Source organism: Lygodium microphyllum, chromosome 4 (genome assembly GCF_053477565.2).
Source record: "Lygodium microphyllum isolate KBCC chromosome 4, Lygodium_microphyllum_v1.1.10, whole genome shotgun sequence".
Lineage (NCBI taxonomy): Eukaryota > Viridiplantae > Streptophyta > Polypodiopsida > Schizaeales > Lygodiaceae > Lygodium > Lygodium microphyllum.
Window position 1 is genome coordinate 96637891 of NC_141138.1, and position 144179 is coordinate 96782069.

The window sequence follows — 144179 nt, forward strand, 5'->3', positions numbered from 1 at the left end:
TTTCTCCCTCTCCCTCCTTTCCTCTCTTTATTTCTCTCTTCCTCCCTCTCTTTCCCTCTTTGTTTCTCTCTCCCCCCTCTCTCCCTCTTTGTTTCCCTCCTCTTTGTCTTTCTCTCCTTCCCTCTCTCTATTTTTCATAAAGCCCTCTCTCTCTCCCTTTTTCTTTCTCTCCCTCCTCTCGTCCTCTCCCTCCCTTCTTCTCTCTATTTCTCTCTCTCTCCCCCTCTCTCAATGCATCTCTCCACAAACAAAAATAAAGAGAGAAAAGAAGAAAATAGAAAACCAAAGAAAGGAGAGGTAATGTACCTACCTCAAAGGCTCGAAGATGAAACCATTCATAGCTCCCTCCTTCTTCATCACCTTTGCAACATCCCTCCCTTTTTTGCTTTGCAGCCCTCTCTTTCTTATTTACGAATAGCGGGTGACAATGGCAAAGGCAGTGGTGATCTCTTCCTCTCCCTCCCTCTCTCTCTTCCTCTCCCTCTCTCTCTTAGAGCTTTGAGCTCTCTCACTCTCTCATTCATTCTCTTTCACAATTGGTTTGTAAAAATATCGTGTTCAAGTTTTTGATGCTTTTTTTTCTTAGTATGCAAATAGCAATGTACATAGTGATGCCAATGAGCATTGCTATTTACCCATTCCCTTGTACTGTGGTGCACTATGCTTGAAGCTTACACCATATAAAGAATGAGATAAGAGTTTCTCTACAAACCACATTTAAAACGAAGTGAGTTTTTTCATAAATCATGCTCAATATACTTACATGGCTATGATGCATAGTAATGTCTATGTTGTACTAGACGTGATTTAACATGCTTTCTTTGTATATTAGCATGCTTAAATTAGAAATATCTTAAGAATTAGCACTTAGTATATATTATAATTAGTGTAAACATCGGCCTATAATATTCCTCAATAATTTTCCTATAAGATTAGAAGTATCGACTTGCGATATTAACTAGCTTAATAAAAAAGTAATATGCTTATTAAATAATTAATTATAATTATTAAATATAATTTACTAAATATTAGCTTAATTTTAATGTTTATCTCAACAAATGTTGCCTCGCATAGTGAATCAACACATTTCCTATGAAAATAGGGTAACCGTGGGCTTTTACAACAGCTCGTGCTACAAATTTGTGCTTATAGGACATTAATGTGACTACGAGTGGTAGGCATTTATCAAATGGAGTTAACATTGACTTTTGAATTCAGTGAGGTTCTTCAATGTAATGATTTTAATGCTTTACTAGATAACTATGATACTTATTTTCAGTTCCAGTTGTTGTGGTGGTTTGGTCATGGTCAAGAATAAAATTTTCATATCTTCCTTTGACAATGGAGGATCATCCATGATGGGAGTAACTAGTTGGATTCCCTTAAAAGATTTCAATAAGCTACTATTTAAAAATTATAAATCTACCAATGAGGTGGCATGCCCAGTCTAAATATATTTTTGTTAATGTTATGAATATTATAAAATGCCCATAATCTCTCAGATCTCATTTGATTTCCATATGCCTTTCAATGGATTTTAACCTTCTATTTACAATTCATAGCCAGACTAAATTCTTTTTTTTTAATGTAATAGCCTTAAGGTTTTGTAAGTTGCTCATGTTGTATATCTCCATTTTGATTGCTTAATCTTTCCAATCACTTCTAGACTTTTCGTATGGTCAATAGTTAAGATATTGGCAACTAGAACATCAGCAACAATTTGATCCCAATTGTTAGGTCTATCAATGGTATATGATCTAAGAAGTTCAAGGATAGTACTATTAGTCACTTTAGTCATGCCATTTCTTTTAGGATAAAAACATGAGATGAAGTCTATATTAGAACCTAGATTTTAAAAAAATTCTACCCAAATAAGATCACAAAATCTACCATCACAATCAAAAAGTATTACCTTAGGAAATACATGATGAGGAAAGATAGTATTGATGAAAAGTTTAATGGCATGTGGTGTAGTCAAAGACTCTTTATAAGGAATAAAATTACCTTGTTTACTAAATCTATCCATGATGGTACATATCATATCATGTTGTACAGATGTTGTGGGTAAACCAACAATACAATCTATAGAAATTTGTTTCATGGTCTATTAGGTACAAGTAAACGCATAAGTAATCCATAAGATTTTTCATGATGATATATTTAATGTGTTGATACACAATGCATTTAGATATAAAATTTGCAATATCATGCTTTAATTGCAAGCCAACAAAAATATTCTTTACATGTAGCTATAGTAGACTAAATTTCTCTATATCTCATGTAAGTTGGTGTGTAAATTTTAGCCATAGCAATATTTTGAAAAGATATAGTAGACACAAAACTTTCTTTGATAACAAAAATACATTCATGTAATTGTAATTATAAAAAATAGTCATAATGTTTTGATGTCTTTGCCAAATGATAGAACATAAGTAGAAATCATGGCATCAACATTTTGAACTTCAATAGTAGAAATATGATTCAAATACATAAATTTTTATTTTATTAAAACCAAGAAAATGATGAGATACAATATTTTTTATATGCCCACAACTCAATGCATCTATAACCACATCAACATGACTAAGTTGGTATTGAATCATGGAACGAAAGTTTTCAATGAAATAAGCCCATTTAATGTGATGGTCAAATATAAGCAATTGGTTTAGTAAATGTTTGATAGCTTGTTGATTAGTTTTAATAAAAACTTTAAATCCCATATGATGAAAAATTTTCAAGCAAATTTCAATAGAAACTTTCTAATCCAAGAAAATATCTAGCTTCATGCACACTCTTAGGGTTAGGCCAATCTTCAATTATTTGAATTTTCTTAGGGTCTATAATTATACCTTCAACACAAACTATGTGCTCCAAATACTCAATTTCATTTTGAAATAATAGACTCTTATTTGGATTCATGTACAATTGATTTTTATACAATAAATCAAACACAATTTTAAGATATTACTTATGTTCTCATTTTGATTTACTACATACAAGTATATCATCAAAGAAAACAATCACAAAGCCTTCATAATCCAAAAAAATTATTTGTTATTCATGCAAATGTAACTAGTGTATTAGTCAAATCAAAAGGCATAACAATAAATTCATAGTGATCAAATTGTGTCCTAAATGAACCTTAAATACATCAGTTGAATCCATATGAATTTGATGATATTGTGATTTGATATCTATCTTATTAAAACTTTTGGCCCCCATAAGTGTATCTAATAAATCATCTACTCTCATAATAGAATACTGATTTTTAATAGTCACTTTCTTTAAGGCTCTATAATCGAGGCACATAAGGCTCTATAATTGATGCACATCCTATAAGTTTTACTTTTGTTTTCAATCAAAATGGAAGGTGCAATAAATGGGAAAGAGCTAGTATAGATCTAACCCTTATTTAGCTACTTGTATTTGTATTTCTTTTTTATGCAAAGAATTATCCTTATATGGAGCTTTGTGTGGTGGAGTTACCCTATGGAAAAGTTATATCTTGTGATCTAGGTCTCCATGAGATGGTGGCAATTTAGGTGATACTTATAAGAATCTAAGAACTTTACTTGTGTATTGGTCAATACAGAAGATTCAAATGATTCTATTTTAGTCACATAAATCATTTTTTTGTTTTTGTAAGTGCTCTTTTACCTTTTTTGTGACTAAGAAATGGGACAATTCAATCTTAGGATCACTAGAGTCAATGAGATTATTTAGTCTTGAAATTGAAAAGTGATAGTGTGGTCAATGTCAATATTAAAATGATGTCTAAATGCATACCCAAAATTGTGTCAAATGATTGAAGAGGTATAACTAGAAAATTACATTTCTCTTTATATGTACCCAAATAATTTTTTATCCCCTTGATTTTCTATGTTTCATTATATCTAATCCTTTGAAATGTAGATTTAGCCTTGTACAATGAAGGACTAGTTTCTAGTTGCAGCTTCCTAACTAAATTTTTCAAAATAAAATCACGATAACTACCATCATCATGCTAAATAATAACATTAGAGTCTTTCATAAAACCTTTCATCCTAAGCAAAGCATCTAATGAAGTAGACATGCCTAGTTTTTCTTTAGTTGATACCTCTTATTGCAATGTGTCCATGGTCCAATCAAGGGTATAATCAATGTTATGTAGCCAACTTCATATTTTCATTGCAATATGCTCTCAAGAATTTCCTCAAGCATGCATAACAACAATTGTCTTTGCCAAAATATTTTGATATAATTAGACACATTATGCAACCTTCTTGCTATGATAAATTTGCCCAATTTTGCCTTGCGTCAAGATGGAACTAAGGTGGTAGAAAATATTATTTAATTTTTTCTTGAAAGTCATCCCATGTCTTTTGCCGATTGATGCTATGATTAACAACATTCCACCAAAACGACACTTTATATGTCAAATGATTTATAATACACTTAATTTTACCTTTCTCTGAAAAAGCTTCTTATCAAAATAATCATTGAATTGGCTCAACCAAGACAAGACAATTTTGCCATTGTTTTTACCATTGCATTTAGGAAATTGGAAATACCTATGACTAATTTTGTGGTCCTACTTGGTCATTACACTTCAAAGACGCCTTTAAAATTTCGAGTGATACAATAATCTTTATCTTGAGAATACATGGATTTTGTGGATGTTCACGTTCTTAAAGCACTTTTGTAACCTCAGGTTCAAATTTTGCAAAACAATATCAATTAATTGTTGCAAAGTAATTTCGAGAAAAAGTAATTTCATATTCGCTTCATCCCCATCACAAATGACAATTTTGGAGGAGAGAGGGGCAATTTTAAGGTCTCTAGGATGATGCAATCAAATCGACGATAGTGGATTTGACTATCTCCTCCTATATTGAAAAATTAATATTCGTATCAAAACCATTTTTCAAGGCAGCTTTCTTACCATGCTTCATGGTTTCATTGGATATAATGGAAAGGGAGCCTTTGTGAGAAGTCATTTTCTCTTAAAGAATGAACAGGAGGGCAATATAATTAAACAAGCTAAGACCCATTGTCTAAAGCTTTTGTCTAGCAAATGAAAGGATGATGCTTGATGACTCAAGAGATGGTATAGCCTTCTTGGATGTATGGATAGCTCTTCCTTGATATTTATGCATCCACCAGTCACCTTGCTCTAATACCAATGTTGTAGTCACAAATTGACTCAAAATTGGAGACAATACAAATTGCAAGAGATAGAGGGAGAGAAAATAGAAGAGACATACATGACACAAGGATGGGTACAATCTCCCCCCATGCATGGGTGAGCACATCCTCTATGTATGTATATATAATTTAAATTTATTTTTTTGTGCTAAAAAATAACATTGAAAAGCATCTCCTTGAACTTGTACTTTCCTTGCACGAATGCCATGCTTTTGCTCCAATATTTTCTAACTTCTATCTAATAAAGTTAGATTAAGTTTAAATAATAATAATCAAATCTTTTAGTCCTTACAAAATATTTATATCCAAATAAATAAATTATGTATGTGCACCTAGAATATCATTACACTAAGAAGTGCACAAAAATACAATAATCTTGCACTATGAAGTATCCATTAATAGTTAATTCTTACGCATTAAATTGTGCTTTCTCAAAATATTTATTTTGCATAATTCTATCTAATAATCTAGTCACCACAACACAAAGCATATTAGTATCCTTCCATCTATCTACTAGGCATAATGTAACTAGTGTCAAACATGTGCACGCATGTAACAAGTAACAAATCATGTGACAAATTTTAAAAATTCATAAAAATAAATAAAGTAAAATGAATCTTATTTTCATAATAAAATTTGGTAAATTTAAATATTATAATAATAAATAATATTATTATTTAATTAAAAACTAATTCAATTTTTTGTACATATTTTTAAGTCTTCATGGCACACACTAGTGAAAAGCGCAAAGAGAGAGAAACACTTTTACAAAACAAGAGCATAAATGTTTTATTAGGGGAGTCATTAGAAGAATGGCAAGTATGAACGAAGAGAAATTTGTTGATCAATGTTAAAGTATTGATAAGTTCAAGACCTTCATACAACACTTGGCTAGCCAAGGAAACCAAGAGATGTGCAATCCTATCAACTACATGCAAATGCCAAATGTGACCTCAAAGTTATTCATCTATACGAGGTTCGATGCATAGTGGTCAATATTATAAGAGGAAAGATTCCAAAAGATTATGAATTCAACCTAAAAAGATATTCATCTACAAGGTTTGATACATGTTGGAAACTTGGGCATATAAACTCCAAACTTGTTAGAGGTTGGTGCATTTTAAAATCCTCTCATCAAGACCTTTCCAATGTAATGCTAGATAATACCACAAGAGAAACGTTTTGGAACTTGGAAGCTTTTTCTCCCCATCTCAAATAGATGGCTTTCTTAAGGCTTGAAGTATATCCAAAATCACTTTTCCTTCATGTTTCTTGCCAATAAGACCTAGTATCTCCTAGTGTCATATTAAAGATGATAAGATTATAGAGTGACTAATCTTTTTAGATGGACCATCTACATCATTAATTTCTTCCGATTTCAATGTTGAACAACTTATTTTGTGTATTTTCTCATATTTTAATGCTACATGTTGAATTTTATCAGTGTCATATAATAATGTGTAATTTTGTTAGAAATCACATTCTATTGAAAAAATCACTTATTCAATATTTTTCGCACATTAATGAACTTGTTTTGAAACTCACATTGTTTTATTGATCTAGGCTATTTAAATGGAATACCACATCTCCCAATTCTTAGAGAAACCAAGATGTTCTCATCTTCAGAGAAATTGGAGGTATTTACTCAAAAGGGTTGCCTCATCAACCCAAGTAGCATCTTCTTCAAGATAATCCTTCCATTCTACAAGGTGTCACTTAAGATTTGACTCCTCAAAGTCTTTTTTCTTGTTTTAAAGATCCTTTCTAGTTTCCTTTTACTAAATTCCTCAAGGAGGCATGACAATTTTCTCATCATCAAGTACATATTCAAGATCAAATACATAGGTCTTGAGTAGGTTTACATGAATTATATCATGGATTTTGAGATTATAAGCATGTTTTCCCATCACTTTGGTTACTTCATAAGGTCCATAGTACCTTGAAGACCAAGCTTCTCATATTTTCACAAAAAAAGTGAGTTGTTTTTAGGTATCATCCTTAGAAAAACTATGTTGCCTTCTTCGAATGTTTGTACAATCATTTCCAAGGTCTACATAGGATATATACTGACTTTGGGTAGCTTCAATGTCATGTGAAATTTTTTGGTTCATTTCTTCAATCATATCTTTGGATGCTTCCACCTTAAGAGTGGGGTCTGAAAAGTTTGAGGGTGTACAATATTCTTATCCATACAAAGCTCGGAATGCGAATATTATGTTGGTAGGTAGTATTGTATGCAAATTCCATAAGGGATAGATGTTTGATCTACCATCTCAGTTCTCTGCTGCATTAGAATTTTACGATGCAACAAGCATGACTTAAAAGCCCTCAGTAAACATAATTTTAGTAGCCCATCAAGATATATCCCTAAGTGATGCTGCCCAGTATTCCTTAGAATAACATGAGGTTTCTCACCTAGGTTTGCTTGAGTCCACTTCACAATGGAAGGTTCCAACCATAATCCACAAGGATTGACCTAAATGCAGGGTCTTAGAGTACACTAAGGGTCACCTATTCGTTCACCTACCATCAATCTTCAAGATCCACTTTGTGCTAGACACCCAAACCAAACCTAACCCCTAATACACTTGGTTCAAAGAGAATGAGAAATGAGGGGGAATGCATTATGTCAATCCTTCTACCCATAAGGCATAGTCTTACTCTAGTCCCCTAAAACAAATGACACAAAGTCAGGATTCTACTTAATCTCCTAATTGAATCAACACATAACTTCTATCTATAACATTTTTTAAGAAGCTCTCAGCTAATCAAGACCACCTTGCCTTACCCATCAAGGATCTCACCCTCCCCCTTCCCTCTTTGGATCCACTTTAGTTTTCTAATTACTTACCATGTCTATGGTTTAACACATAAAGGTAGCTTCCTTAATTAACCCTTTAGATCACTAGGTTTATTCGCGTAATGTATATCACAATACTCAAATAGAATAAAATAGTCATTTATCAAATATTTCTATACAGTTTCTTTATTCATCTTCTTATTACAATTTCTTCTCATGCTGCCCATACAAGAGTATTACAATTTCTCCTTCTACCCATACAAAAGTAATAACCTAAAGGTTCAATCCCACTAAGATTGCACCCTTAACTAGTATCAAGGCTTTCCAATAATACCATCCTAGGTCACGTAGGGATTAGGCAATTCCTAGGGTTCCATAACTAGCCTTGGGGGAGGTCTAATGCAATCCTTCCTTTTAACCGTTTAAGAATACGTAACCAAACCAACCAACCTATCATCATCAACTAAGAAAATAATATTATTACATAGCATCAATCCAAACAATCACTTTTAATATTTCCATAAGAATCAACCAACTTATCTTGGCTAGGAAGGGTATCTCTTTCCCAAAACAATAAGCCTTTTCTTAAAAAGGAAAAGCCGTCAAACCAAAACAATGTCATTTTATTACTTCTCAAAAGAAGATATAACATTCGTATTTAGAACAGTGTTACTACCAAGGTCGAGTGATATAGTGGAGTTACTACAAGTCGGATCTTTTACTTGAGATATTAAGGTCTACTGCCACCATTGTCATAGGGTTCTTATTAGTATCCCTATTGAGTTTGGTGAGGAAGGGGAGAATATACCTGTTATACATCCTCTCTCTCGACTCAACTTTGACTATCCTAAGTGCGAGTAGGCTAATTGGTATGGTGTGATCTATCAAAGAAGAATGGATCTATACATCCTCTCTCTCAACTCAACTTTGACTATCCTAAGTACGAGTAGGCTAATTGGTATGGTGTGATCTATCAAAGAAGAATGGGTCTATACTTTGTATTTTAACGAACTAAACATGCGAGTGTCAAGATGGTCATTAAATATCCCTAGCATAAAATTGTTATGAATGGTTATGTGTATGTGGAGATTTTTATTTTATTGGGAACTGACATTCAAGGTATGAGTCCCAAGGTTAGGTTAGGTGTGTTTGGGGAGATCCAAGGTGTTGCCTCTCTCTTGTAAAGATATTGTTGGGCACTCTAAGAACTGTTTTAGAAGGTAGTCCTAGTGACCATGTGTTTTGCTAGCCTACTAGACAATTATTTCTAAGAGTTTTTGTTAGTTATGAGGCAATTAGAGAAGCCTACCAAGATAAAAAGAAGAAAAATCATAAGTACATCTGAAATATTTTTAAAAAATAAACATACAAAGGTGTGTAAAAAGGGGTTCAAATTCCTAAACTAGAAAAACAAAAGAAGAAAAAAAATCAAAGAGCAGATAATCATCACCTTGTGAAGGCCTAGCAAGTTCCTGGGGACAAGTCTGGTGGATCCAAGGCCGATGCCTTGTCTTCCTAGGGGTGATATCTAGCTAGAAAAATAAATAAGGATGGTTGGAGCGAAAATAAAAGTGAGAGGAAGAAAAGGATTTAGTGTCCCCTTGCGAGTGCTTGGTAGCTTCTTGGGTACCGAGACAGAACCTAAGGCTGATGCCCTGTTCTCCTTAGGTCACAATATGCTCAGGTCCCTCCTTTTTACACGTCAAGTATCAAATCCTGAAGTTTTAAAAAGTGATGAATCAAAAGGGTCTCAAAATGAAAGATCAAGCTATAGGAGTCCTCGCCTCTGTAGGAGTTCTCGGTCCAGTTATCCTAGGATAGGTAGGTAGTTCATACTACCACTCAGGATGGCTTCTTTGATAGTTTTTTTTTTCCCTGTCTGTGTTGGAGTAGTTGGTTAGCGACTAGCCCCAAATTTCTATCAGATCATACTTAGTCTGTCCCTTGTGGATCTTCATGCCTTACTTTTGTCAGGGGGTAGGGTGAGAGTTGTTCTTGTGCTTTATTGAGTATTTTGTTTTATGGTAGCTTGATACTTTTTATGGTTGTGGATGTGCATGTCAGTTCATGGATTCAACGGGCTGGGTCACCCTATCATGGTCACCAATGTGAGCCGATTTTTGGAGCCGATTCTAGAGTGCAAAAGTAGCCTAGGAGATGTAAAATAGAAATTTTTCATGGAAAATGAACGAACGTAGATCGATGAGCTGGAGCTTTCTTAGATAGGTTTCGACTCCAAGAACCCAAGGCAAGTCTCTATTCATCGATCAGAGTCCGTTTGACCCCCCATTTAATCCCCACAAGGTTTCACGTTATGAAGTAGCTATCGGATTCAAGAGCTGGAAAGAGCATGACGAAGGCCATGTTGATAGATTTCGATGCAAGAAGCCAAGCATCTAGTCCATTCGCAATTCTGAGCTCGTTTGGGCCTCCGTCTAGGCCAGAACCACTTCCGTTCAAGTGTGAACATACAAAGAATGAACCACGTTTTTTTAATAATTAGATGGATAACTATGATTAAAGAGAAAAAAGCTCAAAAACTCACAAGACAGGGGGCGTAAACTTTTTTGCGTCCCCTCAAATCATCGATTATTGGGATTTTACAACTGTTGAAAGGAGGAGGAATGATCAAGGGGATTAGATCCTTGAATTTTTTCACTCTCAATCACCTATACTATCATGCAATATGATGAAATGAATAGAAAATTGTTGTTTTAGTCTTTCTCTCTCCCTCTCTCCTCTTAGTGTTTGTTCTCATGGTAGTTAATTTTATGCGAGAGAGGGGTGGGCTGAGATGCAAGATTTTGAACGCAGGACTGCATTGAAGCATTACGAAAGCATAGATCGAAGGTCGATCGTGCATTAACGGCTTCCAGAATGTGAGATACGTATGGATTGTTATGTAGTTTAATGCATAAGTGGGATCCTTCATTGTTCTACGATGCATTTTGGTTTCAAATGATTGAAAATAATTGCTATTGCTTGGAAATGATTTGTTTTATCAAAAACATCAAAAAGAAGAGCAAATATTAATCATTTAATAATTTTATGCTAAACACGCAAAATCCAGAAAGTGTGATTTTATGGTAAATCTTGAGTTTTACGGGTTTTGTTGAGTCATATTATGTTCCTATGGTATAAAATGGTGAATGATGATAATTCTTAGTATTCTTAATCACCTTATATCAAAAAAAGCATATATATATATATATATATATAATAAATCAAAAATATATTTTTTATGGAAAAATAGATTTTATGTGCCAAAAAATACGAAATTTTATGAATGTATCCATAAATATATGGTGGGGCTAGGGCATGAGGTTTAGCCTCAGCCTATCCCCATTTTTATGGGGATGTATTTATTACCTTTTATACATGAAAAACACATGAAATTTACTCTTTACACCTATCAACGAATGCAAAACCATAAACAATAGAAGGAAAAGGTTGTGAGGAGTTAAGAATCCATTGAAATTTGAGTTTATGCATAGCTTGACATATAGAATTTGTTTGTTTTAAGTGTTTAAAGAAGGGCAATGGCACGAATTACTTTGGTGCTGCCTTAACAATGATGCACTACGTTAGGGTGAAATCATGAAAAGAATTGCTTGTACACAATCCATGCTATTTGATCTACAAGTATATATGTGCACTTAAGGGCATTCACATTTGCATTGCATTACCTATATGTATGGTATTAAAAAACAAATCATGGATGCATTGCACTTGATTGTTACAATCATTGACCCACATTGAGAGCATAAGGAGTCCCATGTTGTAGGATAGTATGTTCGTTTCCTTTAGGGCTTGATTTGGTAAGGATTGAATTATCTCTTGGAATAAACATTAAAAGAGTGAACTATGTTTTACATGTGCTATATGTTTGGAGGGCGCATCTTGGGGCCAATCCCCGAGGTGTAGGAGACTTGTAGTGGGGCCACAACAATCTGTTGGGGGATGCTCCATGTGTATGTGATACGACCTGTTTGGGAACTCCAATTGCTTGGAGTTGGGAAGGGATTCGTTGGACTATGAACAATACGAACGCATGTTTAAGTTAAATCAATGTGTGTAGCCTCAGATGCTCTTGGCCGCAAGGGCATGGGGTGTTTTGGTTCAGGATAGAGGCCCAACTAGAGGCTAGAGCCAGTGTCGGGCCCATTTTTGGTCCCGATACTCTATTGTATATTCTTATTTGTAGCATCTTGATGCTCTTTATGGTTCATATTTATGCATATCAGTTTGTAGGTTCAACGGGCTAAGTGAACCTATCTCGTGGTCAACAATGAGAGCTGATTTTAAAGCTAAATTTCAAGCACAAAGGTGATTCAAGACCCATAAATAGGTATTTTTGGTGCAAAATAGAATGATCATGAATCAAGGAGCTGGAGTTTTCCTAGATGCATTTTGACACCGGAAATGCAAGGCAAGTGTCAGTTCGTCAATCGAATACCATTTGAACTCCCATTTAATAGTCTGCAAGGTTTAGCATTATGAAGTATCTATTAGATCCGGAAGCTGAAAAGCATATGATGGATGCCAGAGTGATAGATTTCAATGCCAAAAAGGCATCTCTCTAGTCAGATCTCATATTCGAGGTCGTTTTTCCCTCTATTTGGTCAGAACCACTTGCGGATAAGTGTAAATGTGTAATTTAAACTAGATAGTTTGGTGGAGGTTAAGTATTTAATCATGGTTAAGAGAGTAAAAAGCTCCACTTTTCACATGAATGGGGGAGAGCATTTCTTTCGACAGCCCTTCTTCTCCATTAAAAAATCATTTTTTGTGCCTCTTTTGATCATCCTTCTCCTCCAAGGAATGGAATGCTGCAATTCTTTGCCCTTTGATGCTTCAGACCACACCAGAAATGATGCAATAAATGAAAATATTCAATTTCAATCTTTCTCTTACATGTTTCTCTCTCCTCTTTGTTCCTTCTTTATATGGATGCGTATGAGAGAGAGAGAGAGAGAGAGAGAGAGAGAGAGAGAGAGAGAGAGAGAGAGAGAGAGAGAGAGAGAGAGAGAGAGAGAGAGAGAGAGAGAGAGAGAGGGCTAATTCAATGAAGAAAGGATGGATGATGGTTCAAAAGTATAATGGCACATAGATTGAGTGATTTGGATGTATCAATAGTTGAAAAATAGGGTCATCGACTTCACTTTTCTAAAATATGAACGTATGTATGTGGATTTTAGAGTAAGTGACTTTTATTTAATTTTTATGATGAATGTTTTATACATATGATGGAAAGTTAAAATAATGATTGAAATATATTTTTTATGTCTACAATTTCAAAAACTTGGTCATTTTCCTTTACGTGTATTAAACATAATAAAACCGTAAAACCCGAAACATAGGATTTAATAGAAAATGGTATTGTTCTTAGGTTTTGAGAAATAAATGAAGTTCACATGGTATAAAAGTACGTATACTAATGGATCACACTTCACATAAGTCATACAAATCAAAAAATATTTAAAAAATAAATAATTTATATTGAAGTAAATAGAAAATTTCATTAAAAATAGTTAAATGAAAGAAAAAATTTAAGAAAAAAGAGTTTTTTATGTTTAAATTTATAAAAAACTAGGAGAATGTTTGTGATTGTGTTATGAAGGTAAACCATGATGGTTTTCTTTAGTTTACCTCCATTTATATGTTGAAATATGTGTTTAGAGCTTGTTTCTATGAAAAAGTGTCACGAAACCTCCCCACATCTGTGCAAGTAAGAAAAAACATAAATGGTTGGGGATGTGGCACTTATTTGATTAAGTTGTTGATTTATTTACATATCTTAGCATATAGCATGTGGTTTATATAAGTTTTAAGAGGTTTAGTAGCACGGGTTAGCCCGGTGTTGTTCCTTAGCAACACAACACAACACTAGTAGAAAGAAATCATGAAAAGATTGTTTGTGTGCTTTACGTTGGCTAATTTTAGTTAATTTATTTGAGCACAGAGTGTTATATACTTTTCATATGCAATCTAAATATAATATCAAAAGATAAATTCCTAAATGCATTGCAATTGTATGTCTAGGTGTGACGACCAACATTGAGAGTATAAGATCCCCTTTGCTATGCGATAGTACAATATCTTAGAAAGCCTCATATTCAGTAAAGCCTCATATTCATCATTCATAGATTTATACCATTTCTCATCCTTAGTTGATTCTTTTGCAAAAGATGTAGGCTCTTTCTATGATCTCCACAATAGAGGTGAACTAGATTCTGCTCTCTCATGAAGTGTTACATATCTTTTCTTAACTCTAGGGGTAACCACTACAGGTATGCCACCAAACTCACTATCAAGCCTCTCACTAGAGTCATATCCCAAAGTCAATGGACCTGTAACAACATCAAAAACCCTCTCTTTTCCTGTATCTCTCAGCCTCATTGACATATCCATGTCAGTGGGACGGAGACCCATGGCTGCATAGCATGTCTGTCCAAGGACTTACACTGCTAGATGCATCTTGAATAGGTCCACTGATAGAAGAAGTGCCTTGTTGTCCATTTTTAGCATATATGTCTTGTGAAGTATCGTCATATGTTGTAGCCTACTTAGCACCCTACCAAGATTCTAGCTCATCAAATACGACATCATGGCTGAGCAATATCTCTCATGTAGTTGGAACAATGCATTTATATCCCTTTCTTTCTTGTGAGTATCCCATGAAAACACACTTCACTACTTTAGGGTCAAGTTCCTTCCATTTGTCATCGGGAACATGAACATAGGCAATACTACCAAATACTTTCAAATGTTGTATGTCAGACTTATAGCCATATAGCTGCTCATAAGGTTATTTTCATGTATTCCTATAGTAGGTGTTCTATTCATAACATAGACAGCCGTAAGACAAAGGCATATCCTTATCATTTGACATGGCCCTGGGGCTACCTTCATAATCACCCTATTCTTTCTTTTAGCAACTCCATTTAGCTATGGAGTATAGCTGCAAGTCAATTGTCTCCTGATCCCATGCTTTGCTAAGTATCTACCAAACTCCTTTGAGACATACTCTCCACCGTCAAATTATAAGCATGAGACATAATAGTTAAGCTCTTTTTCAACATGAGCCTCAAAATCCATAAAGCTATCCAATAACTCATCTTTACGCTTTAAGATGTATATCCATGTGTACCTGTTATAGTCATCCACAAATATCACATAGTATCAAGACCCACCAAGTGATGCATTATGCACAAGTCCCCACACATCTGAGTGCACAAGCTGTAAAGGGCTGTTGCTATTCTGTGTATTCTTGGAAAATGAAAATATGGTTTATTTCCCAAACTGACATGTTGAGAAAAAATTAGCATACTTAAACCTTGGTAGCCCTACAAACAAGCTCATTATGCTAGATTTTTTTCAGTTTTTGAACATTTATATGTCCAATCCGTTTATGCCACATATCAATGACTTAGATACTTGCCCCATCATGCACAAACATAGTAGCATTCAATTGAAATATGTTTGCATCCAGTGTAAATATCCTACCATGTCTCTAGCCTTTTGCAACCAATCTACAGCCTCTGCCATATTCCTCTATGAAGCAACCATCTCTATTGAATCTACCTATAGGTTCTGCTCGACCATCTAATCAACAGATACCAGGTTCTTGGTGATCGATGGAACATGCAATTGCTTTTTCTTGCCATCAAATGTAACCAAGGAAACAATCCATGTGTGTGCTATGTCATGGTGAGAATCATCTTTAGTACATACATAGCCATTAGCACCTATTTTCAGCTCATCAAACCACTCACCATGTGGTGTTATGTGATTTGAGACACTAGAATCTATATACCATACATCATCAAACTTTCCTTCATGCTTGTCTTTGTTGCGTATATAAAACATAGCAAACAGTCTCTCACCCCTCTCAGGCTTTGCATGACTAGAAGATGCATAATGTCCCTGCGGTCTACCCTTTTGATCAGCTTACTTTTTTCAGCACTCTTTTGCAATGTGTCCATGCTTACCACAATAATGGAAATCTTTTTTATTATTAACATTTTCATGAGTAGACTGAGTATGCCAAGATCCTCTACCCCTAGACTAAGATCTCCCCCTCGCATAAGAGTATCCACCACCTCTACTAGCAGATCCATGTTGACTCTACCCATACTAATATGCATGTTATTGGGTTCCCCTACCACAATTAGAGCCTCTGCCGATGACCATGGCCTCTCTTATTAGAGTAAAAAGCTACATCTCTGTTTTTAGAGCTACTCGAGCTCGTAGTCAACCCCAATTTCACTTCTTCATGGATAAGCAAGGATACCAATTCATTAAAAAGTTAGGCATTTTAGCCCTAACTAAAATTGACGTATCGAAGGACTTGTATTCAAGCCCTAGACCATTCAAGGTCACAACCACCAAATCCTCATCATCTATCTCAGTCCGAATGGATGCTAACTGATCCATAATAGTCTCTATCTCAGTCACATAGTCATGAATGGACTGTCCTTTCCTATCCATCATGTTAAACTTCTGCTTTAGCTGTAATTTTTTTGGCACTAGTGTTAGTACCATAGTATCTCATCAAAATATCCCATGCATCCTTCGTTGAGCTACAATTCATTATTTGCATAACCATAGCATCAGAAACACATAGGGATAGCCAATGCAATACCCTACGAGCTCTCTCATTCCATGCTCGATGTGCTCTAAGTTGATTAGGAGTTGCATTCCTGTCGAGGAGTTTAGGCTCAGCATTCGCACTTGTAATTAAGTCCCAATAACCCTTGCCAATGAGAAAAAAACTTCCATCATGAAATTCCAAAAAGCATAGTTATTGTTGTCTAATTTTTCACCCACTATTTGAGTTATGTTATCAGTCCTTTTAGCATTTGCCATCTTTGCAATTCTATGTATTCATCAATGCAGTCTAAATTAGATAGTGTCTGACTTCTTGCAAACCAACTACACTTTGCATAGGACAATTTCAATCCTCAAATTTATGATAGTAAATTAACTACAAAAAAGAATGATTTCTTAGCTCAAAAACATGGCAAACATCTCTAGAAATATGTCATAACAACCATGTTCAGTAGCATGCTAAGTAGGTTTCATTCACTCTTGCATGTAGGACATATATTTATGTGCCCAAAACCATTTATAGATTACAGTCTATGATTTCTAGCAACAATTCTCTATGCAAAACTGAAGCAATTTCAAGCCACAAACATCCTTGAATCACATTAGACATGTCTCATGACTCGTAGGAAACAATACATGATCACATAGGCATAAATGCTTGCTTAGTTTTCCATAACTATAATACATAGTTTTCAGCCAGTTTAATGCTGTAAACCAACAAACACCATATTGGGGAATATAGGAATTTCCCATAGGTTTGGGACACGTGGTCAAATCTTTGGATTTATCATAACTTGAACACTATAACTCCAAATCGAGTGCTCTATAGCTCAATAGATTCCATTTTTCAAGCACTTTCCAATGATAGGTCACATCATATGGTTTTAAGAAACTTATGGAAATGTTATCCAGGTGCCACCTTTTTATTTTTCAAAAAATGGGAATTGTGAGATTCCCAAACTCACTAACATTGTGTTAACAGTAAATTCTCTGTGTAATTTGAAGTATCTTCAGTTCAAAATAGCCTCAAAACATCTCTGACATGTACCATAACCTTGGGGGTTCAATGTAGGTACATACAAGCATCAAGAGTGGTGTATATGACCAGTAGTAGCAGACAAGCTTCTTATAGGCTATAACCAGCCAACCCACTGTATAACCAATAGTGAATTCTAGATTTAAAGTATTTCCATCCCATAACATCCAAAGAACATCCACATCACATCCCCAATACATGTGGAAAAGATCCAGGATTTTGTAGGTACCAAACATGCATCACAACTCTTCAACTATCAAGTATGATCTGTCATACATTCAATGACAGATTTCAGCCTGCAATTTTAGATCTATAAAGCAATCTAGTACTAAATTTTTAGTCGCTATTGGTCATGCCAAAGTGTACACAATTATAGGCATATGCATTGCGAAGCATAACTCAAACTGCCACATATTCAGGTTGCAATCTTCAAGTATCTAGGTAACTATCCTACTAAATTTGGAGGGTCATACTCTAGCACCTCTATCTAGTATTTAAAAGAGCTATCCAACTTATCAAGTCTACCTAAACATAGGTGATCGAGGTCTCCCACTTTCCTCAATGGGTTTGTTTTAGTTATATAATTAAGCAAAGCATACTAGCATACTATTTTGACACATGAAAGTAGCTTCATGTTATTGTCGCATTACATAAGGTTCATTAACACAATCTTTAGCACATGACAAACACTTTGAAAAATAATACTTTATATTAATTTATAAAAAATTTATACAAAACCGTCACTCCCATAAAAGCAGTCCTACAAGAGAAGAGAATAGTCTCGCCTAGGATAGAACCTTCCAATCTCACAAAGTTAGGTTTTATATGATCATATACATCTTAACCTCACGAGGTTAGGCTGTATGTGGTTGCACTCAATGGACAACAAGAAATTTACTAGCTCGGAACCTTAATAAGCTTTGTTGTATGTCATTACATTCATGCAAACAACATGGAATTTATGGGCAAGGTTAGGTTGTATATGGTTACACTCATGTGGACAACAAGAAATTTACTAGCTCATAACCTTAATAAGCTTTGTTGTATGTCATCACACTCCTGCAAGCGACGTGGAATTTACTGGCTCAAAGCCTCACTAAGCTTCCTTAAGCCTCAAGAGATGTCCTACATAATAAGGATACTTATTACTTAGCACTTTGCTCTATCAAGCATTCAAGTGATCAAAAAAGAAAAATCACCTAGCTAACGCAAGAGCGTAGGACTCTCGCCCACAAGTGAGTGTTTAAGCAACCTACAAGAAGCTAAAGCACATTGATTTAGGGATCCAAATGGTCTAAACTACCACAATCACATTTCTATATGGCTATTACAAGCTTGAATTTCCAAAATAACATAACCATCACATTCTATATATAAAAGCAACCATATTTAGACACTTTTAACAATGCCATGCATGAAAACAGACTTTATTCTTCTCCTATCACATTGCTAAAAGGAAAATATCATTCTAAATTGTATTTTTAGTGTTTCTTAGGCTCTCTTTCAATTGATCCACACTCCCTTTAATTTATAAAGCTGAAAGGACAACTCTACATGCATGTTATCTTTAACTTGGGTTTATTTCTTTAATTCTTGCTATCATGCATATGACCATTTGTAGAAATTCAAATTAAAAAATGAGTTTCTAAAAATACTTCCAAGTAAATTTCTAACCATAATCTATCTAAACCTCATTATCTTCATTAGACCATCCTTCATTGTGTGTCGTCACCACAACTTCAAGTTGGCACGTGACCATTGCAATTTTGGGTTGCATGAGTTCCATGGTCTCCTCAAGTTATGCTATAGCTTTGGGACAAGCCTTAGCTTCAGTTATGCATTCATTGATGGTGAGAGCATGATCATTTTCTCTAGGCTCGTTGGTGCCATTGAAACAGTCTTGGGAATATTAGCTTTAGGAACGTGCATGAACAATCTCTAAACTTAAGCATGTTGTTGCTTAGGGTAGAGAAGGGATACAATAGCACTTGCAAGTTTTTTGAGACAATTTGAGGTTTTTTTGGCATTTGAATTGCTTCTTGGGCTCAGTTCACAAAAAGAAGGGCGCTAGAGTAAGTGCCACGGTGTTGGAGGATAGTGTGAAGAGACTTTAGAAGATTTGCAATACTTGATGCTTGCTAATATGAAGTTTGGGAGTAGCAAAATAGGGCATCGATTTCTTAGAATGTCATAGAAGATTTCTCCATGCACAAGGTACTTCGTGACGTTGAATGGATTATATGTTTGGAATCCCCTTGCAAGATTGTATTGTTAATAAGAGAGCTCTTTTAGTTGAGTTGGGAGTCAATATATAACAATGTTGGTCATGGGTGAGTTGGGATGCAAGTGGTAATTATCTATCAATATTAGGGATTCCCCTACACTAATCTACACTAGCATTGTATCTAGAAGGTCTATCTTAACAACTCTCTTTCTTGTACTCACATCTAATGAATACCACCACTGATGGTATCAATAGTATTGCATGTGCTTAAAGTCTAGATTGGAGCTCCATCTTGATTTTCACTCAAGCTTTAGCATCACTAGACTAGGAGACATGATGGACTTTAAAGAAGTAAAGAATGAGGATATAGTTCAATTTCTAAGGCACATAGGGCTTATCACTTTCTAGATTAAACGAATACAATTGAACAAAATAGAAGATTGGTGGAATTACTAATGAAAGAAAAATCCCAAGATTCGTACAAAGAGATACTCAAGCAATGTTATTAGGGTTGATCAGCTAAGATTGGTTACAATTTTTCAGACTCAATATGGAAGAAGTGAACAAGTCGAACAAGCATGAAATGGGGTGGATAGGCTAGTCCAATTAAAAGATCATATAGAGAACATAAAATAGGAGCTTGAGGTGAGAGAAAAAGAAGGTATTGTTAGAAGAGCAAAACACGCAATCGAATAATGAAAGACACAAGATCCATGAAAGAGACAATGCACCATATATAACCACGAATAGGAATCCACTATGACAAGAGTACAATGGTTGAGTGCCAACTCCCACACTTTGCAAACTCCCTCTCTCCACACCAAGAATCTACAAGTACCTAAATAGAATAATGGACTGTGGTCACACCCCCTCCTTTTACAAACAAAAATAAAGGATTTTTCCTACCACAACATAGATTGGCCAATTACCAACTAAAGGAGAAAGAGAGTACCATAAATTAGGCTGTGGACACCCAAGAACTTGGTATATGACCACTTCTAACATCCTTTCTTAGAGCATAAGTGAACAAGTAATGAATGAGAACATCCAAGATGCACCGTGGATATTCCAGCAATGTGTACTCTATTGGATGCACCTTGATAAGAAAGCATCTTAAAGAAATCCAAATGCCATAATCCCTCTCTGAAAGCAAAGTAATCAAACTAGCCACTATGTATCTCATGTAGTCACACAAGCTCCATGGATAGCTCACCACAACACCAAGATTCCCCCACTATATATGCATGCCCTTTGGGCCTCTTCATGCAAGACCACAAGGACACATCATGTCACTCATCCTAGCACGAACTTGGCATTGGACACACCAGTTCAAGATTTGAGTCACCTAAAGATGTGAATTTGATAGCACGCATCAAATCCATCAATAACAAGAGAGCATTAGCATGCCCTTTCTCCACACATAAACTTACCCCTTCTAGCTAGGATCATGTGAGGATGTGCAACATCATTAGAGCCAAGAAGAACCATCCACTCAAGCCATCAATAGGCCCTGAGTGAACTAAGATGATATAGACATGTATGCAGTCTCGTGCTCTACCAAGCACATCCATGATATCTAGTGCACAAAGCAGCAACATGTCTTTTGCATCTTTCTTATACATATCAATCCAGAAAAAGCCAAGTGACAATGCTAAATTTCCATGATCCGTGTTAACTCAAGTCTATGCAAGTGCTACAGAGTGTCCACAAAAAAAAAAGAACAGTAGTGTGTTTTACAAAAAGTGACTTTTTCAACTTTTGTGAGATGATTTTTGTAATTTTGCCCATGTGGCTTGTAGACCAAGCCTATTTTGGTCAATTTGAATACCTTGGCAACTATATTCTAGGTTCATATGTAAAAGTTAGAGCAAAATCAAGTTGCAAAAAATTCAAGACAGAACTACACTCCTCAAGGCTTTGACACAGGGTTCTTGCTTATGAATGAAGATGTATCCTTGATTACATGATGCTTTGAAAGGAATCGATTAGGGTTATTAACAAGGGCTTAGTTTCGATCACTTCTAAGCGACATCATGCCTCCATCATGCTCAAATGAACTGGAGGGCTAAGTAGAGTTGGAGTTAGTGTCATCCTGTCCTAAGTCATGGAAGTGCTTGGATGAAGTGGAGGGCTAATATCCAAGAGTTTCTCATATTGCAAAGTGAGAATTTTAAAGATGCAAGAAAAGAAAGTGAGGCTTACATTCATTTCCTAATTTTGCAACTTTACTATAGTCATCCAATATTTGCAATCACTGTCCATCCACAATTTGTGGTGTCACTCTACTCTAGCACCTCCTAGATCAAATTCTTGAAGGGCTTATCATAGGATCGACAATGTCTTCATAACTCCTCTCTATAAAGCTTGTAACTAGTCTCTTAACATTGTAAGTTCAAAACAAATAAGTAGATGTTACAAATAAGAACCTATTCACTAGGTAGAACAAGACAAACAAGAAAGGGAAGCACATAATACAATTTGGCTTCACCATATATTCAAGGAAGAAACTTCTTTAAAGATAGCTTCTCTCCCAAATAGATCAATATAAATTAAGCTCCGATGCCCTCTACATAGGGAAAATAAAATTCAATAAATGTCAAGGAAACATAAAACCAAAATTTATGTAGGCTTTGAGGTGATAGTTGCCTTTCAACATGAGGAAAAAATGTGATAGTTTGTCATGCTACTATGTGAATTTAAAAATGTTGAAATTTTTTATCCTATCTTTGAAAAGAGGTCTATTGAGAGGAGTGGATCAATGGAAAATATATTATTCATAATATTAGGATTGAGGGAAAAAATGCATATCCTACACACCAAGGGATGAATTCATTTCAAGACAACAACCTTTACAAACTAGAGATAGGTGCTTGCAAAATCAAAGGATAAAGAAAGGTTTACCTAATGCGACAAAATATTGTTGAATCATAATTGGATATTTCTCTCTTCAAACATGCTCCTATCCTCAAGAGATGTACTTGGATAGTCCTCCTTCTTTAACACATTGGCAATCATCTGACCAAAGGCCTTGCCCCGTCCTCTAGTAGTTGATTGAAACAAGTACCTCCATTTCTACATCCTATGCACAAAACCTATCGAGGAAAAAGACTCTAAATATTCTTGAGAATATAAACTTCTCAACAAGAGAGCTTCCAATCGGTATGTATACAAGAACCTTGGAATCCATTCGCATAGTAGGTCCTGCCAAATGCTCAAACTTAGCAAAATCCTCTTTACACAAAAATCCCTACAATGATTTACAATTTGCTCAAGGTCCCACTTAGGATTAAACATGTCTCTTGCAACTTGGTTAAAAAAACAAGTTAATATCATGCTTAACAAGGAATTCAACAAGCTTCCCTAAGGAAGCAATGACCTTAGAGAGGCCTAGGATCTTTGGTGATGCATACACTTTCTTAGGTAATCTCTTCACTTTTCTTGCACCTAATGGAGAGCTAGGAGAGGGGACAAGCTTGATACTCGAGAGGTTGACTCGGTGCTAACTTGGTGCTTTGGGGGTTGAGGGTCTCTTCCTTTTCCATGCACCTAAAGATCTTTTTGACTTGGAACCTTTTGGAAGATATGAAGGTGGATTTTGAGGTTTGGAACTTGGGGGTGGTTGGATAGAGCAATAGGAAGGCACACAGGATACACTCCAATATGTTGAAACACCCTGATTTTGGGGGATCAATAGTGAGTGCCATGAAGCACTATATCACATTGTTAGAACAATGAAAACTTGACTAGTCAAAATGGCATGATTTGAGGGTCTCAGTGGCCACGTATTACATGCATCACACAATTAAGACCCTTGTAGTTGCAAAATAAAACAACAAATTAGGACTCTTACAGAACTTAACCTTTAACCCAAAAGGGACACCTGCCATTCTCCTATTGGCCACATGTTCTTACAATAGTTATAAACAATGGTTACTTCTAACAACCATATTTATTGACATTCAATACCTCATTTAAAGGTGCACTATAGTTGGAAGTGGTTTTTTCTCTCTTCATCCCAAGGTTTCACAGATCTTGAGATGGTGTGATATAGTTTTTGGAGAGTTATTGATCCCCAAAATCGTCTTATTTTGACCTCTTGGAGTATATTCTCTCTTTGCTTTTATTTTTCTCTCTATGCTTCACTATTTCACAAGTTTTTGTAGCGTACATAACAACGCAATATAGGTTACTTTTCCAAACAATTTTGGAAGAATGGTCAGGATTTCAAAGGCCTTAATATCAATAGTGGGCAATGGCTTCAAAACTTTCCCAAACATGTATGTAAGCTTGCTCATCATGGAAAAGTCCTTGCTCATTAAATCAACTCAATAAAGCTTAAATTTCTACTTATTAAAAGGATTTTCACTCCTAGACACCTTGGATACCCTGACAAAAATGTCCTTAATAGCCCTTATGAATGCTATTGTAGAAATTAGACGGTTAGTTGCTTCCTAGGATTTCCTTATTTCTCTAAAGCACCTCTACATGTAGTATCATCTAGACCCTCTCTTCCTCTTCACAGTCACAACTTTGACAACACTCGTTCCATTAGTTTTTGCCTTTTGAAAAGATACACTTGCACCAATGGAGAAATAAGTTCATGTTGAGGATGTCATTTATGAATATGACATAGGATTGCACTTGAGAAAAAAAATATTTATGAAGATAAACTTAGAGGATCGCTTGAGAAACATGATGAGTTTTCCTTCAATTCAAGTGGTAGCTAAAAATGCACTTCTCATTTGGTCTATTCTATTTATGCACTTGATCTCTCTCTTGTCCTGTTAAGTAGCCTTTCTTACTAGTGTGACTACTAGTTCCTAGGGCACAATTTGGGTTTCGACTTTTCTCTCATAGTATGGTATCGTGAAATTTCTTGATGCACAGGGAGTCCCACTTTCAATGCAATGTGCAATAGGTCATATCACTTCTTTTTCACTCAAAGACATATAAGCTCATGAACAAGTCTATTGCATTCATTCTTTTTGCTACCATCTAGTATCCACTTAAAGATGAGGAGCCAAAGAAGGCAATGCAATCTTTTGACTATTGTTTGGTTAAGGATGCAGAGGAGATCAATGACATAGAGGAGAAGGTTGATCTTGAATAGGAGGCAACCATGGCAATGGATCCACTAAATGTGGCAAACTTTAAACTTCAAATTATTATTGAGAAAAGTCATGTAGAGAATAATGAAGAGTCTCCTACAAACCTTCTTCTAGACCCCCTACCTTCCATGTTGTAAATACAATAATATTTTGCATTTTTCCCATTTCACATACTAAACTTATATTTGACAGCCTTTAAATCAGCACTCATATGCTATTCTACATTGAAACATCAACTACCAACATTTTTCCACTACTTTGAGACTAATTGATACTAGGAATACTTATGTGGGAGCACAATCATTTTAGGATTTTATTATTCTCGATTGGTACCTAGATTGCACCAATCTATCTTGGACTGAATCTTAGGCTCTAGTTCTTGTCCCCTACGATTTTTGTATTCTATTGTTGTGTTCATGATGCAATGCTAACTCTTTCCATCTTTTGTCCTTTCTAGACCTATGCTTTATCCAACCTTAAGACCAACTTTTAAAAACCACTATATTCTTCTACTATGTATTTATGCACATGAACAATTGCTCCCTTTTTCTTCAACTTTTGATAAGGTATTGACCCTTCAATATAAATACAAAAGAGACCTAAGAATAAAACTTTAAGGGATATAGGCTAACAAAATGTCCTTATTCTCTTACATCTAAGGTTTTTGAACGAGAGTTGAGAGAAAGCATGATAATCTTTCCAATTGATGGCTAATTAGGACTTTTTAAAACCCTAACCTTGTCAATAAGCTCAAAAATAATTGTTTATACTATTAGTATTAATTTTTTACTTCATGCATTTGTTGTGTGTGCATAAGATGTAAAACACAACCTCATACAATATCCAAGCATGTCATTAAAACTATTTCCAACATATCTCATCAAGTCATGAACATTGAAAAATGGAGAAGATTTACTAGTAGAAGGATCCTTCAAATAAATATTTCCATCTACTCATAAATATATGTAACTTCCTTTCTTTTAGTCATAATCTATTTACCTCATCATTATCCAACAATGCTCAATGATGTAGACTTCTCCAAAATAAAGATGTTGGATCTATCTAAATAGTAAGCTTCTGCTCACATGTCGAATATTTCTTGAAGAGATATTGGTAGATATTGTAGCAAAATATAATCTACTTGGCTAGAATGTCATACAGAAGGAAGGAAATGAAGAATAGAAAAGAGAACAATGTATCAAATGAATGTGGAGAAAGAAACAAACATGGTTGGATGGGAGAATATAGGCAATACAAGATTACAGAAGTTCCAAAAGAAAAATGACCAGAAAGTTGGCATGTGACATTGGTTAAGAAATGTAGGCATTAAATGGCCAACCTCTTAAATAAACCATATATTGTCTCGTAACTCACATTTGAACAACCAAATTTGGAGGGTCCGTTCTACTACAACCTCAACTAATTAGTGACTTAATCATTTTCTTACAAGCCTTTTTTTTAATGTTTTAGAACCTGGTGGTCTAAGAGGGAAGCCTTGAAAGGGGAGAAGATATGATTGGATGAAGACCTCGCTCCTGATTGGTTGAAAACCTCACTCCAACCCAAGTGGCATATAGAAAAGAGTGCATACACCAAGTACTCAAAGATTGCAAAAAGGCAAAATTTGTTGAGAAATGACAAGTGATGTATGCTCTAGGAAGAGATGTCCTGAATCCCATATGCACATTGAGAAGAGTGGAACAACCTAACTTCTGTAAAGCATTGTACTTGACTATCACTTTCATATGGAATGAATACAATATCATGATGCTTTGTACTTTCACTTGGTGTCTTGTCAGTGTCGGTCCATTACACAAGATTGTCTTTATGAGTCCAAGCTTCCATCTTGGAACCTAATTCACTTGTGTAAAAGTTGGTCTCTCTTTGTCTATGTCAACATGAGTCTAGTCTTCATCTTCCATCCTCCATAGCTCCTACCATGCTCTAGATCTGCATTTTTCACATGGTATCAAAGTACAGTCGAGCATGGCACTACTCCTCCAACTCTGTTTCACTCTCATCTAGCTTAGCTTGAGCTCAGTCCAGCTCAATCTAGAACCCCATCTCCTACTCCTTCATCTCACTCCCCTACTTGGTAGCCATAACCAGGACTACACCTACCTTTGATTGAGCTCCTACATCTCCACATACATGCAATATCTTCTGAAGCTCCCTTCTAGGGAAACATTTCTCCACTCAGGGCACTCCTTCTTGACACCTCAATCGATAACATTAACCCTTCTCTGATTCAGCATTGCATTTTTTTGCAGTCGCTGCATGTCTATGCATCCCTGTGTGGTCGTACTGTTCATTCTCCCCCTACGCTACATGAATCTGTCACTGGTCATGGGTCAAATGAAGCCTATTGCCTAAGCTTTATCCTCACCAAATCTTGTTCAAAATAATTCACTATACGCTCTGCTCTACAATCGCAAAATCAGACGGGCCAGAAACCCTAAACTCAGGACCTCCCTGATTGCACTGAATCTAAAGGTTTCAGTAAAGATTTGAGATATTTTGAAGATTTTTTTTAAGTCTTGAAGACCTCAAGCAATAGCATCAACACCAAAGCTTCTTTCTTTGCTTCATTCTTCCTCCATTTGGCAAAGCAAGTACTGTCACTATGATCTAAGTATTTACTCAGTGTTCATCAAGATTTTAGCAGCAAGGAGGGGACTCAAGTTGAAGGACAAGACAAGGAAAAGACAAGCATCAAGAATCACCATCAAGTAGGAAGAAGATTTTGCTAGTTAATTGAAGCTTATCAACATGGTAGAGCTTGAGCAAATAGCAAAGTTTAATGGAGAAGGTTTCCATGCCCATGTACCACCTCATGAGGAAAGACCTCTGGGATCTCTTTGAAGATGATGAAGGTGATGTGGTAGCTCCACCAAAAACCTAAGAATGTAAGAAGATGAATAACAAGGCACTAGGCATCATTGCATCTTCTATTTGTTCTCTTTGTCAAGAAGAGAGTGCTCAATATCTTTAAGTGAGAGACTTGGAACATTACTTAGGGTGGACACAAGATTCTCATATGGATCCTTATTTACACTTGCAAGCAGTACGGCTATTGCTTCATCTTCATCAATATTCTTCTTAAAAGTTGCAAGCTGGGTTTTTAGGCTCTTGAACTTGTTAATGTATATGGTCATGGAAGCACTGTCTTTTATATCCAATTTATAAAAGTGCACGAGTAATTTTACCTTTGAATTCTTTGCTTGGGTACCAAACATCCTGTCAAGTTCCTCCCAAGCAGTTCTAGCATCTCTAATGCCAGAGATATGATGTAGCACATCATCACTTAGTCCCCAACAAGAATGCAAAAGATGGTATCCCATCATCTAGGGAAAATCTATTATACACCAAACAAGCTACTGGAACCAAAGGAAGAGGTCGAGGATTCAACACCGACAACAAAAATCAGATGACATGTCATTATTGTGGTAAGACTGACCATATAGCCAGTGAATGTTTCCATAAGAAAAGAGCACGGCAAATGCAGAATTATCACCACCAGAACCAATTCATGATCAACAACTCTGACTAATTGTTCTAAAAGAATTTTCATTGTATCTTTCATATGTTTTTCCCTTGGTGGATTTGCCTTAACCCTTGCCAAAGATATAAAGTTTCAAGCTTTAACTGACTAGGTTGCCTATGAGCTAGTCTCCCGAGCATCATGAAGGGGGGGGGAAGCCAGCAAGTGTAGGAACTCATCATTTGAGGGGGCGTGTTGAGAAATGACAAATGATGTATGCTCTAGGAAGAGATGTCATGAATCCCGTATGCACAGTGAGGAGAATGAAACAACCTAACTTCTATAAAGCATTGTACTTGACTATCACTTTCATATCGAATGAATACAATATCATGATGCTTTGTACTTTCACTTAGTGTCTTGTCAGTGTCAGTCCATTACACAAGATTGTCTCTCTTCGTGTAACAATTGGTCTCTCTTTGTCTATGTCAACGTGAGTCTAGTCTTCATCTTCCATCCTCCATAGCTCATGCCATGCTCTAGATCCGCATTTTTTACAAAATTTACAATCTATCATGATGGATCGGTGATTATCACCAATCATCAATCCAAATGACGGTGCCCAACTCGAGATGTTGAGATTTACAATGTAGAAATCTACCAGGGCTCTCTAAACATACACGTGTTATCTTGAGGATACTTTTAAACAAGTACATATTGCCATGTATATTGAGACGCACCAATGAACTAGTAGGCATTTACCAATTGTATGAGGATATAGATGGGATTTGCCCTCAATCATGCACAAGGGGGAAACCAAAGGATCCAGAGAGGAGTGTACCATTATTCAAGGAGGAGCTCCATGATAGAGTACATGTGGTACATAGAGACATTAAGGCACGATACTTATGGATTCAAGTATATAGAGATGGACTTAAGGAATTGTACATAGCAAATTTCTATCTTCCAGCAACCAAAGGATTTGGAGGAGTGTGATGTTATGTAGGGAGGAGCTCCATGACGGAGTACATGTGGTACATAGACACATTAAGGCATGATACTTATGAATTCAAGTATATAGAGATGGACTTAAGGAATTGTATATAGCTGTTTGCTATCTTCCATCAATCAATTCTAGCTATGCATTTTGAAAAGAAGTTCCCTTACATGCCATTGTATGGGGATATTTTATGGTTTTGCCTATAGGTTACATTACTAGTCAAATATTTAAGGTACAAACAAGTACACCTAGAGAGTGATCTATGACACATGTAATGCCATGTATCATGAGATTGTCTTAGAGGATGGAAACATGTAAAGATCTTCATGCAACATTGGGGAGATAACCAAGTATGGCAATGGAAAGTGCACATAGAGTGTTCATATTTAACAACATGTCACGATGGCCAAGTTCATGAGGGTGCACATGTTGGAACCCAAGGAGGGATCAAGTATAGTAGCCTATTCTTTGTTGTTGATATCATTGACTTTACCCTCTTTGGTAGATCTATTGGTTTAGCAACGAATTATGCATGTTTGAGTTTTACAATGATTGTTTGTTATACCAAGAGCTCACTTGGCACTCCAATTTTTAGACATCCTAGATACTAGTTTCTGCACAAGATGTCTCATGTATATAGAACTACAATATAAAATCGATTGTTTGCTTTAGGCCCATATTTCTCTCCCCCACAAGGACCCCACCCATCTTGCAATTCATACTTCCTTATAAGGATGGCGATATAGATGATTCATAGATTGCAACAACATAGCATTGGATTGCTCTTTTAAGAGTGGGGATCTTATGGTATTGTAGAACTACAAGACGATCACGAGTGTTCAGTACTGGGCCAAGATATATGGCTACATTTTAGAGCATGATCCTAGTACATGGGCATTGAGCACACGGGCAAGTAGGCTTTAGGAGAGGGTTCACCATGATGGATCATATATTGACCCTCAAAGCTATCATAGAGGAGGGTAGGGCATATGGGAAGAGAATTTATTGTTACTTTGTGGGTTTACACAAAGTATTTGACAGAGTGCCCATGCCAAGCTAATGTAACAACTACAAGAGTGGCACTCCAAAGGATCTATAATGGGGGATTTATGCATTGTGAGTCAATGATAGGGAGGGTAAGTGCTCCAAGAGGGCTTTCCAAGATGATGAACAATACCGTCAAGGTGAAGTAGGAGTGTCCACTATCACCTACTCTATATGGTGTTTATGTCAATGAGCTCTCAAATTATGTTGAATCATGGATAGACTAGGGGGACAAGGTGCATGCTTGGCTAGCATATCGATACCTATCTTGTTGTATGCAGATGATGTGGTATTGATCGTGGACACTCTTGAGGGCCTTCAAAGACACATGGATGCATTGTAAGCATTTTGCATGCATAGAGGATTGCCAACAAACCTTGGAAAGACCAAGGTGATGGCGTTCAATACCACACAAGCTTGCATGACCCAAGCAAGGCATCAATTTACTCTTGAACAAGAAATGGTTTAAGTATGCGAGATCTTATGTCTATTTCGAGGTCACATTCACAAAACCTAAATTTTTAATTGTGAGATACAAAACTTCCAAGTTGGATAGAGGTTATGTAGTAGAGCATTCAAGGGGAAATGTGGGGCTCACGTCTTTGCAAAAAGACTTGAAAGAGTCTTGAGAGGACACAAGTGGTGATGATTGCTCGCATGATACAAAGCAAACCTTTGGTACCCCATTAGATTCTTAAGAGCAAATATTAGAGGAATACATAAGGTCACGAAAGCATTATTCTTCCAACTCAAGTTTGCAAAAGAACAATAAACAAACATATTTAAGGATGCATGCATTTGCAAGTTATATTGCCAAAAGGTAAATCCAATCACTTACCTCCTAAACACTTATATGCATATGTTTTGTACATTATGAGATCAAAGTGAAATTTGATTGCCTTTATGGGTCCAAGCCTCTCCATAGGGTGGAGTACAATGATCAAAGATGCCTAGGCTCGTTTTTATTAGAGCTCCATACACGAACTTACGAGCAAGACAAAGACAAAAGGCAAAGGCAAAGCCATTTAGCAATCAAGTTCTTTCAAATTTCTTCTCTGCTTTACTAAACACTACCATTACAATAGCACTAGCACATCATCCATGAATCAAAGGGGTCACAATAAACCAAGCAATGTCATTTTTTGTAAAGTACAACACCCACTACCTCGTTGTCTACACAAGCTACCACTACAATAGCACTACCACATCATCCATGAATCAAAGGGGTCACAATAAACCAAGCAATGTAATTTTTTGTAAAGTTCAACACCCACTACCTCGTTGTCAAGCTACCTTCAACAATGTCACTTTGTAAAGTACAACACCCACTACCTCATCGTCAAGCTACCTTCAACATAGCTAGGTCATGACCACCTACCATCAAAGATGAGTACCTCCTCTCAATGGACTTGATGGCTTGGATCTATCCAAGAAGAGTACATTATTTGTAGAGCACCCTATTGATCAAGTTGGGATCCTACCTAGCCAATTGAAGGATCATCAAGAGATCTAATAATAGCCTACACTTCAATCCTTAGAATTGTAAGCATCAACATAGTTGTTTTTCATATAGTCATTTTATCTCTTAGGCCATTTTAGCTTTTTGGAGGTGTAAACATCTCTCTCTCTCTCTCTCTCTCTCTCTCTCTCTCTCTCTCTCTCTCTCTCTCTCTCTCTACACCCCTCTATCTACTGGTATCCATATAAAAGCGAACCAAAGATGAGGAGCTTCAAAATTTCATACTAAAGACAACAAGTAATAAGTAAATTGCTTGGCCCTTGCGAACCTCAAGATTACTTGCACATTTCAAGTTTTGTTTACTGACGTAACAATAAATGCTAGCCAATCAAATACAAGGAGCTTCAAAATTTCGTAGTATACCCAACAAGCAACAAGCAAGTTGCCTCACCTTTGAAATCCCCAAGGTCAATTACACATTTCAAGTTTTGTTTGCTCACCTACCAATAAATGCATTTTCACCCAACAACGTTCAAGAGTATCAAATGCTACTCATTAAGAGTGTCAAATGTCACTAGATATATCAACTCCCACAAATCGAATAATGAAGGCCAATATGGTATTCAAGGTCAGTAGATATAGAGCCTTCTTATTAAGAATATCTAAGGTCATTGTATCAACGCCCACAAAAAGAATAATGAAATAAATATCTAAGTTTTGTTTTTAGTGGCACCACAATTGCGCAAAACATTTCAAGCAACCAAATCTTCTTTATAATCTTTAAGTAGTGCCCACTCTCATGCCCTAAAGCATACTTAAAAGGGGAATACTTAAAAATACCTAGTAACTTAGCAGACAACAATGAACAATGCAATGTATTCTCAAGCTCCAAGACTCTGAAATGTTGTCCGGGAATTTGGAAACTTATGAGATACGCAAAAAAAATTGTATGATGATGAGACGAGCATATCCAATTGAAGTAATGAAGAACAATCATACAACTGCTCAATTTCAGGATTCCATACTTAAAATCTGAATATTATGGCTCAGCCAAGGAAAATTCCGAGACAAAAAATCACATTCCAACACATATTAGACAATAGTAGGTAGAACTTCACGATCAGATCATACAAGGTAGATGCTTTCATAAGTGAGGACCACAGATACTTATGCCAAAAACTCATTTGGATTCAAAAAGCCCAAGATTATGTGAATGAGATCAGTTTCTACTCATTTCAACTCACCGTTTTGACCACTACAACTAGCTCAAAACATTACAAAAGAATAGGGAAACAATCTTGAGGAAAGTGAATTAGTTGGGCTAAATGCCAATTCCCTGTGTAGATCAATGCAGGAGACTCTGGCCTTTCTAAAAGACGATACATTCAAACATGTACATTACGCTGGAACCTGCAGCTCTTAATTTCAGCTCAATCAGAACACCTTGACTTGGAAATACACAAATGGCTAGGTCCTCATACTTTGCCTTTTAGCCTCCAAATTTGCCCCTTCTTCCAACATCTCTTCAGCTTCCTTTTCCATGTTGAGTTTTGCTAATGCAACAGACTGCAGGTAAAAAGCTGTTGGCCATTCAGGACTTACATATTGAGCCTGCATAGCATCTCGAAGAGCTGGATCTAGCTGATCAGTCATTAAATAAGCCAAACTGCGCCTTGCATGAACGGTAGGAGAGACCATGGCCCCACCGGTAATAAACTGCAGTACAAGTAAATGTTAGAAAACACTATCTCTACACAAGAAAACCCACTAACAAGAGCAAACAAGGATATTTTATTGTCGATTCACCCTTCTTTTAAAAGAAAATTCTGCATTTATCTAAAGATCCTCCACATTTGCCTATATAACATATGAAAACAAGAACACGGAAAAATGGCATAGCAACTTGTTGACAAAAACTGCTGAATAATACAGTTTCAACTGTTAGTACTAGGCACGTACTTCCGTATACCGCTCAATAGCTGTCACAAAATCTTTCTCCCGAAATGCCAAATCTCCCCTTTTCCTAGCATTCAACATGTCCTGCATCTGCCTTGTCCACATCTGAAAAGAAAGCTGACAAAACCATGCAACAACTCTTAATCAGTATGTATCCAGTTCCTGTTTTGACAAGCATACCATGCAATTCTAATCCCCTCCCAAAAGAAACTTAAGAAGATTGAGGCCAGTTAAAGCTAGCGTAGATTGCATCAACTAAATGCATTTACTTTGCCCAAAAAAGTCTCAAACAAATTAATAACTCTCTTCTTAACAGAGCCCAGAACTCAACAAAGCACAAAGGGACAAACAACCTCTAGAAACAAAAATATGCATGCTTTAGTTCTTCCACACACACACAGCAGTGTGGTGTTGATACTTCAGAGATGTGGGTCAACACACTGACAAAGATATATCTGCGAGTATTAAGCTCATGATAATATAACTAGTTACATCCAACAAGAAGTACTTCTCTTTCCAGAAAGCTTATCTACCCATCTCCATTCCCAGTAACACAGCTTTAGCCCAAGATGCAACTTCTAACACAAATTAGTAATACTTAACGACAGTCACTTCATATGAGCAAGACGAGAGCACAGAAACAAAGTAAGCTCACCTCATTATCCCCTGCATCATCTTTATATTGTGTTTTCACTAAAATTTCATGTATTGCTGTGAGGTCCATCCTTGAGCAAGCATCTTTTAATGGAGAAGTATGAGTGGTTGTGATAATAGGTTCAGGTGGGGGCTGTCTTCTAACACCCAACAACACATGTGAAGGCACCTATAAGAAAGCCATAATAAGTCACCCATCGTCAGCATATATAACAAAAATTCCAGCAGCAGATAAGGACCCAAGTTTTTGTCTCTCAATTTGAGATTGAAACTCAATCCAACAAACAAGAATAAAATTAAGTTCTCCTGTACAGAATTTATCCTGCACAATTTTCTTTCTGATTCTTTTTCACAGGTAAAATTTTCCACACTGCATGTCCAACTACTCTATCTCTACCGATCAAAGTTGATAGATACCCAGCCCAAAGTTCAGCAATTCAGTCTCAATTTCTAAAACCACAGGTCCAATATTTGTCAAACAACATAACAGATTTAGGGGTACTCTAAATTTCAGCCATGTCCCAAAGGCTTAAACCCCACCAACTCAATGCAGCCCTGGAACATATCTTTCACTACGCAATATCAGGAGGAAAGAAAGCATAACCAGCAGACTTGTAAGGCTCCATTCTTGATTTATCCCAATGTGATCCTTTAAAATTCCTCATAGGAGTCAAAAAAGTAGCAGCCTTCTGTTCTTTACATCCTTAAACTGTGCATGCAAAAGAATCCACATATGAGGGATCACAGAGCCTAGTGCTAGTTGCAGTCTCAGTATAGGACATGGTGCAAATGCCTGTCAACTGAACCACATGCATATAAGATGAACTCATGTCATTTGACATAAATGAACATGTGATTTAAGTTGATTCTCACATAAAATAGTTTCTCCACAAAACCCATATTACTGAAGCTCACAGACAGCCAAGTAAGACCGGTAAAACTGTTTGCTAATCCTTGATGCAGCATACTTCATTAATACCACTAATACGTACATCATTTCTGCGCTGAAGTTGCATCAAAGACTGCACAAGGGCTCTCACGTTTGGTCTCTCTCTTGGTTCAAACTGCAAGCATCGTGAAGCTAAACGAATAAGTTCTGTTCCTTCCTCGCTTGTAAACTGCCCTTCCAAGTGAGAGTCCATCAAAGACAACACATTTCTCCCTCTTATCAAGTCCAAGGCCTGTAACAAACAAAAACAATTACTGTTTATTATTTACTCATAACCCTTAACCTCCCTCCCTCTCTTTCCCCCCCCCCCCCCTCTCTTTTTTTTTTTTTTTCGTAATCCCCTCTCTCTTTTTTTTCGTAAAAGGTAATTGTATTAATTACGAAAAAAATACAAGATTACTTGAATACAAGATACATGACGACAATCTAAGCCATCATGTGAAGAGGTTCTAAGTACTACAAGTTACAACGTCATGGCAAAGACGCAGAGGAAATTGCCATATGCCAGGGACGTAAGTCCTCCCTAGAGAGCAAATCAGAATGCTGGAGAAGATCTAACTGCCAATACAAGAGGCCCTTAAGCCTCGCAATATGCCGCTGAACATTATAGGCGGAGTCAAAAAGAAAAGCATTCCGAATGGTCCAGTTATGCCAACAGCCCCAATATCGAAGAAAATGATACATGAGCTTCATATGTGGCTGTGCCGGAGTGGGGTATTTGGGCTGCCCAAAAACCCAATCAAAGGGGCGCAGGGTGAAACCAACCACCTCTTGCCAAACAGCCGACAAAAATAACCAGACTTTCTTAGCGATGGGGCAAGAAATAAATCGGTGGCGGGCGGATTCCACAGTAGTGGTGCAAAAGAAACAGTTGCCATTGGAGATTCGTCGCTTGGAAAGAGCTGAAGCAAGCGGAAGACCACCAAGCATCACTCTCCAAAGAAAGACTTTATATTTGAAGGGTGTCTTGTTCAACCAGCCCTCCATCACAGTTGCCCTCCACCATGACCGGGATTTACGCAATCCCCATAAAGCATTCGCTTTAGTAACTAGTCATTGATGATCTTTAATCAGAAGATGATACACTTGGTTAGCAGAAGCTTTGCTTAAATTCAGCTGGCCTTGTAGGTCCCAATCCTGCCAGGGATGATCCGAAGCAAGGGCAGGAAAGGGTTGTCTGCTCTGGAGCACCCTCAAAAGCTGTTCCCATAAAGGCCTATATCCACGAGGGATCCTGAAAAGCCTCCTAGCTGTACGAAACGATATAAGCACATTGCGACTGGCAAGGGTGGCATCCGCAACTGAAGACAAGTCCAAACGTGCCATCCGGTTGAATTGTGGTCTAAGCTCATGTTTACCTTCCCATGAAAGTAAACGCGAGACTGCCAGCAATTCCAATTGAAAAGAGTTAGTATCTAAGCGATCCTCCGTTGGATGCCACTGAGCCTTCTGGAGGACCTGTTTCCAGGAACATACCAAATGAGTAAGCAGCGACGAAGAAGAACTGAAGAACCGCGAATCAGCATTAAGAACATGCCACCAAGAACTCCGGATTTGGGTATTGCCATGCAGAAGCCCATGGCCCTCAAGGAAATAACGGGCTATATCGACCCATGGATGATGATCCGAGCACATGGCGCGGAAAAGAGACCAACGGAGTGCCTGCATGTGAGTTTGGACATCTAAAATAGCTCCGCCACCCATGCGTTTGGGGGTGCACGCATGCGACCAAGAGATCCAAGAAATACCTGCATGCAATGAGTCCTTCCATAGCATGAAACGAATAGACTGAGTAAGAGCATTCAGAGTCGTAGTAGTCCAGGGCAACAATGGCAAGAAATATGTGAGCATTGGCAACATAATTGTCTGGGCTACTTTGAGGCGAACATGGAAGGGCCGGGCTTGAGACTTCCAATACATAAACTTAGCCACCATTTTCTGAGAAATCCACTGCAGGAGCTACTTTGGGGGAACATCAACACCCAAAGGGTACCCAAGGTGCCTGACAATGGAGCCACGAGGAACAACCAGACCCTGCCAGTCCAAGGACTGCAAATCCGACTCCGTGCAACTGAGAATGGCGGATTTGAGCGCATTGATACGAAGGCCGGACGCCTGACCAAAGAGACCCCAAACATCCAATGCTTTTCGAAGGTTATCCTTGTCCGCACGCAAAATCTTAAAACTATCATCCACCAGGGATTGGCTAATGAAGTGTTGTCCTGTAGGAAGCGACAGTCCGGCCAACTGAGAAGAGGCTGCCATATGAGATAACATTGAAAGAACTGGATGTGTCGCAAGGGCAAAGAATAGAGGACTCAAAGGGCACCCTTGTCTGACAGAGCGAGCAAGGACAAATGGCTCAGTAACACCTCCGTTCAGCATGACTCGCGAAGACGCCGCAGCGCTAATGGTGTAGATTAGACGAGACATCCGAGCACCAAAGCCCATAGCAGACATAAGTTCAGCAACGAAAGACCAGTCCAGATAGTCAAAAGCCTTTTCCAGGTCCAGTTGAATCAGTACTACCTCCTGATTAGAATGCCTTGCATAATCAATTGCCAGTTGAGCATTCAATACATTGTGCAGAATATTTCGGCCCTTAATGAAACCATACTGTAGAGGGTGCACAATGGCAGGGAGATGCTTATGGAGCCGATTCGCCATTACTTTGGAAAAGATTTTGTACATTGAACCCATCTAAGAAATTGGGCGCCACTGTGTCAACTTAGATGGCGAAGGAACTTTTGGAAGCAGTTTAATAAGTCCTTTCCATGAGGAAGGCATGATCCCCGTTTCCCACACCTGCTGAAACAAAGCCTGCAATGGTTTCGCCAGTTGGGTAGCAAAAGCTTCAAAGAACTCATTGGTGAGACCATCCCAACCCGGACTTTTATCCTTGGGCAAGTGTAACAAGACGTCCATAACCTCTGCCTCACAAATATCTGACTCCATAGTAGCTTGCATGTCCTGCGGAAGCTGATTGCGGACCAGGTCATAAAAAACCGAACGGGCCTGAGTAATTTGGGCTGAAGGTGGAGAAGTGGAACCGAGAAGGTCACGGAAATAATTCCTGCACATATGCACAATAGTCTGTGGATCTAGGATAAGGTGGCCTTCTGCATCCTCGAGTCTGGTCATATTCTCTCGAGCAGGAGAGGCGTGGAGAGCTCGAAAGAACTTATGGGTCTGACATGCACTATCTTGCAAAGTCTCCGTCAGATGTTGCAGTTTGGCCTGCTGATATGATTTCAACTGGAACTCTTTAATAAGATCAGCCACCCGCATGGCCAGTGCGAGCAGAAATGCATCATCCGGAGTGTCCACCAACAGAGAACGAACCAAAACCAGCAGGTCCTCCGCTGCCTGGCGACGCCGCCGACAAAGAGAGGCATGATAGATCCCATACTGCCGAGCAACCCGCTGCACATTAGAGAGCAATCTTTCAAATGACGCAGTGCCCTGAGAGGAGAAGTCCAAGAAGAATCTGTCAATCAGTTGCTGCATATAGCCCTGAAAGATTGCATGCTTCAAGTAAGACGAGTTGAAACGCAAAGGGAGTCTCTCCAGAAATTGCTTGAAAGGTGCAATGGGTTGTGCAAGCAACTCGAGCTGCAGAGGGAAATGGTTCGACAAGGCATATTGCTGCAACACTTTTATTTCCAGCATCTCGTGAAGAAAATCATCATTCTGCATGATATATATACGGTCCAATCGCGACCATGTTGTTGCATACTGGGCAGAATGGAAAGTAACCCTGTAGAAGACGGGTGTAGCCAGGACCAAAGATCTTGCTTAAGAACAGCAAGAGCCAACTCATGCCACATACGACTTTCCGGCGCATCCATTACCGAATGCTCCGATGTGGACTGGGAAGAATCAACACACATATTGAAATCCCCCATGAAGAAGCCCCGTCTGCCAAGTGACAAGGAGGTCTGCAAAGTCTACCAAAGCTCCCGACAAGATAACGAATCATTCGGAGCATAGAGGCCAAGTAACCATAAGATTTCCCCTTCGAATAAAATTTCAATCACCAAAAAGCGGGCATGAACATCATTTTTAATAAGAACAGGCTGATATTTGTCATGTACAATCATGAGCACACCCGAATAATGCATGGCCTGTGTCCCTGCATAAAACAAACGAAAGCCATGGCAATCCACAACTTTTCCGACTTCACCGTGACTCTTGTGCTCAACAGCGCATAGGACATCCCACTGATTCTCATACAATACAGTCCACATGGCATGTTGCTTGTGTCGAGAACAAATTCCTCGCACATTCCATGTGGCTATTTTCATGTGTATTCAAAACAAAATCAGGTACGAGGCACAACTTGCCTCGATTTGACTTTGTCGGCGAGAATGTCCAGGACTCCGTCGTCCAAGAAATCCGCCAACACCGCAAAAGAGTTCTGAGGACCAGATTTGGAAGTAGACGGCATATCTGCTGGCTTGGGGTTGGAACGGGGATAACGATGGTCCCACGGGGTAATGACGTTGCCTCTGGTATCAAAAGCCAGCTTAGCAGGTGGACCCTTTGGACGATCCGAATACATTTTCCTGGCGGGCTGAGGACGGGGGGCAGAGGAAACCATAGCAGGAGCAGAGCGCTCGAAAGACAACATTTCCTTCCTGCGCATATATGTACGCATGGAATCTTGTGAGGTAGTAGGCACAGTATTCTCCATGCCAGCAACAACCTTGTTGCCTTTTTTTGCACGTACTTCAACCCAATCATTGGCACGGGAATCCAAACCCGAAACCTGTTGTTTACCTTTGGCCAGAACTTGGGGCTGGTGGATAGTATCCAGCGACGGAGCATCACACACCATATCTTCCATGGGCGGCGCAACATGGCCAACATCTGAAGTGTGTTGCTGTTCCGGGCATTCGGCCATAAAATGCCCCAACTGTCCACAGGAAAAGCAATGTCCTGCAAAATTGCCCCATTTTAAACGAAAGTGTAACGGATGCATGCCAGAGCAATTGAGGCGTAACCAAGCAGGCCTTTTTCTTGCAGTGTCCCATAACATACACAAGCGGTTGCGATTCACAGCCCTGAGACTGGGAGGGACCAGAACAGTGCCCACAGCGGCCATAGCATCCTTCAATAGTGGCCAATAAACAGCCGGACAATTTTCCACTTCTACCTACACAGGGCATTCACGTTGCAGCAGACGCTGAAAATCTGCCATTGGGCGCCATGGAACCACATGAACCAACCGGCGATCAAAAAACAAAGGCAGTTTAGACAGGAGAGCAGCACAGTGCGTCTCCGATTTCAATAGGACCTCAAAAAAACCTCGGGACCCAACAAAAATCTCTTCAACACATTCCCCTTGTAGCAGACTGTGCAGCCACTGGCGAATACGGGAAAGCAACGGGATTCGACCAGTGAAGAAGAGTATCACAGCGCGATCATAAAACACCGAAAAGGAGCGTAGGACAGTTTTTGGGTCCACGGTGGCTTCCAGAACAATGTCAGGTGCAAAGTCAGAAAAGACTTCCTGATTATGTTGAACATAATCGCCAAGCAAAGTGTTGGCAAATTCCAGCAAATGCTCCCAATCAACATCCTGAGAGTCCACAAAATCCGAAGCAACCTGAGCACAGGAACGATCCTGATGAACACCTATCTCTTCCGAAGCATGCTTGGTACGTTTACCCGCAGGCTGGATGTCAGGACCAGGGGGCATCTCTTCGGTGCACGGAACCATATCCTCAGGTTCCTCAGCATCAGAATTCGGGCCAAGTGCTGCCACCGTTTGGTCTATGAAATCCAGATCCCAACCAGCCATCGTGTATCACGATCTGATCTCGAAGGACTGACCCTCTCTCTCTCCCGCTCTCTCTCTCTCCCTCTTTTCTATACAGATGCATTGTCCAGGGGTGTACTCTGCAAGGACAGCTAATGAAAGCGGAGCTTTACCTGTCACCGTGCAGGGTCAGAAGGGCGAAACAAAGGCCTGGCGGTCTCAACGGCAGAGCGGGACAGGCTGGGGCGCAGGGCAAGGATCCATCGGCAGCGAAACCCTAACTGACAAGGCGAAGGGGCGAGAAGCAGGCGCAGAGGTCACAGCTCAGATGGGTGAGGGGTGCAAGCGATGGGCCGTCCGAACGCAGGGCGAGGGGCTCAGCAGCCGTGGACAGGGCGTTAGGGGCAGGCGACGGACCTATGAGGAACGAGCAAAAGGCATCAGGGGCAGGCGACGGACCTGTGAGGAACGAGTAAAAGGCGTCTCCAGGCGGCAACGAGCAGACGACGACGACGTGACAGCAAGTGACGATGACGAGTCAGGCGAAGACGCAGGTCCCCATCACGTTACCACCACAGTCCCACTCTCTCTCTCTCTCTCTCTCTCTCTCTCTCTCTCTCTCTCCTCTCTCGTAATCCCCTCTCTCTCTCTCTCTCTCTCTCTCTCTCTCTCTCTCTCGTAATTCCCTCTCTCTCTCTCTCTCTCTCTCTCTCTCTCTCTCTCTCTCTCTCTCTCTCTCTCTCTCTCTCTCTCTCTCTCTCTCTCTCTCTCTCTCTGTGCGCACATGTGCACACACACTGCATGTGTACATAGGTCATTTTGGCCTCCAGTAGACATTAATGTGACGTTGTTCACAAATATACAGTATATTATGAGATCAGATGGAGATTTCATCGACTTTTTTGGGACGGTTTTGGGCCTCTCAGCAAGGTGATGGAATATGGGGATCTGACATGCTAAAGGCTGTTATTATCAGGGCTCCAAACACACAGAGAGGGCCTTTTGAGTAGCAGGAGGCCAAAGGAAGATGCAAAGCCAGTGACCCAGCAAGTTCATACAGATTTCTTCAGTACTAGCTCTAAGGCCACCTTGCCAAACATTGCTACATGCACCAGCACATCGTCCACGAGTTATAGGTGTTGCAGCAAACCCGACAGTCACACAAAGCATGGCATTCATGTCCACCCAGCCCACCATTCCCAACCTCCTCATTTTCCATAGACCTAAACCATCGTAGTTTGCCATCAAATACACCTCTCTCTCTTTTTTTCGTGAAGATAATTGAATTAAGTAGTAAATATTTTACATCAGGCCATCAGGTCGGCTTAGAAATAATGGAAAATAACAGTCATGAAGGAAAGTCCACACAGACTCTAACACAGAAATATCACACATAAACACACCTCTCTCTCTCTCTCTCTCTCTCTCTCTCTCTCTCTCTCTCTCTCTCTCTCTCTCTCTCTCTCTCTCTCTCTCTCTCTCTCTCTCTCTCTCTCTCTCTCTCTCTGTGAGATTGTGCACGTACGCGCACCTGTATATGTGCATGCAGATGCACAAGGGACCATCTAGCCAGCAAACAAAAAGCCATGTGCACAATGAACAAAACAACGTAACTTGCCATCAAGCAACCTGAGAAAAAAGAAAGATGTTCCAGCCTCTGGAAGGCCAACACTTGTAGATGCCATGTAACCCACATGCAACAATAACAATCCCCAAGCTCAACCAAAATGAGCACAAATACCTGAAGTCAAACCCATATATCAGAGCATTTCTTGTTCTCTAGCTATGCTCAAAGTTCTATCCCTCGCAAAAGATGGAACAAACATGGATGTCCAGCTACTAAAAAAGCCGATGGCATTTTCCCTGAAGTGACAAGCAAAAGATGCAACAAACAACAATGTCCAGCTATTAAAAAATTCAATGGCATTTTCCCATAGTAAAGGCATAGCCAGTGGTATGCTGATGTGTTAGTTTCACATAAGTCTACTGTCATGAGGACATGTATTTTTGAAACCTCACTCAACATGTGGATTAATTTTTAATCACATTATTAAGTAAACGCTGCCCATGTGAGGTGCAACTAAGGTTAGAGTAAATTTACAAGCCCGAGACCCGAGAAAATCATGGGATGTCAAAGGCAAAAGTTGCTATAAGTTATGTTGCACAAGTACTTGGTGGTATCTAGTGTCAATTGTTGGCCTAGGTCATTCATTTGGCCACAAGTGTCAGTTGGTAACACTACAGAAGTGGCGTTTAATGGTACCTAACACCAATCCAATGGTCAAAGATGATGCAGAGACACCAGAGAGTGGAAGATGCCTAGCCAATTTAATTATTGGCCGGTCAAATTATTTTTATGGGCATCGAAATAATTATTAGATTAATTTATAATAATCAAAAGCTGAAATTTAATATTTAATGATGGATAATATTGAAAAAAACCATTTGGAAAGGCTGCCACTTGGTAAACTTGCCCATACAGGCTGGTAAAAGGCTGAAGAAGAGGAAAAACGAGATCATTCTTGCTGTAGCAAATATGGGAGAGCTGTGAGCAGCCATGGCCAGCCTATTTTAAACCATTGCAGCCAGCCACAAGTGAATTTTGAGGAGGCGATTGCAGATTCAGACCCTCCACAGCTGGGTGATTGCATCTAGGTACAAGGTGACAGCTGATTTGGATGTCTCAAATGTAAACGACAGCATTTAATGTTGTTGTAGCAAGGCAACAGCTACATTTGCTTGTTTTTTAGTCATTCTTCACGACAAAACTCTGAATTTTCTCTTTCTACAGCTTTCTCTCTCATCTCCCAGCCATTTCACAACCTTGCTTTGAAGATCTCAACATTTGGACCCTTGGAGACTGAGAAATTGTAAATTTCTGTGTTGTAAACCCTGATTTACAACAAAAATTAAGATTTAGCAACAGTCTGGAGAAGCATGCCAAAAATTAGAAGCTCCAAGACTTGGATTTTCTAGGGCTGAAGATGAATTTCAGCTAAATTCAAGTGGAGGACTAGCCAACCATTGAATTTGGGGCATTTCCATCGTCTATGAAGTGGATGAAGGCCAATTAAGTGCCCGAATCAAGGGGCAAAACAGATTGAAGACTTGGTGGTCACTTTGGACAGCAAGGGAAGCTTGGATTGTGAAGGGAATCAAGAGAATCCCATTGTAAATCAACTTCTTCTTCAATAAAGCTAAAGAAATACCGAAAGGGGCACCAAGTTTGGGGCCAATCGGGTGTGTATTGTCCAAGATCAATATGTAAATTTGTATTTTCAGATTTGCATTTATTGTTTGCTACTGTAATTAAGTTGTAATTAGGGATTTACCACCCATCCACGGAAGGAAGGCTAGTTTCATCTACCCTGCAAGATAAACATGTCTAGCAACTAGACACGAACTGAAGAAATGAGGGAAATGTCTCATCACAAATGCCAAGTACCCATACCAGCTCAAGACACCTCACTCAACATCAATGCAAGCTTATCTAGCAAAGCTAGCATCAGATAAGTCACCAAGTCAAACAACAAACAACTAAAGGAAACCCAACTCGCAAGACAAGCCTCCCTAGCCACTAGAATCTAAATACAAAGGAAAATCTCATCACATATGTAAATACCCATACCAAAGGAAATTAACAGTACCCTCCCATCAAAATTAATCAGGTCTTCAATACAACTGATGAGGACTAACTTTTGAGTGTTAATATATGAACCCTAGACAAACCCAACACCACACAAAGGCTTGTCAAGGTGTGTTAAAATGTAAAACCAAGGGACACATACATACCCTAAGAATATTATTTCATAGCACACCCATCCTCTGTACTAATTAAATAAATCAATGTAATGTCAAAAAGAATGTATAGATTTTCCAAGCTAAATTCAGCAAGTTTAGACATTGATGTATTTCTGTTCTTAGCTCAAAATAGCATTTATCCCAACCATGTCCAAATGAGATTCAATAAAAACTCAACAAGGTAACAAAGGGCTTCAAGGTGCTCAACAGCTTAAAGTGTTCGATGCATGGCTTTAATAACCATTACAGCTAAGTTCAATATAACTTATTGCTTACATGAGTCGGAGGAATGTGTTTGCCACTCAGTAAATCCAATAATACTGTGCCAAAACTAAAGATGACACTCTCTGAAGTCACCCTGCCTGCAAAATCCAATATACAGTATTAGCACAAGTTTCCTGCTTTCTTTATGTACTCTACTAAAGTATTTGTCAGAAATAATCTGTAGAAAAGCCTGACTTGGAGATGATTCTTCTATCATAGCTTTCATTGCTATGCAAAACTCTTGAGACCTTTTGCCCCAGGAAATCAGAGCCTATAAAAAGCTACCTTATTCAGAATATACTGTAAATAATGCTTTAGCTTTAACATATGACTATCAAGAAAACTAAACTACCTTGCGCTATAAAAGAAAACCATACAAACATACACCTTTGAAAAAGTCTGATATAGAGCTAGTCTTTAGCTGACATCAGTACAGCTAGCCTAACAATCCTATAGCATGTGAAACAGTGAGTTGCCATTGAAGACTGTGCACTGATCTTACCCAAATTACCAGTACACAAACAGGCTACTCTTTTTTCTTTTTCAATAACCAAAAAAAAAACCAAGCCTAATAAGATTAAGTAATTGACAGGAACTGATAAGCACAAACTTTAGCAATTTTCCACAGTTGCAGCTCGAATTCACTAGACCTTGCAGCACCATTCAAAATAGAAGCTATCAAAAACCTCAAGTCAACCCCAAATTATGCTCAAATTCAGGTGGATTAAACAACTCAGATTGCCCTTCATTCTAAAAGATAACCTCATACACAATTGCTGCTCCCTACCAACGCGCCACTGCCCTTGCCCCCGTGCCCCATCGAACTGCCCCCCCGCCGACTGGCCATCGCACCTCCCCCGTCCCTCTCGCCTGCCTCCTCGCCGCGCTGCCCCCCCCCTGCTCGTCATCAACGCTGCGCCTCCCTTCCTTGCCACCACATTACATTTCCCCCTCCTCGCCCTCAAAATAGAAGCTATCAAAAACCTCAAATCAACCCCAAATTATGCTCAAATTCAGGTGGATTAAACAACTCAGATTGCCCTTCATTCTAAAAGATAACCCCATACACAATTGCTGCTCCCTACCAACGCGCCACTGCCCTCGCCCCCGTGCCCCATCAAACTGCCCCCCCGCCGACTGGCCATCGCACCTCCCCCATCCCTCTCGCCTGCCTCCTCGCCGCGCTCCCCCCCCCCCTGCTCGTCATCAACGCTGCGCCTCCCCTCCTTGCCACCACATTACATTTCCCCCTCCTCGCCATCGCCATCACACTGCCCCCTCGTTCAGTGCCGCTTGCCATCCACTATACGATAGGGAAACCGGCCGTAGCCATATACAGGAATAGTGAAGATGGCCTACGGAAGTCTACGTTGCTGAGTACATGCACGTGGTCCTGCTGGAGTTGAAGGGCTTCTCACAACTAAGCGGCTCTCTGAGGAACATGACAAATTGTTGATGAAGTTAATGGTGTCATTCATGTTGATGAAGTTAATTGTTGATGAAGTTAATGGTGTAATTCATGTGCACAAAGAGATTTTTGTGAGAGGGGAGCTTTGCAAAATGTCTACGGCTATTACTCTCGTCTAGTCGGTGGAGCTGAAGACCATCAAGAAACTCAGCAGAGATCAACTTTTGTTCTCTTTGCAAGTTGACATAGCGAGTGACCGCCCAAAACTCCGAGAGTTTGAATAACTTAACTGATATCTCTTCACTTTCCTAATGTCAAAATTCTTGACTCTAGACTTGACACAAATTTATTTTCCTATGGAACATCTGAAACTCATAAATTGCAACTATCAATAATATATGAAGGTGTAATTGAAGACAAAGGTTCATGTCTAGTCATGGAGAATGGAACAAGGTGACAATCTTGAAGCAATATTCAAACCTTTAATGGTTTGAGTGATGGAACCTTATTGCTTGGAAGTGCCCTATCTTCACTATCAAAAAAACTTTCAACTTGCCTTTCTCTTTATCAAACTTTGAAGTTATCTTGTGAATTGATTCTATTCCTTTTGTGTAACAATCAAGAAATCTATCTATGTGAACATATCGCGAAGATTGAAATTTTTTTTACTACTTATCAAGCCGACATATGTAATTGATGGAATGAGATTTCTAGTCGTTATTTACTCCATGTTTTGAGTACTCTTCTTATCTTTTCTCCCATCTTGTTAAACATCCATGTGGCGAGTGACTTTCATGAAACCCCCCCCCCCCTCGGTGTGAATTCTGTGCGACAATGTACAATAGGGAGACTAGAAAAGCAAACAGAACATACATAACAATGTGGCAACCGTTTATATTGACCCCAACTAGCACCAACTTAGAAGATATTGAGAAATGGCTTCTAGTTCATGCAATCAAAGCATTCAAAGAGACAAAGCCATTCATATCCATCTTACAAGGTAAAGTAGCCCATTCAATTAGTCAGCGAACTATAAGTAGCCCCTTTTGACATTATGTAATATTATTGTAACAAAGTATGAGCTGCTCCAAATGTTGAGCTCTAACTATGAGAGCAGACCCTAAATTATCTTGACACTATGTTCCCAAGACCATGAGAGCGATGTTGCAAATTGCCAGCCATAGCAACACTCAATTGAGCAAAGGAAAAAGAGACTATACATCTCAATAGAAATATAGTATCATAGCAACACACTTTATCAATCACCCACTAAACTGAAGGGAGTGCATTATAACGACCTATTTAATTAGTCCATGAGCTATAGACAGCCAACCTAGTAAACTGAAGGGAGTGCATCCCCTTTAGCTTCCATGAAATGCTTTACTCCTGTCCATGGCCTATTCAACATCGCCCGAATTTCCCATTTTCAAAGTGGCACGTTCACCTACTTCCCCATTTTCTAAGGTTGTATCCCTTTAGCTTTGATGACATGCTTTATCCTTGTCCATGGCCTATTTAGTAGTATCTCAACTTGTTTTCCCATTTTCTAAGGTTCCCCTTAGCACATGCTTGTTATTGAATGCACCTACAAGATATAGGTGCCCCCTTAATTCCTTTGTATACACCATCATTAAAACTAGTAGTCATCCTTGTCATTTGCTATTCCTTTTGGGTCTCGAATCACCACCTCTACATATGTACATCTGGGCTTTTAAGCACAAAGGACCATATTACCATATTCTCATATTACTAGAAGTGTTGGCACTATACGGCATGATGGTCTCTTTTCCTCCATCTAGTCACTCTAAATTAGTGCATGTGTTGCATGTGTTTTTCTTTAATGAAGGTAAATCCCCAACTACCAAAGGGACACTAGTGACATGAAAATACCATGAAGGTGTTAAAATTGATCATAGTAAATGACTCCCGCCATCACGCTGTGCTTGCACACCCCCCCCCCCGGCCTGGTACATCCCCCCTGCTCTGGCACCTCCCCCTCGCCCTGATCACCTTCCACGCCCTTGTACCAGCCACACGCCTGGTCCCCCCCCCCCCCCGCCCTGATACCTCTCCTGCGTTCTTTCCCGTCTCATCCACCCTGCGGCCACCTGCCTACACGCCTCCCACGCCATCATCCGTGGCACCCAAAGCCTCTATCGGCATCAGAAAACAAACCCCCCCCCCCCTCGCCATCGCCCTCCCCCGGTTACTCCCTCCATTTGCAGCAACTCCCCACCTCCGGCAGTATAATAGTGTGTTCGGTGGTTCTCAGTAGGGAAGCGCAATGGAAACCTCTAGTCAGACACCGGTGCATTCTGCGAGTGTCCCCCCAGTCAAACACCTTACGTGTTCTCCTCTCTGAGGAACAGCTCTTGGCCGTCCATGCCACAAAGCTTGAGCTTAAAGAAACAGCGATTTTCGGTCAGGTAGTAAGACACTCCAACCAGAGCCCAGCTTCGGGATTGGCTCCACTCCACGCTGCGCATTGGCATAGCGCAGATCATGGAGACAGTCCTCATGGGCCTTGGGATCTTCATGGTTCATCTCACCTCCGCGGACGCAACTCGGGAGTTAGTGGAGAGCTCGCCCTATGCCTCCACAAAGGGGGTCATTCACATGGTTCCCTAATACAGCGGCTTCGCAGTGGAGCCGTTTGAGCTCCACAACAGTTTTCTCAGACACCCAGTCCCTTTACTTTTTCCCGGAATAGTGGTAGAGTACCGCCAGTTAGTAGAGGACTTTGGTTGGCTCTTCGGCACATTTCTCCCTGCCTCCGTGGATGATGTGACAACTCCAAGAGTCCCCAAGGTACGAGTGGCCGTAAAAGACACAAAGAGTATACCCAAGTTTCTAGAGATAAGAGGCTGGAGGTCATGACTTTGGGCATCAGGCAGCAGACTGTACGCGCTTCAGAACCAAGGCGGCTCCGTCGACAAGCCCACAGGTGGATGCTGACGGCTTCACACGGGTCCAAAGGCGACAGAAAGGGAGACGGCAGGTGGGGCTGCAGCTAGCTTCGCAGACACAGCCTCAACAGTAAGGAGCAGGAGGGCGAGCGACGCCCCCTCGAAAGAGCACTCCGCAGCCCCCCCTGCCCGCCCCACCCAGTAGGGCCACAACCCCCCACATCCACCACCCCCGCCACAAACTACCTCACCTAAGAGCCCACACCCCCTATACCCACCCCCCCCACTAGCCCGAGCCCACGCTCCCCCCCCCCCCCTTCAAGGGCCACCAACCCCCCCCAACACCCACCATGTACCTCCGACCATCCCACCATCCCTCAATCTTCTTCCCCCCCACCACCTCCCTTGTCGAGCACCCCTCCTCCCCCCGATCCGCCCTCGGTTCTGGTGATCCCCCTCAGAACCATCCCCCCCCTCCTCCCACAGAAGGTGATGAGCCACACACGCCTACATCCTCCTCGCACCAGCAGTTCTCCCCCTCCCACACAACCACCAGCTCATCTGCCCCTGCCGCCCGTCACACTTTCCTGAGACTAGCACAATTGTTGCCACAGAACCTCTTCCACAGTGGCCCATGGTCCTACCTGAGAGTTGCAAAGCGCGGAGAGTTCTCACTACCTCTAGAGGTGGGAATCTTCGTGGTTCACAAGTCAAGGAGGGGCAAGGTCCATCTACTAGCACCACCAAATGAACCAAACTACGCCTTCTTCTTTCAGTCCTCCCACTCAGGGGTTTGGACGACGACACAAATAGAGTTGAAGAGTTAGGTGGAGGACCACATCTCCCAGTGGATGGGAGATGGACTAGCACTGTTCGCGCAGCAATGGACTAGTCACACTTTCCTGAGACTAGCACGATTGTTGCCACAGAACCTCTTCCACAGTGGCCCATGGTCCTACCTGAGAGTTGCAAAGCGCGGAGAGTTCTCACTACCTCTAGAGGTGGGAATCTTCGTGGCTCACAAGTCAAGGAGGGGCAAGGTCCATCTACTAGCACCACCAATAGGTGGAGGACCACATCTCCCAGTGGATGGGAGATGGACTAGCACTGTTCGCGCAGCAATGGCCTAGCTGCATGATGGACATTAATTGGTGGGCTGGTGCTGAGATCCTGAGTGAAGGCATATGCACCTCTATCGGCCCGAGTGTCACAGCCTGTGTACGAAACCACATGACGATAGTGGCAAGGAGGGTTTTATGGATCAGACTGGACATTGGGAACTCGTGCTTGGGAGTCCTCAATGTCTATGCCCCTACAGAGGTTAGGGCATGTAACAGGTTCTGGGTGGAGATCGCGAAGGGACTCCCAGAGGTGGACTCCTGGATCATTGGAGGAGACTTCAATAACCTGGAGGCATTGAAGGACCAACAGGGCAGAGGCAGAAACTACTAGGGCATGGTCGAGGAGGAGCAGGAGGGAGGAGCAGGAGGCATGGGAGGTATTTCTACTAGCAGTAGGTGCAAGTGATGCCTGGAGAGACCCTGCCTTCCACAGGAGGGAGAGGTCGCTCGACTTCTCTTGGGGATACAGGCGGCTAGGTGGAGTCCTATAGGAGCAGTTGGACAGATTTTATGTGGGAGAGTGGGGAAGGCTCTGGTGGAGGCTAGATTGAGCAGTTGGCGGGCACCATGTTGTCCGATCATTGTCTGGTTCTCCTGACACTAGACCCCCTAGCATCTGCCCTAGACACACGATTGTGTCAGATCCCTAACTCAATCTATAGGAGGGAGGAGGTGACGAGACAGATAGAGCAGCTTTGGACTAGGGAATGGGGCAGGAGGGACCGGATCGCAAAGGAGGTTGCAGAGATCCTAGCTGAATCGAGCAGAATCTGCCAAGAGACAGCCATACAGGCCAAGCAATAGAGCTAGGAAAAGGAGAGAGCACTCTGGCGGGACCTTGCAGCCACGCAAAGATTACTACAGGAAGCACCAGGGGATCCCACCCTCCACGCACAGGAGGTGCGAGCGCAAGCAACCATTGCGGGCCTAGAGGACAGGCGCTCAGAGTTCTCTTTCCGCACCTCAACAGCTTTCTGGGCACGGAAGGGGGATACGATGTGCAAGGAGTTTTTCCAGGTGCACCAGCCTCGCACCTCAGGAGAGCAGATACGCAGCCTTCGAGATCAGTATGGGAGGACTCGCTCTAGCCCGGACGAGGTGATGGAGATTTCCACTGACTACTACAATCGCCTTTTCCAACAGGAGACAGCCTCAGCTAGAGGACAGCGATGTAGGCAGTCTCGCACCTCAAGAGAGCAAATACGCAGCCTTCGAGATCAGTATGGGAGGACTCGCTCTAGCCCAGACGAGGTGATGGAGATTGCCACTGACTACTACGATCGCCTTTTCCAATAGGAGACAACCTCAGCTAGAGGACAACGATGTAGGCAACAGGTCTGGGATCACATCCCGTCCCTCGTCACAGAGGAGATGGGACGCTCCCTCCTAGCCCCCTTCACAGAGAAGGAACTAGAAGAGGCTTTCTATACACAGGATGGGTAGAAATGCTCGGGAGAGGATGGCCTCTCTAAGACCTTCTTTACTACCTACTGGGAAGTGGTGAAGGACCCCCTACTGATGGCCTTCTAGGAGATTCACTTCAAGACAGATGCCAGGGAGCCTTTCGACAAGCCTTATCAGTCTTCTCCCCAAAGGGGGAGATCGATTGGAGCTTTCCCAGTGGAGACCGATCACCTTATTGTCAGTGGCCTATAAGGCACTGGCAAAGATGATTGGTAGGCGACTACGCCCCGTGCTGCCAGACATCATCCATGACACACAGACAAGCTTTGTCCAAGATAGGAGTATCCTGGACAATGTATTTACCTTCTTTGAGGCAACAGAGTGGGCTCAACACAGTGGGCAACGACTAGCCGTACTTCCCTTGGCTTTCGAGAAAGCTTATGACAGGGTGGACTGGGATTTCCTATAGGGCACCATGGTGAGGTTGGGTTTTCCACAGGCTTGGATTCGCGGGGTCTCCGCACTTTAGAGATCGGCCACCAGCAGGGTTCTCATAGGCAATAGGCGTGGGGAGGAGTTTCGGCTGGAGAGATTAGTCTGGCAGGGCTGCCCCCTGGCTCCAACCATGTTCCTACTCTTTGCAAAGGCGATGTCTCACTTCCTCAGGTCCCGTGTGAGCGGTTTACGCGGCCTACGGCTTCCAGTGAGAGAGCAGACAGAGTTGCTAGACTCAAAGTATACAGACAATACAACACTCTACATAGAGGACGATGAGTTGATGTTGGAGAAAGTGAGGCTGGCTCTTGAGGTGTTCTGTTCAGCAACAGGAGCAAAAGTCAAGGCGAAAGTCGGTTGGTTTCCTCACAGACCCGAACTCTAGCATAGAGTGGGGCATCCACCTTGGATTTAGATGGGTGAGCACGGGGCAGACCATCCGGTACCTAGGATTCCAGTGGAACTCGACATCACTCCCACCCAACAGTTTCTTCCAGTCCTCGATTCTATTCAGAGAAAACTGACCTTCTAGAGCACGGCTCGTCTCTCACTAGCCGGCCGAGCCCTGATGGTTAACCAGGTCCTCCTAGCGACGCCCTGGTACATCGCCTCGTGTTGATACTTCTCGCCTTGCATAGTGCAGCTTCGCCGCCTAGTGCCGAACTTCCTTTGGTCCAGGTCTAACAGCTCCAAGGATTCCCGAGCCAAGGTGGCGTGGGCGACCATCATACGGCATCGATCAGAGGGAGGGCTCGAAATCATAGACCCACAGTTTCAAAGTATGGCTCTCTTGGGCAAGCTAGTTGTACGCGGCCTCACACCGAGAGGGCAGACTTGGAAGGTCCTACTGCAAAAGGGTCTTCAGGATTGTAAACCGAAGCTTGGTAGTGAGTGGAGGCCATCCCTAAGATGGATCTTCACATCAGCCCAGATCACCCCCTCCCCCAAATCACCTTTCCTACACAGCTTACTCCGCGTATGGCAAAGCCTCCATAAGGCCCTAATCCAGAGCCTCCCAAGCTGCTGTGAGAGTGCGCAACGGAAGAAGAAACACGAACACAAAGGGAGAGAGAGAGAGAGAGAGAGAGAGAAAGCAGAAAATGAAGGAAGAAAATCTGCACTGACTGTAATGAATGCTGAATACACTGAAATGGACTGATCAATCCCTGCACGCAGCCCGAAGCGTCAGTGAGGGCACCAAATCAGGCTGATGATGACGGCAGCACCGAAGGCGGAGGAAGATGACGGAGTCGGAGTATGCACCTGCCAAAGAAGGAGGGAAGATGATAATACAACTGACTACCAAGTGGGAAATGGCTATAAATAGCCAAAAAACCCAAAAAATGGCCGACCTGAAATTTGAGGCCATAAATATGTCCGACCAGCATTTAATGCTGATCCGACCAGCATTTAATGCTGGTAAAAATGCCAGGAATGCTCAGAAAAATCCCGAAAAGGATAGACAATGTCCGACAGGTGAGGCAGGCTGAAGAATGCAGAAACTGCCCCGGGAAATGCACATAAAATCCCAACTAGAGGAAAAAAATGCACTGAAATGCAATAAACTGAGTGCTCTAAAATGAGCTACCTCCTCCATTAAAACAAGTGATAGACAAGTCAGAGCTCCTAAAGTCCTTGTCTGACTCAGACTGAGGCTCACAGGCAAGAGATGACAAGGCATGACAAACATGACTGCTAACACCCCCTCTCAGATCCTGCATGTGGCGAAAGGCCAAGGGAGAAACGGATCCTGGGGTGGCAAGAGGAATGCCAAGGTTGATGAAGTTCGTCGATGAAGATTGCCGATGAAGAAACTCCTCACGATCCTGGGAAGCCCCCTCTAAAACAGTAGGGGCCAGAAAATCCACAGCCGCATCACCGAGATCGCCCCCCTCTAAAAGGGATGGGGGGTACGAGGGAACCACCGGAGGAGAGGGTGGGGGATGGAAAGGAACCTATGAAAAAGAGGGTGCACAAGTGGGAACGGGTGTAGCAATAGACAACTGCCTCGGAGGTCCCTGCATAAGAGAAGGGGAATGGAGCATATAAAGCCCGCTCTCCTGCCAACCTGTCGCAATAACAGCCCCTGTAGAAGAATCCTCAATACAAACGGCCTGCTCGGTAAAGACAACCCGGGTATAGCCTAGTAAGGCCATAGACTAAGAGGAGTGGAAAGCCCAAGTCAAGAACATAAAGAGCCTGCGAAAGGGAGCTCGACGCGCGGTCGGGAAATAAAGGCAAAGTACAAACACCACAAATAGGCACCGAAATAATGTCACCAACAGTGACTGAACCCTCAGAAGGACATAGATCTTGCAACAAATCACCTCGGGGAGTCATATGACTAGAAGCTCCACTATCAACCAGCCAAGGCCTCTCAGAAGATGAGGCAACCACTGAAGAAGGCTCCTCCAAGTCAACAATATGAAGGAACACTGACTCATGGTTAACCGCTGGAGTAGAGGTAGAAGGCTCAGATGTTTTAGCTCCATCCTTCGCTCCTGGACGAAGGTGAGGGAACTTCTTCCAACATTTCTCCTTTGGATGTGTCCCCTTCCCACAGTATGGGCATTTAGGCTTCTCCGAGTCGGAGTCAGAACCTGAAGAACTCTCCTGTCTTTTAGCCTGTGACTTCCCTTTCTTTTGTGTCCCCCCTCTCGAACCTGCAACAAAAGCTTTGATGGAGGTGGATCCACTGGCTACCTCTTTGGCGCGTTCATCATGCTCCAAAACAAGCGGGGCAAGCTCCTCCCATAGAAGCTTCTCACGGGTCCTCGATGTAAGAAGGCTGGTGTAGAAGACATCAAAACCGAGAGATGGCAGCTGAGTCAAAAGAATCATGGCCATATCCTCGGAAGAGATCATCTTGTCAAGGGACGCAAGCTCATCCCTCATGTCTTCCAACTTGTTGATATGATCCTTCATGGAAGAAGAATCATCAACAACGAGCATCCGTAATTTCTTCTCGAGAGTAATCCGATCGGCAAAAGTCTTCTGATGGTACAAAGAAGCAAGCTTTGTCCACACTTCCGCTGCTTTCCGCAACCTGCGCACATGCACTAGGACAGAATCCTGTAAGCTCATAAAGAGGAAAGATCGAGCTCGTGAGTTGAGCCGATCCCATAAGGCCGCACGACCCATCCATGATCCAACGGTGGGATCCTCCACTGGACGGGAAACAGGGTGGGTAACAAACTCCCAAAGATCGAAGGTATCAAGGATACACTCCACCTTACATGACCAAAGCGAGTAGTTGGAACCATCAAGCCGGTCTTCTTTGGGCAAAGAAGGGAGTACGGGCACATGTATAGAGGGTGCCATGGAAAGCATATGAAGGCTCGCAGAACGAGACTTCTGTGAAACATGGAGAGAACGGGGAATAGAGGGATCTCGGTCAAATAAGCTAGGTGACCTCCGGTCGTCGCGTGAACTAGCACGAAAGTCTCTCTCTCTCTCAGAGGAAGGAATAGAGACCTCATCCTCTGAATCAACAAAGAATTGATGATAAGACATCTTCGTATATATCTGCAATCACCAAAAAATCTGCAACCAACAGAGAGTCAAGATGGAGCCGCCTATGTCAGAAAAGACCCAAAAGATGTCGCCTACAAGAGGAGAGAGAAAATGCTGCCGCCTGGAGAGAAAAACTGCCGCCTATCCTCCAGATGATGATGCCTTCTCCTCTGCTGATGTTGACCACTTCCTGTTGGCTGCGTTTGATGCAAACCCAGGCTGCAAACACCTAGAAAACTATCGCCTACTCCTGATGCTGCAAAACAACAAAACGCAAGTATGGAAGGCTGCGTTTCAGCCTGGACAGCACCGCCAAGGGCTGGAAAGGGGGGAAGAAAGGCTGCACTTGATGGTGTCCTCCTCTACAATGGAAGCTCTCCTATGTGCTCTCAGCTAGGCTCTGATACCATGTGAGAGTGCGCAACGGAAGAAGAAACACGAACACAGAGGGAGAGAGAGAGAGAGAGTAAAAAATGAAGGAAGAAAATCTGCACTGACTGTAATGAATGCTGAATACACTGAAATGGACTGATCAATCCTTGCACGCAGCCCGAAGCGTCACTGAGGGCACCACAGATCAGGCTGATGATGACAGCAGCACCGAAGACGGAGGAAGATGACGGAGTTGGAGTGTGCATCTGCCAAAGGAGGAAAGATGATAATACAACTGACTGCCAAGTGGGAAATGGCTATAAATAGCCAGAAAACCCAAAAACTGGCCGACCTGAAATTTGAGGCCATAAATATGTCCGACCAGCATTTAATGCTGGTAAAAATGCCAGGAATGCTCAAAAAAATCCCGGAAAGGGTGGACAATGTCCGGCAGGTGAGGCAAGCTGAAGAATGCAGAAACTGCCCCGCGAAATGCACATAAAATCCCGACTAGAGGAAAAAAATGCACTGAAATGCAATAAACTGAGTGCTCTAAAATGAGCTACCTCCTCCGTCAAAACAAGTGATAGATAAGTCAGAGCTCCTAAAGTCCTCGTCTGTGACTCAGACTGAGACTCACAGGCAGGAGATGACAAGGCATGACAAACATGACTGATAACAGCTACCAGGAGAAGATACCATCAGTCTGGAACCCCCAAGTCAAAGATCAGAAAGGGGCACAGATTGGCGAGCGCCCCCACATCCAATGGGCTGGTTGGGAGGCCAGCCTAGCTTGTACCATCAGGACATGGCGGGAGGTGTACAAGATGGCAGACGAGGAGATGCTGCAGCAAGTATCAGGCTGCCAGAGAGGAGTGGTGTGACATTAATGTGACATTAAAAGGGATATTTAATGTCACATTAAGGTCGTAAGTGTGGAATGTGACATTAAAAGGGATATTTAATGTTACATTAAGGTAAATTTAGGGGAACATGCACGAGAAAGACCGTCCGGGCTCTTGGGCGCCCGAACGGGTTTAGGGGAGCCTAGAGAGTAAGGGAGTCCAGAAATAGTAGGACTCCAGCTAGTTGACGGCTGGCAAAGAGATAAGCTAGAAGGCCAGCACTTATCTAGGCGTGGCTGGGAGGTGAAGGACACTCGTGCTTCCATCAGTTTTCAGGAAATTTGTGCCCGTAATCTAACATTGGTATCAGAGCCTATGTTTCTGATCATCAATCGAACAGAAATCCGTCAAGATGTCAGTCGTTAGTTGGTTCGTCAGTATTTGTAACATTGCGTGACCATCAGAAAACGGGCCGTCACTTCTGCCCTGCATCGTCGCATAGGAAAACGGGCCGTTACCTCTTCCGTCCGTCGCATGAATATCAACGGGCCGTAAAGGAAAAGTAAAAGGGGAGAAGCCACGTCACATCACATACATTAATGACTTATTTCGCTGCGGGCAGAAAACGATACGTCATATTAAAGTGACCCGTTTCGTGACGGGCAAGGAAAAGAAAAGAAATAAAAAAAAAAACGTGGGTCGCGAGGATCAGGCGAGCAGCCACCAGCATCCGTGAGGACCAGGAGTGGAGTCGCCAGCATTCGCGAGGACGAACCAGCTCAGACGTGAAGCTGCCAGCAGTAGTGGAGCTGCCAGTATCAGATTGCTGTTGACAGATAGGACTGCTTCTGAGGCGGATAAGACTGCGACTGCTGTGAGACAGGCAGAAAACTTCATACATAACTGAAGCCTCAGCCTGCCATAAAAAATCAGGGAAGTATTTTATCTTGTATGCAAATTTCTTATTTTTGCTTTCCAATTCCAGTGTATTAATGGCAGAAAAAGGGAAAGAAAGGGTAATGGAAAGTCCTAGTTCTGGGGATCAACCTATGGCAGATCCCCATGAACCAGACATACAAGAAGAACAATGGGAAGAATTTTTTGCCACGAGAGAGCAATTTGATGATCTTTCTGCTCGTGTGCAAACTCAGGGGGTTCAAATGGAGTTTTTAACTCAAACACTTACTGAAATAAAATCTCAACTAACTTTATTGTTGGAAAGAGATAAGAATAAGATAAAAATGTCGGATGTCCCATCTTCATCGAAAGATTTAGATGTGACTATGCGAGATCCTAAGGAACCCCAAACCTACCATAAATTGAGGGATAATCCGGTTTTAAAGGATATGAAACCACCTCAATTTTATGGGGAGGAAAAAGATAGGAATAAAGATACAATCTTTAATTTCCTCCAAAAATGGGAAGATTTACATAAATTAAAAAATACACCACCACATCTCCAAGCACTGGAGGCTAGTTTAACTTTGGGACCCAAAGCATATAAGTGGTGGCGAACCTTAAAGGAGGCGAATAAAATACCTGAAACTTGGGCTCAATTTGAATCCGTATTTTTAAAAGAATTTCTTCCTGAAAATGAAATGGAAAGAAATTGGGAAGATTGGGATTATGTCAGACAAAAGGGACGACCCCTACTGACATATCTGGAGGAATATCGTGAGATAATCCTCAAACTGGAAGGAATTGATGAATTCCAAAAAACAAGAGGATTCATTAGGGGACTGGATAAAGCCTGTAAAAAGGAAGTAAAACGGAGTTTACCTAAGACGCTTGAAGAGGCAATTAAATTTGCATTAATTTATGAAGATAGTACGCGTCCAGGTACACTCACCAGTCTCACTGATATGGAGCCCAAGTCTAAGGAATTAGAAACCTCAAAATTTGTGGGCAAATTTAAAAGAAAAATGCCATTTTTCAAAGGTAAAAAACAACCTTTTGAAAAGAAACCATATATGAGGCCAAAGCTAAGTCCTGATGACTTTGATAAGGCCAAAAAACAAAAATTGTGTTTTAATTGCCTATCCCCTAACCATGCTGCTTGGAATTGCCCTCAAAAGAAAAAGGGGGAAGACAAAGAAAAGGACAAGGGCAAGGGAAAAGAAAAACAAATCCATGTAGTGCAGACCTTAGAATTAAAGGGCCATGAAAAGTATAAATCTTTAGAGGTCTTGCACATGGATGTACAACATAAGTGTTGTATGTCAACTTCTTTGTGGCAGCCTACCTTTGGGCCACATGATTTACTTAGAGTACATGGATTGATAGCTGGAAAACGGGTTAGAGTCATGATTGATGACTCTGCCACACATAATTTTATAAATTATGCACTTGTCAAAAAATTGAAACTTCCCCAACAAAACAGTGAGCATCAATACGTTGTGCGTATGATGCAAGGCCAAGACAATAAAATATGGGATACCATGGTATCCAATTTGGAAATCGAGATTCAAGGATATAAAGATAAGCTTGATTTCCAAATAATGAACATGGAAAGAGCTGACATTGCTCTAGGGAGGGAGTGGCTATGGGGATTGGAACCATCCTTAAAACGTAGCTATCACCATAATACACTGGAATTTGAAAGGGATAGTAAGACTTTTGTCATTCAAGGTGAACATGAAGTATCTGATAATCCTTTGCTGTGTTCTACTGAAGTTCAGAAGCTGATAAAGAAGGAAGTTTGTGAGGTATATATGCTATGGTCTTTTCTTGTACAAAATACTTTTACTTCCTGTAATATAAAGCAACAATTTTCTTATGTTTGCGAATTGAATGTAAATAATGAATTGAACAGTTTGTTAGATGATTTTAAAGATGTGTTTCCTTCTGATTTACCTAGTGGCCTTCCACCAGATAGGGGTGAAATAAATCACCCAATTGATATAAATAAGGATACACACCCAATTTCAAAACCACCATATAGGTTAAGTGAAACAGAGCATCAAGAAGTTGAAAGACAAATTAAGAATTATCTGGATAAAGGGTTTATTCAACCCAGTAATTCACCTTGGGCTTCACCAATTTTATTGGTAAAGAAAAAAGATGGTTCTATGCGACTTTGTGTTGACTATAGAGCACTTAATAAAATAACGGTGAAGAATAAATTTCCTATGCCCAGAATGGAAGATCTTTTTGATCAATTGCAAGGGGCAAAATTCTTCACAAAGATAGACTTAAGATCAGGTTATCACCAAATAAGAATTAAGGCACAAGATATTTCCAAAACGGCATTTCGTACTAGATACGGGCATTATGATTTTTTAGTGATGCCTTTTGGTCTCACTAATGCACCAGCTACTTTTATGAAACTCATGAATAGTGTTTTACGGCCCTATCTAGGACATTTTGTAGTAGTCTTTTTGGATGATATCTTAATCTTTAGTAAATCAAGAGAAGAACATTTGGAACACTTATTATTAGTATTCCAACTGTTAAGAACACATTCCCTTTATGCGAAGAAAACTAAATGTGAATTCTTTGCACAAGAGGTCAAATATTTAGGGCATATAATCTCGAAAGAAGGAATCAACATGGATCCAGAAAAAGTAAGGGCAATTATTAAATGGCCACCTCCACGGAACCTGGAAGAGCTGCAGATCTTCCTAGGTTTATCTGGATTTTATCGTAGATTCATTCGAGATTATGCCAAAATAGCTGTTCCAATGACAGACCAACTTAAAGGGAAAGGGAAAAGTTTTAATTGGGGAACAGACCAAAATGAAAGTTTTCAAAAACTTAAGGTAGCTATTGCTACAGCTCCAGTATTATTAATAGTGGATCCCAATAAACCATTTGTGGTTGAAGCTGATGCCAGTGATAAGGCAATAGGCGCGGTCTTATTACAAGAAGGTCGACCAGTTGCTTTTGAAAGCAAGAAATTAGATCGTGCAAAACAGAATTATTATGTTTATGAGAGGGAGCTGTATGCAATAGTACATGCAATGAAGAAATGGAGGCATTATTTGTATGGTGCCAAACTTTTGATCTTATCGGATCATGAAAGCATTAAGTGGCTTAATGATCAACCAGATTTACATGGGCGTAAAGCCAGATGGGCCGAACTCCTCCAAGAGTTCGACTATGAAATAAGATATAGAAAAGGAAAGTATAATATAGTAGCTGATGCACTCAGCAGAATGCCCATCATTAATGAATTGAGTTTTACTCAGTTCACTTCCAGCTTGCTTGAATCTTTAAAAGGGAAATGCCAGGTTGATCCGGCATATTCCAACATATGGGAAGCAATAAAAAATGGGGATCCAAATGAAAGTGCTTCTACTGAGGAAGGAATATCTGAGGATATTCAACTAGGAAATGGAGCATCAGGGGTTGCTCAAACTGGATTCAAGTGGAAGAATTTTACCATTGATAATGGTTATTTACTCTACAAGGGTAGGGTATGTGTCCCGAAAGATATAGAAATAAGGCGCCAGATACTCTTTGAGTGTCATGATACCCCTAATGCGGGACATCCAGGAGTTAATAAGACTTATAGTCTTATTAAAAGGCAGTTCTATTGGCCTGGAATGAATAAGGACGTCCTTGACTATGTAGTCAAATGTAATAAATGCCAGGTTAATAAAGCTGAAAAATTAAAAATGGGAGGACTTCTCCATCCATTAGAAATTCCTTCGGGAAAATGGGAGAGTATCTCCATGGATTTTATTGTTGCTTTACCTAGAACACAGAGGGGGCACGACTCTGTGTGGGTAATTGTGGATAGGTTAACCAAAATGGCTAGGTTTATTCCAACTTCAACTGATGTTAAAACACCAGAATTGGCTAGATTGTTCGTAGAGAACATATACCGATTGTATGGCCTTCCGGCAAATATAGTTTCTGATCGGGATAGAAAATTTGATAGCCATTTTTGGCGTGCGGTATTTAGGAAATTGGATACTAAACTTAGCATGAGTACGGCGGATCATCCGCAAACTGATGGGCAAACTGAAAGGGTTAACCAAATTCTTGAAGATATGCTTAGGGCATATGTGAGTAAAAGGCAAACTAATTGGGAAGAGTATTTACCGATAGCAGAGTTTGCATATAACAGTGCCAAACACTCTTCCACTGGATATAGTCCATTTATGTTGATGTATGGGTTTCAGCCCAGAGCTCCTTTTGCAGTAGGACTGCATAAGGAAAAGGTTCAGGCAGCTAAAGACTTTTTGGAGGATATGAATAATATGTTAAAATTTGCTCAAGAAAATATTAAAAAGGCTCAAAGTCGAGCTAGAGCATATGCAGATCCTCACCGAAGAGACATCTCCTTTGAAGAAGGAGAATTGGTCTATCTTAAGGTGCCTGAACAAACTAAAACTATGAAAAAGGGACATTGTCCAAAGCTTTCACCAAGGTATTGTGGTCCTTTCATAATACTTAAAAGGGTGGGAGAATTGGCTTACAAGCTCCAACTACCTGCTGGTAGTAAAATACATCCAGTTTTTCATGTAAGCAAACTAAGGAAGAAGCTGGGTGATTTGGATAATCTAATCTTAAATGATGATATTGAGGAGTTATTCTATGACCAATCTAATCCACATGAACCAGAAAAAATATTAAATGTTCGTAATAGACGAACGAGAAATACTATTTATCAAGAATGTTTGGTTAAGTGGAAAGATTGTTTAGAAGAAAGCTCAACATGGGAGCGAGTAAGTACTTTAAAGAAAAGGTTTCCCGATTTACAGTTAGACCTTCCAAATATCGTTTTCGAGGACGAAACCGATTCTTAAGGGGAAGGAAATGTGACATTAATGTGACATTAAAAGGGATATTTAATGTCACATTAAGGTCGTAAGTGTGGAATGTGACATTAAAAGGGATATTTAATGTTACATTAAGGTAAATTTAGGGGAACATGCACGAGAAAGACCATCCGGGCTCTTGGGCGCCCGAACGGGGTTTAGGGGAGCCTAGAGAGTAAGGGAGTCCAGAAATAGTAGGACTCCAGCTAGTTGACGGCTGGCAAAGAGATAAGCTAGAAGGCCAGCACTTATCTAGGCGTGGCTGGGAGGTGAAGGACACTCGTGCTTCCATCAGTTTTCAGGAAATTTGTGCCCGTAATCTAACAAGTGGAGTTGAGGCGAAGGGAGATAGATGCAGCAATATCTCTGAAGTGGCTTGCTCCCCCGATACGAGTGCCGATAGAGTCCGAGGAGGTATGGGCCGCTAGGTTCTCACCAATAGGCATTCCCCTACAGGTGGCATGTAGAGTGGGCGACGCCCCGCAAGGAACTTTCTTCACTGTTCAGGAGAGGGGGCGTCTGGCCCTTGACAAAGGGCAACAGGATTGACAAAGGGCAACAGGATGAGGGGTTAGTTGCTCTTTCGTTGAGGAGGATTCGGGTGGTGGGCCTTCAGGGGAAGACATGGCGACTAGACCCCTATGTTTTTTGGAAAGAGCTCAGGGAGTGGCGCCTTTGAATTTGGGAGGGCAGACCACTTGATGAGCTGGAGTGGGATCTAGGAGAGTGGCTATGGCCAGCCACTGCAGTCGCCAAGAAGCCACCAAGGTTCCTGGAGTACACTGCCAGGATTGGCAAACATGTACTGATGGAGGAGGACATGGATTGGGGGCCGTCACGTAGCAGGCACTGGGCGGAGCACAGCATCATGGAGTCGTTCCGACGAACCTTCTGGCGCCGCCTATGGGATAGCTAGAGACCGAGGAGGGTATCGTACTTCTTATGGTTGGTGGCACATGGAGGCTTGGCGGTGGGAAGTTGGCTTGCCCAGATGTAGCAGGGAGGTTGTAAGAGCTGCACACAGCAGCCTCTGGAAACCCCAAAGCACTGCCTTTAGTCATGTAAGGAGGTGCAGCTCGTGTGGAGAGGAGCATGCCGCATCCTTCGTCGTATAGCACCCAGCCTTGGATATATCTCATGGGAAGCTTTCTATTGGCAGGCAGTCAGCCAAGGCCATCACCTTCTGTACGAGGCCGGGATGCACGGCACGATATTCTTCATCGAGGCAAGGTCATACGCAGTGGTCGACTTGGAGGCTCTACCCATCCGTCAGGTACTAGAGCCCACAACAAACCGCTCCGAGGTATAGGAGATCATAGGAAGTCTTACTGGATGGCATATCTGAAAGGCACGGTGTCAGGAAACTTTTGGCGGAGAGAGACTTTCAACACAGGCGACCTTAGCAGAGCTCTGGACCTCCATCATCCACTCCCTCCGCGGCCGTTAGGATCAGGTGCAAGGCGAGTCCAGGGCTCGTCAGGAACTCCGTCGTCATTTCATGCATACCGGGGGTAGCCAAGACCTGTTTTTCGTGATGCAGGCAGGTAGCCCCAGATGGCGATACACCCCCCCCCCCCCCCCCCCCCGGCTTCTTCCCCCCATCCCCCCCAGACCGCCTTGAGAGGCTTGTATTCATGATGTATTTGTGCCTTTGCATCAGCTCCAGCTAGTCTGTTGAGCATGAGCACTCCATTGTAATCAGTTTTTTTTAGTAATATAATCAGCCACATTTAATCGGAAAGGAAAAAAAAGAGATAACCTCATACAACTTAAACTAAGTTCCACTTAGGACCAACTATAGAAAACAATATGACTTGACGATACCATTGGACAGCCTCACATTTAACCAAGGTCCTGTTAAGGTTAAGTATTACTATAACAATAATCATATAATTTGTAATTAGACAACAGTTGAGAGAGAGAAAGAGAGAGAGAGAGAGAGAGAGAGAAGAAACTGAGAATCACTATCTTAACCCACTTGAAGGGCACTCTACAAGCTAGAACAAGCTATCTCTTCCATGATATGGCAGATGCAATAACTTGTCTGCAAAAATACCTCAAGGACTACCATTCTTATATGAGTTTTACAGAAAACAAACACTTAGATAACAACCAAATTGCACAGAGCTCCAAGGAGTGACATGCAACTACAATAAAGACGATTAATGCAAAAACAGCAACAGTTGTCGTTGATTTACCAGTCCTTTGATACTCTGGTGGTGTATAAGCTAAATTTGTACTGTAGCTCCTTCCATCGCTGCTATTTTTCATGAGCCCAAAACATGAGAGACGTGGATTACCATCCTGTGAAATAAGCCACCATCTAAGAGATGCGGGCACTAGATTTCAAAAGGACAAAAATTGCACACAGATGAATGCCATATAAACATGTGAGAGAAGTTAAAGATACTCAATTTGTTTCTATAATTAAACACCTATCAATATATATCTCTTGTCTTCAGCATTAACAGCGTATCCTGCTTTCAACACAGTTCTAGATATAGAGACAAATCAAGCCAGTTATCACACCTAATAAACTCCAAAAAGAATTCCATTATATCTCATAACACTTGTCCCAAACTATTGGTAAAATGCAAGCAGTGGACTGTTATTGTCAACTACAGAGCATGCTGTAATTTTTCATGTCAACAACGGTAGCAAACTTAGAAAGCTGTAGCCTAAATCAGTATCTGCATGAGCAACTCATGCCTTGAACAGAAAACACTCTGAATCTCACACTCAATACCCTTCTAGCTGGTCCATCACACATTAAGACAGAATATGAGAAGTTTCAAGTGCCAAAGAAATTACATAAACATGTTAACCGGTACCTGGTCAAAAAGGACACGGTATGCATTCAAGTCATGATATAGAGGACGGTTATTGTTACTGCAATGTTCCAGTGCTTGAGAGATATAGAAGGCAACCCGTAGCCGCATTGCCCACTCCATAGGTCGCTGTTCCCCTGCATATAACAGGCTATGTTGATCAGAAGGTGTCTACCTCTCTGGCTCATAACAACAAAATAGGAGTGAGAGTGTAAAACAAGCCTTCAGCTTTTAGGCCCCAACAATGCGTGCACATAATCAGTGGAAACAGATGTCCTAACACCTGTCACTTGACCATCTAAGGTTTAGCCTTTAAAACAATGACCATAGCATATACCATAATGGTCAGACAAAACGTATTCATGGTCAAAAATGTGTCCAAAATGTGTCTAGTTGAATGTTGTACATTGAACCTCATGAAGCCAGATCTAATACACGCTTGTTTGGTGTCTTACAGTGGAAAAGATGCCGAGCAAGTGTTTCATTTGGCATATATTCAGCCACCAGATAGCGCTCATCACCTTGGCAGCAGCATCCTATCAAATTAACAAGTCTATCTGAACGAACTTGCCCGACACTGAGAGCTTCATCCTGTAAAACAAGCCCAATCATGCAACCTTAGTATCACGGCAACCAGCAATAAGACGAAGTGTAGTTTTTTATTATGTAATCCTGCAACCTGCAGTTCTACAGAAGTGAAACTATTAACTCATCAAAGACAAGATTGAATAAGAAAGGATGCTGCATACTTTCTTATTCAATCCCCATGAACTCCACAAGATCCTTTGCCAACTCTTGAGCATTTTGTATTTTAAGCCTGTAGTTTCTCTCAAGTCTCAATTCAAACAGACTGATTGAAAAGCTGATTAATGAAACATTATAAAAGCAGCTTGACATGCCACACTCATCCATACAAAACTCTGGCTTCCATGCTCCTCTTAAATAGGCAGCACGAAGTAGCTTACTTTTTGCCATCAATTGTAGACTTCTGATTATAATTGAAGGATGCCTGCTCTCATATTCTCTTCAAGACTCAAGAACTAAGTTGATGCAAGACACGCTAGTGATGCCAATCCAATACCCAGTCTAAAATTTGTATCAAACAAGAGTTCACATGAAGCTCATTATCCACTTGAAACCATATGCATATCAAACAGACATGAGAAAAAGAAGATCACAGTCTAAGATAATGCAAGCATGCACGAGATAATGTGACAGTTCCTCCAAAATCCTTGGTGTAGCTGCTTGTATTTCATTAACACTTACATACCTGAAACCTGAATTATTTAAATGTGTTGGTAATAGGTTTTAGCTTGCAACTCCGCATGCATGCTGCTTTACATGGACAAAGGAAAGAGCTCGTTAGTGACTACTAGATACATTTATGGGGTATGGGTACTGCATTCAGTGTGTCCTATGTTTGGGCCCTTCCACATGAGCACACTTAAAGCCCCTTATAATGATCCCTGGGTACACCACCACCCAAAGATGGTGATGAGGAAGGGTGACAGCCAAAGCTAGGGAGCAGGGATTGGATGGCTAAAATGGGGTACACACAAGTGACAGTCATTTTTGGACTTGAGGATTGTGGGGACAGTAGCTTCTTTCTATCCCATGTGCCATTCCATGTGACTAAATGATAACAATTCCTCCCCATCTGCCATCCTTCATCCCCATCTTGCTTCATGCTACTTGTGAATATGGCCACTGTAGCGAGGCTGACATGGGCTGAAGCCTGAGAACAGGCCGAAATAGGGATCTGAATGGACTGAATTTAAGAGCTGAGTATGGGCTGCAATGGACTGAGACTGGTCTAGGAAGTAAGGATGGATGTGTACAAGCACAGGCCTGATGGGCTGAGATAGAAGAAGCTTTGCACTACTGAAGGTGAGAAGCAAGGTCGATGAGTGCAGGTTGTTTGCTAATGTTGGAGAGGCTGCACACTAGAAACACAAATTGGACCAGAAATATGCCAAAACAAAACAGACCAAAATATCCCATGCCTCTCCCTTGGCATGTACTGTCTTGAGCCAAGGAGACAGGAGAACAGCTGTTAGCTGAGTGTACTGTGTCCCACTCAATGTAGGACCCCATTCCCCCACCCAACATGGCTATGGTGGAGAGACTTAAAAGTGATGTGCATGTTGTGTTGTTAAGTGACAAGAAAGCCAAGTGTAATGTGTAATAGCTTGCCATTGTACTGTGGAATAGTGTAGTAAGTAATTACATGACTTACCTTACTCTTAATTAACAAAACGTCTAGTTGTATCCGAAGCTGAATATAAGTTACTATGAGCCTTTCCAAGTGTTGGAGAAGATCAATAATGTTGCATATAGGCTGAAATCGCCTCCACACTAGCGGATACATAATGCCTTTCATGTGAGCTTGTTGAGGCATTTTCATGGTGATGTGCCAAAGGATGTATCTACTAGAATTCAGCCAAAGGTTGAGAAGCTGGATGAGAGTCGAGATATTGATATCCAAGCAGTTTTTGGCACATAAAGGGAGAAAGATTACTTGTAAAGTTTTCAAGAAATATCGGGTGAAGTTTCTGAACTATTCACCGAGGTATGTTAAATAAATGGAAGAGGGTGACTTGGTAGACTATCCTCAATTGTTGCAACTTTACCTCGATGCTCTTCACTTGAAGCTGACTTTGGATAGGGCTTAGTCAAGTTCATTAGAGCAAAGATCTAGAGCATTGCCTCATGCTCAAGGGGGAGGTAGCACTTCCACTCCTCTAGTGATAGACAACTCTAGTGTATAGTAGAGCTGATGTATTTGTATTCAGCATGTATAAAATTGTGGATAGGCATTTTTTATTTTCCAGCTAGATTTAATTTATAGAATTAAAATATTGGCTTAAACTTCCATTTGGAAAGCTACTAAGTACCAAACTTTCCCATGCAACAAAGGGAAAGGCTGTGGGAGGCTGTTGGAGGATCATTCCAGTCATTATTGCCTGCGTGCAACCACATCTGCAGCAGCCCCAAGGGTGTTGGCAGCAACTACAGCCTTTCCTCCCAACAGAAGTCAGAAATTTCTCTTCATCACTCTCTCCTTACCAAGCTATTTCTCAGCAATTCTCAGCAGAATTCTGCCAATAATGCTGGATAGCATGAGCATCTACTACTGTAAACCCTAATTTACTGCAAAAATTAGGGTTTACTAGCCATCTCAAGTCCCGTGCTAGAAAAGTGAAGGCTTTGTACTTGAAATCAGCAACTAGAATTCTCAAAATTGCCAAAGATTTCAAGAAGCTAGCCATCCCAATTGAATTTCGGGTTAGATTTGACTAGCTAAGGATCATTTGAAAGCCAATCCCTAGGTGAATCAAGGTGCAAATTGATAAGAAGTCTTACCAATCATTCAAGACAACAAGAGGCATTGGAAAGCAAAGGAGATTAGAGCAATCTCAAAGTACTTCCAATTGCAATATAAGTAAATAAATACCACAAGGGGCACCAGTTTTTAGGACCAATTAGGTGTCCAATGTCCAAGATTGATTGGTAACGTTTGTGTTTCAATTTAGGTCAATTTATGCTTGTTGTAATTAGTGCTTAGTCAAGTTATTTACCATCCTATCAAGGAAGGAAGGCTGGTTTCAAAAAAACACAAAAGGAGAAGAAGAATAAGAGAGAAATTAATGAATGAACAAATGCTAAATGAGCGAATGAACAAGAGGAATAAGATACAAAGGAAGGGTAATCAAGGAGCAAAGACCAACCAATAGTCATTGTCACTTGAGGACATAGTTGAGGGAAACTTTGGAACGGGAACGAGAACGGGATTTTTCAAAAGGGACAAAATAGGAACAAGAACGCCACATCATCTAGGAAAGACAAGGATTACATGATATCCTAATTAATAAGATTCAAAGACGTTCTTCAAAAAAATAAATTTAACAATATGCAAGAACTTATAGTTATAAGTTGGAAGATGTTAATGAAGCTATAAGCTGAAATGCGTTGTAAGTTGCACAGAGAGAAAGAGAGAGAGATCACTTGATTAATGGACTATAGTTGGAACCAAATTGTAGGCACAATCCTCATTTCAATTGTTTTTTTAATATTCGCACATGGAAAAATCTGGATTTTTCTTTTATAAAAGGTCGTGATTGAAAGGGCTAGTGCAAATCCTTTTTACTTGTGACAGGTTGCATTGAAATGGTCCATCTAATTACACTTGATCAACACTCAAAAAGGCACATTTGTGACTTAAAATGTATTATATTATCTTAAAAGGTTCCAAACCTTTAATTGTTGACCATAAATATTGCATCCGATTCCGTGCAGACTTTTTATGTCCCGATACGTTTTCCAAATCATAAACACCACATGGTGTTGTTTTACGAATACGAAACATTTCAGTCTAGGAAAAACATTTCAAAGATTTTGACCCTGTTTTGGCATTTTGCCTCTTTCTAAGTGCCATTTCACGTAACAATGATTGTGGAAGCAAACTAAAAGATAGCGTTGAACAATGTCATCCTATAGGAATACATCCAAATTGCAGCAAATAATGTCGATGAAGAAATCTGATGCAAACAGCTGAAACAGCAAGGCACCACACTAGATGTCAAAACACAGCAATCTTTAGGACTAGAATGACCAACTGTAGCAGTGTGAAGCCCGATGAAAATCTCTAATGAAGTGTGCAACAGCTAGCAATCAAAGAATAGCTAGTTGGAGGGGATTTGAGATTATAACTGCCACAGATGCTGAAAAGATGCCGAACAGCAGCCTACAACCAAAAATGCAGCTTCTAGATGATGGGCATGATTGGCGACAACCCCAACTGATGATGTAGAGGGCTAAAAATCAAAATGCAGCACATACACATCCTCTAAGAGAGAGAGGAGGACAGCAATGTTGAGCTAGCAAATTTTGCCTTCTAAATTATCATGTTGTTTGAGCACTGTCCTAGCCCATTAGATAAATCCAAAAAAGTACTTTGCCTTTTTGTCCAAGACATGAGACTTATTTTAGCTCCAACAAGTTCTATAAACGGAACAATGTGCACTTTATCTTTATCCATTTATCCCTCACTTTGCTGCCATCATCATCATCAATTGCTACTACATCCAAACTGTCGTCTTTCTCCTAAAACCAACCTTCCTCCTCGAGTATGGTGGTAAATAACCTCATCAAGCACTAATTACAGCAAGCAAAAAATTAACGTAAACTGAAAATGAACACTTTACCACTTTAATCTTGGACAGTAAACACCTTGTTGGCCCCAAAACAGACGCCCCCATCGGTATTTCTTTAATTTCAATTGCCAATGGATGTATTGCAAGCCAAGAATCCACGATCTTCATGGCTGATCCAAAAGCCCCTTACTGATCTAGCAATCAGCAAATAAATTGGGCAATTTGCCACTTGATTTTCACACAAGACTTGCTCTAATCGGACCCCAATTGGCCAAATGCTGCCCCCAATCTACAATGGATGGCTGGGTATTTGAAATCCCTCACAATATAACAAATTACAAGTGTTGATTTCAAGGTACAAAGCCTTATCCTATTGGCACAAGACCCAAGGTGGCTGCTAAGTCCTAAGTTTTGCATAAATTTAAAGTTTGCAATAGAGATCCCTCTACTATCCACCAAATTTAGCTGAGATATGCTCAAAATGGCTGAGATGCTGAGATCTCCCGAGAATGGGTTGGAGAAGGTGAGAGAGCCAAGATGAGAGAGAAATCTGATTTTCTTCATGAGAAAACCCTAAAATCTGTCTATTGCCTACTCCAGCCAGCACATTTAATGTAGTCACCTATTGCCAAGCACCTCCAAAATTATGTCACCTGATCAGCAATGCTATTGCCATGCCTTGGAAGGTGTCTCCTTGCTGTTCCCTGCCTACTAAGAACTTCAGATGGTTGTCTTCTGAGGAGTAGATTGTTGTTGTTTTATCAAAACGTGGACCAACAACTCCCTCTCTCTGTCTTTCCTAGGCTGTAAATTGACTAAATGGCTAAGACCTAACCCCAAAAACGTTTTCTCAGTTTGCATGAGCATTTTTGCCAAGTGGCAACCTTCTAAACCCATTTTTCAGCATTATGTCTGCTGCCTACTCCAGCCAACACATTTAATCTAGTCACCTATTGCCAAGCACTTCCAAAATTATGTCACCTGACCAGCAATGCTATTGCCATGCCTTGGAAGGTGTCTCCCTGCTGTCCCCTGCCTACTAAGGTCCCCAAATGGCTGTCTTCTGCAGTAAATTGCTATTGTTTGATCAAAAAGTAGACCAGAAGCTCCCTCTCTCTATCTTTCCCAGGCTCTAAATTGACTGAATAGCTAAGACCTAGCCCCAAAAACGTTTTCTCAATTTGCATGAGCATTTTTGCCAAGTGGCAACCTTCTAAACCCATTATTCAAAATTATCCAGCCATTTAATTAATTTTTATAATTGAATAATCTTGAAAAATGAATTTCAACCCTTTTGACCCTACCTCAAACTAAATGTGCCCATCCATAATTAAATTGGCTAAGCCATTTGCGATCTGCAATGGTCCCCAACCTCTATTGACCCTTAGACTGGCATTAATTAATTAATTAATAGTAGTCCCTAGTGTCACCACTAACATTTATTAACCAAACAATTGTCCTAGGGTCAAACTGACACCAACTAAACACCAAAATATAATTGGCATAACTTATCACTATTTTTGCTTTTGCCACCCACTGCATCCTCAAGGTCTTTGGCTTGTTACCATGAAATAACTGCCATGTGCACCACATGTGCTAAACAACCTTGCACATTTGATTAATCTCTTAATCAAATGTTATCAACAAGATTAGAGCATCTCAAAATTCCACGTCCCCGTGACAAACCTCCCCCTTGAAATCCCTACAATCATCCTCGATTACACTACATTGTGCCAAAGGAAAAGTATGCTTCATTGGAATTTCCATAAGGCATCACTGTCACAACATTGGATGTTATTGTCTAACCATGCCCCATGCCCCAAACCTGTTGAAAATTTCCAACCAATATAAACATAATATAAATGTGAAGAATAGTCTAGAAGTATTGCTAGAAACCCATTGGATGCATCCATAACTCGTGTTTCTCAACTATCCTAACTTCACCACCATAGTAACTTGGCATAAACCATGGCTGAAACTGTCAATGGCATTGACTAGCATGCTGGTATCCATGGAACCAGCTGTAAACCTTTGAAAACTGAGCATAATCTTATCATTTGTTGATCTAAAAACTAATCACAAGCTGTTGCAAATGTGACCCCACACTAATCACAAACTGATTGTAAAAATTGATCAACAATTAATACAAAAACTGATGTAAAACGGATCCCAAAGTAACCATAAATGATTCTCAAACTGGTCAAAAACTAAGCTAAAACTGATCAGAATTAGATCTATTGACACAATCCATGATCTCCTTGGCTGATCCAAAAGCCCCTTATTGATCCAACAATCAACAAATAAATTGGGTAATTTGCCCCTTGATTTTCACCCAATACTTACTCTAACTAGACCCCAACTGGTCAAATGCTACCCCAAATTTACAATGGATGGCTCAACGTCTAAAATCCCTGACAGTGCAACAAATTACAAGTGTTGATTTTAGTATACAATTCCTTATCCTGTTGGCACAAGTCCTAAGGTGGTTGCTAAAACCTAATTTCTGTAGAAATTTAGGGTTTACAACAAATATCTCTCTACTCTCCACCAAATTTGGTTGAGATCTGCTCAAGATGGCTGAGAAATGCTAAGGTCTCCGGAGAATGGGTCGGAGAAGGTGAGAGAAAGCCAAGATGAGAGAGAAATCTGATTTTCTTCACCCTAAAATCTGCCTACTGCCTGCTCCAACCTACACAATTAATGCAGTCACCTACTACCAAGCACCTCCAAAATGTTGTCACCTGATTAGCAATGATATTGGCAACCCTTAGAAGGTGTCTCCATGCTGTCCCTTGCCTACTAAGGCCCCCAAATGGCTATCTTCTGCAGTAAATTGCTGTTCTTTGATCAAAAAGTGGACCAACAACTCCCTCTCTCCGTCTCTCCCAAACTATAAATTGACTAAATGGCTGAGACCTAGCCCCAAAAACGTTCTCTCACTTTTCATGGGCAATTTGCCAAGTGACAACCTTCTAAACCCATTTTTCAGTATTATCAAGCCATTTAATTAATTTTCATAATTCAATAATCTTGAAATTTTAATTTCAACCCTTCTAGCCCTACCCAAAATTAAATGTGCCCATCCATAATTAAATTGACTAGGCTATTTGCAACTTGGAGTGGTCTCCAACCTCTATTGACCCTTAGACTAGCATTCATTAATTAATCAATGCCAGTCCCTAGTGTCATCGCTGACAATTATTGGCCAAACAACTGTCCTACGGTCAAAATTGACACCAACTGACCACAAAAACCCAATTGGTATAACTTATCACAACTTTTGCCTTTGATACCGCTTGCATCCTCGAGGCCCTTGGCTTGTTAGATGAAATAAATGCTATGTGCATCGCATGTACTAAACAATCTTGTTATCAGCAAGATTACAGTATCTCAAAATTTCACGTCCCCGTGTCAGCTCCCTAGAGCTGCTGCCCACATCAACCGTATTGCCATTGTGCTTAGAGGTTATTCTTGTGGTTGACATCATCTTGCAATCAACTGATCAGCCTGCCATGTAGCATTCAAATGCTGCATTTTCCATCCATGGTGCTGATTCAGCCTACTTGACATCATCTTCAAGTCTCTCTTTTCACTACTATTGCATCCATGGCATCAGATTTCAACATTCTTTCACATAGTCTATGACCCTTTTCCATCTCTAGTGCTGATTTAGACTACTAAATATCATCTTCAAATTTGCCTTATTGCTACTACTGCATATACGACATCATCTTGCCCTGAGCTATTGCCTTTCATCCTCCTCAAATTTCGTCTACTTCATCTACAACATTCTCGGTGCTATTGCTGCACTAGGAATACAAACACAAAGCCTCAGCATGCTCGAATGTGAGTCAATGGTTGTTGGAACTTGGATGCCTTTGCTCTTTGAGCATCCACACATCTATATCATCTACTTCATTCATCATATTCTCCCTTTTTGTGTTTTCCATTCTTGTTTGAGTTCATCCCCATCCATCACTTTTGGCATCACAAACAAATAAGTCTGTCGCATTCAACATCTTGCTCTGTCACTTTGTGACATTAAAAACAGTGACATCATGTACAAATATGATGCGTCCCAACACAAGACCATCTCAGGGATATAGCAACTAAGAAACGTGTTTCTTTGAATTTGAAACTTACGAAACGTTTCTTAAAGTACGAAACGTTTCTAAGAGTAAAAAACGTAGGTGTTTTTAACTTTTTTTATTTTTTTGGCAAGTTGGAACCCAAAACATAGTTTTTTTGACAAAAACTAATGGGCAATGTTAAACATGATGATGATGATGTGTAATGACTCACGAGGGCTCAAGATTTTGGATGAGAGACTAATTTTTTGGTGATTTTGTTTAGTTGTTAGACTTTGTCAATCTGAATATTATACGACTTTAGTCTCATTCATGAGTTATTTATGATATATTACAATTCATTCTTGATTTTGACATTTTATCAGTTTGTTTTGAAATGAGAATCATGATGTTGCAACTTAACTCAATCCATATTATGTCCAACAGGTCTGTTCGGCCCATTCCCTGTGACTATGGTCACATTGAATAATCCATTTGATTTATATAAGCCGAAACTCCTCATTGTTGCTCCTCCTATTGTACAAGCTCCAATTGTAAGTTACAATGGAGACCAAGACTAATATTAGTAAGTTAATGGTAACAAAGAAGGTTTTGGAGGCAAAAGCACATCTTCAAATGTATCTATTATTTTACCATCTAAGTTCTATTTCATATAAACATGTTACTGGTGCTACTCATTCTCCATTTCCTCTCATGCCTCCCTCTTCCAATGAACATTTAGTTCTCAAACTAGACGTATCAATCTCAATCATGAGCTCCAAGAGTTCTTCATTAAGGAAGGGGATGACTTAAAAGACAAGATGGCCAAATATATACATTTACTTGTCAAGTTCGCCACCATTGACTCGTCCAAGACAAATGCCAACCAAATCACATTATTTCTAAAAATCTATCTTCAAAATAATTTCATTTCATGCAACAAGATTACTCCATTGCATGACCAGGTTAACTAAAAGATCTCCTCATTGCCTTCCTTCAAAGAGGAATCTAGTCTCCTATTCTCCAAAGGAAAAGTCCAAAGGTAGCAAGAACTCTCAAGAAGGGAAGGCAAGTCCTAAAAAGAGTAACACCCCTTTCTCCAAAGGGAACAAAGCTCCTAAACTAATTTGGCAGCACTTGCCTAAAAAGAATATATTGCACTCACAACCAATACTCAAATCCTGGGAAAGAGAAGTATTATAACAAGGTTCAAGGTCACCCACCTTGATCTTCTCTCCAACATGTTGAGACACCAAAGTCGCTAAGTTCATTGTATTCAATTAATTCCTATCTTAGTTTCCATCTACAGTCCCAAAAAGGCTTTATTTGTATCATAAAGTTTGGGTGCCACCCAAGAGAGTCAAGACACCACCCTCGATAATTCTATGACCATGTGCCTATAAATAGGGCATGGGCATTCATCACTCCACACTTACTCTCTCATTCATTCCTAAAGAGTATGTATTTGTTACGTCCTTGGACATCCAAATGTACTAGTAGCATTGGTCACAATGGTCATGAAGTCACTTGATGCAAATGCACTAAGGGCATGGCACTTTGGGTTTAGGGCAATCGAGTTCTATTTATAAGACTCGAGGCCTTACTATGCACATTTATTGTGTGATCACCACTCTTAGACTCTTAGCCAATTGGCCGACACATCCGTACATTAGGATGGTGTGGGCTGGCGATATGGAACTCCAACCCTTGGAATGTGGTCACGAACCAAAGTGTTGCTAGCTCCCAAGCTCTAGGGTGAGCCCATTTGGCTCTTTGGTTGGGAGGTGAGTCCAACATCCAATCCCTTTTATTTGTGGATATACTTGTGTCATGTCTTATATGCAGGTTGGATCCTTGAGAGACGTGTCATTGGTATTAGAGCCAAGTTTCGATCCCAAGACCAATTGTCCTTGGACATCCAAATGGGCGCTAATAGCATTGGTCACGCTAGACATGAAGTGACTTAGTGCAAATGCACTAAGGGCACTTCCGGTTTAGGGTAGTCGAGTGACGAGTCCTATTTATAGGACTCAAGGACTCACTGTGCACATTCATTATGTACTCACCACTCTTGCACTCTTGGCATGTTGGCTAATGCATCTTTACACTGGGATGGTGTGGGCTATGGTATGGGATGCCACCCAAAAAGGCGTGGGATTCCTATCTTGATTTTCATCTACAACCCCAAAAAGGCTTTATTTGTATCATCTACTAGTATTTGGATGCCACCCAAGATAGTCGAGGCACCACCCTGGACAGTTCAATTACTCATGTGCCTATGAGTAGGGCATGGATATTCGTCACTCCACATTTAATCTCTCATTCATTCTTCATTATTCCCTTGTCACATTTTCAACCTCAACCCTCTACCACTACAGTCCACACCCCTACCCTAGCGGGTATCTCAATTTGTGGTGTTGTCCAACTGATCATGACACCACACCACAAGCAATTTCATTCTAGATGCCTTCTTCACTGCTCACATCACCATCAATTCCTAACACTATAGATTGCTGCATTTTCAGCCTGGTGACCTGTTCTTCATCATTTCCACACCTACATTTGCTGATTTCACTCCTTGGACTGGTACAACAAATCATCTTCATCATTATTGTGTGTTTCTAGCTCCTATTACCATTCTAGAACCGAAGCTCAATTCCCAACCATCAGCCACTTTATCGAGGCTGCATTGCAACGGATTCATGCCATTTAAAACATGTTACACAATCTTTATCCGCCCTACATCATAGACCCGCATTTTTGTGTTTTGTTCACTCTTGAAGGGCTGCCCAATAGCTGCCTGTCTGTAGCCACTTACACAAAGAGATCGTGTTTTCTTCTCCAATTGGCTGCAAAGGAAGTATCATAATCACAAAGGTGATGGATATCTTCTTTGAGTAGCCCAAGTGAATGCGTCCTATGATTTCTTCTTGTGAGGTTTTTTCTAACCTAGTTTAGAACTTCATTTTTAGAAGTGAGACCCAATTATACATAACCACAATCAAGGGTGCCAATGTACATGTAAGAGAAAAACAATAGATGAGTATAGTCATCACATGGAGTGTCATAGCTACTCAAGATCCTAGGTGAGTAATGTATCCATAAATATTCCACTCAATGAGGCGAAAGGAATCATGTTACATAATGCATGGATTTTCATTTCGTAGGGAATGCCTACTATCATAGATTTTCATCCATACCAAATGCCCAACATATACACACAATGCAAGCACCCTTCTATAATGATGAATGGTGTAATAGAAAGGGTACATGCAACAAGGGGGAAATGATGTTGAAGACAAGAAGGCAATGTCAAACCCTACATGTACTATGGGGAGAAAGCAACCCCCTCTCAACCCAAGGATATCAAGGCCAAAGGAGGACAAATTTACATCAGCTCATAGTGTAAAGAACCTAATGAAGAGGATCCTAGAAGAGCCTAATGAAGAGTGAGAAAGTCCTTACAGCCCTCAGCCAAAAGAGCTTGAAGGAAAGTCAACTATCAATCCTTCTACCAAGATAGTCAAGAGTTGTCTGTACTCAAGCCTCGGGAAAGCTCTTATAATAGCAAAATGCTTTTCAAGCATGCCAGAAACTCTAGGGCTCCAATACCAATCAAGAGAAGGAGAAAGCACCTCAATTGGAAAAGCAATGAGAAAAGAGTAATTGTTATGGTAAGTGGAAGAATGCCCAAAATTCATTCTCAAGAACTCACAATCTCAATCTCCATGATGATCAAACGTGCTTCATAATCCATTAGAATGATGAGCTAGAAGTAAGATTTCTAAAGACACAACTAAGTGGCACATTATCCTTCATGAGATAACCCTATAAGATCAACATATTTTACAACTTCTAACCAGTAAGATGTCCAAATACCTTGGCAAGGAGAGTAAATTGAAAGAAATGATTACAAACACTTGTGAAAGTGCTCCACATGCAACCAAAACTACAAACAAATACTAGCTTAGTGTAAGGGAAAGTCATTAGCCACGACCATAAAAGGATTAATTGTGCATGAAACTTGTATGTACACAACTAAGGGACATTATCCCTCATAACGTGTGACAAGTAAGATTGATAATTTCACAACTTCTAGCCACCAAGGTATTCGATTAACTTGGTAGAAATGGTTGCAAGTACTTATGGAAGTACTCCACATGCAATAACAACTACTAGCTATGTGAAAGAAAAAGTCACCAACCATGACCATGGAAGGATTAGTCTTACATATATTAATTGATCTTGCTTTAAGTTAAATTCATAGAGAGATAGCCACCTTGTCAAAGATGGTGGTAGCGAGAACAAAGCCTCAAAAAAAGAGAACTAAGGTGGACAAATTATCATATATAGAACAATGAGATGACTATAGATAGATATTAAGTTTAGAGACTAATCCATATACCTTCGTAGGAACTCGAAAAACTCCCATCTATCCTATACATTTAATCGAGGACTAGGGACTATAATGGTAGCACTCATGCACATGCAAATGTAGCCTAAATTCCAATCATGCCAACTTGCAAAAGCAATTACACATAGAATGGTTTGTCGCACAATAAGCCTGCACATTCTACTTCAGCTTGCATACCACTCTATTCTACTAAGTTTCTAACTAAGGCCAAGCAAGAGTAAGTCCACAACATTCCAAGTATGATTGTGCAGGAGAAAGTCGTGATTGCTTGCAATGCAATTATCTAGTTTCCAATTATGTTGCATCAAAGCAAGAAACAAGTTTATCTTCGAAGGGCATTGATATGTGTACACTACTTGCTTGAGCACAAAGTGAATTGGACAGGTTTGTTTCCCTCTACCAGTAGAGCAAGGTCAACTAGCACAGCATTCAAAAGTATTACTGCAATCAGTAGCAACATAGCATACAGAGCCATATTTACAAAGAAAAAGCACAAATCAACAACCAATTTTGATTTTACAAGCACAAGAACAGAAGCATCTGGTCAGACATGCCATGTTTTCTTTTACATCTTGGGACAACAAAATGAGCTTGACATGTTCTGGGGATGTAATTACTCACTGCAAATTGTCTTGCATCAGGCCAGGCAGACCTGGGAAACCTTTTCACCGCAACCCATTTATTGTTGTCCAGCCGTCCTTTGAAGACCACATTCGGTGCCCTCTCACCCCCTTCTGACACAATATTGTCAGAATGAAATCCACTGGTTGCTGCCCTGAGCTGCTCTAGAGAAAACTCCTTGAATGGTGGCACTGCATCTGCTTCATTCAACCGTGGCTTCTCTGCAAAAGCAAATGCAAGCATACAGCATCAGCTGTGCAATCCATAAAGATTCATTTCACAGAGCCATTGTCCAAGAGCTCAGTGATACTTAGGATCTCTCCAGACAAGAATGGCATGGCCTTCAGAAGTTCAGATCATAATCGTCGTGAGTCTGAATGCAAAGACCATTTACTCAGATGGAGTACAATCTCATCTAATGCTAAGAGAATGTTTAGTGCTTCAACCAGATTTGCAAAATTTGAATGAAGATCAGGAAGATGCCATCAGTGAACGTGAAGCTTCAACGAGCACGATCTCGTTTGTTAAGGACAAAGTGCACATGATTATCGACAAAATGGAGCACGGATCGTCGAGTAAGCAAGGAAGGGAGTTCACCTGGTTCGAGCTGTTCTTCGTTTTGCTGCAAATCCAATGGCGGGCCAACATCGGAAGACCTCGACAAGCAGGAGCCCATCCCTTACTCGCTGTACGCAAGAGATGCGAAGGAAGTGCGCATGTTCTTTCAGGAATCGGGAGATGCTTGGCGATCCAGGTGAGGCTCCTGTCTATCCGACGAAGAAACGAGGACCGAGGGAGGGAGGCGAGGAGGGAGGGGCAGGCGTCGATGGCGAAGGAGGAGCTGAAGCTATGGCGTAGGTAGAGAGAGAGAGAGAGAGAGAGAAAGAGAGAGAGAGACTGCTCGAGAGAGAGACAGACGGGGGTGGGGGACAGAGAAGCTAGCTGGAAGGTGTCCGTTTAGTTTCGATTTAAGCCTGATTAATGGCGTGGTTTACCGCTTAATTAAGGCCCGTGCCCTTTGACTCTCGCACGTGTTTTGCTAGCATCGTGGCCTCTTACATGGAATTTTGAGACCAAAACATGGCTCCAATGATGGCATCATCGTCGCATGCGCATTTGTGGATTCCAACCCCCACCCCCGCCCCCCCCCCCCCCCCTACGTTTGACGTTGCCACACATCTTGTAAGCCCTCGGGCCTCTACGTCCTAGCCTTCATTGACAAACAAAACACACACACACGCGCACACACGCACGCACACACACTCTCTCTCTCTCTCTCTCTCGATGGCTCGCTCAATGCTCCGTGGTCAAACTCCTTGGCCATGGGCTTCTAACATGACTACCCTACCTACACCAAGAGTGTCACACAGCACTCTTGATGCCACATGAGACTCTTCATTTCTCATGACTCGCTCAATGCTCAGTGGTCAAACTCCCTATCCACAAGTTTTTAACACAACCTTCTAGGCCAAGAGTATCACAAATGACTCCTCACACCACATGGAACTCTTCATTTAAACCACCTCACATTAGGTGTTTAGGTCAAGAGTTATAGTAGTTCCTCTCCAACACAATGGTTAACAAGCTTCCCACAACCATCTCTCCACCTTTAGTGGTCAAACTCATTAACCACACGTCTTTAACACGTATTTCCTAAACCAAGAGTATCACACACAACTCTTGGTGTCACACCAAATTCTTCATTAAAACTACCTTGCATTCGAGGCTCAAGAGGCATAATCATTCCTCTCCGACCCACTCATCAGCAAGATTCCCACAACCATATTTTCGCCTTCTACAAATCCATTGTCCTACACACTACACATTTTAGTTGACCATGTGAACCCACCTTTGTAAGCTATCCTCCACTTTTAGGTTTAATAAATTAGACAAACAAATTATTTGGTAAGATCTTAACTACTTTCCAATGTCCTCATAAACCACATAGAATACGAGGAATCTCGTAACTAATTGATTTAGCCAAAGATGATGAAACTTCTTCATCTCGGCCAACTCCAAAACTCTAGATTTCTAAACTTCCAAACTTATAATAACTAGTAGACTTTGGCAACTAAAGACAACACAATATAATCCATATATTGTAAGATAAATCTTAACCATGGGAGATCTCAAACGATACTCTAACAATTTGGAACTTTGTCATGTCTCTCTATGGTCAAAATTGCAAAGTTTCAATTCATCATTTTTCTTCCACCTTAGGCAACTAGTTATGAAGAGATACAATAGCTAACACAAACTAGAATACAAATACAAGCACATTACAATTATTGTAAGAGAAGGAAAGTGTTTAGATTTACAACCCATCAAGCATATTGCTATATGTTGACATAAAGTAACAAATTCATGCCTGCATAAGAATCTTAAAATGCTCCAAAGATTTCATCCTATGAGGAAGCCAAGTGCAATGCACTATAAATTTGCATGGTTGTAATGGTAAAAAGGACTTGCCAATCATTGGATAGTAAACTAGCTTGTCATTCTTACAAATTATCTTCAACACAAAATGAGTTTATGTATGATTCTTACACCCATGTAACCTTTTGCTAGTTGAAGACACCATGGTACCAATAATTCTCTTCACTATGCTAGTCTTATTTAAACCCTATAAGGCCCTCCTTAGTTTTTAGTTTTCTGATACTCTAGTACACAATCTCTTCACCTTTAAAGCTTTAAAATAAAATTGTATAGACGTATATCACCAAGTCCAAGGCATCAAACCTCCCATGCTTATAATGGATTTAAAATGTATATACTCAGTACATGTCTACCTCATCTCCTCATTGTTCCATGTGCTTCAAGTATCCCACAATCTCCAAGCAATATTGTTGGTACACTAGAAGTAAAAAAATAAAAGAAGAGAATACTCTGAATCCTGCTAGTGATTATATCCTTAGTCAATATTATGTAAACTAAGTGAATGTTAAAAATACTAAAGTTACTATGACATAAATAGCAAGGTAGAATCTAACCATGATTTATTGTGTGTACCATTATGACTTGTACCTTTCTTCCATAAATGAGTCTATTTTCTAACCAAGAATATCTTTATGAGAGCTTTGTAAAGCTTGTTAACTTTACCTTGATGACTAGGAGCCAACTCAAGATCTCCTTTTTGAGGTTGTGTGTAATGACATCATGTACACCCTCTTCCAAAAACCCATGATGACCATTCAAAGAGGATGGAATCGCAATAAAGCTTTTTCCATCAATGGACAAAGCACAAATGAGATGAGAAGATTACCCGCATTTGTGTTCATGTATACACATTTTGTGTGTTTGCACGCATGGGTGATCGTGTTTGCACGATAATTTATTCCTCTGTACTTTAATATATTTGACTATTAGATTGCCATAAGTTCTCTTTGTATATCTTCATCACTACGAGTAGCATACATGGAAATTGTTCTCAATTAATAAACTATTTGTCATCACTATCAAAGCTTTAGATATGGTTTGCTTGTGTCACATTAAAGATCACTAGTGGCTCTAACTTGCATTGCAAGGTTTGAAAATAACTCTCTCTCTCTCTCTCTCTCTCTCTCTCTCTCTCTCTCTCTCTCTCTCTCTCTCTCTCTCTCTCTCTCTCTCTCTCTCTCTCTCTCTCTCTCTCTCTCTCTCTCTCTCTCTCTCTCTCTCTCTCTCTCTCTCTCTCTCTCTCTCTCTCTCTCTCTATGGCAATGGTGAACATAATTGATCAATACTAGGGAAAACTTGTTCATTTGCATATTAGGATAACATGTTTGGTTCGATCATTCATACGGTCATCACTAGAGGTGCTTGCCTAAGATGTACATTTTGGGCACCTCTCTCTCTCTCTCTCTCTCTCTCTCTCTCTCTCTCTCTCTCTCTCTCTCTCTCTCTCTCTCTCTCTCTCTCTCTCTCTCTCTCTCTCTCTCTCTCTCTCTCTCTCTCTCTCTCTCTCTCCGGCAATGGTGAACATAATTGATCAATACTAGGGAAAACTTGTTCGTTTGCATATTAGGACAACATGTTTGCGTTTGATCATTCATATGGTCATCACTAGAGGTGCTTGCCTAAGATGTACATTTTGGGCACCCTTAGATAGGCAATTAATATCCATTGAAACACATTGACTTCTACGTTTGTTCCCTATCTTCATGTTGCACAATTTATCATCTAATAGGAAAAGTCATAAGCAAGCAATATTGGAATCATGTTCCTAAAGCCTACTAATAATGAAACATGGAGACTCTTGACACTTAATGTCCAAAAAAACAATCAAAATTGCTCTTAATGTAACTCATTGAATGGAATTTCCAAATTCTAGAATGTTAAATCAAAACTTGTGTTAGTAAATCCATGCCTTTGCAAACCATTCCATACTTAAATTACCACTTTGATGCAAATTTTATCATTGTTTATACAACGATGTCACTAGATATTCAAGCTACATTAGAATGTTTTGAAGCGGTCGATGAACTTAAGGCATTTTTATATGTGATGTCTTTAATTTTTTGTTTGCCATAGATGTTAGAGAATGAAATAAATGCTTTTGCTATTTGGAGGCAAGCATGGAGCATGATCTTGTATAAGGCATGGACATCTTTGACACAAAGGAGGAGGGGAACATTTAATTTGCGAGCCACATGCTCTAGGTAGTAGGAGTTGAGGTCAAACGTGAAGTGTGTTTCCTTACCAATTCCTCAAAGACAAGTTGTGTCTTTGCCACTTTCACGTTGTGCCTTAGAGACTTGTGTATGGAGGCTATAGATGGGCATTATCCAAGACTTAGGAAAAGGGAGTGATGTCTCTCTTCTAAAATTCATTGAAGGTTACTCTATCAAAGGCTCAAAAGTCCATGTGGTAGCTTACCATGCACCCCACGAAAGGCCTAAATGACATAAAATGGCTTGCCTAATCACATTGCTCAGCAATATGCTAGAAGATGTGGCATTTATTGTTCATTCATTATCCATTTATTCATGCATTAAATGTGTCATAGACTCGTGAGGATACAAACTAGCGAGGTCCAATTCATCACTAACACAATGTTGGTGAAACACACACTTAGTCATATGTATTGGGATCTAGATTGCCATCCATAAAAGAGTTGCAATTTTTCAGATTTGTTAGCATGTCAAGCGGTGTTTCGTTGTCTATTCCAAGGAGTCATAACTATCTCAATGTATTCTTATACTCTAATGCATTCTAGTGGTTCACTATCTAATATTGATGTCATATACTAATATCTAATACTCTAATGTATTTGTTGATGTATATTCTCATAGGATTTAGTATCCTTTGAGTATTTAGGTTCTCTCTTTGTTCCTACTCATGTTGGGCATGTTAAGGTCTACACACATACTTGGTTACCCTTTTCAACCACAATCATTGACTCTCTCATGCGCAAATGAATACACATGCATTCATGGCACCATGTGTTTCTTTTGCTTACCCCAATTTGTGGAGAGTAGTGTGGTTGTAAGAGACAATGGGAGTCTTTCAAAAGCACGCTACTTCTGATGATAAGGCCAATGGCATTGTTCTTGCATCAAATGAGGTTTCTGCCACACCACCTCCATATCAACAATTATGGCCTCTTCTCATGCATGCTCTTCTATCATCAACCTTTCCATTGCACTTACTAACACTCTTACCTCATGGATCATTCTTGTACTCGAGTCCAAATGGTGGTTCCACCTACTTCTCACTTTATCCTTCTTATTTCAAACCTAGTGTTACCTTTGATGGCAATGTAGCAACAAAATGGCTCAAGGTTTTAAGATTTAATAGTTAAAAGTTGAAAGTCTCAAATACCCATGCTCAATTGTTTCGTAAGTTGTGTGGTATCAATTAGCTGAGGCAAGTATGCCTAGTGCAAAACAAGGATGCATTTGAATCTATTGTCAATCAAAATGTGGTTTCCTAGTTAGCGAAGTTCATCGAAAATCAAATTGCCAACTATGATGTAGCTAAGACTACTTTTCTGTCCCATTTTTAAAAATATAAAATTGTGACACAAATGGTTGAAAGCCTTCAGCCGAGGACATCATGACCTAGAAAACTACGTACTTTAGTTCAGGACCTTCTTTGGTGAATCCTAGCATCAAAATGACTTGCTCAAGTGGTTCAAAACTTGCTTTGTGGGGCATGGTCAACATCTCCACATTGTTGTGACTACTTTGGATTTGCCTATCCTTCAACAACAAGATTTCATTGATCATGCAATTCAAACAGGTTTCTTTTTGGAAGGTTTTCAAGAAATGAAGAGTCACAAGTCTTTAAAGAAAGTTGGTAATAGAAAAAACTCATATTCTAATGACAAAGAGTCAAAGGCAGTGAGGTTGAACATTGTTAAATATTCTCAATGCCCCACCCTTGAAAGATGCTGCCAATGATTCATGGTGCTCAATGTTGTAAAGTCCCCATTACGAGGAGAGGCCATATTTGAGCTTGGACATTAGTTGGGGCATAAACCTATATGTTAGATGAGGTTTACGTGATTGGATGGCAAAAAGGTGACCATTGTGGGTCTAACCTTTGAATTAGATAGAATGGTTAAGTTAAAATCAACTTGAGAAACATCTTCACGAGCTATAAAAGGGAGACCCCTTTAGAACCAAGCTTATCTATCTGTCTCCCAGTTAGAGTTCTTCTAGCTAGTCTTAAGCTCTTCACATATCATCTATCTAGATCACCATTTAAGCTTCATAGTGGAAGCACAAGGATAGATAGAGCCATCTTGCATCAAATTTTTTGGAATTAAAGAATTTGATGTCATTCTCTAATTTTTCATGTACTCTCTATTCCTTGCTTAGATTCTATATATTGTGCCATATAGTTTTTACAAACACGACACCAGTTGAGAGAATGAGAATTCAAACAAGGAGATGGTCAACAAAACTAGTCCAAAAGAAGGGCAAAGGCAATTATTCCTCGAAGAGTGCTTGAAGATCAGTGAGACGATTATCATTTGGTGCTCCAAGTGTAATAACTCTAGTCACTTAGTAGCGGAATCTGTGTCAAGCCAATGAAGGTGTGGGATTTGTAAAACTTCTATCCATCAAGATCATGGTGGTCAAGGTCCTCACTAACCTAAAGTTTGCTTGTTTTGCATGGGAGAGGGCATTAGTATAACAAATGCCTAAAAGTGGTTGTGCATGATGCGTAAAAAATTATCATCAAAATGTAATAAGGGGAAGGCTCAGATGCCATTTGTGAATGTTATGGAGTTGGTGAAAATGGAAGAGCCAACTATACATGTGGTTGCACAATCCAAGAAGTGGCCTATGTGACCAATTGATAAAGTAGATCATGGACTCACCATGAAGTAGATCACTAAGTTTCTCAATGAATTTCTCAAGGGTCACAAACTTTTTTGTAATGTGGCAATGGAAGTTCTAATACCTTGGGATTGACTTGAATAAGTAGGTCCTAGAACTCCAACATTGGCTCCTTACTCTAGTGGCATTCCTCTTGGTCAACTCTTGGATCTTATCCTATCATCTTGGGATCATTTATTACATATATTACAGTAGCATGTGGTCACATTATCACTCATTGTAGCGATGGCTAGGCATATAGCAATGACTTTAGTGGATGTTAGGCTCATTTAGATCTCAACCATGGGATATCAAACACAAACTCTTATTCTTTCAAGAGCTCGATGTCAAACACATACCGGTTTTGCTCTCTCGAGTCAAAATCCATAGCCATTGCTCTATTTCTTCTGCTTGAGCCTCTCTCTCACTCTCACTCCTAGTCACCCTTTCTAGTATCAAAGTGGGCATTTGAGGAGCTTCAACCATTCTACTTTAGCCTAAGAAAGAGAGCTTCAACCAAGCTTCCATGTTGGCAACCACTTTTTCTTCCATTTGAGGTTGTAGTGTGGTAGATCTCACCATTGCTTAGAGATCTCTTATGCACAATTAGCTTATGTACGTGGTTGCTCCATGGCTGGAATGTATCTATCTTTGGCATTTTTGGATTCTATAATAGTATTTGGTATTCCATGTTGCAAGATTTTTCCTGGATATTGTTAGTTACATTATAAGTCTTGTTGCTATCTAGACTTTTTTGCCAGTGAGAGCGCTCTACTTTGGACTTTTGTCTACATTTGTCTTATTGTTTATTGTAGCTTTATGGGCAACATTTATAAATTTCAGTTTTGAGTTGCTTTTTTGAGAGCATACACTTGTATTAGACACTCCATTGCTTTTACTTTGTGAATAGCAATACATTGGGTTGTTCTCCCCTTATTGCATTCATTTTTGGCTCAATTTGGGGCTAATTTATTGTTGCAATGACATCCCATTCTCTCTTTATTTTGCTATCATAATGGTAGGCACTTCTAGTGCCTTTGGAGATAGTGCCATCTTTAACATTGATAAGTTGGATGGCAATAACTTTAACTATTGGAAGACCTAGATATGACAAGTTTTGGTGCAAAGGAAGCAGGTTAGAATACAAAGGCATGAACCCCAAAGATATGGATGCTGACACTTGGGATGACATCGATGAGCTATGCAAGTCCACTCTTATTTTGCATTTTTCTAAGTGAGTATACTTTAATGTCATCGAGATTGAGGGTGGTGCATAGTTGTTATGGGAGAAAATATACGATCTTTATGATAAGCAAAGGCTCGTTTCATAGTTGTAATAGATAAAGAAAATTGTAGATCTTCATGCGAAGAAACGCACACCTATGTCTACTCATTTGAATGAATTTCACTCTATTTGCAAGCCAACTTGCGTCGAAGAAGATCATCTTTGACGACAACATAAAGTCTATGTTATTGCTTGTCACTCTTGTAGAGTCTTATGATACCTTCCTTTTTGCTATTAGTACTATTGCTTCTGGGGATGGTTTTAAATGCTCAAATGTAGAGGGACCCTTGCATATACTAAGGAATGCCACAAATATACACGAGGGAGGTCAGTAACAGGCAGAGCCAGAGGAGATGAGCAAAGGATAAAGACTACTAATCTTTACACCTCTACCAACAAGGTTGCCCCATAAGCGATTTTCCATGCAAAATTACCAAAAGAAAGATGATACCTAGCATCATCCAACTGTCTTGCATAGACAAGGCTTTTGGTCAAAGCCGTTACATGACATACATCATGGAGAATAAAGAAAGTATAAATGGGAAACTACAAACATACATCATCAATGCCAACAATATCACAGACATGGTCATCCCCTAAGCGTACTAAACCAAAAATTGTACATAAGTATAGAACCAACTACGATACATGATTAATGAAAGAAAGCATTTAAATTGAGTAACTAGCATTGATATAATTGTTTGAACTATACTCTAATGCATTAATCTCTTGAATCTTTACAATGGACTTAATAATACATTGTTCATTGGATGTCTGAGCATTATCTTACGCCTTTTCTTTGCCATTCTGACCTATGTTGGTGCATCTTATGGCACTACGGCCATATATATCCATGTGCTACCCACAATAATCACAAGTACGAGATGACTTAGGACCATGGGATTTACTACAACCTTGCCCATGAGGTCTAGACTTAGACCTATTCTACTATGGGTCTCTACCACAATGATCATAACTACCTCTAACTGTAAGAGCATAAGAGGCATGAGCTACATCAACATTTTTCCTATTCAGCAAGACCATGTTGATGATGAATAGAAAGGACAAGATGTACTAACTCCACAAACCAATTTTGCAATGCACTACTAGAGCCTTATATCCTCCTCATCACTCGATACAACCCTTCTATGCATTATGTCATGGTGATAGATTTTGATGAGTCTCTTACTTGAGTAGGCTATGTGTAGAGGTGACAAATCCTCTTAGAAAAGGGCTATGTAGTTTGAATTTGACTCATTGGAAAAGAATAGTACTTGGGATTTAGTTTCCTTGCCTAATGGAAAACATGCATTGCCATATGCAAGTGGGTGTATAAGCTAAAGAGCACCCTCGGTCGCCCTGAGCCAACATGTAAGGCCCTTGATTGGTTGCAAAGGGCTTAAAATAGAGTTGACTTTAATGATATCTTCTCCCCTATAGTCAAGATGACTACTCTTTGCTTGGTTTTGGCCTTGGTTATATCATTAGATCTAGATTTGTACTAGATGGATGATAAGGTGGCTTTTCTATATGAAGACTTGTACGAGGATATCTATATGTAGCAGCCCAAGGGCTTTGTGGAAAAGGGTAGGGAATACTTAGTGTGCAAGTTGAGAGAAAGTCTTTATGGACTTAAGTAGGCACCTAGGGAATGGTATTATAAGTTTGATATCTTCATTCATTTGTTGTCCTATACCTATATCACTACATATCCATGTCTTTTCATAAAGAAGGCCCATGATGATAGCCTTATCACTTTGGTAGTGTATTTTGATGATATGTTGATTGCTCGAAGTGCTCATGATGAGCTAGATGCTTTAAAGACTCAGCTCAAGAAGAGCTTTGAGATAAAGGACATGGGGCATGCTTTGCACATACTTGGCACATGCATTACATGCAACCGCTCTAAGGGATTCCTCTACTTATCACAAAAGGAGCACATTCAGAGGGTACTCGAGTAGTTTCATATGCATGATGGTAGCCCATTGCCACCTCTTTAGTTTTACACATGAGGTTTAGTAACACAAATTTTCCCTAGTTAAGATTTCATATGCATCCGCAGTGGTTAGCTTGATATATGCCATGATAGCCACTAAGCCCAACATAGCATTTGTAGTGGGAGTTGTGGCGACACCTAACACACGGCATTGGGATGCCATGAAGGGTATCATTAGATATAATAAGAGCACTATAGACTTATGCTTTTGCTATGGAAACCACCATTATAGAGTCTTGGGCTACATTGACTCAAATTATGTAGGACATGCAGATAGTAGGAAGTCCACACCTTGTTAGAGGTGATGTTTCTTAGATGTCTAGGATGCAAAAAAGCTATGCCTTGTCTATTAGCGAGGATGAGTATATTATAGCCCCATTCAGGCTTGTAAGGAGGCCCTATGTTGAGATTGTTTGGTTTGTAGACCTTGGTATCACTTTTATGACTCCTACACTACATTCGAACTCTATGAGTGCTATCTAGTTGGCGCATAATCTGGTTTCTCGTGCGAAGACCAAGTACATTGAGGTCTATTATTACTTCATAAGAAAGGTAATTGAGGACAAGTAGATGGACCTTGTCAAGATCTCTACAAATGAGAATCTATTAATCTACTCATTAAAAGTCTCCTAGTGGAACATTATGCCTTTCTTAGGAAAATGATTCACCTAGTTGTATTCATATGTACATTTTATATTTTTCTCCTCGCTCCAAGTACATTTGCATTTAAATGGAAAGTTATTGGGGGTTAAAGGCCATCTATGCCTAACTACCTATATTTATCGTGTACTTAGTGCCCACATACTTGTACATTGTAGGTGGCAGCCACCCATCACTACCATGTTTATTCTTTATTCTTTACTATGGAATAATAAAGGGAAGATAGATCACACAATGTGACTATTGGAGTTCCAACATACCGATCTTGCTCTCTTGCCTTCTTCAAACCTCCATAGCCATTGCTCTCTTAGTTTTGCTTTAGCTTCTCTCTCATTTTGACTCTTACTCACCCTTTCACTACCTTTATGGTGTCTTTTCAAACCCTAGACCTTAGGATTTTCTCTTTTTCTATTACAAAAAGGAGGGCCTTAGAATTCGTTTTGAGGATTAAAAACCCTTCTTTGTTGAGCATCTCTATGATGTGATAAAGAGTACTCTTCTCTCTTTCACCACATACATCTAGTGGTGAAGGGTAAGGTTGAACCCCAAGGACATGATAGATTCTTCTCTTCTATTCCTTCTTGCTACTCTACTTTGAGCTTTCTTTACATTCTCCATGTATTGTGGTGGCTATGCAGTGTATTGCATACATTTATGTGGTTGTCACTATTGTTTATTGCTTTCAATTATTATGATTGCTCAAGCACTCGATTTATAATATTGTATACCTATATGAATATGGTTTTGGTTATATCTTAACCACTTATTGTTGTGTTGCTTATCACATCCATTGAGTCAATAATAGCTTTTTGCCACCTTATGGTTAATTGTGAAACCTAATGGCCTTTGACCACTTGCTAACTAGGCCTGTCACTTTGTTTGTGATGGTGGCGAGAGTTCAAAGTAATACAAGGATGGACTCATAAACACATATTATGGTATATTTAATTTGATAATTTAATAATCCATTGCCTTGATCCATAATCCTTAATGGCGTGCTATATATTCTAGTGATATGGATGCATATCACATACTCATTGATGCTAAAAAACATGCTGCCCTTCTACATTAACTTCTAGTTCATACGGATACCTATTCGTACTAGAACTATGATTATGCCTTGAATGCATAGGCTTATATAGCTTCTTTAAGACTTGAGGTTGTGGCAGTCTGCATTATGTTTTTAATAGCTTCTACCTTGTGGTTCCTTAACTCAACAATCATATCTCATGAAATTAAATGTAGTCTCAAGATCCATTCATTATTATTATTTGAGTGCTATGGATCTTTAAATAATACTATGGTTTTGGATGAGGTTATTTTACACCATATAGTGGAGATATTACTTGCAAACCACACTTAATTTGTGTTGTAAATAGGCATTTTAAAACTTGCGATGGACAATTCCCATCAATGTTGAGGCTACTCTCAATCCATTGTATACAAATAACACCTGCTACTTGTCAAGGAGATACTTCTACCTTGTCCTACTTTACCCCTTTCTCCTTGCTCCTATGAACTTACTTTTGTGATGAGTGCAATCACGTTTTAGCAACTAAGATTATATTCAACTAGTTGATGCTTTTGTGCTATTATAATTGAGCAAAACAAGGTATACACCTATTTGCAAGGGTGACATGGACAATAACTAGGGACTGTTATTGACATCTATGATACAAGTTTAGCCTTTTAGTTCCTACTAATAATCTACATGTAACCTATATGAAGGGCATGCTATTCCATTTATGTATACGCTCCCTATGAATTAGAATCAACTGCATTTATGTTTCTACTATGCTAATGTAGAGGAAGGTCACCGCTCAACCGCCAAGACCCATGAACCACTTATCCTTCAAGCATTTCAAGCGAGCACTTATTGCTATCTTTCACCTAGCCAATGCGCCTTTGATCCTACCAGGGTGTAGTGAGCTTGCCTCGATGCCTGAATAAGTTGCCTCCTCCCTCAAGCACACCGGCAGTTCCACAATTCATGATGCAAGCTCAAGCACCTCAAAGCTCCATCTCTAAGCTCCATCCTCCATAGCCGCGCGCGAGACAAGAGAAGAGAAGAAGATGGAGAGCTTCACCTCTAAGATTCCTCACCCTCACACCGTCACTTCCTCACTCCCTCACACTCCCTCTCTCAAGCCAGATGGCTTTTTTGAGTTTGTATACAAGCCCTTGTGGGGGACGGTGTTGGATGGATCGGCTCTTGAGATTGAAAATGGTGTGGGGCCTGGTTCCTCGTCACAGTGACGGTGATGGTGGGTGGATCTGTCCTTGAAATTGACGATGGTGTTACACGGATCCCTCTTCTAGACAGTTGCAAGTTCCATGACACTGGCAGTTTTGAGTTGATGAAGGTTCCGATGATTTAAAAGGGTGATTGTGTGAGTCGATGATGATGGGGTCTTGAGGGGATTGGCCTTGGAAAGAAACTGGTCAACCAATTAAGGTAGTGGAGGCCGAGAGCACATTGCATGGATGATGGGGCCTTCAAAGTTAGTGGGTTGTAGCATTTTTATTTCCCTGAAAAGAAAAGAAGGTATACTACCTTGGGGTGTGTCTACCTTACCGTGTGGTGCGTTGTGCTTGTGCTTGTGGATCTAGGAGTTGGTCGAAGCATGGGTGGTGTCCCACACTTGAGGATCTAGTTCGTGTGTTTACTACTACATAGCAAATGAAGTGGAAAAAGAGGCATCAAGAAGAAAAGCACAAGGCGAAAAAAAGGAAAAGGTGCCTCACAAGAGAGAGCAGGTTTCAAAAAAATCTAAAAGCATGGGAACAACCACTAGGAGTCCAAGCTGCAACCATGGAAGCTACAAAAAAGCCAAAAGCAAGAAGGTGCACCTTTAAATATAAAGGCGCATCCAAAATCTTTGTAAAAGAGCACCAGGTTCCCTCATGTGCAATTTGTAACCATGAACAGGCAGTAGGACTAAGCTAGGAAGTTAGGGCAAAGGGAAAAAGGGCCTAGGCCAAGACCATGTAAAAAGGGGATGATTACCCAAGGGAAAAAGGGCCTAGGCCATGGTTGGCCATGTAAAAAGGGGATGATCGTCTAAGGTAAAGAGGTCATGTATATAAGCCAAAAAGTTAATAGAAACTCTCATTCTTGGTGTGTGGTAAAAAGCTTATTCTTCTTCTTCTCTTCTTTTTGCCTTCTTGTGTGTGCTTGAGTGAGGGAGTGAGTGTGCGAGAGTGAGGGATCGAGGAGAAGAAGCTCCCCATCTCTTCTCTTCTCTTCATCTTCTTCTCTTCTCTTCGCTTCTCTTCTCTTGCGTGGCTATGGAGGATATGAGCTTGATAAAGAGGGATGCAGATCGTGGAGCTACCAGTGTGCATGGGAGAGGAGGGTACTCGATCGGGCATTAAGGTAAGCTCACTACATCCCATCGATAGGGAGAGCACGTCGGCTATGTGAGAGGCAGCCATGGCATTTGGCCGAGAGCACATTGCATGGATGATGGGGCCTTCAAAGTTAGTGGGTTGTAGCATTTTTATTTCCCTGAAAAGAAAAGAAGGTATACTACCTTGGGGTGTGTCTACCTTACCGTGTGGTGCGTTGTGCTTGTGCTTGTGGATCTAGGAGTTGGTCGAAGCATGGGTGGTGTCCCACACTTGAGGATCTAGTTCGTGTGTTTACTACTACATAGCAAATGAAGTGGAAAAAGAGGCATCAAGAAGAAAAGCACAAGGCGAAAAAAAGGAAAAGGTGCCTCACAAGAGAGAGCAGGTTTCAAAAAAATCTAAAAGCATGGGAACAACCACTAGGAGTCCAAGCTGCAACCATGGAAGCTACAAAAAAGCCAAAAGCAAGAAGGTGCACCTTTAAATATAAAGGCGCATCCAAAATCTTTGTAAAAGAGCACCAGGTTCCCTCATGTGCAATTTGTAACCATGAACAGGCAGTAGGACTAAGCTAGGAAGTTAGGGCAAAGGGAAAAAGGGCCTAGGCCACGACCATGTAAAAAGGGGATGATTACCCAAGGGAAAAAGGGCCTAGGCCATGGTTGGCCATGTAAAAAGGGGATGATCGTCTAAGGTAAAGAGGTCATGTATATAAGCCAAAAAGTTAATAGAAACTCTCATTCTTGGTGTGTGGTAAAAAGCTTATTCTTCTTCTTCTCTTCTTTTTGCCTTCTTGTGTGTGCTTGAGTGAGGGAGTGAGTGTGCGAGAGTGAGGGATCGAGGAGAAGAAGCTCCCCATCTCTTCTCTTCTCTTCATCTTCTTCTCTTCTCTTCGCTTCTCTTCTCTTGCGTGGCTATGGAGGATATGAGCTTGATAAAGAGGGATGCAGATCGTGGAGCTACCAGTGTGCATGGGAGAGGAGGGTACTCGATCGGGCATTAAGGTAAGCTCACTACATCCCATCGATAGGGAGAGCACGTCGGCTATGTGAGAGGCAGCCATGGCATTTGGCTTGAAACTAATAACACCTAGCAATAATGCCTACTATTGCAAATTTTTTAGCAAATTTGTACACAATTGGCACATTGTTACTAAATTTTTACACTAATTTAATACAGATGTGGTGCTCGTTGTTGCTATTTTTGGAGGCCGTGTCTCTGTAGTTTGAATGGCCAGGAGATGTTAGTACAAGGAAGCTTGTATGAGAGAAAGGTGGTGCTATAGATAAAGTCTGATAGACTTTCTTAGTGCATCTCAACCATGACCATCTAAAATTTTCCCATAGGGAATTATTATCATCTAGAGAAGATAAGATATTGTCTTCTCTCCCATGACTTCCCTCTTTCCAATACCAAATTTGATTTTGTTTTAGTAAAAAGAGGCAGGTCTAGGAGCTTTGTGGTGGTTCAACACATCACTTAAGTAACACTTGCATGCCCTTTGTAACCCGCAATGCAAAGCACAATTCATTTGGGAGTAGTTTCAATGTCAATAGATTGGTTGAGTGACATCAAGTAGATTGCAATGTGTTAGCAATCCTTGAAGCTTTCCAGAGAAGTATGGAGCCACTTGAAAATGTGATATTACTTGCACTTGCTATGCTTTTTCTCTATTCACTGTGGTTGGACTTCAATTCTTTGGGTCAGATCTTGAATATAGGTGTATAAGGTAGATAGATGGCCAAATGTCCTGCCTTCATTTCTCAGATAGAGGACTTAAGTGCAATTTAGTATGCAAGGTTGTGTCATTAGAAGAGTGGAGCCTTGTCAAGAATGCTGAGTTCAAATATGTAGTGGCTTATTTTATCACTCTTGTTGTGATTGTTGGATATTTCTTGGTAAATATTGTGGTTGCTGTAATTATCAGAGTTTTCCTTTGAGTTTGTCATGAGTATTAGGCTCTTTTGAAGAAGAATAGAAATACAAAGAAGTTCAATTTCTATAACGCAACTATCCTAGAGAGAAATTGATTTGGAATTGTTCACAAATGGTATGGGGGGCAAAGGAAGAGTGGGAATTTTTGCAAAGTAGGACATTAAAGTAGGGACCGAGTTGACCTACAAATTACAACTTTGAATGGTAATGGGGGATGTGGATTGCCTTGTCAATTTGGGGGCTACTACTATGTTCTATGCGGAAAATGCATGTGGGAAAAGCTGCATTAATTGACACAAGAACCATAATAATGGTTTTATTAAGGTTTAGAAGGGGGGCCCAAAGGAACAATTTGGTCTATATTGCATCGAGAACATTAATTTACATTTGTGGAAATTCTGTACTGTGTCTAGACCTTGACACCATGTGTCAAACTAGTCTCTTGAGCAAGGGTGTTGAAGGCATTGGGTGTCGAGTAGCAGTGCATCCATCCAAAGATTATTTTGCAGTGTGTAAAAAGGGATTCCACCCAAATGTGTGTGTGTGTGTGTGTGATATATATCCTTCATTGGAAGTACACAAGGGAAGGGAAGGAAATGAATTAAAAGAAAATTTGGAAATTAGCAAGAGGAGAGGCCATTGGAGAAAGGAGGGGTCGTGAAGAGGAGGGAAGTGCCATGGATGAGAAGAGGAGAGAAAATGCCATGACCCCCGCTCTTCATCTTCTGGATCTCTCGAGAGTACTTCTTCTTGCTATCCTTGTTATCCGTGAGGAAAAAAGAGGGGAGAGACATCATCTTCATTTCAAGAGGAGAGAAGGAATTGGAAGAGGAGGGAGATTGGGAGATGGCGCCATCATCTTCTTGAACGCCATCTTCCTAGGCACCATTATTGGAGAGAGGGAGAGAGGAGGAGGTTTCTTGAGCCAATCACAACTAGAATATGGACCAAAAATTGCAGTTGGAGAAGACAAATAGGGAAAAATTGAAGCCAATGCCTCCTACATGATCATCGCCATGCCTTCCCTTTGAACACGGAAATGGGAGCTTCAATGTACCCACCCAATTTGAGATTACAGACTTGGAGAAGAATTTTCCCTCTTCAATTTTCTCTACTTCGCACAGGATTCTGTGGCCAGATTTTCAAGATATGCAATTAGTAGTGTTCCTGTTCATAAGTCGTCTCCCTGTGAAGAAGCCATAGCTATAGTTATTAAACTCTCAATTAAAGCTTAATAGCTTTATCTCATAAACACCATTCCCATTGCTAATGAGCAATTAGTGTATAAGAAGTTGCGAGGAAGTAAAAATGATGATCTTGTGTTGGAGATGATTGGGTGGAAGGTGAGAAGTATCGAAGCATGCTTGGAAGAGCTATGGCGGGAGAGCAAGAGCAAGAAAGAGAGAGAGAGACCAAATGGGAACTCCAACAGTCACAATGTGTGATTGGACCTTCCTTTATTCAAACTTTTACTAAAAGAATAAAGAATAAAGTGATGGTGACGGATGCTCACCACCTGCAGTGTGCAGTGGAAGGTACTGTCAGTGTAGTAAGGTGAGAAGGATCGAAGCTTGCTTGGAAAAGCTATGGCGGGAGAGCAAGAGCAAGAAAGAGAGAGAGACCAAATGGGAACTCCAATAGTCACAATGTGTGACTAGGCCTTTCTTTATTCAAACTATCACTAAAAGAATAAAGAATAAAGTGACAGTGACAGGCGCTCGCCATCTGCAGTTTGCACTGGTGGGTACTGTCAGTATAGTAATACATGGGTGGCTAGGCAGAGGCGCCTTTACCCCCAACAACCTCCCACTTAAAGGCAAATATGCCCTAGTGAGGAGTGAAAAGAAAAAGAAAAGACAGTACAATATACACATGTACAACAGGATGAGGAAAAACGTTATCTCGTCCAACGCCCATCAATCTCCTAAAAAAGGTAAAGCGCTCAATAGTGAGGCTTTTTCGTGAGCAGATCTGTAGGATTTTTGTTAGTGGAGATCTTGACAAGGTCAACAAACTTGTCCTCCATGACCCTACATATAAAATGATACCTCACCTCAATGTGTTTTGTCTTCGCATGGAAGATCAGATTCTTGGCTAGTTGAATAGCACTCATAAAATCTGAATGCAACGTAGGTATAGAACCAATCCCAAGGTCATGAACCAAATGGCCCAACCATATGGCCTCCTTGCAAGCCTCAGTGGCTGCAACATACTCGGCCTCAGTGATAGAGAGAGCCGTACACTTCTGAACCCATGACATCCAAGAGATATCACCTCCAGCATTGGTGCGCAGATCGGATGTTGTACGCTCGTGTAGTGAATGCCGGAAGGTCCCCAAGAACAAAAGAACTCTACTTTTTGCACAAAACTCAAGGTAAAAAGCATGCACGACATGAACAAGAGACCAATTGGGTGCAATCTCCCCCCATGCCTTGTGTAAGCGCTCCACAAAGCATGTATTTTATGTATTAATCATCTTCAAGCTCAAATAATAGCCCAAATTACAAAATAGCAAGCTTTTAGCTTTTGAGTTTGCTTTAGCACAAAATAGAATAAAGCTAATGGGCGGTGCCCAAAGAGTCAGGCATACCCAATATAATGTCCAAGTACAAATAACATAATCGTGTGCTCATGCCCATACAAAATAATAAACAAATATCCAACACCTCAATAAATAGGCGCGACAAAATATAGGCGCCATGGCTAAGGTATGCGCCCATCAAAATATAAGTGATAAATCGAATACTCGCTATCCTCCAATGCTTTCCTCCGCCACTGCTGCTATCTCTATACATCAACTGAAGCATTCACAATTGTTAGTAAAATAATACAATTAAACCGACAAAAGTGAATACCTAGCAGTCTTCAGCTACATAAATAAATCAACTGGTTAGAAATCAATCCTAACCTTAATTTATTACGAGTGCGCACTCTAAACTCATAAACGTTTATTAATTTAATATGCATTTTGCGGAATCACCCGCTATGGAATCACCCATGTACACACTAAATTAATGAAACGCCCGAAAAGGATAGGCGTCCCCATCAACTTCTCGCACAAAGAATCCACTTTGTGTATGAGCCCCGATCATCAAAATTTACGGAATCCACCGTAAAACCTCACGGAATCCACCGTGGCACGGAATCCACCGTGAAATATGTCTCCTGGCATCATACCCCCGGGGTGGGATAGCAATTGACCTCAATTGCTATTAGCTCAATGTGGAGCTAGCAGAGTGGGGAAAGCATTTAAGTCTCTAGCGTGCATCCATTGGGCTTCTTCTACAGGATGGTTCTTAAATTTGACTAGATATCTAGAATATCTTCGGCTAGTTCTAGTGGTCATAAAGTTAGTATCTATGATAGCTTCAGGTTCAAGTATTTCAGTCTCTTCCTCTAACAAAGGTGGGTTTTCATAAAGAGGGTGTACAGGTAATTGGCCTCTAAAGGGTCGTAATAAACTAATGTGAAATGTGTTGTGAATTTTCCAGTGAGGTGGTAATTCTAACTTGAATGCATTGTCATTAATTTTGTGAATGATCTTAAATGGTCCATAGAATCTAGGTGCTAATTTCACAATTGGATGTCTATCTACACTTTGTAATCTACGTTTTTCTATTCTCAACCAAACATAGTCATCAACTTTGAAATTCATTGCTTGCCTTTTCTTATTGGCTTGTTTGGTATATGATTGCTGGGCTTTGGCAATCATGTCTTTAACCTCATCAAAAATAGTAGTGTGCATACTAGCAATATCATCAGCACTCTGAATTCTATTTGATAAAGATGCAACAGGTGTAGACAATCTATAACCATAAATCACTTCAAACGGTGCTTTCTTTGTAGATGTGTGTGGTGTATTGTTATATGCAAACTATAATAAATGCAAATGTGTATCCCATGTCTGTGGTTTAGAAATAGTGTAAGCACGTAAAAGATCTAAAATAGTACTATTAGTGGCGTCTGTTTGTCCATTAGTTTCAGGATGAAATGCAGATGAGAAATCAATTTTTGTGCCTAGGTTAGCAAACAAAGTAATCCAAAAGTTGTTACAAAATCTAGAATCACGATAAGAAATAATAACTTTTGGTAATCCATGGTTAGTGAAAACAGTTTTCAAAAACAATTGTGCTGCCTGTGATACTGTTAAAGTTTTCTTACATGGAATGAAATATGCTTGTTTACTAAACCTATCTACTACAGTCCAAATCATATCATGGTTAGCTTTAGTATTAGGTAAACCAGTAATAAAATCCATAGAAATTTGTTCCCATGGTCTTGATGGAATAGATAAAGGCATAAGTAATCCATACTGTTTACCATGATGTCTCTTAACTCTTTGACAAATCAAACATTCAGAAACAAAGTTAGATACATCAGTGTCCATATGCGGCCAATAAAAATCTTCAGTTAATGTACGTAAAGTAGATATGATACCTCTATGACCTTGATATGGAGGACAATGAATCTCATTCAAAACAAAAGATCTGAATGGAACTGTAACACATAATCTCTTTTCATAAAACATGAATCCATCATTATAAGACAAGGAATCAATAGGAATCCAGTTATTTCCAACTAATTTATTCCAATCAGCATGAAAAGTAATGTCCTGATGATAAGTATCTTTCATAGGAATTAAAGAATCAAATGATATAACAGAAATATTATGAATAGTAGGTCTTCTACTTAATGCATCAGCCACTACATTTTCTTTACTGGGTTGATATTGGATAATCGGATGAAAACTCTGAATAAAGGCTGCCCATTTGATATGTCGGTCAGATATTTGGGGTTGGCTAAGTAAATGTCTAATACTTTGTTGATCAGTCTTAATCATAAATTCAGAACCCATTAAGTAGTGTTTCCATTGTCTTAGAGCTTGTACTACAGCTAATAATTCTTTATCATATGTGGAATATTTAAGTTCGGAGGGTTTCGGTTTACAACTAGAATAGGCTATGGGATGATTGTCCTGCATAAGTACGGCTCCTATTCCAGATCCGCTAGCATCAGTCACTACTAAAAAGAATGGTCTATTAAAATAAGGCAATTGTAATACAGGAGCATGGGTTTATGCATGTTTCAATAAGTCAAAGGATTTCTGTTGATTATCGGACCAATGATAAACAATACCTTTCTTCAAAAGTTTGGTCAAAGGTAAAGCAAGTAATGAAAAATTACGCACAAACTTCCTGTAGAAACTAGCAAGACTTAGGAATGATCGTAACTCATGCACATTTTTAGGTATAGGCCAGTTCAATATTGCTTCTATTTTCTTAGGATCAAACCTTAATACCATCAGATGATACAATATGACCTAAATATTCAATTTCTGTTTTAAAGAACTCACTCTTTTTCGAATTTGCATACAATTAATTATCTTTTAATAACTTGAAAACCAAGGACAAATGTTCATAATGTTCTTTCTCATTTTGACTAAACACCAAAATATCATCAAAGAAAACAATAACACAATGCTGATATTTCAAAAATATACGATTCATCATTCTACTAAATGTAGCAGGTGCATTAGTCAATCCGAAAGGCATCACTAAAAATTCATAATGACCAAATTGTGTCCTAAATGCAGTCTTGAATATGTCTGACTTATCTAGTCTTACCTGATGATAACCAGATTTAAGGTCTATTTTACTAAATATGGCAGAACCTTGCAGTTTATCCATACGGCCATCGACTCTAGGAATTGGATATCTATTTTTTACTGTGATCTTATTTAAAGCACGATAGTCAATGCACATACGATAGGTATTATTTTTCTTCTTTACTAACAGAACAGGTGCACCAAATGGAGAACTACTAGGTCTAATCAATCCTCTATTTAGTAATTCCTCAACTTGATTTTGAATTTCTTTTTGCTCTATCTGGTTATGCCTATATGGTGCTTTATAAGGTGGTTGTGTACCAGGAATTAAATCTATTTTATGGTCTTCTGGACGTGAAGGAGGTAAACCAGGTGGTAGATCTTCTGCAAAACAGTCTTTAAAGTGTGCAAGAAATTCTTTATGCCTAGGGTGCATATGATTTTCTTTAACTTGCAGTTCATTCACCCAAATGAGATAAGATTTACTACTTTTGCGCAATGCACGTTTCGCTTGAGTATGAGAAAGCAATGGAAAAGCATTAGATGCATGCATACCATACAATGTAATATGTTTTCCTTGAAATTGAATATTAATTGAATGTGTGGAATAATCTATATCAGGGTTATGCTGATGACGCCAAGGCATACCTAAAATAATATCACTGGACTGTAATGGTACAACTAGAAATTTTCTTTTTTCAGTGTATTCACCAATTTGAATTTCTAAGTCATGCACTTCCTGTGTTCCATTATACCTAGTGCCTAAGAATGCTGCTTTAATGCGATAATGCGTAGGAATAGTTTGTAACTTCAATTCTTTCACTAACTTTGCAGAAATAAAATCATGAGTACTACCATCATCATGCAAAATAATCTTTTCCTTTCCATGCACTAAACATTTCATTGTCAATAAAGAATGTGGAGTTGGCATACCTGGTAAAATATTCGAAGGAGTGGTAATTTCGTCTTCATCTTCCGTGAAATCAGGCATTTCTTCATGTTCTTCATCTTCCATTGCTCCAAGGTAGTTGATATGGACAGGTGGCTTCTTCGAATGGCAATTGGCTGCTAGATGTCCAGGTTGGTGGCATTTATAACACACTATAGGCTTGTCTTTGGTTACATTGTTTGCAATGGCAGGAAGTCTAGGGATATTAGGATTTGGCTGTAGAATGGGCTTAGGGTTTTGGTTGGTATTGGATGGTAAAGCAGGTGGTTTTGCCCAAGTTTTACGGAAAGATGATGAAGGAAAACGACCTTGATTAAATCTTCTAAAATTTGAGTTGAATTGCTTAGATCCATAGTTACCTGTGGCTTGGAATTGCTGTGGACGCTTGTCTCTTCCTCGAAGCTTGTATTCAGTGTCATGAGCTAATGAAATTGCATCTTCAAGAGTTGCAGGCTTGAACATATTGACTTCAGCGTAGTAATGCCCAAGTAATCCAGACATATATTTGCGCTTGTGTGTCGCTTCAGGTATGTCTTCAAGCATGCATAACTGGAGTAATGCATTCCAAAAGCATTCGGTATACTGAGGAATAGGCTCACGATCTCGTTGTGCTGAAGTAAGTCCCATTGCTTTATGGCTTTTTCATGGAATTGTGGAGGAAGGAAATTCTGTATAAACTTCTTCTTGAAATTCTCCCAGGTAGTGGGACAATCTATACTCTTACGAACCACGGTCCACCAAAGAGATGCTCTATCCACTAAATGATTAGTAACACACTTGATTTTATCTTTTTCTGCATATGTTTCCTCATGAAAGTAATCATCAAACTGACTGATGAATGCAAGAATAGTTTTTCCCTCTCGAGTGCCAGTGAAAGTACGAAATTTGAAATTTCTTTTACTTATCTTTGTTTCCTTGCAGATGGATTGAGCTTCGAGAGTCGCGTCGATAGTACGTCGAATAAGGTCTTCAGGTTGAGGTTCCTCTTTGTCGGTAGTCGATCTTTGTAAATTAGCCAATTGAACTTGCAATGCTTGCCTAGCTCGTCGTTCTTCATCCAACTGCATCATAATTAAGTCTAGCTTTTGCTCCATCGTAGGTTCAGGTAGATCGCCTTCAGCCATTAAATCATCCATATGTGATTCCGTCATCCTGCAAAACTACAAAAAACCTCACACTCTCAAAATCCAATTAGCAGGATGAGCGTAGCTCAAGTTCGGGTGTACAAGGCTTATATATTTTTATGTGTGGCTTTCACAATCTTCGTCTTTGGCTATTGCGAGATTTGTAATCTTTGAAAAATCTGTGTTTTATCCTTCTGTGTGTGCTGAAACAGGTTCAGCAAACCTATGTATACGAACAGTACCTTCCAATGAACAACTTTGCAGTTTGGAGTTTCTGCGTAGGAACAACCCTTCTATGAGTTTTGAGCACAAGTCAGTTCTGACTTCAGATGACTTGTCTGACTTGCAGAGTTGCAGACTTATGTGACTTGAAGGGTACCAAAACTTGCAGAACTTGGTTGATTTAGCAGACTTGCAAGATTTAGACTTGGAATACTTGCAGAACTTGGGAGCTTTTGTGTGACTTGTGGCTTAAGTGACTTAGCTTATAGCTTGAATGGATAGAAACGGTGAAATTTAGGGGGGGGGGGGGCGTTTTTTCAGCCGCCGAAATTCACGCGGATATACTCTAATACCAGTCGTTGACGATTTGGAAGATTTAAGCTTTTTAAGCTTAAACCAAGCTTATTAAGCTTATGAAGCTTGCTTAAGCTTTTAAACTTGTGGGTTAAAAGACTTATCTCTCTGTAACTCCGCTGCTGCAGGCCGGTCCTTCGCGATCTGAAGATGGAAACAGAGGTTTTTGATAGCCAGGAATCCACCCGTATCGACCGTTCGCGATGAGATTGATCGTAGAGCTCGATCGTTCCAGGAGCTCCGCCTTCGCACAAGATGGGTAGCGATTGGAAGCTCTCGATCTCAGCTTCGCTTTGATACCACTGGTGCGCAGATCGGATGCTGTATGCTTGCGTAGTGAATGCCAGAAGGTTCCCAAGAACAAAAGAACTCTACTTTTTGCACAAAACTCAAGGTAAAAAGCATGCACGACATGAACAAGAGACCAATTGGGTGCAATCTCCCCCCATGCCTTGTGTGAGCGCTCCACAAAGCATGTATTTTATGTATTAATCATCTTCAAGCTCAAATAATAGCCCAAATTACAAAATAGCAAGCTTTTAGCTTTTGAGTTTGCTTTAGCACAAAATAGAAATAAAGCTAATGGGTGGTGCCCAAAGAGTCAGGCATACCCAATACAATGTCCAAGTACAAATAACATAATCGTGCGCCCATGCGCATACAAAATAATAAACAAATATCCAACGCCTCAATAAATAGGCGCGACAAAATATAGGCGCCATGCCTAAGGTATGCGCCCATCAAAATATAAGTGATAAATCGAATACTGGCTATCCTCCAATGCTTTCCTCCGCCACTGTTGCTATCTCTACACATCAACTGAAGCATTCACAATTGTTAGTAAAATAATATAATTAAACCGACAAAAGTGAATACCTAGCTGTATTCAGCTACATAAATAAATCAACTGGTTAGAAATCAATCCTAACCTTAATTTATTACGAGTGTGCACTCTAAACTCATAAACATTTATTAATTTAATATGCATTTTGCGGAATCACCCGCTATGGAATCACCCATGTACACACTAAATTCACGCGGATATACTCTAATACCAGTCGTTGACGATTTGGAAGATTTAAGCTTTTTAAGCTTAAACCAAGCTTATTAAGCTTATGAAGCTTGCTTAAGCTTTTAAACTTGTGGGTTAAAAGACTTATCTCTCTGTAACTCCGCTGCTGCAGGCCGGTCCTTCGTGATCTGAAGATGGAAACAGAGGTTTTTGATAGCCAGGAATCCACCCGTATCGACCGTTCGCGATGAGATTGATCGTAGAGCTCGATCGTTCCAGGAGCTCCGCCTTCGCACAAGATGGGTAGCGATTGGAAGCTCTCGATCTCAGCTTCGCTTTGATACCACTGGTGCGCAGATCGGATGCTGTATGCTTGCGTAGTGAATGCCAGAAGGTTCCCAAGAACAAAAGAACTCTACTTTTTGCACAAAACTCAAGGTAAAAAGCATGCACGACATGAACAAGAGACCAATTGGGTGCAATCTCCCCCCATGCCTTGTGTGAGCGCTCCACAAAGCATGTATTTTATGTATTAATCATCTTCAAGCTCAAATAATAGCCCAAATTACAAAATAGCAAGCTTTTAGCTTTTGAGTTTGCTTTAGCACAAAATAGAAATAAAGCTAATGGGTGGTGCCCAAAGAGTCAGGTATACCCAATACAATGTCCAAGTACAAATAACATAATCGTGCGCCCATGCGCATACAAAATAATAAACAAATATCCAACGCCTCAATAAATAGGCGCGACAAAATATAGGCGCCATGCCTAAGGTATGCGCCCATCAAAATATAAGTGATAAATCGAATACTCGCTATCCTCCAATGCTTTCCTCCGCCACTGTTGCTATCTCTACACATCAACTAAAGCATTCACAATTGTTAGTAAAATAATATAATTAAACCGACAAAAGTGAATACCTAGCTGTATTCAGCTACATAAATAAATCAACTGGTTAGAAATCAATCCTAACCTTAATTTATTACGAGTGTGCACTCTAAACTCATAAACATTTATTAATTTAATATGCATTTTGCGGAATCACCCGCTATGGAATCACCCATGTACACACTAAATTAATGAAATGCCCGAAAAGGATAGGCGTCCCCATCAACTTCTCACACAAACAATCCACTTTGTGTATGAGCCCCGATCATCAAAGTTTACGGAATCCACTGTAAAACCTCACGAAATCCACCGTGGCACGGAATCCACCGTGGCACGGAATCCACCGTGGCACGGAATCCACCGTGAAATATGCCTCGTGGCATCAAGCATAGGTGAATACATAGCCAGAAGTGAACTTTCTACTATCTGCATGTCTTGCATAATCAGAGTCTGTGTACCCCACAACTCCTGTATCCTGGATGCCATAGAAAAATACACATATCTGTTGTGCCCTTCAGGTATCTCATGATACCCTTCATGACATCCCAATGTTTCTTGCCAGGTGTAGCCATATAGCGTGCCACAACACCAACTGCAAATGCAATATCTGGATGAGTGGCTATCATGGCATACATAAAATTGCCTAGGCTAATGCATAAGGGATCTTGGCCATCTTGGTCCTCTGCTCATCTGTTTATGGACAATCGGCCTGAGAAACCTTCACATAATAAGGTAATGGATAGCCAATAGGTTTGGCGTCCTGCTACCACACGACTTAGATCTAGACTTCTGCGAGTCTCTGCCATGCCCATACCCACGGTCATTCTTTCCATTACCATCTTTGCCTCTAACAGTTAAAGCATGCGACACATGAGAGTTATCCAAGTTCTTACAGTTGATCTCTTCTTGCAGAAGAGCACTCTCTACATCAGGCAAGTTCAAAATAGTAGCATGAGCATATAAGGCAATGCAGAATACATCCCATGACTCACTCAGAGTCCCAAGCAAAAACAATGGAGTAACCTCATCATTGAAGGTAATGCCCTACGAAGTCAAGTTCTTGAGAATAGCATGGAACTGGCTCAAATGAGCAGACATTGTCATATTCTTCTTCATGTGTAGGTCCATAAGCCGCTTTCAGCCAATACATTTGATTTGCTAGACTTTTCTTGTCATAGAGGTTCTTAATTTTATCCCAAAGTTGCTAAACACTTTGTGCTTCCTCAACCACATTGTAATGCACCTGTTCAGTGAGAGACAAGATGAGGGTGGACTTGCATAACTCATCAAGCTCATTCCATTTGTCATTAGTCATACTTTCAGGCTGCTCGCTATGCATCCTTAGTGACTTTATTTGCAATTTCTGCACCAATGCCTACCAAACTTGGCTCTTCAAATAGGCATAATTTGTACCATCAAGCTTAGTGATGTTGAAGATAGCACTGTCAGTGGAAGAATATACCATATTGCAATCCAAAATGGTGTAAACAGTTCAAAACTGCTTGCTGTTTTCTGGTATAAATAACTAAAATACCACTAAAACCAAGGCAAAATGACCACGAATTGATAGCTAATGATGCTGCCCACCACAAGTACCATCAAAAGTACATAAAACGAAGATGATTTAGCATGAAAATTCCACGTTAGTCATGCATAACTGCTTGCTATAATAAATTACAGCTAGGTACAATGAGAGCAAACTGTAGGCAAAATGAATGCACCAAGTCAACCATTGACTACTATCAAAGCATAATTAGCATCAAGCGGGCATAAATCAGCATGTGACAATTGTATGAACATCGAGCAAACACCCAAGTATGTCAAATGAATCCATAAGCAAGCCAGCATACCCCTTGTGTAATAGGGCAAAGTGTACACAACATTGGCAAGACCTGACACAGAGAGGTGTATGCTTAGGGAGTACAAAGCCCAAATCAACCCAAGTACATTTGTGAGGACCACCGCATATCAACCATGCAACATTCAAGTGAAGATTCCAGTCTCAAGTATCCGAATGCTCAAGTAGCATAAACCTCATGTTCAATGTCTGTCAAGCATATCAAGACGCTCCCACTGGCACAAAAGCCGTAAATATCAAGCAAAGAAGCTTAACAAGGGCATATGATAGCACTAGTGCCAGAAGATCCAAGATCAAGCATCAATAAGACCTCATGAGCATATAGGCTGTGTAGCATCCATAGACATCAAGTACATTCAAACTGTAACTTTGGAAAGCTGAGAAATAGCCAAAGTAAGCTTCGAGCAATCAAATGTCAAGCCAAAGCAAGGCTTAGTAGCATCCAACTCCAAACAATGTAATGGGTGTGTAGTAGTAGCATAGGCCAAGCATGTCAAGACCGGTGAGACATAAGCAGAGTACATGCCATAAGTACATTAGGGATGAAGATCCCAATGCTATGTGAAGTGAGCTCAAGCTCAACCAAGCTCTATATTGAGCCCCGAGAGTCACTACATCAATGTATATATCCAAGACATAGCCCGAATCCAACATACATATCCAAACATATGCAAATAACCTTCAGCCTTGAATATTCCACTAGAAAATAAATGTCCAAAATTGAGCAAAGAGTGGCTCAATCCAAGCTCAAAACCATAGACAAGCCATAGGCATATAGGCACCAACCGGGCATAATCGGGCATCAAATGACTATGTAGGATGAGCATAAAGTGTAATGATAGAGGGCCGCCCTGTTTTGGGCTACCCATGGATTGTGTAAAACAGTCAATAAAACTGAGCAAATTCATCCCCAAAAGCATCTCATATCATAGGCATACATTCCCCTAGCATTCGGGGTGCATTCGGGACCAACCGAGCAACCAATGTCAATGCCAACCAAGCATAAACATAAAGTGCTGACGTAACATTGTTTGTGGCTATTTGTGGACTATGGAAAAATAGTCCTAGACTGAGGTAAATCAGTCTACAAATCAATGCCAATGATAACCATCAATGTCGAGCATCAAGGGGGTGTTCCCAAGTGCCAAATGAAGTGTTTTCAAGCTGTCAATGAGTGCCAAGGGAAGACTGAAGTAAAAAAAGAATTTTTTTGTAGGTCTTCAAGCTAGCTCAAACTAATCTGGGGCCTGTGAAAGGGTTAAGCAAGGTCAAGGCAAGGTTGGCGGAGTAATTAAGGACCCCCAGGAGCTCCCTCTTGAAGGGCAAAGTCACCGGTAGAGAGTAGGCATCTGAAGCCGCAGAACCACAGCCTACCCCTGACCCATCAAATCCTAGTGTGATGATTCCTCCGAATGCAGATCTTCTACGAGCTTGGAAGCGAAGGAATGCAGATGCATTATGTGCCTTAGTTCCAAGCTGTTCTGACAGTGTTCTGACTTTGATTCAGCATACAACCAAAGCATCAGAGGCTTGGAATGTACTAAGAAGTCAGTATGAAACACGAAACCAAACAAGGATTCAAAACTTGGAGAATCAACTAGCAGCAGAGAAGTTTGCTGAAGGAGAGACGGTTGAAGCATTCATCACTCGGATTAAGAATCTGCGCGACCGGATGGCTGGCGCTGGGATACAAAAGACTAGCAAAGAGCTAGCTCGGAGGTGTCTTCGGATTTGTCCACAAAAGTTTGATGGACTAGTAACTGCCCTTAATACTCAGGTGAGACCTCAAGCTTTGACTTTTGAGGAGTTCTGTACATTATTGATGAAGGAGGAGTTGAGGCTGAAAGCCCGAGAAGGAAGCAACAATGGAGATGCTGCATTCTATGCCAGTGCAAAAGGCAAAGGTGGTTCCTCCACCAAAAATGATGGTGACAAAAAGAAGAAGGGCGGGAAGAAGAATTTTCAAGGAGAGTGCTTCTACTGCAAGAAGAAAGGACATGTAATTGCAGATTGTCGTGTCAAGAAGGCAGATGAAAAGAATGGTACCCTTAAAAGTAAAGGGAGAGAGACAGCCAATATGGTTGAAGCAGAGTTGGAATTATTCATGGAGACCATTGAGGACGTGTGCTCAGCGCAAGAAGAATCTACCACTGACTCATGGGTGTTGGATAGTGGGGCCTCCCGTCACATGACCAACAAGAAAGGTCTATATAGTTCTATGCAGCCTCTACAAGAATCCATCATTGTGACGGTTGGAAATGATGCTAAATGCCCTGCTGCGGGCACAGGTACTATTTCTTTTGTTGCTGCAAATGGTGAAGTCAAAAAGCTTTCAAATGTGTTGTATGTTTCCAAAATCAGGAGAAATCTATTATCAGTTGCTGCCATAACTGATCTTGGTCATGAAGTGAGGTTCAAGAAGACAGGTGCAGAAATTCTTGATAGTGCTGGCACAATTGTTGGCAAAGGAGAAAGAAGAAACAACCTGTATGAGCTAAGTGCTCTTATAGCCACCGCTGGAGTGGGCACAAGTGAGCTTTGGCATGAAAGGTTTGGACACATCGGATTTGCAGTGTTGAAGGAGATGCAAAAGCAAGGTACGGTTGCTCACCTACCTACAATAACTGAATTGAAGGAACCATGTGAAGCTTGTATGATGGGCAAGCAACAGAGAAATGCATTTCCACAAGAAAGCAAGAATAGAGCACAGGCTCCTCTAGAGTTGGTGCATGCTGACTTGTGTGGTAAGATGCCTACACAGGCCTTGGGGGGATCTTCTTATTTTATGTTGATTGTCGACGACTACAGTAGGAAGATGTGGGTGTACTTCCTTCGTGATAAGGCTCAAGCTTTTGGTAAGTTTGAAGAATGGCTCAAACTTGTTGAGAATGAAACAAGGAAAAGTGTGAAGAAATTTAGAACAGATGGTGGTGGTGAGTTCAACTCAAAGGAGTTTGAAGACTTTTGCAAGAGCAAAGGGATCAAGCGTCAATTGACGATGCCTTACACACCTCAGCAGAATGGTGTTGTGGAACATAGGAATTGCACCATTGTGGAGATGGCAAGATGCATGCTAAAGGGCAAAGGATTGTCTAACCATTTTTGGGCTGAAGCTGTTAATACTGCAGTCTACATTCTAAATCGGAGCTACACAAAGGCTCTCAAGGGAAAAACACCTCATGAGGCTTACACTGGTAAGAAACCATCTGTCTCACATTTCAGAATTTTTGGATGTGAATGTTATGCACATGTTCCAGATGAGAAGAGAAATAAGTTAAAACCAAAAAGCAGAAAATGTATCTTCTTGGGTTATAGTGATGAGCAAAAGGCTTACAAATTATATGACCAAGAGGCAAAGAAGATCATCGCGAGCTGTGATGTGGTATTCAAGGAGGAGCCACATACAGCGGAGGAGGAGAAGGCAAGTTCTTCCACTTTATCATCAAGCGAAGAAGTAGTCCACTATGAACCTGTCCCGAGAGCTGTCCCTATCCTTAAGGAGGAGGAAGCATTATCTTTAGATGATGAGGAAAAAGTTCACCAACCTGACATCACCCCACCGGAAAAGCCATTGCCGCACTGGGTGAAGCAGCTCTATGACCACAATAATCCTATGCCTGCATCTGTTGAGGAGAAGGTAGACGGACCAAGGAGGTCTCAGAGAATAGAGGGGCAAAGGAGGGCTTCTGCTCACATAGTCAAAATGGCCTTGATGGTTGAGATTATGAGAGAAGTAAAGGAGCCAACTGACTTAGAAGAAGCACTTGGTTGCAGATCCATCATGGAAGGCTGCTATGCAAGCGGAGTATGACAGCATAATGAAGAATGACACTTGGGAGCTAGTGGATCGACCAGCAAAGCGGAAGGTTATTGGCACCAAGTGGATCTGGAAGGTAAAGTACAAGGCTGATGGTACCTTAGAAAAGTACAAAGCTAGACTGGTTGCCCAAGGATTTTCACAAGTTGAAGGGTTTGATTTTCAAGAGTCATTTGCCCCAACTGCCAGAATGACCACTATTCGCATGGTACTTTGCAGTGGCTACCCACAAGAAGTGGCCAGTATACCAAATGGATGTTAAGTCAGTGTTCTTAAATGGTGACCTCAAGGAGGAGGTGTACGTGGCTCAGGCACCAGGGTTTGAGACCCCCCATTCAGAGAACAAAGTGTGTAAGCTGAAGAAGGCATTGTATGGGTTGAAACAAGTCCCCAGAGCATGGTACCAGCGGATAGAGAAGTTCTTTTTAAACCTAAACTTCAAAAGATGTGCCTCAGATGCTAACTTGTATGTTTACAGGGATGGTAAAAAGTCTGTAGTGATTGTCCTATACGTGGACGACCTTCTTATTATAGGTGACTATGAAGATATGATCAACCAAACTCGAGAGGCTTTGAGTTCTGAGTTTGAAATGACAGACTTGGGCTTGCTGCACTATTGTTTGGGGATTGAAGTCTTGGCAAGAGCCAGGAAAGATCTTCATCTCTCAGAAGAAGTATGCATGGGAGATCTTGAAGGCATTTGGCATGACTGAGTGCAAGGAGATAGCTACACCTATGGAGGTGAATGCAAAGTTATCCGCCGAGGATACATCCATCAGCACTAGCAGACATTGGGAGGTATAGGAGGTTGGATCTACTTGTGTAACACCAGACCAGATATCAGTTTTGCTGTTGGTGTTTTGAGCAAGTTCTCAAACAAACCTCATGAGAGTCATTGGAAGGCTGGGATGTGGGTGCTCATATACTTGAAGGAAACTCTTGACTATGGTATCACATACAGTTTCGAAACTTCTCTTGTGGGGAACTGTGACTCAGATTGGGCAGGAGACAGTGATTCCAGGAAGCCAGTTTCTGGTTATTGTTTCTCTTTGGGTTTAGGAATTTTCTCTTGGATTAGTAAGAAGCAGCCAACAGTGGCATTGTCTTCTACTGAAGCAGAGTACAAGGCAGCTTGTTTTGCTGCATGTGAAGCAGTATGGTTGAGAAGGATTCTATGGCATATGGGAGTGCAGGATGAAGAACCAACTGTGCTGAGATGTGACACTCAGAGTTGCATCGCCATTGCCAAAAATCTAGTGTTTCATGCACGCACCAAACATATAGAGATCCAGTATCACTATGTGCGTGATTTGATATAGGATGGGATAATGGAACTGGTCTACTGTCCAATAGAGGAGAATGGAGCAGATATCTTCACCAAAGCACTAACAAAGGATCTGCTTCAAGTTCATCTTCAGAGAATCGGCATTGGGCCGAGGAGATAGTTCACCTATGGGTGGACATTGAGGGGGGGGTGTTAGATATGATGAATGCCCCACCCTCATTAGGTGCCACCAATGATCCATGGTGCTCAAAGTTGTAAGGCCCCCATTATGAGGAGAAGCCAAATGTGAGCCCGGACATTGGTTAAGTCCTGGCTTGTATATCAGATGAGGTCTATGTGATCGGATGGCAAAAAGGTGACCGATTGTGGGTCTAATCTTTGGGTTAGATGGAGTGGTTAAGCTGGAGCAACTCGAGGCACATTGCATCGAGTTGCAGCGTAAGGGAGTTAAAAGGGGCCCCTATTTTGGGGTCCGGGGGCCGTGAAAGCGGCCCCTGGCTGGGGGGTCCCAGGGGAGCCAGCGGCCCCCCTAGCGGGGGTCCAGGGGCAGCGCCCCCTGCTCGATGGTAACTAGAATATTCCCTGGCCCACTAGTGGAGGCTCATATGGTAGGTTGGTCAGGCCGACCTAACGACCTTCGCGGGCTATAAAAGCTAAACCCCTTCACAGCCATCGATCATTCATCTTTCACCCAGTCAGAGTTGTTGTTCTAGCTAGCCTTAAGCTCTTCACCTATCTTCTATCTAGATCGCCATCTAAGCTTCACACAGTGGAAGCATACGGGTGGACAGAGCCATCTTTGTATCAGTTGTTTGGAGCTAAAGAATTTACTGATTCTTCTCTTTTCTGTTGTGTACTCTCTATCTCTTTCTCAGATTCTATTCGCTGCGCCGTGTAATTTTTACATCCAAAAGCGTAATTGTGACTCTCGTATTGTACGTAAGTGCCCTACCTCGTTTAACAGAAATAAGTGATTCATCATAAATATTTCTTTGGTTTAAAATTTTTATAAAATGTCTTTAAACCTCATTTTCAACTATGGATAGTTGTTAGAATTTATGTAGTTTTGATTTTATATAAAAAAATAGTTAAAAATGCTTTAAAAATGGTATATATAATTTTTTAAATAAACTATTTGGTTGAACAATTATGAGTTGTAATATTTTTCTAATGAGGTGTATACTATTGAAAGTATTTTGTTTTTTTTGGAATTTTTGAAAGATTTTTAATATATCATAAAAATAAAAAATAGTTATTTTGGATGAAATTACAGTATTTATTGATAAAAATCATATTTATAATTCAATAAAAATTAGGATCTTTTCTAGAAAACTTGAGAATATTAGATTAGTTGGATTACTACGAACGAGTGACATAAATATTGAGGAAGGCTAGAATAAATCATAGAAATTAGTTAGCAATATCACCTATTCAGTGCATTAACTCATAGGAGTTGGCTTGATAACCTGGTTAAAAGTGGCTTTGGTCTTTGGCCAGTCATTTATTGGTGCATTTTTCGGGAGCCAAGTGCACTCGAACGGGTGATCAATCTCCCTAGGATATTGAAATCCTAGGTATTTATGAGTAAAAACGAGGTCTCTTTTCTAAGGGACTATTTTCCTAATTTGCCCCAAAATTGCTAAAGGAGAATACTGGATTGGGCAAAAGACACATAATTAATAGAGGGGGGTAAATATTTTGGCCCACAATTAACTATAGACGTAGAACATTTATCTTCTTGGAGTTGGGGTTATAACGATTGCATGCAAACCATAGTTTTATTAGCACCGCACTTTGGGCTAATAGATGTAGTAGAAATAAATACAATCAGTATATTGTACCACTTTGATTGGTATTATTGTAATGCTTATCGAACTTTTAAAAGAGTGGTATGGGATGATGTGTTGTCTTGGATACGCGTATCCAGAGGTTTAAAAGTTACTTTCGACACAAAAGACATTAGAGAGGCCATTGAAATTTTAGGCCTAATTCTTGAGTAAGAAGAAAAGTTACCTTATGGAGAAATAGACCTAGAGTTACCAACCATTCTAAACCTTCTAAGCATGCATGTAAGCAAAACTTTAACTTTATAGCTTCAAACAAAATGTGCAAAATTTTGGAGTATGACAGTAATAGCTATTTCATTAATAGTGGATGAATTCAGATGAGAGACGGAGACATCAAAATGAAGCTCGAGATCAACGAGCTAGAGAACGCGTGGCGTGATAGGAGGCTTGGCTATAAGAAAGGCTTGAAAGGGTGAATGCATTGTTGAATCTGGGGATAGATGTTGTGTCTAACTCAAACATGGAATCTTTTAGGCCTAGTATATCATTCGATAGAACACTGTCAAAGGAAAGTAAAGTAAACTCATATAAATGGGATCAAGTCACCTCAAGCGCACTAGTAGTGCCACTGGGTAAGGAGTAGACAAAATAGTGGAAGTAGGGAGAGTGAAACTAATGCTACAGTATGGAGTATTGAACCGCCTTTTGATTGGGATTTAGAGGCGAATTTTGGATTGCGCCAACTATTTAAGAAGCGTAAGGAATCTGCGTGGTTGGATATTATCCAAGATTTAGGGTTGGAGATATTATTTAGAGAAACAATGGCTCGCAACCCAATCAAATTAGTTGACTTCACACAATTTGGGGGACTGGGATGAGGATTCCGATGCGCATTTGCAAAGATTTGAGGTGACTCGCGTCACCAATAAGATAGTAGATGATGACCAAAAGCTTCATATCTTCCATGCAACATTAAAAGATGAGGCAGCAAGGTGGTACGGGAACCTAGGTGCCCAACATAAAGTGACTTATGTGGCCTTATCAAGAGCATTCTTGGAAAAATTTTGATGATAAGGTTTTCGAGATAGACTAGCCCTTCAATTGGATTATTTGTCCCAAGGAACAACCGAAAGTGTTGAGCATTACATTGAAAGTATGGAGATAATTATTCAAAAGATGATTTTAGCTCCTGATGAACCTACGCAAAAGCGTAAATTTATTGATAGGCTTAATCTTGAAGTTCATCAACACGTTAGCCTACAATGGCCATCTACACTGGCCTATGCCAAAACACATGCTAGATGGTGGGAAGAAGTGCAACTTAGCCAACAACGATAGAGGGACTTATTTAAAGAACCTCGGATAGAATGTCCAAGCACTTCAAGTGAGATATCTAAGAATGTGTCTTATGTGACCGTTCCTTTAAATCCATTGGTAACTACAAGTCCAAATGTATCAAGTGTACCTTTAAATCCATACACTTCTATTCCAGCCTATATGATGCAAATAGGAATGCCTTCTATGCCGCAATCTTAGTCCCCTCTCGATGAAGTGAGAGTAGCTGATATTATTACAAAATCCCTAGGAAAGTTGAAGGAAGAAATCATGGGTGCAATGCAAGCACATTTGAAAGAAATTTATTCGATAACAACACAGTCTTTTAGTGCATAACAATCCTCAAGTAGCTCAACTCGAAACCCACCTAGATCCAATATCTAGTGTGGTAAGTGTCATGGGTATGGCCATGTGGCTATAGAGTGTTTGACGCCTTCAAGACTAATGCATGACCATCCACCATTCTGCATCTTTTGCCTTAAGACAGGGCATCTAGACACAAATTGTTGGCATAAGATAGATCAAGATCAACAACAAGCTTGTTCAATGCAAATGAATTACAATTACATGGATCGTAATAATACGACTTATGCGATTGGACCACCTAATCAACCTTTTAGGTCGAGAGGATTGCCAACCCAAGGTAGACCCCCAATACCCTGAAATAATTACAATAGTGATGGAAACAGAGGAAGAAATTCTCCTTTTAGGAGAAATAATGGTACTTTTCGAAATCCAATGGGGCAAGGAGGACAACAAAAGCCTAGAGGACCGATAATTTGTTATCGATGCCAACAAGAAGGTCATATAGCTACATATTGTCCAAATGTGAGTAAAAATCAGGACTATACTTCTCTATGCAAGAGATGTAGTGGAGAAGGGCATCACGAAGAGGATTGCCCTAAGCGAGAAGACAACCAACCTAATGACAAGCGTAAGCAAGCTTCTAATGAACCCTCAACCTCATCCGCAAATTTAGTTGAAGTAGAAACAACAAGGCAAGTGAATGGAGTTAGGTCTAAATTGACCTTTAAGGCTAACCCCATGATTGGTGTGGTTATTAGAGCGCAAAAGCATCAACGAGAGGAGCAAGTTCTGAAGGAAGGAAGTCTACAATTAAAGGGAGCAGCGAATGATAAATCTAAGGATATAGATCCTAATGTAGAGCTATCTGAGTCAGATTCTCCACAACATTCCTCTAACCATCCATTATTACCTGAGTAGCTTATTTTCCCGAAAGATTGATACCTCCTAAGGAAGGAAGTAAAGAGCAGGCAGAAGCAGTAAACAAGACTTATGATCTTTGGGCTGCATTAGAAGAAATATCTTTGACTATTAACCTTCAACAATTGCTAGAAATAGTGCCTACATGTTGAAATCAGCTTTATCATAAATTAGTTCGACGTCGAAGGAAGAGGATCGAGATTAATGCTTTAAAGCAAGCGCAAATTCTTCCAAAAGAAAAGTAATTAAGGGCATAAAAATAGTAGGTTTGTTTGTGGATCCAAGAGCTCCAGTTATAAATACTACTATTAATGGCCACTTGCTGAGTGAAGTGCTGTTAGATGGTGGCTCAGCAATCAAATTGATGATAGAACAAACGATGCAAGAATTAGGGTTGAAGAATCTAGAACCTACCCATATAGTTTTACGCATGGCTGATCAAAGGAAAGTGATTCCTTTGGGGTTACTTCAAAATGTGAAATCTATTATTTCTGGTCTAGAATTTCATGTGAATTACTTAGTAGTTCACTCATTGTCAAATATCTCTTCATATTTTGTGTTGCTAGGTCGCGACCTTGGTTATACCAAGCAAAGTGCACTCTCAGGATTGGTATAAAGGTTCAATTGTGATTGGCCCTCGAAATGATCGGTTTAAAATACAAATTATTTTGAAAGGATTTTTGAAAGAGTCAGGAGATGAGATGGTTAGTGAAATGGATGAGAAATCCAATAATGAGTTTTATGATTCGGAAATGGAGAGGACTGATAATGAAGGGCCTTATGCCTGGTTATTTAGAACACAATGCCCAACAAGAGCAGAAAAAGTGGAGGTAAATACAGTACATCAGCCTCATAAGGTAGAACAGATGGGTATTGGTGAATATGCTGTAACATTTTCATTAGACAATGATTCAGATAGTGATATTACTCGCTGGTTGTCTACGTCTGAAGATACAACCCTAGATTGGTTAATGCTCTCTACAGGGGAAGTGGAATACTTCGACGATTCTCTTGAAACATATTCCCGATTATTTGTGGATCAGGAAGAAAATAATCTAGAAGATGTGTTTTTACATATAACAAGGCAGAAGCAGTTTCTATGGATGAATTAGAAGAGAAAGATATGCTTGAGTTAGTGGCATTTAATGTAGATGACATCTCAACAACCTCTTTGGAGAATATGGATGAATTTGACGTTACTGAGAATAATAATGGCATGCTTGGGAGTAGGGTCTTTGCTGCTTTCCCTTATGAGGGAAATGCTCTACCCTTTGGATTTGAACAATTGCTAGATATAGCTTAAAAGAACTTATTATCACTAGTTAGAAAGAAAGGAGGTTTAGGAATAGGTGCAACTGTTACAAAGACCAATATCGCAGGATGATGAGGATGACTCAACTTCGGCCTTACATAGGTTTGCACAAACATCTAGTGAACATCATGGTAATTATGTTAGGATTATTAGAGAATTAAACAAGGCATTCGAAGTAGAACGTGAGGCACCAATGACTACTATAAGTGAAGAAATGAAGAAAATTACTGAGTTACAAAAAGAAAAGGTAGAATTTCAATTTAGAGAAAGGCATTATCTAGATGACATTTCACTTCTAGAGTTGTGTTTAGAGGAACGGAGGTTGAAATTTAGTAGTGGGGAGTTACAGATGGAACAAGCCTTAACTATAGATAAGAACTATTGGGATGAATATGAAAAGATTAATTGATTTTGGGAAAAAGATAACTCGAAGTGTACTTTTGAACTAGAAACTCAAGGGAAAAGTCCTACTAGTGCTCCTTGGTTGTATCATCCTTTTAAGCGCTTCAATGGAATTACATAGAAGATATATCATTGTTCTAAGGGACCACTAGTTGGTTATCAACGAGTCCAATCTAAATCCACTAAGATCAATATGCAAAATATGCCAGAGGTTGTATTACCTCATCCCAAAGAAAGGGTGATGGATTTTACTATCTATGAGGATGGAAAGGAACCACAACTTAGATGGTTTAAACCTGCAACAACTAGGAATTTTGTAGAACTTAAACAAGTCATACATTATTTGGGTTGTTGAATTTAAGGTGAGGAAAATGAGGAACTACATTCATTAATTCTTAAGTTGAAGAGTAACCAATGGTCTTGGAGCTTAGATTATCAAGAATGTTTAGAAAAGAACAATAAAATCTTACGTCAATATTGTTGTAAGTTACATGATCAATATCCATGTGATCAAGAGCATATTTTTCAGATAATAGGTTCTATAAATACCATGTTCACGACAAAGTATAATATAAATTTGAAGACTATTTTGCATGGATGGAGTAATGGACAAGGAAGTCATACCAGTAAGCTATTTCCAAATCTATTGGATGTCCATGTGATAGAAATGATCGAGGGTATTCAGAATGCTCTCGCTATTGTTCCTTATACGGCTGTACCCTTGGTACATTCTGTGAATGCGAGGGAAGAAGAACCACAATCGAGTGCCAAGAATAGTTTGCTTGAAAATGCATCAATGGGGTTATCTGAGGATGTACCTATAATCAAGCCTTGGAAAATAGCATCTGTTTCTTGAAGAGTCAGAAGTGGAAATAGTTAAAATAGAAATGGCAAAAGGGAAATATTTGAATCTAGGGGCTCAATTGGAATCCCAAGATCAAGAAAGGTTTGAGGAAGTATTATGAGCACATGTTGGGGAATTCACTTGGTCTTATACTGACCTGAATGGTATTAAAGCTGAACTTTGTCAGCATTATATTGATCTAGAACCAAGTACAAAACCCGTATGTCAACGCCAGCGACGAACAAATCGTGTGTATGCAGAACTTGTCAAAATTGAAATTACTAAGCTTTTAGATGCGAGATTTATTTATCCTGTTGCATATAGTGAATGGATTTCCCCTATTGTAGTAGTATCCAAGAAGAACAGTAAGAAGGTTTGCATTTGTGTTGATTATAGAAAGCTGAATAGCAAAACACGTAAAGATCATTTTCCTTTACCATTTACAGATCAGATACTTGATAAAGTTGCAGGCCATGAGCTATATTCTTTCGTGGATGGGTTTAGCGCCTACCATCAAGCGCTAATTCATCCAAAGGATCAATCCAAAACTACCTTTACTACTGAATGGGGTACATTTGCTTATAAACTAATGCCTTTTGGCTTATGTAATGCACCCGTGACATTTCAAAAAGTTATGATTGCCTCTTATCAAGATTTTCTTCGACAATGGATGGAAGTCTTTCTAGATGATTTTTGTGTTTATGGGACGACAAAAGAAATGTTGGATCAATTGGCGCAAGTGTTTGAACGTAGTGACGAAGTAGGTATCTCCTTAGACCCTGATAAATGCGTTTTTGGAGTGCTAAAAGGAACGTTGTTGGGGCATATCATTTCTAAAGAAGGCATTGCTATGGACTTGGCTAAAATTTCTAAGATTTCTACACTTCCACTCCAACAAACCTTAAGCAATTGTGTGGATTTTTGGGGCATCTAAATTATTATCAACGATTCATTTCTGATTTTGCAAAAGTGGCCTCACCTTTGACAAATTTGGTACAAAATGATACTCCTTTTAATTGGGTTGTTGCTTGTCAAGAAGCATTTGAATTTCTTAAGCAAAAGTTAATTGAAGGACTAGTATTGGCACCCTCGGATTGGACGAAAGAATCCCATATTCATGCTGATGTATCTATGTATGCTGTAGGAGCTGTTTTATGCCAAGCATATGATAATAAGGTGGATCATCTAATTTATTACGCAAGTCGTAATTTAAGTGATGCGGAAAGAAATTATACTGCCATTGAGAAATAATGCTTATCAATGGTATTTGTAATGGAAAAATTTTGTCATTATTTATTAGGGAATAAATTTACCATTTATGTGGATCATGAGGCGTTAAAGAATTTACTTAATAAAGCAGAACTTTCGGGACGTGTAATTTGTTGGATGTTGTTATTTCAAGAGTTTGATTTTCAAATAGTTACTCATCCTGGTAGAGCTCATGTTCTAACAGATCATCTTTCATGATTATTAACATTTGATAAGGAAGAAGGTGTGGAGGATGATTTACCAGATGCATCACTTTTTACTATGGAGACGCAAGTTCCATGGTATGTTGATATTGCAAATTTTCTTAGTACCGCTTGTTATCCACTTGGTGCTGATAAATGATAAAAATGACAAATTTTAATACAAGTACACTCTTATGGATTATTAGGGGGTTACCTTTATAAATCCTTTCCACGCGAGGGTATCTATTGACGATGTGTAAGGGAAGATGAAGTTCTAGTGGTTCTTAAGGCATTGCATGATGAGCAGCGTGGTGGCCATTTTGCCGGTGAATTAACTGCAAGGAAAGTTTTGTTAGGTGGTTATTGGTGGCCTACCCTCTTTAAAGATGCTTATTATTATTGTCAAAAATGTGATGTCTGTCAAAGGACTAGTTGTCCTTCTAAGAGTTTTGCTACACCTTTGACACCTATATTGGCATTAGCGCCTTTTGAGAAGTGGGGAATTGACTTTATGGGCCCAATTGATCTGCTACCAGATATAGATCTAATCATTATATCTTAGTTTGTACCGACTATATTACAAAGTGGGTAGAAGCGAAAGCGCTTAAGACAGATAAAGCCATTGATGTGGCTAAGTTTATGTATGAGAATATCATTACATGTCTTGGTTGCCTACTAGAATTAGTAAGTGACCAAGGTTCCCATTTCTTGAATGGTCTTATTAGTGAGCTAATAGAAATATACAAAATTAAGCATCGAAAATCAACGCCTTATTATCCCTGAGCTAACGGGCAAGTTGAAGTAACCAATCACATTATTTATAGGATTTTAATTAAAATAGTTGCTTCTCACGAACGAGATTGGGATGAATGTTTGTATGAGGCATTATGGGCCTATAGAACCACTTATAAGGCGACCGTGCAAAATACACCCTTCAATTTAGTTTATGGAACTAATGCTATTTTTCCAATCGAGAAAGAGTTGCCTACTCTACAAATCACCCTCTTGTTATGATTAGGTGAGGCTGAATTTTTGAAGCAAAGGATTTTACAATTGGTGAGGTTATATGAGGAAAGATTGTCAGCTTTACAAAGCTTAGAAACAATGCAGAAACGTCGTAAAGCTTGGCATGATTAGAATATCAAAATATGAGAGTTTAAAGAAGACGATTTAGTTTTATTATATGATAGTCACTACTACAAATTTCCTCAGAAAGCTAAAAATTCATTGGTTAGGACCTTTTAAGGCTGTTAAAGTATATGATAATGGTTCTCTTGATGTACAAGATATTAATGCTAAAAATGAGATATTTAGAGTTAATCGCCTCCGCCTTAAACATTTTGTGACTTAGTTTAGTTAAGTATAGTTAGGTAACTGGTTAGAATAACCCCTTAACTAATCTATATTTGGATTTCTTTTCTCTTTTGGGGGTTTTTAATGGGATGCAGGTATAGCTTTTCTGTGGATGGATACGCTTTACCCTTGTCTTGATGTTGATAGTTTTGATCCTATTCATGTTGGGACTTATAGTATTTTACGTTTTCAGATGCATGATAGGTTCTTATAGGCACCGAGGGGAGAGGCTTGTTGTGGTTCTTCTTTTGTGATCATTTTTGTTTGCAATACCATCCACCATTTGGTTGTAGATAGTGTCAGCGGCATCTTTTCGTGCATGCTCAGCTCCTGTGTTGGTAGTGTCGCACATATTTTTGACGCTATGGTACCACTGCCATGCAGAATGCTATAGGCTACACTTATCAGCGCCATGATTATGATAGTGTATGCTCACCTAAGCGTGGTGTTGCTCAGTCCAGGGTGGGTAGAGAGCAGCAAGAATTTTATCGATATCAAGCTGTTGTTTACTGTTTTACTCCATCATATCCCGATGATCAAGTAAATGCTAGTTGTCCATGTTGGGCTTATATCTGTTGGTATATGGGTGACCGAGGGCTACTCTTTAGGATGTTTACTAGTGGCACCTATGCCCTATTATGACGATGTAGCTACGGCTCTGCTCCATGATGTGATGGAGGTTTTTAGTGATGCACGTGATAGCCAATCTATGACATATGATGTGTCTACACTGAAGGCTATTCATGAGCATTCTATATCTGACGGTTTAGTTGATAGGCTTGACTTAGATAGTGTGGATGATTTTGGATTAGGGTTATTGTTTGCAGTAGAAGATCTTAGGGAGTTTGAAGATTTTAGTTTAGCTCTTTTGTTTTTTTACGATCTTTTGGGGTTTTTAGTTTATTTTAAAAAAACATACAAAACAAATAATCATTTTAAAAAAAATTGGTTTAATTGATACCTTTACATTTTAGGCTTTAGCGCACTTTAGTTTAGTTAGTCTCCACATGGTTAGATAGTTAGTTTCACGCATGGTTGGGATACTCCTTCAGTGCTAGGAGCTCATTACAAAGACGTTTGACTAGATGGCTGGTTTCTAAAGGAGTTTCACGCTTAATTGATCTAACATATTAATGGTTTAGTGGTTAGTGGTTGAGTTATGTGTAGGTTTGATGATTGTTGCAATTTGCGAACCCCTACATGTTTATCTTCACATTATTTTGGAGTTGCAATATCCATGTACATAACAGGTTGTTTCATATCTAATTCATCTATTCATATTCGTTTGAAATAAGGGAATGTTAAAAATATAACTTGATTGAAATAATTTAGAGTTTTTAAAACCTAAATACCTATCGAAGAAATAAAAAACTCAATTTTTAAAAACACAAATACACCGAAAGAGATATATAACCAATTTAGTTTATATGAGAGTCTACCCATATGGGATGGGGCTTTAGCACCAGGGAGTGATTGTAAGGGGGTGATGTGTGTGCATGACATAGTGAATTTCATTGTATGGAAGTTTGATTAGGAATCCAATAGAGTTATTTGCTATCTTTTTGTCCTTTTTTTTTTCGCGATATGTGTGGGTTAGCTGAATAACAAGGTTCTCTCCACGAAATTTTGACTAGGAGTAGCGTGGACGAGAGATGCTGAGCTAATGAGTATCTTTGCTTATCATTTTCTGAGCCAGAGTGACTAGTATTATGTGCTAGATTAGATTCCTTGAGTGAAGTTGTTGAGCTGAAATGTTTAATTGTTCAATTAATTGATACATTCTTAGCCTTCTAGTGGATCCTTTAAAAAAACAAAAAACTTAAAATCCAATCCAAATAATAAAAGTTCGAAAGAGTCTATATATTTATTCTTCGAAAAGAAAGAAAGAAAGAAGGAAAAAGGAAAAAAATGCCCTGAGATTGTAGGGTTAAAGGAGAAAAAAAACACCAAAAGAAGATAACCATCGCCTCTGAGGTCCTGGTAGGCTATAGGGATTTCCTTGACGGGTGCCCTGTGTCTGATGCCTTGCATCTCTTTGGCGTGGGACCTTTTGGGAAGGAGAATAAATGTATATACTGTTTTGACATTGGAAGAAAGCCACTACTATTTATATATTAAAAAAAAAACAAACAAACACTTTGGATAGCTGGGGACCATTGACTAGTTGTTCTAGTAGAACATGGAGGGTTAGCAACTAAACCATAGGAGTCCTATTTGGTGTCATAATGTTACTTGCTTTGTTTGGGTTCTTTGTTAGGCATTGACCTTATCAGTGAGGCTATTTCGAAAGCAATATTCCTAGTAGGATAATAGTGTGGCATTTTCTTACCTAGAGGGATTATTGTTGTTTAGTGGCTCTAGAAAGCTTCCTAGTTGGTATATTGTATGCAATGGATGAAGCTATATTATGCACTTACATGGGGAGAGTGAGTAAGGGAAATGTTAGCATGCACAAGATTTTACATAACTTAAATGAAATATTTGTTTTGTTGGATTTATAATATGACACTAGTAAATATTTTCCTATCTTTTCAGTGTCTACTAGTTTTCTATGTGTGGTTTTGCAATTCTTGTAGTAGTGCTCGTGAGGACGCTTCGCAATTGAGTGCGGGAGAGTATATTTTTCTTTTGAGGTTGCGTGACAGTGCTTGTGGTAGTTGTGTTCGCGATGCTAGATGTTCGTGATGTAGCTATGCTCATGAGGACACTTCGCAATTAAGTGGGGGAGAATAACAAAACCTAGAAACAATGTCTACTATTGCAAAAATTTTAGCAAAATTGTACGCAATTGGCACATTGTTACCAACTTTTTACATTAATTTAATGCATATGCAATACTCGTTGTTACTGTTTTTGGAGGCCGTGTCTTTACAGTTTTGGCCACTATTGGGGGTAAAGGCGCATTCGCCTAGCCGCCTGTGTATTACTATACCGAGAGTCACCGCCACTGCACACTGCAGGTGGCGGGCGCCCGTCACTGTCACTTTATTCTTTATTCTTTTAGTGACAGTTTGAATAAAGGAAGGCCTAGTCACACATTGTGACTATTGGAGTTTCCATTTGGTTTCTCTCTCTTTCTTGCTCTTACTCTCTTGCCATAGCTCTTGAGTGCAAGCTTCGATCCTTCTCTCCTTTCAACTAGTATTAGAGCACGGCTTCTCAACTCTTGAGCTTGGCTCGTGGCATTCTTTGCTTCCTAATGACTCCCCACTTGCATTGGGTCTCCTTCCCGGCAGCCATAGCTCATTCTCTTGAGCTCCCATCACTCCCCGGCTTCCCAAGCTTCTTCCCGACCTATTGAGGCACCATCAGGGCATTGATATTGAGGTATTGCTCCATTATTTTAGAGTTTTTACTTCAGTCCACATGTCTAGGCAAACAGGGCAGCCACCATTGAAGCTTCCAACCTTCATATCTCTTTGCTACCGGTTGTGGGCTGCTAGAGGCTTGTTCCCAGGCCCCCTTGGCTCATGTTTGAGCCCTCCAACCACTGCAGAGTTGCCATGTGGACCAGGAGGACCAGCAACAACTCGAGCAGATGTGCGCCTGTTTTTGGACAGCAACACATCAGTCACTCCAGCCCCAGCTCCAGCTTGGCATTAAGCACTTGTTTGGGGCTCCATTTCAGGCCTTTTGCACATGTATTGATGCTTGGCATTGATCCTTTGGGATTAGGCATTGGTTGGTGGTTGAAAACAGTGTTTCAAGACTGTTATAAATAGTCCACAGACATTTGATGCTAGTGCTACATTCACAGTTTATGCCTATGCTTGTTTGGGCATGACTACATAACCGGTTTGATGCCTATCGCATCCCGATTGACTTGGGGATTGAAGCTACATGTAATGCTATGATTTTGGCCTGATTATAGGGCTGGAAATACTCAGTTTATAATATTAAATGCATGCTGAATACTCTTGGGCTGAAGCTATCTTTTATGCTTTGACATATGCCTATTGGTTCCGGGTGTATGTCTTGGGTTATGCTATGATGTATTGATCATTGAGGGACGACTTTGAGCTTGTCATTGGATCCGGATGCTTTTGGAAGCTTGAGCTTATTTCAGCCCGCACTTATTGACATTGGTCTATGCTTGACAGTGGTCAGTGCTTTGACAGTTACATGATCCTACATGCTTACCCAATGCCTACGGCTTGATGCATTTGTCTTGGCATAGTGTACCATGTACTTGTTGAGCTTTAGTGCTCTCTGAAGACTTGGTTAGGATTATCATTTGCTATTTCAGAATTTTTTATTGGATGTCATTTTGGTTGTCAGAGTTATTTATTGGGATGTATGTCTTGCTCATGGATGCTACCTACAGTTGCTTTGTGGCCGTCATGCTTTTGGGACGCTATTGAGGCATTGTCTTGGTTACATGTCTTTAGTACTTTGACTTGGTTTGATTTAGCTGTTGAGCTTGTTTATCCTCCTTTTGTGCCAGTGGGAGCATTTTGTATATTTGACCGACATTGAGCAGGAGGTTTATGCTATTTGAGCATTTTGTAGATACTTGAGACTTTGGGATCTCTTACACTTAAATGTTGCATGGTTCATGCATTGATATCTTGGAGTTGCTTTTGACCTGAGCTTGGGCTTTGCACTCTTATGAGCATACACCTACTGGTGTCAGGTCTTGCCAGTGTTATGTATACTTTGCCCTACTGTCCAAGGGGTATGCCTACTCACCGACTGATGCTTTGGTGACATGTTTGGGTGTTTTCTCAGGTTCTTGATGACTGTTTGGTGCCGATTTATGCATGTTTATGGCTGGTCATGTTTTGGCTGTCATTTATTGACTTGGTGTAGTGATTTAGTCAGCAATTGACTCTCATAGTATCCTGCTGTCATTTATTACAGCAAGCATATAACTCCAGACTGACATGGATTTTTCATGCTGAAATATTCTGAAATGATGTATTTTCACTAGTACTTGGTGGGCAGCAACTTTGGTTACACTTTTCTTGCCATTTTCTCTCGATTTTGGTGATTTTTTGGTCATTTTTTGCAGTAAACAACAAGCAGTTTTGAACTGTCTGCAGTCTTCCAGCCTGCATTATGGCGAGTTTGTCCACTTATCATGCTATTTTCAACATCACTAAGCTTGATGGTACGAAATACTCTTATTGGAAGAGCCAAATTTGGTAGGTGTTGGTGCAAAAATCGCAGATCAAACCATTGAGGTTCAATAGCCGCTTGCAACTATGCCAGATGAGGAATGGTTTGAGCTTGATGAGTCATACAAGTCCACTATTGTATTATCTCTCACAGAACAGGTTCATTACAATGTATTTGAGGAAGAACAGAGTGCATGGTAGTTGTGGGATAAAATCAAGAATCTCTATGATAAGAAAAGTCCAGCGAGTCAGATGTATTGGCTGAAGCAGCTTATGGATCTGCGCATGAAGGAGAATGTGACCATGTTTGCTCAGTTGAGCCAGTTCCATGCTATACTCAAGAGCTTGACATCACTTTTACAGAGGATGTCACTCCTCTTTTCTTGCTTGGTACTCTTAATGAGTCATGGGATGTATTTCACATTGCATTATGTGCCTCTGTTGCTACCTTGAAATTATATGATGTTGAGAGTGCTCTTCTGCAGGAAGAGGTTAATCGTTAGAATTTGGATGCCTCTCGTGTGTCGCATGCTATACTCAAGCATGGCAGTGGCAGTGGTTGTGGACGGGATTCTCAGAAATCTCGATCTAAGTCTCGTGGGAAGTCATGTAGCAAATCGCACAACAGGAATGCAGATGTTACTTGTCACCATTGTGGGAAAAAGGGCATATTAGGCCATAATGCCATGAACTGCGCAATGAAAGGTGCAAAGATAAGGGGAAAGACAAAGTGCAGGATAAGCTTTTGATCGCAGCATAGTGCCTGTAAAGTCCAGTGTTAAAATTGAAGAGATCAATGTTATGCAGCCTGAGGATGTTGATGATGATGATTATATCCTTGCAGGTTCTTCTAGTGCTTCGCAGATGACCGAAATACACTCTATGTATGCACAGTGTTGGCTCTTGGACTCAGGTGCATCCTTTCATATGACACCTTGTCGAGAGTGGTTTCATTCATACCGTACTGTTTTGGGTTCTGTGTGCTTGGGTGATGACAACTCTCTTGACATTGTGGGCATTGGTGATGTTAGGCTGCAGTTTCCTTCTGGCAGCAGTTTTGTTATGCAGGATGTATGTCATGTACCTGCTTTGACACGCAGTCTCATGTCAGCTGGACAACTTGATGACGCAGGTTATCATGTATCTTTTGGAGACTCTACATGGAAGATCACTCATGGCAAACTTGTGATTGCGAGAGGTGCCAAGGTTGGCAGCCTCTATCCCTTGATTGTATCTGCTTCTTCCCTTGATCATGTTTTATCTATGGGTTCTATCCCACATGTATCTCTTTGGCATGCCCGTTTGGGCCATATGTCTTTGAAGGGAATGAAAATGCTTTTCGGTTTGCAGTACTTATCACCCCTTGATTATGCATGTTTTGATTCATGTGAGCATTGTCTTTATGGCAGGCAAACTAGGTCTACGCATAAGAAGTCTGGTAGGCCACGCATGAGTGAGCCCTTGGCATTGGTACATTCGGATGTCTATGGGCCCATGCCTTGTCAGTCTATGGATGGTGCAAAGTATTTTGTTACTTTCATAGATGATTTTTCACGAAAAGTTTGGGCTTATCCCATTAAGTTGAAATTAGATGTCTTGGCTGTGTTTCAAAGATGGCTTGCATTGGTTGAGAAGCAGTCTGGGTATAGGCTAAAATGCCTAAGGACAGATAATGGGGGTGAGTATGTCTCATGTGCTTTTGAGCAGTTATGTGATGAGAGGGATATTAAGCATCAGTTGACCGCCCCCTACACCTCCCCCCCCCCCCCCAAGAATGGTTTGGCTGAGCGGATGAATAGAACCATCCAGGAGCATGTACACAATATGCTTAGCCATGCAGACCTACCACAGAGCTTTTGGACTGAGGTAGTTAGTACAGTTGTGCATGTCATAAATAGATCACCTTCTAGTGGTTTGAATTTCCAGGTTGTAGAGGAGGTATGGACTGGAAAACCTCCCTCTTATGCGCATCTCGTGTCTTTGGATATGAGGCATTTTGCCATGTGCCCAGGGACAAGAGAAGTAAGCTGGATCCTAAGAGTGTCAAATGCATTTTCCTTGGTTATGGGGATGCAGGCAAGATGGGTTACCGTCTCTGGGATCCGCAGGCGTGGAAATTCATCCGTAGTCATGATGTAGTCTTCCATGAAGACAAGATGCATAGGCAGCCTGAGAGAGTTGTTGAGATCTGTAGGGTCATATTTCAGGAGGAGCCTAGGGCTCCCGCACAGCCAGTTGGACAGCCTACAACTGCAGCAGATGCTCATGGTCAGGGTGTTAGACAAGTAGCTGGGCAGGCCACAGAGCCTTTCGTGAGACAGTCTACTAGAGACACACGTTCACCTGATAGATTTCAGCCCTCGATGCATTACGTCTTGGTTACAGATGTAGGAGAGCCTTTCACCTATGGTGAGGCTATGCGTAGGGGTGACAGTCACTCTTGGGAGAGGGCTATGAGTCTGAGATAGACTCCTTGCATAAGAATGAGACTTGGGATTTGGTTTCCTTGCCTGAGGGCAAGAAGGCTTTGCCATGCAAGTGGGTGTACAAGCTCAAAAGTACCCCTAGACACCCCAAGCCGGCATACAAGGCTAGACCGGGTTAAATGATTTTAAGTAGGAGCATGGTGTGGACTTTGATGAGGTCTTTTCTCCTATGGTTAAGATGACCATCCTGCACTTAGTCTTGGCCTTGGTTGCTCAGCTTGACTTGGATTTATGCTAGATGGATGTCAAGACAACTTTCTTACATGGGGACTTGCATGATGAGATTTATATGGAGCAGTCCAAGGGCTTTGCAGAACCTAGCAGGGAGCATCTAGTGTGCAAATTGAAGAAAAGCCTTTATGGCTTAAAGTAGGCACCTAGGGAGTGGTATCATAAGTTTGATGCCTTTATGCAGTCACAGGGCTACAACAGGAGTGCTATGGATCCGTGTCTTTACACGAAGAAAGCCCGTGATGGTTCTTTATTGATTTTGGTACTCTATGTGCATGATATGTTGATAGCAGGGAAAGCTCATGATGAGCTAGATGCTCTTAAGGCTCAGCTCAAGAAGAGATTTGAGATGAAAGATCTGGGATAGGCCTCTCACATACTTGGTATGCGTATTAGACGCGACAGGTATCAAGGACTCCTCTACTTGTCACAGAGGGAGTACATTCATAAAGCCTATTGGCTCTCCATGGCCTTCTTATGTGAAGGTATCATAGGCTGATTGTCTGCAGACAGATGAGCAGAGGGCCGAGATGGCCAAGATTCCCTATGCATCCGCAGTGGGCAGTCTTATGTATGCCATGATAGCCACTCGTCCAGATATCGCCTTTGCAGTTGGTGTTGTGGCACGCTATATGGCTACACCTGGCAAGAAGCATTGGGATGCCGTGAAGGGTATCATGATGTACCTGAAGGGCACTGTAGATATGTGCATATGCTATGGTAGGTAGGATATAGGAGTCGTGGGGTACACTGACTTTGATTATGCAGGACATGCAAATAGTAGGAAGTCCACTTCCAGCTATGTCTTCACCTATGCTGGAGGTGCTGTTTATTGGATGCCCAGGGTGCAAAAATGCACAGCCCTTTCTACTACAGAGGCCGAGTATGTTGCAGCCACTGAGGCTTGCAAGGAGGCCATTTGGTTGGGTCGTTTGGTTGCTGACCTTGGTATTGATGCTATCCCTATAATGCATTCAGATTCTATGAGTGCTATTCAGTTAGCCAAGAATCTGCCAAGAATCCGGTCTTCCATGCGAAGACGAAACACATTGAGGTGAGGTATCACTTCATATGTGGGGTCGTTGAGGACAAGTCTGTTGACCTTGTCAAGATTTTGACTGACCAGAATCCTATAGATCTGCTCACGAAAAGCCTCTCTACAGAGCGCTTTGCCTTCCCTAGGAGGTTGATGGGCATGGGATGAGATGACGTCTTTCCTCATCCTATTGTACATGTGTACATGTTGTAATGTCTTTCTTCTTTTTCTTTTCACTCCTCACTAGGGCAGATTCGCCTTTAAGTGGGAGGTTATTGGGGGTAAAGGCGCCTCTGCCTAGCCGCCCATGTATTACTACACTGACAGTCACCACCACTGCACATTGCAGGTGGCGAACACCCGTCACCATCACTTTATTCTTTATTCTTTTAGTGACAATTTGAATAAAGGAAGACCCAGTCACACATTGTGATTATTGGAGTTCCCATTTCTTGTCTCTCTCTTTCTTGCTCTTGCTCTCCCACCATAGCTCTCGAGTGCAAGCTTCGATCCTTCGCTCCTTTCAGCCATGAGATGTTGGTACAAGGAAGTTCTTGTATGAGAGAAAGGTGGTGCTATAGATAAAATCTGATAGATTTCCTTAGTGAATCTCAACCATGACCATCTACAATTTTCCCATAGGAAATTATTATCATCTAGAGAAGATAATATATTGTCTTCTCTCCCATGACTTCCCTCTTTCCAATACCAAATTTGATTTTTTTTTTGGGTGAAAAGAGGCAGGTCTAGGCGCTTTGTGGTGGTTTAGCACATCACTTAAGTAACACTTGCATGCCCTTCGTAACCCGCAATGCAAAGAATCGTTCATTTGGGGGGGGGGGGGTGGTAGTTTCAATGTCAGTAGATTGGTTGCGTGACATCAAGTAGATTGCCATGTGCTAGCAATCCTTGAAGCTTTCCAGAGAAGTATGGAGCCATCGGAAGATGTGATGTTACTTGCAGTTGTTATGCTATTTCTCTATTCACTGTTTGGACTTCAATTCTTTGGGTCAGATCTTGAATATAGGTGTATAACGTAGATAGATGGTCAAATGTCCTACCTTGTAATATATTGTTTACATTTCTCAGATAGAGGAATTAAGTGCCCAAGCAATTTAGTATGCAAGGTTGTGTCATTAGAAGGGTGGAACCTTGTCATGTATGTTATAGAGACTGTTGAGTTCAAATATGCAGTGGCTTATTTTATCATTCTTATTGTGATTGTTAGATATTTCTTGGTAAATATTGCGGTTGCTGCAATTAGTGAAGTTTTCCGTCGAGTTTGTCATGAGTATCAAGCTCTTTTGAAGAAGAATAGAAACACAAAGAAGTTCAGTTTCTATAATGCAACTATCCTAGAGAGAAGTTGATTTGGAACTACTCACAAATGGTATGGGGGGCAAAGGAAGAGTGGGAATTTTTGCAAAGCAGGACATTAAAGTAGGGACTGAGTTGACCTACAAATTACAACTTTGAATGGTAATGGGGGTTGTGGATTGCCTTGTCAATTCGGGGGTTACTACTATGTTCTATGCGAAAAATGCATGTGGGCAAAGCTGCATTAATTGACACAAGAACCATAATAATGGTTTTATTAAGGTTTAGAAGGGGGCCCGAAGGAACAATTTGGTCTATATTGCATCAAGAACATTAATTTACATTTGTGGAAATTCTGTACCGTTTCTAGACCTTGACACCATGTGTCAAACTAGTCACTTGAGCAAGGGTGGTGAAGGCATTGGGTGTTGAGTAGCAGTGCATCCATCCAAAGATTATTTTGCAGTGTGTAAAAAGGGATTCCACCCATCTATATATATATATATATATATCATTAATTGGAAGTACACAAGGGAAGGGAAGGAAATGAATTAAAAGAAAATTTGGAAATTAGCAAGAGGAGAGGCCGTTGGAGAAAGGAGGGGTTGTGAAGAGGAGGGAAGCGCCATGGATGAGAAGAGGAGGGAGAACGCCATGACCCCTGCTCTTCATCTTCTAGATCTCTCGAGAATACTTCTTCCTGCTATCCCTGTTATCCGTGAGGAAAAAAGAGGGGAGAGATGTCATCTTCATGTCAAGAGGAGAGAAGGAGTTGGAAGAGGAGGGAGATTGGGAGATGGCGCCATCATCTTCTTGAACGCCATCTTCCTGGGTGCCATTATTGGAGAGAGGGAGAGAGGAGGAGGCTTCTTGAGCCAATCACAACTAGAAGATGGACGAAAAATTGTAGTTGGAGAAGACAAAGAGGGAAAAATTGAAGCCAATGCCTCCTACATGATCATCACCATGCCTTCCCTTTGAACATGGAAATGGGAGCTTCAATGTACCCACCCAAACCGAGATTACATGCATGGAGAAGAATTTTTCCTCTTCAATTTGCTCTACTTCACGCAGAATTCTGTGGCCAGACTGTCAAGATATGCAATTAGTAGTGTTCCCGTTCATAAGTCATCTCCCTGTGAAGAAGCCATAGCTATAGTTATTAAACTCTCAATTAAAGCTCAATAGCTTTATCTCATAAACACCATTTCCATTGCTAATGAGCAATTAGCGCGTAAGAAGCTGCGAGAAAGTAAAAATGATGATCTTGTGTTTAAGATGATTGGGTGGAAGGTAAATCTTGGCCGGACTGCAAAGGACACGGTTTCCAAAAGCGTAATTGTGACTCTCGTACTTTACATAAGTGACCTACCTCGTTTAACAGAAATAAGTGATTCAATATAAATATTTATTTGGTTTAGATTTTTTATAAAATGTATTTGAACCTCATTTTCAACTATGGATTATTTTTAGAATTTATGTAGTTTTAATTTTATATTTTAAAAATAAAAAATAGTGAAAAAAACTGTAAAAATTGTATAGATAAAAATTTTAAATAAAATATTTGGTTGAACAATTATGAGTTGTAATATTTTTATAATGAGGTATATACTACTCAAAGTATTTCAAAAATTTTCTAGAATTTTTAAAAGATGTTTAATGTGTCTTAAAAATAAAAAATAGTTATTTTGGATGTAAATTACAGTATTTATTGATAAAAAGCATATTTTTGATTCAACAAAAATTAGGATCTTTTATAGAAAACCTGAGAATATATTTTTGGATGTTTTATGGAATTTTCTTGGGATTAGAGAAAAAGAAAATTAATTTGATGTTATTACTTTGAACATTATTACTATAAAATATTGTGTCTCTAACTTTATGCAAATTAAAAGTGTTGACAATGTATTAAGTTATACCAATATGGGACAAGGGAAATGTTTTTGGAATGTTAGTTGATTTGTTTTGAATGTTTAATAATTAATAAATAATAAAAGAAATTTATTATATAAAGGTAGAGAAGAGTAGCAAAAAATGTTCTAAAACCACTGCTAAGACTGGCTAAAAGAGTGGATATCACCAAGAGAACCACCTGTCCACCAAATATGACCTAGATAACATCAAATAGTAAGCATTACCCTCATACAAGTGCCTGAAATATGTAGATTTCAGCTTGCTGGAATAAATTACAACAATAGTAAAACTGTCCCAAAGTGAAGCAATCACTGATACATATGTCACTGTAACTGCTAGGTAGCAAGATACATCCAACAATGAGTGTCAAGGGGCAAGAAGGTACCAAGAACTATCAAACCAATAACCTATCTGGCAAGAGACATCTCATAGGTCTAGAAGTCATGGATGTAATGGGTCTTGGGGTAAGAGAAGAGACTAAGCACAAGCACAACTGATAGAGCAAGAAGCTCAATGCATAACCATCCAAGATGCATACAAAACTGACAAACCTCTGACAAATATAGGTGCCTGCCCCAGTAGGCGTATCAAATCAACCCACTATAGACTAACTGTAGACATAAAGCTCTCAAATGTAACTGTCCCACAAGCGCAAGCTCAAGTGTAAATAAAACTCTGTGTACATCCGAATATGCCAAGAGGCTCCCAGTAGAAGTAAAGTCAAATGCAAATAGAGCAAGCAACGCTCAAATACATCGAGTACATAGCATCAGACATTCCAAATCCCAGTAGGGTACATCCAGAGCATAAATCCCAAGCTATCTCAGTCTCGTAAAGCATAAGACGGAAAGCATTCAAATAGCATGTAACTGACAACCAAATGTAATGCCCAATAGGTCCAAAATGCTCAAATACATTCAAAGACGAAGCTCTAAGTGACTGTCAAGCATGGGCAAACCAAGGGGCATCCATATCTGACCAAAGCATAAATGCAAGAAGCCTAAATGTCAAGCAGTGACAATAGGCATAAATTGGTCCAAAGCATGCCAGTGAATGATGACCAAGTCGGAGCCTAATCCAAGCTCAAAAGCATTCCGGAACTAAAAAGAAGCATTTGACAATCTCCAAATACATTGGTATGATCATTCAAATCTCCAGTAAGCACCCCGTATCCAAGAACCTATGCATAGACCAAGTAAATGAGCTTTAGCCCATTGTATTACAATAGTATATTCATTGTCAAATGAAGCTCAATCGGTGCCCAATTCTGCTCCAAATTAGTCCCAAAGCATAGACATAGCATCCCATAACATCCGGGCATCATCGGGCATCAATAGGCATCAAACGGGCAATGCCAAGAAGCATTAAACATTAAATGTCAAGTGCTGCCCTATTTGTGACAGTCTTGGGACTATGTATACAGCAATGGCTGAAGGTGGAAGTACTCGTATCGATTGCCGAGAGCCAAGATCCAATGCCGTGGAGTCCAAAGATGATCGGGAAGGATGCAAATAGTGCTGGGAAGCCAGGGAAGGAGTTGAAAATGCCAAGAGGAGATCAGCCCAGCCCCCTAAAAATGTGCCGCATTTTGCGCTGGCTGCTTTTGGGGGCTGTGGGGTCTTCAGCATTGCTATTGAGTACTTGGCAAGGATTAGGGGGCTCCGATACAGCCCTGCAAGGTGTCAAATGAAGGCCGGAAGATTGGGGAGGAGATGGGAGATCAAAACATACCTACAAATCCTCCTGTTCTTGGCATTGTTCTTTTGGTGCCTAGTCTCCTTCTTGTGGGCTTCCCCGTAGTTCTGCATGCATAGCTTCCACCCATGCCATTCATTGTTGGAGCTCAACATATTGTTGGATAAGCCACTTGTGGTCAAACTGCTCCGCCACCAAGTCTTGGGCTTCATCATCTAGTCTTTGCCTTAGGCGATCTTCATTTTCTTGAGCCTTCTTTTCTTGGGCATTGAGTTGCTCTTTCAAGCTTTGAATTTCTTTTTGATGCTCAAAGGCTTGCCATGTCATCTCTAGTCATAGGGCTGCCACAACCTCACTTTCAGCCTCCAGCTCCACAATAGCGACCTTCTTCTCTTCCTTAGCCCTCTCCAGTTGGGCTAGGAGTTCAGCCACATAGGCATCATAGTCCGCAGTGGGGGGTATCGTTGGTAGTGTTGTGGTGGACACTTCCAGCTTTTGCCACTTTGGGTCCTGGCTTGGACTTGGCATCCGCCGCAGACAACCTTTTGGCTCTTGCCCATGGCGCCATCTCTGGTACTTTTGTGACCATGAACTATATTGTGGACATGAGTTGAGTGGTGCCCATGGCAGACACTGGCTCTTGTGTGGTGGAGGTGGTGGTGGTGGTTTGAGGTGTGAGGGGGGTCAAAGGGAGAGGGTGCAATGGGGCCTTGCCCTTTCCCGTGACAACTGGGGCTATTTCAACAGTGTTGCTTGGTTCGCCTCTCCCCTTCGTGCCGTAGGCTCAAGGTGGCCATTCCTCTAGAATCGTAGGTCTCCTCTGTAGACCTGTGCATGGCCTCCACCATGTCTTCATCTTCCTTTCTTTTTAGCTCTTCTGCCTCTCTCTCGGCTCTTCTCTTTCTCTCATCTTCGGCCCTGATGGACTCTTTTTGCCTTCCTCAACTTGGCCCATTCCTCCCTCGTCATCATTTCTTTATCTCTTTCTGTAGCTTTGATGGGTTCCCTTCGTCTGTGCCTTTGGCTCTCCTTGGCCGCATATTGCGTCTCCTGCTCATAGTCATTTCGCTTGACTGCACCTGTTCATGGTGAGGCAGTTGGTCAGGGGTTTCCCCTACTCTCTCTCCACCTTTTGTTATGTCCTTCAAGGCCTCATGGATGATGGTCATTAGAATCCCACCAAACCTGATGGTGGATGCTTTGGAGGAGGACTTCTTTCAATCTGATCTTGCTACGGAGGTCAAGGATTGTCCTCCTACTACAGTTCTACCAGTGGTCAAAGGTTTTTCTGAGCTTTCAATAGTCTTGCGCACGAAGGCATTCTAGTCTATTTCGCGTGGGGATCCCTTGCGATGTTCTCCAATAATGACACCTCGATTCTGTTCATAAGGGCATTGTTCCTTTGACTGGAGAAGGGAGTATGGACCATCTTTGCTTCCAGCTTGATCTCAGGATTTGAAATATCCACTAAACTTATCCCATCCACTGTGTGTATGGCAGCCTTGTTTATCCCTCTAACATGTTGTACACGTCCCTCTTTGGGCATCGCTGGGTCTTGCTAGTTAAGCCTAGGGCCTTCTCCACCACTTCACGGCTCAATTAGACCTCTACTTAGTGGGCTTCTTCCCCTTTCATGATTGTCACCATGCCACAATTCCTTTCGGCATTGAAGCTCCTCAAAAACTCTATGCATTTTTCGTAGTTGACCGCCTACCCAACCTTTTGGACATACTTCTGTAGGCTGCACTGGTCCACGAGTCGTTTTATGGGTGGATCTTTCATGATGATATCTTCTAGGTTTATGGTGTGCTTGAATGTGAACTAACTGTAGCCCTCGTTTCTACCGTCAAGCCATACTTATCTTGCTCTTCCTCCGTGAATAGAAGCTTGTTGCCTTTATCTTGCCTTGCCATTTTAGGTTCCTGTCATATATCATGGTTCACCATTAGTATTTCTAAGACATTCTCTTACTGGAAAATAAACAGGAATTGATCATGCTTTTGTGCAAGAAGAACATGATTTAAGAAACAAAAAGAATTTCCCCTTGAGCAATTCTATTCATTTCCAAGATCTTATGATACTTTTTCCTGTTTTCACCTTTCTTCACACCTTTACCCCCCCTCCCCCCTTAGGAATGAGAAGAATCCTTCCTAGGATTGGACATGGGAGAGGCAAGACAATTGAGCACTGTAGGGTGCTATTTACTTGGGCATAAGCCAATTATAGAAATCAGGGTTGTATTCCAATTGGGCATGACGATTGAGATTACGAGGGCTAATGCATACTTGGGTAATGTAAGTCAGGACATCGGTTAGAAAGTCACCCGAGTTGATGGGGCTAGCCACATGTAGCTCTTCTTCCATAAGGATATGATCAATGTAAGGATGGGCCAAGACCTAGTCGTCTAGGTGTTTGGATTGAGTGGTGGCCAAAATCCTAAATGAGGTTGGTGCTATGTAAGTTGGGTCATACTCGGTTGTTTTGATGGTGCGTTGCTGCTTAGCATTAGTCATTATTTGGCAACCCTGTTTCTCCCATTGGAGATGTAGGTTACCCCATTTTCGTAGGAATGAGGAGTTAGAGTCAGCGAGTCGAGTAACTTCCTCAATCTCCACGATTGACGCAGGTCTTTGGGGCTTGCAGTAGGAAGTTATGAATCGTCTGATGAATGCGTGCTCTTTTGAGACTTTGGGGATGTTATGGTTATAAACTCGTATTCTTCCCAAGTGCAGGATAAGTAATAAACCTCAGCAGCAAGGGGTTCATCAAGCAAGCCGAGGTCAAGTCTTTCGTAGTTCCTAGGGAATGTGGTGAAGGTGATATCCAAGAGCTTGATGCAAGTTACCAAGCCATCTCCCGTATTCACCGCAAGGTCCTGGGTGATTGATAGAAATGAACGTCGCTCGTAGGAAGGCCTAAGGCTTGCTGCGTTTGAGGTGGAAGGGAGCTAGACCCTAATGGTTCGAGGGGGGAATGACGTGACCGTGGTGTGTCTACATATAGTTCTTTAGTTTGGTTGGTGAGGCCAGTGTGACTTTGGGGTACTGGGGTGGCATTAGGGGCACAGATGGTGCTTTGCCCGCCTCATGTGTAGCCATTGGGGTGCCAAGCTCTCTATCCTTAGATGATTCCGGGGTGTCACGCATTTGTGTGGTTTGATAGGTTGGTTGGGGTTTTTTGACAGTAGCCATTGCGGGTTCTGTAGTCTTGGTCACTCGGGTTTTCTGGGTGTTCACTGCATTAGGAGGAGCGTGGCTTCCTAAAGATGGGGGGGTGTGTGATGGGTGTGGTTGGACTGTGCTTCTAGCATGTTTCTTCTTGGGCACCCATATCTAGGTGTTGCCTTCATAGTATCCTTGAGCTTGCAACAGATCTTTGGGGATCCACCGCGGCTTGACTTTGAGCCTATGTCGATAGCATTGGGTCGGTTGTTTAGGGTTTGAATGACGGTTGTGAGTTGTGCGGGGCTGTATTTGCTGGCTATGGGGAGGCCATTTTTGGTTTTTGAACCCATTTAGGCATGGGCTCTAGGACTTTTGGGATGGCCTTAGTTAGCGGCAGTTTTGTAGTCTAGGTGGGTTGTGGTAGCTCACGACTGTCCTCCCTAGGCTTGGTCCGAGGTAGTTCTATTGGCGGCATGGTGGGCTTGGGTGGAGCCTCGCTACCTTTGCTCAAAGCTATCACGATTCGAATGTTGCCAATGGCTAGCTGAATACGATGCAGATCATAAACTATAGTGCACTACGCCTGTTTCTTAAAGGTGCATCTTAATAACGATTCTTGACCTGCACCCTTTGTGTTTGGCAATACGTAGAAGATGATGGATAGGCTCTTAGACTCGATAGAGACTGCGATCTTGCATTTCCCTAGGAGTGCATATGACCTGCCCTCGAATGGGCTAAGTTCAGAGTTGGTGGGCTGTAATTGTGGCTGACCAATGAGGATCCAATGCGCATGAGTCAGGACGTTATAGTCAGCTCCCTTGTCAACAATCAAGACATCAAAAGTATGCATGCGCCGAGCAGTGACCTTGATGCGTAGGTATGCTGGTGCTACTACCTCTTTATCCTTGTCCTCTAGTTTGGTGATGGTGGCTACACAGACATTGACAAGGGCTTCTAGCACGGGGAGCTCATGCAGTTCTAGGTTGTTGCTAGGAACATGGGGAGGGATAGGTCTAGGTCAGTTGCCTGAGCTCCTGGCCATCATACACCAAGTGGCACTACGGGCTCCCTCCTTAAGACAGTTATGGTTTTTGCATCCTGTTTGTACGTCTCCTCCTCATCTGAGAATGGGAGATCGATGGTTACTAGTACGTGCATCCAGTCTTGCTCTTCGTTAGGACAAGGAATGTATTTGGTCAGGGGTGTGTGAGACTTCCTTGTTGGTGTGTCACCCTTGAACTGAAAGAGATGTAGGAGACACGGGAGAGAAGAGCACACACAATGTAGGTGCTGTCAACAATGTTATGATAGCCTTATTGCACTTTCATATATATATATATATATATATATGAATAAAGAATATGGGCAGTCACTGTACACGGGCAGGCCTAAGGGCCTTTTACCCCCAACAACCTCCCACCACTAAAAGGCCAATGGGCTAGGGAGTGAAAAAACAAAAGAAAAGAAAAGAGATAAGGTGAGGAATCATGACATCTCATCCAATGCCCAATCGAAAAGCGAGCTGTGCAATAAGTGTCAGGAATCTTCGAGTTCAAGACATCCAGGAGGCAAGTGATCTCGTAGCTCCATACAACAGAGCAATCCAGCACAACTCATGAGTGCAAGGTTGTACATCATCATCATCAGACTAGTGCATAGCATCAATGTGGCGCATACAAGATAATGGAGAGCATCCAAACTCTCCAGAGTCAATCTCACTGAAAGAGGGCCAGCATCCCGGACACAAGTTAGACGGGGTCTCAAGACAGTATGCGACCTCAGCGAAGTGGAAGACTGACATACGGCTGTAGAATCGGCCATAAAGCGCAGTGAACACGCATCAAGAGGCCTAAGAGCTGTCTGCATCTCATAAAAGACAGCATGACAGCTGTGTAGAACCTGCTGGGCATCCAAATCCCAAAACCTGTAAGCCGTAAAGTCACATCTCCATAACCAAGGAGAAGACATTTGCGTGACATAGGCTCATGTGGCATACTGACAGTGGCCTGCAGCCAAAGATCCTCAAGTGATCATAGGAGGGTCTCATACCACTCCATGCCTCATGCGGTGTAATACTGTCCAAAGTCAAGCACGGTGTCCTATTAACCAAGTAGACTATCGTCATAAGGGCCTCAGCCCAAAGGCCATAAGACAATCCAGCTGTGGTAAGTATAGCAGCAACCTTTGCCTATAAGGTCAGGCACATGCCATGAGAAATCCCATAATACCGGGGGCATAAGAAATCAATGCCACATGTTGACAAGAGATCCATAAGCTGGGAGAGATAGCATGGCTCTCATAATCCATTTGCAAGCACCTAGGCCTGCAACTAGCAGAATCCATAAACTTGTCAAGGCATAGTTGCGGCATCCTCAATCCGTACCAAAGGGTAAGCCCAAACACGGTGGGTAGCATGATCCATGAAGTTCACAAAATACAACGCTCCACCAAGTGACTGGGAAGGCATAGGTCCATATACTGCAACATGGACAAGATCTAGAGGAGCATGCCTCACATGATTGCCATAAACCAGAGAGGCTTTGCAAGGACCAAGAGTACAAGAAGGGCAAGCATCAAGATCTGTAAGTGACATAGGAGGCATCAATGAGTCTGAACGAGACAAGATCTCCATCTCTCTATGGTGCATATGGTCTAGGCAATAATGCCATAACAATGCATGTGGTATCAGGGTAATTGCAACCATAGAATCTCCCACATGAGAGACATGCACTGGGTAATGAGAACCAACTCTAGAACCTCTGGCCAAAACCAAGCAACCACGACAGATCTTCCATGACCTATCCTGAAGAGAAATAGTATATCCTGCATTATGCAATTGACTAACAGAAATCAAGCTCTTACTGAGCATGGGAACATGTAAAACATCCCTAAGCATAAGAGAAGTCCCATTAGGCAGAGCTAGATGTATGTCCCCTATACCAAGAATAGCATAAGTCTGCTCAAGGCTCGAAGAAATGCATCCATCAAACTCCTTGTAAGTAGAGAACCATGCTCTATGTGGAGTAACATGACAAGATGCCATAGAATCCAATAGCCAATTGCCCTGGTAGTGATATTCACACTTGCTTTGTCTGTGCTCTGGTCATAATATGCAAGGGGATGGGTGTGTCCTCGCTGTTGAATGTCTCGACTTCGAATAGCCCCAAGGGCACTGAGGGCACATTTTCCGGGCTAGGGGATGGCTTCCATCTAGGGAAATGAACAAAGAGGTGAGTGATGCCACACTCGACACATCTAAGGTTGACTTTTTCCTTATTTAGTTGTTCTCTTTCTGGACTTCGTGATGATATGTGGCCCAGGTGACTGCAAGTCCAACACGAGATTGGATCTTGGGTCAGCCCTGTGAATCCCTTTTCCCTACCTCTACCTAATGCCATCACCGATATTAGTTGATTAGGACTGGATTGCCCTCTTTGTCATATGAGACATAAGGGTTTACATAGGCTTCATCTTCGTTAGGATCCTCCATGTAATGGATTGGTATCATTCGGTGGGTGGGTCACATAGGGTTATGGTGGTTAGGGTATGTCTGTTGGGTTGATCTCCATCCTAGAGATGACAGGATTTGCATCATTTGGTGCTGGGAGTGCCAGTTGGGCTCC

At 40.6% G+C, this 144179-nt stretch overlaps 1 protein-coding gene across 1 annotated transcript; it reads right to left on the minus strand.

The window, feature by feature from the left end:
• Positions 1 to 33025: 33025 nt before the first annotated feature.
• On the minus strand, positions 33026 to 81234 carry LOC148037356 (serine/threonine-protein kinase BSK1-like). The gene is made up of 10 exons (XM_087676261.1): positions 80841 to 81234; positions 80244 to 80464; positions 66444 to 66579; positions 65992 to 66125; positions 65359 to 65464; positions 45344 to 45429; positions 35549 to 35737; positions 34558 to 34725; positions 33906 to 34019; positions 33026 to 33662 (listed from the first exon to the last, which is right to left on the minus strand). Exons 1-10 carry the CDS (start codon positions 80917 to 80919, stop codon positions 33414 to 33416), a joined length of 1482 nt encoding a protein of 493 aa, XP_087532387.1. The 5' UTR covers positions 80920 to 81234; the 3' UTR covers positions 33026 to 33413.
• Between the last annotated feature and the right edge of the window lie 62945 nt (positions 81235 to 144179).

Excerpts from the sequence above, each read along its gene's own strand:
- LOC148037356 (XM_087676261.1), bottom strand. The coding sequence starts at position 80,919 with ATGGGCTCCTGCTTGTCGAGGTCTTCCGATGTTGGCCCGCCATTGGAT. Across the intron at positions 80,465-80,840 it reads CGAAGAACAGCTCGAACCAG|AGAAGCCACGGTTGAATGAA; the intron begins GTGAACTCCCTT and ends TTGCTTTTGCAG. Across the intron at positions 35,738-45,343 it reads AACACATTCCTCCGACTCAT|GCCTTGGACTTGATAAGAGG; the intron begins GTAAGCAATAAG and ends TGTTTGTTACAG.